Source organism: Megascapheus bottae, chromosome 20, assembly GCF_031878675.1.
Source record: "Megascapheus bottae isolate mThoBot1 chromosome 20, mThoBot2.hap1, whole genome shotgun sequence".
Lineage (NCBI taxonomy): Eukaryota > Metazoa > Chordata > Mammalia > Rodentia > Geomyidae > Megascapheus > Megascapheus bottae.
The window spans coordinates 1,039,134-1,147,553 of NC_143528.1; the positions used below are offsets into that span (position 1 = coordinate 1,039,134).

Here is a 108,420-nt window from a genome sequence, read left to right on the forward strand (position 1 = left end):
AAGCAACTGGTAGGGGGGGGTTCCCAGTAGGCCCGGGCAAGTGTGAGCGAGACAGCTGAGCAAGAGCTGTGAGCGCTGAGTTCGAGGCCAAGTACTGGCGTCAAGGTGCAAGCGAGTAGTTTCGGCTCCAGTAGTGCTGAGAAAACGGTGAGAAGAACTCACCCCCACGCCTAGCTCTACAGGAAGCCCTCTCAGTTCGGTGGCGTGTGTTGTGGGCATAGTTTTCTTAAGAAGAATGTGTTAAAGTTGCCTGTATGTGAAAGCATTTGTGCAGTGCTTGCTTTGTACCAGGTGAGCACTGTCCTAAACTCTTATCAAATCTCCAGGCCTACCACATGTTCATTAGCCTATTTTGCACATGAGAAAACTGAGGTCAGGAAAATCCATGAAACTCTTGTCTCCGATCAACCAAAAACCTGAAAGTGGAGTTGTGTCTCAAGTGGTAAAGTGCAAGCATTGAGCTTAAAAAAAAAAAAAAGAGAGAGAGAGACTTCAGTGAACAAACCCTAATGCAGAGAGAGAGAAAAATCCTCATTCCAAAGTCACTTACCCATACCCAGGCAGCTGGTTCTCAGATGCACATCTTAAATATTTCTTTGAAGACAGAATGCTAAAAAAGCTCAAACCAAGACCAAGTATTCGTTTTAGGGTAAGTCACTTGGCCACTCCAAGCATCCATTTTTCTCTCCTTAAAATACAAGCAATGTTAGTTTGAAATATATGCAATGGTCATTTATTTTTAAATCAAACATTCAAAAACTAACAAAGATGAGCAGCTTCAGATGGTTTAACCTAAGGCCAGCTGGACTCCAAGTCTGAAAGGTAATAGATGGAGGTGCCTGGGCAATGCTAAGAGCAGTGCAATAGAAGATTCCTCTGCCTTAGCAGAGCACAAGAGTTGAAGATACCTTTAGGAATATATATATATATATATATATAGTGTGTGTGTATGTGTATATATATATATATACATATATATATATATAATTTCCTAATGTATGGGTTACTACTGCCCAGAGCCATTCTAAGCCCTTGGACTGCTCACTATCCTCCCCTCTGCTCCTCTTCTTCTTTCTTCTTGTGTGTTGTAGGAAATGTAACCCAGGGCCTCCTGCATTCTAAACACACATTTCACTTCTGAGCGCTTGCTGGGTATTTCTTGACTGTAGTATTTCTTTAGCTGTAGTCACAGCTAAATCTCATAGCCCAAAGCATGGTGAAAAGGGGGCATAAGCGAATAGCATTTAGACTAGTACTGTATAGAATTTAAGGCACTGTAAATATTTTTTAAATAATTTTTAAAAGTAGCACTTTTTGATGGTATTGGAGTTTGAACTTGGGATCTCTAGATTGCTAAGCTGGCATTCTGCCTTGTCTCTAGTCCTACTTTTTAAAAATTATCTTTAATTAGTTGTACAAAGGAATTATTCAACAAATCAGTGAATGGATGCAATGCATCTTGTTGGATGTTACCCTTTTCATCATTCTCCCCCTTCCCTCCCATCCTCAACCCCTTCCTCTAGTCAATTTTGCTAATTTTGTTAGATATGTATATTGAATATTATGATTTCTTCATTCATTCATTTCTTTTCTTCATTCTTCTGCCCTGCTCTCCCTGACTTCCCTCCTACTTTTTAAGTAACAGTTTCCTGGCATTTCTTGTGTTGTACTGTAAATTTTTCTAAGGAATTACACTATTTGAATTATCCCCTGCGAATATATTTCTGTATACTTGCATTCAACTCTACATGTACTTATGTGTACATTTATAACTTTGTTCTAGCTTCTAGAAAAAAAAAATGTGTGCTTTGTCTGGGTCTAACCTACTTCACTAAAAATAATTTTTCCAGGTCCATCTATTTCTTTGCAAATGATGTAATATTCATCTTAAAGGATGAGTAAAAATATATACATGCACAGATGTGACATATACATGTATATCATGTTTTTTTGTTTGAGGTGGAATCTTAGAGTTATTTTGATTTGCATTTCTTTTATGGCCAGAGATGTTGAGCATTTCTTCATTCTTAGTTCTTCTTCAGAGAAGACTCTCTTTAAGTCTTTGGCCCATCTTTTAATGGAATGGTTATTTCTTTGAAGATTAGTTTTGGAGTGACTCAGTTTTTTTAGCTGTTAATGTATTTCAGATTTTTTAGCCGTTAATATATTTTAGATATGAGGCCTTTGTATGTTGTATGGTTAGTGAAGATCTCCCACTCTGTAGGCTTTCCATTTAGCTTGCTAGCTATGTCCTTTGGCATACAGAAGTTCTGCAGTTTAATGCTGTTTCATTTACCCAAACTTTCTTTGATTTGTTGTGTTTCTGGGTCTTTATTAAGAAAGTTTTGACTTGTGCCAAGGAGACCTAGTGTATCTTCTATTCCTTCTTGTAAAGTTTTCAGTGCATCTGCTTTAATCTCCAGGTCTTTGATCCATTTGGAGTTAATCCTGGTGCAGGGTGACATAGAAAGATCCAACTTTACTTTTCTGCAGGTGTTTAACCAGTTCTGTCTGCACCACTTGTTGAAGAAGCTGTCTTTCTTCCATTCTATTTTTTTGATTCCCTTATCAAAGATTAGGTGGCCATAGGTCTATGAGTTGATTTCTGGGTCCTCAGTTCTATTCCATTGGTTCTCAAGCCTGTTCTTGTACCAGTACCAAGCTGTTTTGGTTGCTATAGCTCTATAATAGAGTTTGGTATAATAGAGTTTGGTATTGAAATTCCTCCTGCGCTGTTCTTTCTGCTAAGAATTGTTTTTGCTACACGGAGTCTTTTATTATTCCATATGAACTTTTGGATTGCTTCTTCTATTTCCTTAAAGAATGACACTGGGATGGGTATTGCACTGAATTTGTAGATAGCCCTTAGCCAGATTGCCATTTTCACAATTTTAGTTCATCCAATCAAGGAGCATGGGAGGTTTTTCCATTTCCTCAGTTCTGCTTTAATTTCCTTTTTCAGGACTTTAAAGTTTTCATCATAAAGGTCCTTTACATTCTTAGTTAATTCCTAGGTACTTTATTTTCTTTGAGGCTATTGCAAAGGGAATTGCTTTCCTGATTGTTGTCTTGATCCTCTCGTTGTTGGCATATAGGAAGGTGGTTGATTTTTGAGGGTTAATTTCCCTGCTACCTTGCCAAAGTTTTGAATCAGCTCAAGCAACTTGGGAGTGGGTTCTTTAAATACAGAATCATGTCATCTGCAAAGAGGGAAAGTTTCACTTCCTCTTTCCCTATTTGGATCCCCTTTATGCTTGCCTCTTGCCTTATTGCTCTGGCTAGGAATTCTAGCACCACTTCTCAAGCTCCAGTTGGTATGGCAGGGTCTGTGCCAGCAGTCAAGATGGCCCTGCTGTTGGCTGGTGGGGGAGGGGCTACCTTCCCAATGCCATTCCTGGAGCAGAAGTGAAAATGTCTTTAGTAAAGTACTCACAACTTCCTTGGTTGTCTGAGTCCGTGAGGCTGGCAAGTCTGCACTGCAGATGGGTAACGGACTGGAGACTTGGGCAGGCTCTGTCTGACCCTGTTTGTAGCCTGTAGGTCTGCGCTGCCTAGAAATACTGTCTGCTTGGGTTCTGGAGGGAGGCTTTGTCTCCATGGCTACTTGTTTGGGGAGTGTCTGGGGCCCTCAGCCACTGCGCCACCAATGGTATGGGCTCCACACTGTCTTCTTGTTCCAGGTTCCTGCCTTTTTCCTCTCTGACTGAGATCTCTGTGGTGCTAACGCTTACTTAGGATGGATCCTTGGGTATGAACTTTCCCCTACGATGCTAGAACCGGTATCTTGGCGAGAGTTCAGAAAGACTCACACTGAACCGCCGCCATCTTCCGCCCATCTTCCCAATATCCACTTTCTTGATCCATTAATCTATTGAGGTGCCTTTAGATGGCTTCTCTACTTTGACTATGGTAAACAGTGCAGCAATGAACATAGTTGTGCAGATGTCCAGCTCTACTTTTGCTGATTATTTTGGAGATGGAGTCAAACACACTTTTGTCCTGTGCTAGCTTCTAACTATGAGAGGGGAATTGGGGGTGGAAAAAATTATATACATGTAGGTCATAATCAAACTGATTGGCTGGGGGTCTGGGAGTTTGGCTTAGTGGTACTGCCTGCTTAGCATGCACCTGAGTTCAATTACTCAGTACCACATACATAGTAATAGCCAGAAGTGGTGCTGTGGTTCAAGTGGTAGAGCTCTAGCCTTGAGGAAGCCCAAAGACAGTGCTCAGGCTCTGAGTTCAAGCCCTGGGACTGGTAAAAAAAAAAATCAAGTGTTAATAGAATTTTTTAAAGTTAGTGGTTGCCCGGGAAGGTGCCTTCCTGCATTTTGTTTTCTTATAAGATGTCATCTTAAGTCTTCAGATTAAGGCCAAGTCCAGATGACTTTCCTGTATCAGGGCTCTATACAAAGATGTAAATAGACTGGTGACAAATACTTTTCTTTCGCAGCCAAAAAAGATGATCCTTTTTCTTCATGCTTCAGGGCTGAGGTGTGCTGTTTAGCTGTGTCTACAAGGTAATGAAGAATTAATGAATGGACTGTTCACTGATGCTGACCCCAGGACTGGCCTTGTGAGATCCAAGCAGCTTAGGTCTAAGAGGAACTTAGATTCTCAAGAACCAGGAAATGAAAACAAACAGGAACGGGGGTACTTATTTGTTCTGTTGCAGTATCCTTATCATGATAAGGAGAAAGTTTAGAGTGGCAACTGGGCATTAGTGGCTCTAGCCTGTTATTCCTAGCTACTCAAGAGGCTGAGCTCTGTGGATTGAGGATTGGAGCTAGCCTCGGCAGAAAACACTATGAAACTTTTCTGTCTAATGAACCAGCAAAAAGCTGGAAGTGCAGGTATGGCTCAAGTGGTAGAGCACGAGCCTTGAGTTCAAGCCCCAGTTCCAACTCAACCCCTGCCCCCCACACACATACACAAACAATAATTTCTAAACATCATTTTATAACTTACGATAAAACCTTGGTCCCAGAGGAAGCCAGAGACAGCTATCCTCTTACTCAGTCTTTTTATGTCTTCAGTTGATTAAACTTTGCTCTCTTCAAATAATAGCCAGCCAAAACAGTGTGGAGAGCCTAAGAGTGAAGAAAAGATGTTTCTGCATCATCTGGGATCTGACTCATCACAGGAGAAGCCAATCTCAAAGATAGGAAGGCAGTAAAACAAACCACTAGAGATAGGGTTTCCCGGCCCTATTACCCTTCTATGTTTACTTGCTCCAGGCCCTGTAGAAAGAAAACTCTGCAAGTCAGACCTTGCTCCTTCAACAAGTATTACTTTGCCAGAAAAGTTGGGAAAATATGTTCAGTTGAAGGACATGAGGAATTCTGCCCTTCTTTGGAGGTGGTTCTTTGGGGACAGGGTTATGATTAGGGATGCTGGCTAAGATTCTTTTAAGTTCAGTGCAGAGATGACTTCAGAAGAGGAAGGGGAAGGGGACCAGCTGCTCTGTGTGCAAATATGGGCACTGTGAAACTTCCAGAGGTTGAGTGGGGGGTAGGCAGACTGCCCATTGTGCCTCAAGCTTTAGGTAAAACACAGAAAACCCTTGCTAAGGCATTGGGATCCTTTCCTACTGTGCCTTCAAAGAATGGTGCTTGGGAGAGTAAATCACCTTGTTAATTCCCTTATGTTTACAGCAGAAGAGCTGGGAATACAAGTACGGCTTAAATGGTAGAGACATTTTTGTTGTTGCTGTGGTTGTTGTTTAATTCCAGTCAACCCAAATTGAAGAAGCACTCACTAGAGGCCATAGAACTCACTCTTGGCCATGGTGACAGGAGGCATTCCCATATACTCTGAGTGGGTTTATGTTTTTATTACCTGCCTCCTGCATTTCTTAACTCATGGTAGTACTGAGTATCTGCTTTGGCTCCATAGAGGCAAAGATTTTTATTCTCTGTAGCTTCCCTCGTTCCTGAACACATTATAGGTGTTCAGTAAAAATTTTACTGAATGAATGAAGCATTGGCCAACAAAAAGTCTTGAATTTCACTCCAGCAGTATGACTTCTGTGGTCTTGGAATCTGGGAAATGTGTTCTCATGCAGGCTCTTTTCCTGGATTCTTGAGTTCACTAAGCCTCATATGTCTCTTCTGCAAAATGAAGGCAAGAGAACTTGTAACTCATGATAACATAGTTTAAGAGATAATCTGTAAAAGTACAGAGCAAGGAATTTATTAAGCCCTTCCCCTTTTTGTGGGTCATGGGGCTTGAACTCTAGGCCTGGACGCTGTCCCTGAGTTCTTCAGCTCAAGGCTACCATGCCCGGGCACTGGTGGCTCATGCCTGTAATCATGGGGAGGCGCTGAGGTCCCCGGGCTCGCAGCGGCCGCCACCGACGAGACCCTGTCCAGCTCGGCGCCCCAGGCCTCTCCGCCCAACTGCGGACCAGCCATGGCCCAGCAGAGAGCCCTGCCCCAGAGCAAGGAGACACTGCTGCAGTCTTACAATAAACGGCTCAAAGATGACATCAAGTCCATCATGGACAACTTCACTGAGATCATCAAGACCGCCAAGATTGAGGATGAGACACAGGTGTCAAGAGCCACTCAGGGTGAACAGGACAATTATGAGATGCACATGCGAGCCGCCAACATTGTCCGAGCCGGTGAGTCTCTGATGAAGCTGGTGTCTGACCTCAAGCAGTTCCTGATCCTCAATGACTTTCCCTCCGTGAATGAGGCCATCGACCAGCACAACCAGCAGCTGCGTGCCCTGCAGGAGGAGTGCGACTGCAAGCTCGTCACCCTGCATGACGAGGTCTCCATCGATCTGTATGAGCTAGAGGAGGAGAACTATTCGTCCAGGTACAAATAGGGCTGGATTCCAGCCTGCCTGCTCCTGGCCAGTAAGCAGGGCCTTCCAGGCCTGGAAGGCACTTCTGTTTTTCAAACCCTTCCTTGGTCTTGACCGCAAAGCTGATGCCAATTCCTAGGCTCCAGAGCAGAGCCCCTGGCCAAAGCGTTTGATGGACAGACAGTTCACAGCCACCACCAGGCCTGAGCCTTTCCCTCTGTGCAGAGGACATAGGACATGTGTGCAGGAGGCTGAGCCTGCAGAGTGGTGTCCCCCAGGAAAAGAGAGCCCTCCTCTGTGCAGAACTTTTTGGGCCTTGGTTCTGGATCTTGAATCCATACCCAGGTGTTTCTGCCCAGGCCACACCCCTGTCTAGGACACTACTACTTGCCCAGGGAGACAGTACTGCATACATGTGACCAGTCCCCACAGTGTGGAAGAGGGGCATCCCTGAGGGGAGGAATGGGCTATCTGGGTGTTGGTGTTGGGCCAGCTCTGTGCTGACATTAGGTGCTGCAGTGCAGGATCTCAGGGATCTGGGAAACAGCTGGCCACCAGAGGCCTTGCACCCTATCCTGCCAGCCTCCAAGTACAGATTTAGTGTGTCAAAAAAAAAAAAAAAAGACTCATGGGCTTTCATGCCGGAGCTGGCTTTGAACCATGATCCTCAGATCTCAGCCTCCTGAGTAGCTAAGATGACAGGCGTGAGCCACCAGTGCGTGGCTCAATTTGCTAATATTTTTAGGATGAGAATTGACATAATTTATTTTAATCTTTTGAGTTAATATATATTTGTGAGTTAAGGGGGTTTTGTTATGATATTTGTAAACATGCACATAGTACACTTTGAATAAATTCACCCCCTCTACCATATTCCCATCCCATGTTATAAATGTTTTTATACTATCTATACACATACACACATATAACATATGTATATATTTATTATATTCCCATTCTATGTTATAAATGTTTTATTGTACTATTGACATATACACATATACATATCTATGTAACTACCTTTGGTCTTCTTTACTCTTCAATATTCCCTTTTTATTCCTACCAATTTTGCTAAATTCTTAGCAGTCCTCTCAGTGGATTCTGTTTCCTATTACAACTGATCATCATACTGTCTTCTAATCTTTAATAATTTGAACATCACATTTGTTTCTTCTTTATTGTCTGCCTTATCCACTATCATCAGCTACTTGCCTGTCTATTCTGTATTTGACTGTGAAAGTATTATCTCATAGTGGCCAAGCACAATAATAACAACGAACACTTGTTGGCCACATAGTAGGTGCTTACTGTGATTTGGGTAAGTGTTTTTCAGAGACCTATTTGTTGAAGGTTTGGACACCAGTCTGTGGCACTATTAGAGGCAGTGGGACCTTTAAGTAGGGTACAGTAAGCTGTTCTAGCGATCCAAGCTTGCCCTGGAAAGGAATGTCCATTTGCTTTTTGGCCACAGTAAGGTAAACAGCTTTGCTCTGTCACTTACTCCCTGACATCATACTCTGTCTTGTCACAAGCCTAAAGCAACAGGGCCAAATGACTATGGACTGGAACCTTTGAAACCATGAACCAAAATAAACGTTTCCTTCGTAAGTTGTTCATCCCAGGCATTTTATCACAATGATGTAAAGCTGACTAACATAATTCTCAGTGGTTATTTATAAGGGAATATGATCTGTTTAGGGGTCATTTTCCCATCAAAGGTTTGTGGATCCTGTTTCTTCCTCCAGACATGAAAGTCAGTCCTGACTTATCAGTCAGTTATCTTTTTTTTTTTTTTGGCTACTTACTCCTGGGATTTGAACTCAGGGCCTGAGCACTGTCCTTGAGTTTTCTCAAGACTAGCACTCTACCACTTAAATCACAACACCACACTGGCTTTTTTTTTTTTTTGCCAGTCCTGGGGATTGAACTCAGGGCCTGATCTTTCCTCAAGGTTAGTGCTCTACCACTTGAGCCATAGCACCAGTTGTGGCTTTTCTATGTATGTGGTCCTGAGGAATTGAACCCAGGTCTTCATGCATGCTAGGCAAGCACTCTACCACTAACTAGGCCAAACTCCCGGCCCCACAGACCTGAGACTCTTATCTCCAAGTAACCCCTAGCAAATGGGAAGTGGGGCTAGGCTCGAGGGTAGGGCAGTAGGGAAGAGCTCAGGGATAGCACCCAGCTGAATTCAGCCCCACAACTCACAAAAACAAAAACAAAAACCCACAAGACCTTACCTGCCTGGAAAAATAACTAAAACTAAAGAATCTGGAAGCACAGATCAAGTGGTACAGCACCTCGTAAGTGCAAATCCTGGGTTTGAACTTTAGTACTGTTATGTTCCCTCCCCCGCTAAGAAAAAGATAAAATTTAGAGGTAGAATTTATATAAATGAAGCTTACCAAAGTTAAGTGTATAACTTAATGAGCCATTTACAACTGAACAGAGCCTAAGAGCTGCTGTTCAGAATATCAATACCCCCCCCACCACACACACACACACACACACATCTGACCAGTCCAGGGTCATGATGGCTCCCCAGTCTATACTTATTGCACTGATAAGGTCAGAGCTCTACCACTTGAGCCTCAGCACCACTTCTGGCTTTTTTCTATGTATGTGGTACCGAGGAATCGAACCCGGGTCTTCGTGCATGCTAGGCAAGCATTCTACCACTAGGCCAAACTCTGGCCCCCAAAGTAATGAGTCTTATTGTTACATTTTCATATGTGCATATAATGTACTTGGATTTTATTCACCCCCATCACTCACCTTATCCTCTCTTCCTCTTCCCTGATCATTGACTTTTTTTTCTCATTTTGATGATTACTTGAGGCAACAAGATTTTTTTCTTTTTTTGTTTAATTTTTATTGTAATGTATAGAAGGGTTATAGTTATATTCACCAGATAGAAGATGCATTGCTTCTCACACATTGATACCCTTTCTCATGTTTTTGTCCCCATTTCCCTCCCCACACCCCTTTCCAATCATCTTTTTTTTCCTCCCTTCCCTTTCCTATTTCAAATAAACAAATAAACATGTACACAATATATCAGGTAACAAAGTTACCTGTAGCCATATGAGATTAACCAAAGGGCAACAAAAGAGAAGAGAAATAACATAGTACATTAAGAACAACAATCACTCAAGATAAAGCTCTTGTTTCCATATCCTTGAGATCCTTTCATTTAGCCTCATCCTATATCGTCTTATGTATCTAGCTTTTGAGCTATTATAATCCTTTGCTAGAAGAGTCCTAGTTTTTACTAATTATTACAAATGAGGGAAACCATTGAGCCTATGTTCCTCTGGGTCTGGCTTACTTCCTTTAATATGATTTTTCCAAGTTTTTCCATTTCCCTATAAATAGGGTGATGTCATTCTTTCTGATGGCAGCATAGAATTCCATTGCGCATAAATACCGCATCTTGTTGATCCAATCATCTACTGAGGGGCATCTGGGTTGGTTCCATATCTTTGCTATGATAAATAGTGCTGCAATGAACATCATTGTGCTAGTGGATTTAGTATGTCCTTGTTTCTGGACGTTTGAGTAAATGCTAAGGAGTGGAATTGCTGGCTGACCTTTTCATAACAGAAATTTACATCTATAAAGGAAATTTCTAGTTGTAAGCTTTCACTCTACTGGGAAGAGAAAGATAAAACGAAGTCACTAAGTTCTTAGGAAGAGGAGACTGACCAGAAGCTGTATAACTAACATCTTTCCTTGCCATGCTTTTCTGGACACATCCAACAGGCTGCCTAGTGCAATAATTGTCATCTTTGGTTTCAGCTGGATATGATACGTAAGCCTGAGGTCTAAGCACATCTATACATTTTGACTTCTTGGAGCTCCAATTTTGACTTCTTGGAGGTTAATAGGAGATACGAGTCTCACAGACTTTCCTACCCAGAATGGCTTCAAAACACAATCCTCAAATCTCAGCCTCCTGCGTAGCTAGGAATACAGGTGTGAGTCATCAGTGCCCAGCTTGCTTCAGTTATTTTTAAAATATGACCTTAAGTGTTTGCCTCCTACTTCTTGCATAGCTGGAATTATAGGCCTGTACCACCATACTTAGCCCTAGCCCTGCAGTCTCTTGAACCTTAGGCATCTGTGCTCTCAAATGACTCAGGATTCTCCTAAACCACTATGGAGAGAAAAAGAATAACTAGGAATAGACTTGGATTTTTTTTGTGGGTCATGGGGCTTGAACTCGGCCTGGACACTGTCCCTGAGCTCTTCAACTCAAAGCTACTACCCTACCCCTGGGCCTGCCCACTGTCCCTGAGCTCTTCAGCTCAAGGCTATGGCTCTACCCTCAAGCCAAGCCCCATTTCCCATTTTCTAGGGTTTAATTGGAGATAAGAGTCTCAGGTTCTTTAGTGCCCGGGCTGGCTTTGAACCTTAATCCTGAGATCTAAGCCTTCTGAGTAGCTAGGATTACAGGCGTGAGCCACCACGCCTGGCAGACTTGGATATGTTTATCTACACAGAAGTTCTTTGGAAAAATGTACAGAGCTACTAAATATCTTCTCATCACTTGCCTAAAATTTAATATATGGCTCCTATAAAATTGGTATCTGAGCATAAGCAAATATGCCCTAAACTCTTTCTTGGAGAAACTATATATCCTTTCTCAATATCTTTGAGACATACATTATCTGCAGGATCAGAGAATCATTTCTTTGAAAGGCAAACTTTGGGGATTACTGGTAACTAATTCAAATTATTCTATTACTTTTGCCAGTACTGGGGTTTGAACTCAGGGCCTGAACACTGTTCTTGAGCTTTCCTCAAGGCTAGCGCTCTCCCACTTGAGCCACAGCACCATTTCCAACTTTTCTATGTATGTGGTACCTAGGAACAGAACCCAGGTCTTCATGCATGCTAGGCAAGCACTCTACCACTAGGCCAAACACTCCTGGCCCCGTCTATAAGGGATTTAAAAAACAAAAAACAAAAATCTTGTCTTTGTTTTGCTCTTTATGCTTGTCCTAAGGATTGAACATAGAGTCCGCTTCCTGAGCAGCAAGGGTTGCAGGCGTGAGGTACTAATGCCTGGCTTTATGAGGTGTTTAGGGGCTTGAATTTCTGTCTTCATGCTTGCTAGGCAGGCGTTCTGCTGCTTGAGCTACCCTTCTAGCTCTTTTGTACTTTAGTTCTTTTTTGAGTAGGGTCTTGCATTATTATCACGGGCCAGCTTGGATTTTGATCCTCCCCCCAATTGCAAGCATTTACCGCAATGAACAGCTTGTTATTTTAGACTAATGTCATGGTAATGTCTTGGCCTTGAGCCAAGATATTCCAATTTCTTCTTCCTCAGTAGGTGGAAATGTAGATTTGAGCCACCATATCAATCTGTTTATTTGTTTTGGGTTTGAGTTTGAGGGGGTGTGAGGTGTTGTTATTTTTTAAAATTTTGATGTTGAAATTATTCTCTTGTATTTTAGTAAATTTCAAACATTTTCTTCTATTGTATAGGATATCTCTTCATGGTGTTGATTGTCCTTTTTGCTGGGTAGAAGCATTTTAGGTTTTGTTTATGTTGCCCATTTTATGAGGTCTAGTCCATTATCTTAGATTATTTCCTTTATATTTTCATCTAATAATCTCATGGTTTGGTGATCTCACATTTAATCCCTTTTATCCATTTTGAATTAGTTTTTGCATGAGATGAGAGAGGGATCTAGTGTCTTCTGCCTGTGGATATCAAGTTTACACAGCACCATTTATTGAAGATATTTTTCTTTTTTCTCACAGCCTTTGTCTTAGCCAAGCAGTGGTAGCTTATGCCGGTAATCCTAGCTACTCAGGAGGCTGCGATCTGAGGAACATAGTTGAAAACTAGCCTGGGAAGTAAAGTCCATGAGACTTTTATCTCCAATTACCCACACACAAAAAAAGCCACAAGTAAGAGTTGTGCTTCAAGTGGTACAATGCAAGTCTTGGGCAAAAAAAGCTCAGGGATAGCCCCCAGACCCTGAGTTCACACCCCAAGACTGGCACAAAGAAAAAACATCAGTTAGCCAAAAACATACAAGTTATTTCTAGGCTCTCTGTTCTGTTCCATTGGTCAGTATGTCTTTTGTGCTAGTATCATTGGCGGTTGAGACCACTGACATTCAATGTTGATATTTAAAGGTATGTCCTATATCCTATTTTGTGTCTATGGTGCTTGCTTCTTAATTATCTATTTTTTATTTCTTTATTGAGATTGAGTGATTACATGTATTTCACAGAACTGTGGCATAGTTATACTTAGGTACCATCACATAATCATCTTTACATTCACACTAATAAGGATTATCATTCCTATTTAAAAAGCCTATGATTACAAAAAATACAAAGACCTCAGTTTTTTTTTATTTGCCAGTCCTGGGGACTGAACTCAGGGCCTGAGCACTGTTCTTGGACTTTCCTCAAGGCTAGAGTTCTACCACTTGAGCCACAGCACCACTTCTGGCTTTTTCTATGTAACTGGTTCCGAGGAATCGAAATCAGGTCTTTGTGCATGCTAGGCAAGCACTCTTGCCAAACTCCCAGCCCTCAAGTTTTTTTTTTTTTAATTAAAAGATTTTATTAACACTGATTTTTTTTAGGGGGGGGGAAGGTCATGGGGCCTGAACTCTGGGCCTGGGTGCTGTCCCTGAGCTCTTCAGCTCAAGGCTACTGCCCTACCCCTGGAGCCACAGCCCTACCTTGCCCTTTTTTAATGTTAATCGGAGATAAGAGTCTCATGTTCTTTAGTGTCCAGGCTAGCTTTGATCCATAATCCTCAGATCTCAGCCTCCTGAGTAGCTAGGATTACAGGCATGAGCCACCGTGCCCGACTTTAACACTGATTTTTATTTTTGCCAGTCCTGGGCTAGAACTCAGGGCCTGAGCACTATCCTTGGACTTTCTCAAGGCTAGAGCTCTACCATTTGAGCCTCAGCACCACTTCCGTCTTTTTTCTATGTATGTGATATGGAGGAATCGAACCTGGGTCTGTGCATGCTGGGCAAGCATTCAACCAGTAGGCCAAACTCCCAGCCCAATACTGATTTTATTACATCATATTTCAAATGTCAAGTTTAACAAACAAGTATATATGCAATCTCTATATGCAATCACTGGCACATAAATTTAAGAACAAAATTTAAATTAGGCTGACTTTGTATGTCATAGATTCATATTGATCTATATAATAGATCTATATAATTGATCTATATAATAGATCAATATGTCTGTAGGATATATATCCCATCATAGTTATCTATATATCTCCGAGTTCATGTCAGTGACCTTGAGTACCTAAGTATTGAGTCATCGCTCTTGTGCTGTTTGGATCTAATATCCATGTATCAAAGAGACCATGTACCTTTTGTTCATTTAGTGTTGGCTTATCTCACTCAACAGGATTCTAGTTCCATCCACTTCCCAGCGAATGCCATTATTTTAATCTTGTCTGATGGCTATGCAGAACTAACTCCATTGTATATGTGTACCACATTTTTTGTATCCATTCATCTTCAGTGGGGTCTCTGGGTTGTTTCCATCACTTGGCTATTGTGAATAGTGCAGAGATGAACATGGCTGTGCAGGTGTCCTTTTCATATCCTGGGTTATGATGCTCAGGGTAGATGCCCAGGAGTGGTATGCTTGGGTCGTAGGGAAGGTCTATTTTTGAGGAACCTCCAAATTGCCTTCCAGAGTGGTTGTACTAGTTTACATTCCCACCAGCAGTGCAGCAGGCTTCTTCTTTCTTCACATTCCCGTCAGCATTTGTTGTTGTCTGAATTCAGAATATTGGCCATTCTGATTGGGAAAGGTGGTACCTTAAGGTTATTTTTATTTGCATTTCCTTTATGATCATGGATGATGAACATTTTCTGGTATATTTCTTTGTCATTTTTGCCTCTTCCTTAGCAATTGGTTTGTTGGGTTTGTGGGGGGGGGATTAGTTTCTTGAGTTTCCTGTAGATATTGTATATTAAGCATTTGTCTGATGTATTATTGGTAAATATATTTTCCTAGTTAGTTAGCTGTCTTTCTACTTTAGTAGCTATGTCTTTGTCTGTGCAGATTCTTTTTATTATTAGGTAGTCTCATTTGTTGAGTCTCTCTCCAATCTGTTGTGACCCTGGTGCTTTGTTCAAGAAGTTTTTGCCTGTGCCTATGAGTTCCAGTGTCTCTCCTCCTCTATCATGTGGCAGTTTCAGAGTTTCAGGAAAGACCTTAAGTTTTTCACAAGAAATAAGTTTAGGCCAGGAGATTGGTCTAGTGGTAGAGTGTTTGCCTAGCATGCATGAAGGCCGGGGTTCAATTCCTTGGTACCACATACAGAAGCACCAGAAGTGGTGCTGTGGCTCAAGTGGTAGAGCGCTAGCCTTGAGGAAAGCCCAAGGACAGGGCTCAGGCCCTTAGTTCAAGCCCCAGGACTGGCAAAAAAAAAAAAGAAAGAAGTTTAACTCTTTGAGCATTAATAATAAATTGTTTTTTCCTGATGGGATGATAATGTACATCCTTTCCTGTTGGTTAGTATCAGTTGTTCCCTCTTTCTCTCTCATTCCCTCCCTCCCCTCATTGCTCTTGAGTTGCATAGTTCACTTTCACTGATGTCTAGTGCAGTAGATAGGCCCAGCTTCTGGACTTTTTCACTCACTTTTCACTGATTCTGTGCCCTCCTCCCACCTTCCTTCAGATGTGCTCCTGTTTATACTATATATGAGGTAAAGAATAGAGTCATCTAAAAATGATAGGATAAATTAAGAAGAGGTCCTTCATTGCATTATCTTTGGGGTTCTTTTTACTCTGTATATTATTTTGTGGGGTGAGGAGGGGCTGATCCTGTTGTTTGAATCAAGTACCTGGGTGCTGTCCCTGAGCCTCTGTATTCAAGGCTAGAGCTCTACCACTTAAGCCCAACATCACTATTTTGTGTGAGAGAGAGAGAGTGTGTGTGTGTGTGTGTGTGTGTGTGTGTGTGTGTGTGTGTGTGTGTGTGTGTGAGTGAAGGTCGTGGGGCTTGAACTCAGCCTGGGTGTTGTCCCTGACCTCTTCAGCTCAAGGCTGCCGCCCTACCCTTGGTCCTGGGTGCTGTCCCTGAGCTCTTCACTTCCCATTTTCTAGATGTTAATTGGAGATAAGTCTCAGGTCCTTTTGTGCCTGGGCTGGCTTTGAACCTTGATCCTCAGATCTCAGCCTCCTGAGTAGCTAGGATTACAGGGGTGAGCCACCGGGCTGGCTTAACACCACTTAATTCTTTGGTCTTGTGACTTGAACTCTAGGGCTGGCCACTGTCTCTAAGCTCTTCAGGTCAAGACTAAGCGTGTTCTTAGGAATATTTGTAACATTCTGTCAGTCTGGGTCTCTTATGAATTGTTGCTATTATTAAGGGATGATTTTTCTCTATGACCAAGCTTTCTTTTCTTTTCTTTTTTAAGAACATTTATTTATTTTTGCTTATGTGGTACTGAGAGCCTCAGACATGCTGGACAAGCACTCCACCACTAAGCCACATTCCCAGCCATTCACTCTGTATATTATTTTATATACTTATGAAGAGGTGCTTGGGTATTACAATTTGGTGCTTTTCTCCTGAGATTGTCCTCTTTTGGTCTCACTGTGTATGGGTGTCTTGAGTCCTGTTTGCTTTGTCATGTCTTTTTACATTTTAAATCTACCACCCACATATCAGGGAGACCATGTGCTGTTTGTCTCTCTGCTCTTGGCTTATCTCGCTCAACATGATTTGTTCTAGCTCCATCCATTTCCCTGTGAATGCCATTATTTTATTGTTTTTGATGGCTGTGCAAAATTCCATTGAATATAGGTACCACATTTTTTGGATCCATTCATCTGTAGTGGGGCATCTAGATTATTTCCATATCTTAGCTTGTGAACAATGCAGCAATGAACATAGATGTACGGGTATCCTTGATAATCTATTTTAATTCATCATGTTTCATTGGAATTTTTATTTTAGCTATTAAGTTCTTCATTTTCCAAGATTTCAATTTTATTTTTTCAAGATTTCTGTATCTTCAGTAAATTCCTCATTAACAGACTACATTGTCCTCTTTACTTCATTTACTTATTTGTTTGAACTCTCTTTGAGCTCAGTTATTTGTTTATATTCTCTTTGAATTCATTCTGCTGCTATTACATTGATCATTCTTATCATTTTTAAAAAATTATTATTTGAAGCCAGGTGCTGGTGGCTCACACCTATAATTCTAGCTACTCAGAAGTCTGAGATGTGAGGATCACAGTTCAAAGCCAGCCCAGGCACTAAAGTCTGTGAAAATCCTATCTCTAATTAACCACCAGAAAACTAGAAATGGCACTGTGGCTCAAGTGATAGCCTTGAGCTGAAGAGCTCAGGGACAGCACTCATGCTCAGAGTTCAAGTCCTATAACCAACCAAAAAAAAAAATCATTATTTGAAATGGCTTCCTCTACCATGTAAGTCTTTTACTATGGAGTTGCTAGCTTCTGAGAGGGAAATACTTCCTTGTTTATTTATGAATTTTGTGATTTTTTAAAGAATTGTATTTTTATAGTTGGTATACAGTGGAGTTACAGTTGCATGAATCAGGTACAATCAGTGCGATTCTTTTTTTTTCATATATTTTTTATTGTAATTAATAGAAGGGTTACATGATATTTGCCAGATAGATGATGCATTAATTCCCATACATTGATACCCTTTCACATGTCTTGGTCCCCATTTCCCTCCCCCCCACCCCCACCCCTCATCTTGTTTTCCCCCATTCCCTATCCAATTTCAAATAACCAAATACAAATATATCCGATATATCAGGTAACAAAGTGAGATAGTGTAACAATATGAGATAACCAAGGGACAGCAAAAGTGATGAGTGATAACATAGTACCTTAAGAACAACAATCATTCATTATATGGCTTATGTTTACATCATATTTTAAATGACAAGTTTAACAAACAAGTGTTCAAGGAGGGAATCTCTAACTACAATTACTGGACTTAGTATTTAGAACTTAATCAAAATTAGGCTAAGGGTTTATATGTCATAGAAACATATTAATTTATGAAATAAAACATTATGTCTGTAGAGTCATAGGTTTTTATGTCTATACAGTTATGTTTATATTTCCATTACCATGTCCATAGCTTTGGGTATGCATTTATTGAGTCCTCGCTCTTGTACTCTTTGGATTTAATAGCCGCATATTAAGGATACCATGCTCCTTTTGTTCCTTAGGTCTTGACTTGTCTCACTCAACATGATTCGCTCTAGATTCATCCACTTCCCTGCAAATGCCATTTTTTTATCTTGTCTGTTGGCTATGTAGAATTCCATTGTGTATATATACCACATTTTCTGTATCCATTCATCTGCAGTAGGGCATCTGGATTGTTTCCATCGCCTGGCTATTGTGAATAGTGCAGAGATGAACATAGCTGAGCAGGTGTCTTTATAATATCCTGGGTCATGCTGTTCAGGATAGATGCCCAGAAGTGGTATGGTGGAATCATAGGGAAGGTCTATTTTCAGTTCTTTAAAGAACCTCCACACTGCTTTCCAGAGTGGCTGAACGAGTCTACATTCCCACCAGCAGTGTAGTAGGGTTCCTTTTTCTCCACAACCCCGCCAGCAACTGTCATTGTCTGAGTTCAAAATCTTGCCCATTCTTGTTGGGGTAAGGTGGTATCTTAGGGTTGTTTTTATTTGCATTTCCTTTATGACCATAGATGATGAACATTTTCTCATATGCTTTTCTGCCCTTTTAATCTCTTCTTCTGATAGGTCTCTCTTTAGTTCCCTTGCCCATTTAGTGAATGGTTTATTGGGTTTTCGGGGGATTCGTTTCTTGAGTTCCCTGTAGATACTAGATATTAAGCATTTGTCAGATGTATTGTTGGTGAATATCTTTTCCCAGTTGGTTGGCTGTCTCTCTACTTTTGCAACTATGTTTTTATCTGTATAGAAACTTTTTATTTTTAGGTAGTCCCATTTATCGAGTCTCTCTCCAATCTGTTGTGACCCTGGAATTCTGTTCAGGAATCTGTTGCCTGTGCCTATGAGTTCTAGTGTCTCTCCTACTTTATCATGTAGCAGTTTCACAGTTTCCGGTCTGACATTGAGGTCTTTGATCAACTTTGAGTTAATGCTTGTGCATGGCGAAAGGCTAGGGTCAATTTTTAGTTTTCTGCATGTGGCTGCCCAGTTTTGCCAGCACCAATAATTGAATAGACTGTGTTTGTTCCACTGTATATCTTTGGCTCCTTTGTCAAATACAAGTTGCCTATAGGTATGTAGTTCTATTTCTGGGTCTTCTATTCTGTTCCACTGATCTTCTGGTCTGTTTTTTTTCTTATTTTTTAAAGCATTTTATTCCTAAGGGTGTACCTCAAGTTATTATTTTTTGAGGGGAAATAGGTCATGGGGCTTAAACTCTGGTTCTGGGCGCTGTCCCTGAGCTCTTCAGCTCAAGTCTACCACCCTACCCCTTGAGCCACAATACCACTGCTGGTTTTCTAGTGATTAATTAGAGATAAGAGTCTCATGGTCTTTAGTGCCTGGGCTGGCTTTGAGCCTCAATCCTCAGATCTTAGCCTCCTGAGTAGCTAGAATTACAGGGGTGAGCCACCATGTCTAGATAAGTTGCTAATTTTTTTTTAATTTGTTGGTCATGGATCTTGAACTAGGTGCTGTCCCTGAGCTTTTTCTGCTCAAGATCAGTGCTCTACCACTTTGAGCCACAGTGCCACTTCCACATGTCTAATTTTCATTCACTGGCTTTTTTTTTTTTTGCCAGCCCTGGGGCTTGAACTTGAGGCCTGAGCACTGTCCTTGGGCTTTCTCAAGGCTAGAGCTCTACCACTTGAGTCACAGCACCACTTCTGGCTTTTTCTATGTATGTGGTACCCAGGAGTGGAACTCGGGTCTTGATGAGGGCTTGGCAAGCGCTCTACCACTAGGCCCTTCATTTGCTGGCTTTATTTGTGACTTTTTCATATTGGGTAATCTTGTTAAAGACTTTTTGTTTATTTTGTACCCTGCTGGAGTTTGAACTCTGGGTCTGGTGTGTTCACTCACCTTTCTTGTACACAGCTGGTGCTCTACCAGGTGAGCCACACCCTCATTTCCAGCTTTCTGACAGTTAATTGGGATAGAGTCTCATGGACTTTTCTACACAAGCAGGTTTGATAAAGCTTTTCAAAAAATATTTTTTTTCGTTTTATTGATCATTTGTGTTTTTTTGTTTCTGTTTTATTTCTGTTTGAGTCCTTGTTCTTTCTGGCACTCTACCAGTTGAGCTGTACCTACAAAAGTTCATTTTATCACCCTTGATTCCATTTTCTTGATACAATTTTTCCCACCTCCTCACTTTCAGGATAGGTATGTCTTCAGTGTCAAAGTGATTTTTTAAAAAATAAGCAGCACATATTGAACTTTAGAATTTTTTATTCATTCATCTTATTCATTCATTTTTATTCATTCATTTATACCTTTTTAGTTGGTGGCTTTAACTCATTTACATTTGGGTTATAATGATTGATAAGAGAAAATGTAATTTTCTCATTTTGTTTTTTTTTCTGGTTATTTTGTATCCTTTGTTTTTCTTGTCCACTTTTCTGATTTGGTGATATTTTTTTAATATTGATAATGTTGGATTCTTTTTTAAAAAAATTTTGGGGGCCAGGAATTTGGCCCGGTAGTAGAGTGCTTGCCCAACATGCACGATTCCTCAACATGGTTCGATTCCTCAGTATCATATACATAGAAAAAAGCCGGAAGTGGTGCTGAGGCTCAAGTGCTAGAGCTTTAGCCTTGAGCTCAGGCCCTGAGCTCAAGCCCAGGATTGGCAAAAAAAAATTTTTTTCCCTTGGGGCCTGGAGTTTGGCCTAGTGGTAGAGTGCTTGCCTAGCATGCACGAAGACTCGGTTTCAATTCCTCGGTACCACATACATAGAAAAAGCTGGAAGTGGTGCTGTGGTTCAAGTGGCAGAGTCCTATCCTTGAGAAAAGCCCAAGGACAGCGCTGAGGCCCTGAGTTCAAGCCCCACAACTAGCAAAAAAAAAAATTTCTTTTGTGAATCTCCTCTTTCAGTGGAGATTGGGTCAAGTGGTAGGGCACTTGCTGTGCATGAAAAAGCCAAAAAATGAGAGGCTCTGATTCAAGTCTCAGTACCAGAAGAAAAAAAAATACTGGCAAAGTCTAGACAAGCCTGAGAAAGACTTAGCTTGGCTTTCTACCCTTCTGGGTCTCCCTCATTCCTCTATCCCCAGACTCCCCCTCTCCAGCCGGGTTGATCTTGGGGCTTGACCTCAGGGTTTGGGTTCAGTCGCTGAACTTTTTAGTACAGGACTAGTGCTCTACCACTTGAACAACAGTTCCACTTACAGTTTTTCCGTGGTTAATTAGAAATGAATCTCACAGACTTTCCTTCCAGAGCCGGTGTTAAATTATGAGTCTCATATCTCAGCCTCCTGAGTAGCTAGGATTACAGGTGTGAGTTACTGGTGCATGGTTTTACAAAGGTTTTTAACTTCAAATCTGAGATTCCTTATTAAATGTGTGATAAGCCAGAAGCCATTCAGGAGGCTAAAATCCAGAGGACTGAGGTTCAAGGCTAGCTCAGACAGAAAAGTTCCACAAATACCCTCCCAAAAATAATCTGCAAGAAGTAGGGGTGGACTCACCTGAAGTAGAAAAGTGTCTGAGAAAATGAAGCAAAACAAACAAAAACACAGAGAAAGAAAAAAAATCCTAAGACAATCTAAAAATGAAAAGAAGCTTATATTGGCATACAGGTTTGGAAGTCTTGGGCTCTTTCCTTTAAGGCACATTTTAACTAGAATATGAAAGAGAGAGAATGGAGAAAGGACCAGAGTCCCACTATCCTCTTTAGACACATCTCTGAAGATCTAAGACCTCTTACTGTGTTATATATCTTGAAGGTTCCAATAGGGTATCCTGGGACCAAACCTTTAATCTATGAGAGACACCTAAGCCAAGCTATGGCACCTGACCCCAGGGCAGAGAGACTAATCGAATAAGATGAGGCACTGTGTTTCATACGCCACTCTATGTTTTCTTTCTCCCCCTTTGCAGGTAGATATCATACCTAACATGAAACTCTCTCTACAGCTACAAACCCAGTTCTCTCTCTCTTTCTCAAGAGAAAGAGCTTATATATAAGCACATATGTACGTTTTATATATATTATATATATGAGTTCCTTTGAAAAAGGAAACTTCTTAAAGAGAAAACATACACACACACACACACACACACACACACACACACACACACACACACACCTTTTTAAGCTAGTTATAAATGGAGGTTTGTATGACACCACAATTTTCCACTTCTAAGTATGTCTCCTTATCTCCGTATCACAAATGTTATTTTGAGAGGCAGAACCAGATGAGAAGTTCTAAAATTAGAAATTATCCTCTCATAATGGAAATTTACTACCATAAAGAAAATATTCATTGTAAGGGTGTATCCCTATCTGGAACAGGAAGAGAAGGATGACTAAACTACACAGACTGTTGTTATCAATGGAGAATTACACAGCAACCTCTGCTCTTGTTCACAAAGTTTCTCTTGGTGCATTTAATCATCCATTCTCTTTGCCTAATCTGCCTGAGTCCTTCCTTATAAACTACATATAGGGCATTCCTTTGTCTTTCTTGATCCTCTTTGTTAATTAAGAAAATTGACCTTTTAACATTTTTCCTAATTAATTACTTTATCTGATATTGCTTTGGGTAATTACTTTGCTGTGAAGCCTATAAAAATTATGATAATTTAGTGATTGGTTTCTAGGCTTTATATCATTAGTTTAGCCTTCTCTGCTAAAAGCTTACTATGAGTTTCATTGAAGTTTTCTGTTTGTACTTGTGTTAGTTTGTGTTTCAGGTGACAAATGATCCATTGAAGATATCTTTTGTATAAGAAGTGAGGAAAGGAGCCAGACCTGTAGCCCAGGCCCTTAAATGTCTACACTACTGATCTTGTCATTTATATAATCCACTGTATTGCCAGGAGCTGGTGGCTCATACCTACTCAGAAGGCTGAGAGCTGAGGATTAAAGTTTGAAGGCAGCTCAGGCAAGGCTATCTGTGAGACTTTTATCTCCAATTAACTACCCCCCCCCCCAAAAAAAGGCCTAAAGCTGTGGCTCAGGTGATAGAATGCTAGCCTGAAGCACCAAAGCTCAGAATCAGTACCAGGTCTTGAGTTCAAGCCTCAAAACTGACATGCACACACACACACACACACACACACACACACACACACACACACACACACACAAATCTCACTGTACTGAAATGCTACCATTAATATAACTTCTGCTAACATTTGTTTCAACTCTATTTACATTCTAAATTCTCTTTTGTTTAATCCATCCCTTCTTCTACTTCTTGTATTTTTTTTTTTGCTAGGACAAGGTTTTGAACTCAGGGCCTCATGCTGCTTGGCATACTTGCTCAGTTGGCACGTTACTTACTATTTGTGCTGCTCAGGGTTTTTTTGTGTGTGTGTGCCAGTCCTAGGCCAGTACTAGAGCATTGTCCACTAGCTCTTTCACTCAAGATTAGAGCTCTACCACTTGATACAATTTGAGCCACAGCTCAACTTCTGGACCGGACGTAGGACTTGAACTCTGGGCCTGGGCAGTGTTCTTGAGCTTTTTTGCTCAAGGATAGTTCTCTACCACTTGAACCACAGATCCACTTGTACCTTTTTTGGTATTTAATTGGCGGAAAGGGCCTCATGGACCTTCTTGCCTGGGCTAGCGTCTCATATCTCAGCCTTCTGAGTAGCTAAGATTATAAGTATGAGTTACCAGCACAGAGCACACCTCTGGCTTTTTGTTGGTTAATTGGAGATAGCGTTTATGCATTTTTATGCCTGGCCTGGCTTTAAAACATCAACCTAAATAACTATTAGTATAGGCCTTAGCCAAAAGCACCTGACTAAACCTGGCTTTTTCCTGGTTATTTTGGAGATCAGGTCATACAGACTTCTCTGCCAAGGTGGGCATTGAACTGCAGTCTTAAATTTCAGCTTCAAATTATAGGCATGAGCTACCTGTGTCTGGCCTCCTCTCTCTCTCTCTTTCTCCCCTAGGGGGGAAATCATCCTTAAATATTATAGCTTTATAATATGTTTTTCCATCTGGAAGATGATATGATCTTGCTGGGCTGTGGCAGCAAATGATTGTAATCCTAGCTTCTCAGGAGGCTGAGACCTGAGAATTAGGATTTGAAGCCAGCCTGGGCAGACAAATCTATGAGACTTGTATCTCCAATTAACCAGCAAAAAGCCAGAAGTAGAGATGTTTGTCAAGTGACAGAGTGCCAACCTTGAGTGAAAAGGCCAAGCGAAAGAGTGCAAGGGACCTGAGTTCAAGTTCCAGTACCAACTCACACACACACACATACACACACATATACACACATACACAGACACACACACATACACAGACACATACACACACACACAGATACATGCACACACATACATACATCTGATTTAATCTTCAGAATCTTTCAGAGAGAAAGACAATCTTTCTCCCATGATAACAAATAAAGAAATGGAAGAGAGATAACCTTGGGCAGGAAAGTCCAATTAGCCACCAAAAAGCCAGACATGAACCTGTGCCTCAATTGCTAGAAGAATGGTCTTGAGCAAAAAAGCTTAGTGAAACCAAGCACCAGTGGATCATGCCTGTAAACTCAGCTACTCAAGAGGCTGAGATCTGAGGAACTCAGTTTGAAGCCAGCCTGGGAAGGAAAGTCTATGAGACTCTTATCTACAATAAACTATCAAAAAGCTGGAAGAAGGAACAGAGCGTTTGACCTAGTGGTAGAATGCTTGCCTAGCAAGCATGGAGCCCTGGGTGTGATTCCTCTCTACCACATACATAGAAAAAGCTGGAAATGGTGCTGTGGCTCAAATGATAGAGTGCTAGCCTTGAGAAATCCCAGGGACAGTGCTCAGACCCTGGGTTCAAGCACCAGGACTCAGGACTGACAAAAAAAGTAAAAAAAAGAAACAAGGTGGGTGGAGTGAAATGGGGACAAAAACATGAGAAGGGGTATCCACGTGTGTGAAGTAATGCTCCTTCTATCTGGCAAATATAACTGTAACCCCTCTATTAATTACAATAAAAATATATGAAAGAAAGAAAGAATAAAAGCTGGAAGTATAGCTGTGGCTCAAGTGGTAGACTATTAGCCTTGGAACAAAAAGCTTAGGGACAGTGCCCCCAGCTCAGGGATAACATCTAGTCCATGATCTCAAGCCCCAGCCCTGACATCTAATAAACAACCAGATTGTGAGACTGGCTGCAAACCTCTCATTCCCACAGATGTAGAGAAGCACAAGTTGGAAACACAGCCCATAAAGCCACACCCTAACTTGAAATAACCAGTACAAAAAGTGGCTGGAAGCCAAGCTCTGGTAGCCATGCCTGTAACCCTAACTATTCAATAGGCTGAAATCTGAGGATCACAGTTCAAAGCCAGCCCAGGCAGGAAAGTCCATGAGACTCTTATCTCCAAATAACCACCAGAAAAACTAGAAGTGACACTGTGGCTCTAGGTGGTAGAGTGTTAGCTGTGAGCAAAATTGCTCAGGCCAAGTTCAAGTCCTGTGATTGACATAAAAAGGAGGCAGGAGCTGGGCATGGTGGCTCATGCCTGTAATCCTAGCTACTCAAGAGGCTGAGATCTGAAGATCAAGGTTCAAAGCCAACCTGGGCCCAAAGGACCTGAGACTCTGATCTCTAATTAACCTCTATAAAACAGGAAGTGGGGCTTGGCTCCAGGGTAGGGTGGTAGCCTTGAACTGAAGAGCTCAGGGACAACACGCAGACAGAGTTCAAGCTCCATAACTCACAAAAACAAAAGGGGGGGGAGGGCAGGGAGTGACTGGAGGTGTAACGGGCATGTTAGCACACTTGCCTTCTTGTCTATCAAAAATGAGGCTCTAGTGCTGCCAAAAATAAAATAAAATAAAAACAGAGATTTCTAGGCCAGTTTGGGTACATAACAAGACCCAGTTTCAAAAAGAAGAGTGTATGTGTGTGTCAAAGAGAATCAGAGAATGAAAAAAAAAAGAGAGAGAATAAAAAAGAAAGAGGAATGAAGGATGAAACAACTTGGCCCTAACCTTAATACCTCTGCCTCATTATTTTTCTAAGGTAAACATGAGCATTTTCTGGATACCATCTTTCTATCACATCAGCAGCTGGTGTATCTAGTGAAACAACTGGTGTGATGAATGATGGTATCCACATCTTAAGATACCCCAAATCTTTAGACAAGAAGTTTGAGATTGCCAGATAGACAGTCAAAGAAAAGTAGGAAATGTGCTTGAGAAGCTGTTTTCTACAAGCTTTCCTCACTGAGATTCTGAAGCTTTCTGCTGTAAGATGGAGGAATAAATTCCACCTAGATGCTTACAGGCATAACACACTTAGAATTTAGTAGGCTTCACTGTGCCCATTCTATGTTGGGCTTTACATAGCTCATTGGATCTTTATATGTATGTTTAATTGTACATACCTTTGGGTTTTTTTACCTTTGTTATTTTAATACTAAAGAAAAGCAAAATAATATATCTGGCCAGAGAGAGAGTAGAACAATAGGGAAACAACACAGAAAGTCCACTTGCAGAGATAACTTTCTTCTGTGAGTGTTTTCTTTTGAATGTCATACCTTGAAAACATGCTTATTATCAGTTATCCACTTGTATCTTTATTCTTTCTACAGCAGGGTCATATTGCACTGGGAGGCTACTTCTCAATTAACTACTTCCCTGTTGATGGTTGTTTACCATTTTGGCTCTTATGCTCGCTTTGCAGTGAACATCCTAGTGAGTTTTTCTCCAGACACATGTCAAAGAACCTCAGAAATTCCTGGCCTCAAAAAAGTCTAAATATAAATATTGTAGTTATTACTGAATTGCTCTCCAAATTGTTTGTCTTACTTGCCCTTCCTCTTGGAGATTAAGGGTAGTTGATTATACTTAGATCAAAACAAGATAAAACTATGATCTCTAAGTTAATCAGCTTTCCATCAATGTAACAAAATACCTAAAGTAATAAATTTACAAGCAGTAAAGGCTTATTTTTCCCCCATCATTTTATGAGTTTCAGTCTATTCTCAATTGGCACTGTTACTCTGAGTCCATAGAAAGACAGCAGATCATAGAGACTGTTCATGGCAGAGCAAAACTGTTCACCTCAAGGCAGAGAGAGAGAGAGAGGGGTAGGAGAGAGAGAGAGACAGAGAGACAGAGATAGAGACAGAGGCAGAGAGAGACAGAGAGAGATAGAGAGACAGAGAGAGACAGAGAGACAGAGATAGAGGCAGAGGCAGAGAGAGGGGGAGAGAGAGACAGAGAGAGATAGAGAGATAGAGAGAGACAGAGAAGGGGGAAAGACAGAAAGACAGAGACAGAGAGAGATAGAGAGACACAGAGACAGATAGGCAGACAAAGAGAGACAGAGACAGAGACAGAGAAACTGAGGTCCCACAATCTCCACTAAGGGCACACCTTCAATGATCCAAATTTGTCCTAATCACACAACCTTTCTAGCAGTGCTTTCTGAGCAGTGCTATGCTGAAGACGCAGCCTTCTACTTGTGGGCCTGCAGAACACTTTCCAGACCTAAACTACAACAAACTTGTAAATACAGAGGGTAAGTTACATGTGGTTTTTGTTTTTTGGCCCTATTAGGATATAAGGCTTCATGTTTGCTAAGCAAGTGCTCTATTACTGAGCCACACCTTCAGCACAAAGATGAAGTGTTGGTCTTTTTTAATTGTTTTGCCAAAGGCATAGACTCCATAGGAGTCCAAAGGCTTTTTCAGGTGAGAGCTATGTGGTTTCCTATGCTGCTGACCGATGGCTGGGCCTGTTTGGTTCCTCTGTGAGGAAACACAGTCTGCAGGACCAAAGGGATGAGCTGTTGGATGCATTCTGTTGCTTTTAGCAGACCTGGGCCAGATTGCATTTCTGTCTTCCTATTTCTTCTTCTAAAATAGCTGAGCTAGCATACTCAACTTTTATCTTTGTAATTTTTACCAGGGCTGGGCTTGAACCACAATCTTCCCAATCTCCACCTTCTTTTTTTTTTTTTTTTTTTTGCCAGTCCTGGAACTTGAACTCAGAGCCTAATCACTGTCCTAGGGCTTTCTTGAGGTTAGTATTCTATCACTTCTGAGACACAATACCACTTCCGGCTTTTTCTATGTAGGTGGTACTGAGGAGTCAAAACCGGTCTTTGTGTGTGCTAGGTAATCACTCTACCACTAGGCCAAACTCCTAGCCCCATCCATGCTCTTCACCTTCTGAGTAGCTAGGATTACAGGCCTGAGCCATGCACATAGCTGAAATGCCCTTAAAGAAGAACATGCATTTAGGAAGTGGAGGCATGGCTCAAATGGTAGAACATGAACCTTTAGTGAAAATGCCAAGCAAGAGCATGAGGCACTGAGTACAAAATCCTAATGCATAAAACAACAAACCAGGACCAGGAGTTTGGCCTAGTGGTAGAGTGCTTGCCTAGCATGCATGAAGACCCGGGTTCAATTGCTCAGTACCACATACATAGAAAAAAGCCAGAAGAGGTGCTGAGGCTCAAGTGGTAGAGCTCTAGCCTTGAGAAAGTCCAAGGACAGTGCTCAGGCCCTGAGCTCAAGCCTAGGACTGGCAAAAAAAAAAAAAAAAAAAAACCAAAAAATCAAACAAGAACAAAGAAAAGCAATAAAGGTTGTTACTTAAACAATAAAATGAAAAGAAAAAGAAAATATGCATTTATTGCATGTTTTATTATATAAATTATATATTCTCCTTGCAAAATAGGAAATAACACAAATGCTCTTCAAGTTCCCATGGTTTGGATGATCTTTTTATTTTATTTTATGTTCTTTGGGCCTGGGGGCTTGAATTTAGGGTCTTGCTGCTGTCCCTGAGCTTTTTTTTTTTTTTTCCCTCTCAAGGCTAGCACTCTACCACTTGAGCCATAGTTCTACTTCTGGCTTTTCAGTAGTTAATTGGAGATAAGAGTCTTACAGTCTTTCCTACCTGGGCTGGCTTTGACCTTCAATCTTCAGATCTCAGCCTCCTGAGTAATGAGGACTGTAAATGTGAGCTCCTGGCACCTAGCTTTAATAAGACTCGTGTTGGTTCAGTAAATTGAATTCAGCTGCCGCCAGTGGCTCACTAGCTACTAGCTATTCAGGAGGCTAATATCTGAGGATCATGCTTTGAAGCCAGCGTGGACAGGAAAATTCCCAAGACTGTTCTCTACAGTTTACTATCAAAAAGCCAGAAGTAGAGCTGTGGCTCAAGTGGTAGAGCACTAGCCTTGAGCAAAACAAAACTCAGGGACAATGTCCAGGCCCTAAGTTCAAGCTCTAGGACCAACATTGTAATAACCTGGAAGGTTTAGCTGCCAGCTTGTTTTTGTTTTGGTAAAAATGCTGAACCTGCTCGACCACCAGGAGTGGTTAGGACCACCTGCATGTGGTGTCATCCTTGTGGTTATTGACTGTGGGCATCATAAGGTGACGTCATGTGGTGACTACCACCTGTGTGTGGTGTTACCTTTAAATGCTCAGCCCATCTACAGGTCAGGGCTGCTCTCTATTAGCCCAAAGGTGGAGAGTAATTGCTGTGCTGCTATTAAACTGACTCCTAGCTCAGTTCACTGAGTGATGGTGACTCTATTGTTGGGAATTCGGGGCTCCCCAAAATGGCTGGGATATTACACAAAAAGAACAAAACAAAGCAAAAATCTAGTTCAAACAAGGTGAAGGAATGGTTCCGAGGTAGAATACTTGCCTACCAAGTCTGAGGATAAACTCAGTATTGCCAGATCTTTGTGGCTCACATTGATAATCCTAGTTATTCAGTAGCCTGAGATCTGAGGATTCTGACTCAAAGTCAGCTTGGGCAGGAAAGTCTGTGACTCCTCTTATCTCTAATTAACCACCAAAAAACTGCATATGACACCGTGGCTCATAGTGGTAGAGCCTTGAGCCTCAAAGCACAGAGACAGTGCCTAGGCCCTGAGTTCAAGTCCCAGGACTGGCAAAAAAACAAAAACAAAAAACCTAAACAACAACAAAAGTACTGCCAGAAAGAAAAACAAGTGAATTATGAAAGTGCAACTGGAATCAAAATTTAACAAGTTTTCGACAACAATTATGGTTTGGAAAGTGTCTACTTAACTGTAATGACTTGGGTTGCAGGTGTGGCTGAAGTGGTAGAGCGTCAATCATGAACAAGAAAGCCAGTCAAGAAACAGCCCTGATATCAGCATGGTGCCTCATGCCTATAATCCAAAGTACTCAGGAGGCTGAGGTCTGAGGATCGAGGTTCAAAGCCAGCCCAGGCACAAAAGTCCGTGAGACTCTTATCTCCAGTTAACCACCAGAAAACTGGAGGTGGCGTTGTGGCTCAAGTGGTAGAGCAATTGTTAGCCTTGAGCTGAGATACTCAGGGACAGTGCCCAGACCCAGAGTTTAAAGGACCGACCAACTGACAAAAAAGAAAAGAAAAGAAAAGAAAGAAAGAAAGAAAGAAAGAAAGAAATAAAAAAGCCCTAAGCTCAAACCCCAGTACTGTCACACTCTCAATATTTTTATTCTTTTTAGATGCTGGAAGTTGAACCCCAGTTTTTCTCACATATTAGGCATGGCCTAATCCTACCTAACCCACACCTTGACCTACACATAAAAGTTTAAAATTATTTTATTTACAAAAGAAGTAAAGATATTTGAAAGCATTAGTATCAATGTCTTGTACCAAACTGAAAACCTACTATGAAAAAAAAAAATTATTATTTTTGCCAGTCCTAGGCTTGAGCTCATGGCCTGAGCACTGTCCTTGGACTTTCTCAAGGCTCGAGTTCTACCACTTGAGCCTCAGCACCACTTCCGGCTTTTTTCTATGTATGTGGTACCAAAGAATTGAACCTGGGTCTTCATGCATGGTAGACAAGCACTCTACCACTAGGCTAAACTCCCAGCGCCTGAAAATATTTCTTCTAAAAAAATAATAATGATAATTAACTACTTCCTTGGTTTTAATAGAAATGAGTTACATGTTTTATCTCATGCATGTAACTGAAACTACTACAAATAATAAGGAAACAACTGCATGTGAAGTATACCAGGAAAGTAAGATGGGTTCTTTATAAGGAAGGTTATGAGAGTTGAGGATGTGGTTTTGTTATTGATGAGGGAAGAATAGTTTATTTTTTTGTTTTGTTTTGTTTTTGTTTTTGTTTTGTTTTCCCCCGGATTGCATAAGAACCTGAACAAGAATTGATTTTATTGGAGTAAATGACCTAATGAAGGATGATTACAGTCTATTACTTTGTTTGAAATATTAATTCCTTAATGCTTCATTTTTTGAGGTTTTCCTCGAACTAACTATATATCACAGCAATCTAGTAAATTATACCTTTTTCTGTTATCTTTTTTTTTTCTGGTATTGATGATTGAACCCAGGAAATTACACTTGTTAGACAAGTACTTTGCCACTGAACTACATCCCAGACCAAGGTCAATTCTATTTTGATAAATGGAATTTGAGCCTCTGTATTTTTCTGGAATTCAAAATCTCACCTTATAGTAAGTATCCTTGTTTTCACAGCACTAGTTTTTTGAATGGGCTCATTAAGAATCTGTTCTTTGTAAAAGAACACAATTGGAAATATTGTTGACATGGTTGTATTAATAAGACTGATAGAGTCATATGTGAGGGTGATATGGCATAGAACCAGAAATGACCAGGCAGTTCAAAGGAACTAATTTTCAATTTATGGCGCTAATCAAAACTCAGATAACTAGCTTTGGACCTGACTTGAAAACATTCCCATCCTTGTAGATAAATAAGAAATATTACTTGTGGGCATAACTGGGATCCTCAGGATATCCTGGGGAGCTCAAGCAGAGAGGAGTTAAACACCAGGGCATGGCTCAGTGAATCCTGTGTGCAGGTGTAGAAATATCACATAGAACCCCAGTAATTCGTGCAATTAAGACATTTAATTTTTAAAAATGTTCTGGTGGCTTAAAGTGAGAATAACATGTGCTTCTATTTGTTTTATGTCTGCTCTGTATTCTTTTGTTAAACTTATCATCATTATCTATCATATTAGAGCTGAGTAGAAGAATATGCACAAATAAAGCTGTAAAACTTTCTTCTCTTTGTTTTTTCTTTTCTGGTGCCATTCCTGGGGCTTGAACTCAGAGCCTAGGTACTGTCCTTGAACTTTTTGGTAGTCAATTGCAGATAAAAGTCTCATATACATTCCTGCACGGGCTGGCTTCCAACTCTGATCCTCACATCTCAGCCTCCTCAGTAACTAGGATTGCAGGTGTGAACTTCAAGCTCTTGGCTTTAGAAAAAGTTGAAGTATTTATATTAAAAATAGACTACATTCTTCCATTCAGCATACATTTATGAAATGTTGGATGATTAAATCATCCTAACGAAGAGTTAATAATTAATTAAAAACATATACCACCTGTTGAGTGTTTTTTCTTAATGAGACAATATAATTTAGTAAATAATTTATTGGAACCTATAAATGAGATGAGTCAGAACATGGGAAGCAGACTGAGCAGTACACTTGGGCGAATCAAATCATAACTCACTCCAAGCAATCGATTTATTTGAGGAGTAACTTGATCACTTTGAACTCACTCTAGTTTCCACAGTCTAGTGAGACTGTGTTTAATATTTCCTCCAATGTTCCTGTTAAGTCATTGAAGAGAACAATACTGGGGATTTTTTAAATGCTATTAGAGAATGACAGAAGTGGGTTGGGCATGTGGCTCAAAAGTTGGCAGAGTGCCTCCATGGCAAGTGCAAGGCCCTGAGTTATCTTCAGAATCCCCTTTCCACCCTCTCCCCAGGGAAATGGCAAAAGTAACTGTAAAAGTTAGTAAAAGCTACAACTTATGTGAACTGTTAACCAGAACTAACTATTTGAAGTCTTATCAGTTTATATTCCCATAACTAAAGAATAGCTCACAATTAGTAGAGGAAGTCATTTGTGTTGCAAAATCACAAGAGGACTTATAATTAGTTAAACTTAAGCAAAAGTAACTTGTACCAGTTGTAATATTTATTTTATGCTTTGTCTGGGGGTCTTTTTGGTTGGAAAAGAAATATCTGTGTAAGTTAGAAAGAAGAAAACTCATATTTCTTAGCATTCCTTCAGTCAAAACTAACATAGGGGAGTGAGGGATGTAGCTCAGGTAGAACACTTGCCTAGCATGGGCAAGGCCCTGAGTTCTATTATCAGTATGGGAAATAAAAGAAAATAAAACGAAGCCAGGACAGGTAGCTCACTCCTGTCATCTCAACTACTCGAGAGACAAAAAGTAGAAGCATTACAATGTGTTACCAGCTCAGTTAAAATTTCAGGAGACCTCATCTTAACCATTAACAAATGGGCTATGGTGGTATACACTTGTTACCTAAGCTTCCCCAGAATAGGAGGATCATAGCCTACGCTGACTAGGGCAAAAAACAACATCTTATTTGGAAAATAAATAAAGCAAAAAAGGGATTACATGAAAGGCTAGAAATGTGGGTGGAAATGGAATGAGCGAAGCTTCTAAAGAATTTGCTTATTCTCCCCTGGGGAGCAGGGAATGCTTTGAAGCAAGGCAGCCAGGTGGAGAAGAATCCTTGGGAAAAGATTAAGAACAGTTCTCTCACTCCCTTTGTCTCTGATAGTGCAAGGCAAGAGTCCCTGGCCTCCCACACTTTGAGAATCCTCTACCTCTCAGCTCCACTGCCAGCCCAGAAAGAACTCTCTGGGAAATGCTAATGACAAACTTCTGAGTGTCTACATCTCTGGTTCACAGTCTTTTTCTAGTGCTCAGATATGAATCCTGTGATAAGGAATGAGTTCAGCAAGTGAAAGTCTCACATAAAGCCCACCACCAATAAATTATAGGCCTGAGACTGAAAGCAAGTTTGTTTGGCCGGCCTTCCTTCTTCCCACTCAGCAGTAGCCTCGAAGAAAGCCCCTACCAGGTCTAGGCAAGGACCTGAACACCGGAGTTTCTGCTCTTTGCAGAGGTGGCAGCAAATTAAAAGGATCTTGTAAGTTTATGTGCCTCTATCCCTATCTCACTTGACTGGCTGGGTGGACTTGGGGAATGCCTCTTCATCTTACTTCCATCCTTGAAAGGCTGGGCAAAGGAATGAAGGAAAGGTGCAGGACGTGCATACCTCAATGACAGGAATGGCAGAGGCAGGCATCTGGCTTTCACTCTCATATGTGTCCACTCTCACTTCCTTATTACTGACCAACCCAACTGTCACTTCTCCAGTATGGCTGGCTACCAGTGTAACTACAGCTGCTGGTCAAAGTGGGGAGGTTACAGATACACTCCAGAGGATGGTTGATGCAGAAGAGCTCATTGGGTGCTAAAACGTTCTCTGAACTCAGAATGTAGCTCGATTCAGAATATTGGATCACTTTTGAAGTTGTCTAAGGCACAAGGTTGATGTCAATAGGCAAGTTTCTGGTTACAATTGCTAAAGTATGTCCCCAGTGTTTGTGAAATGTTAATGCTATCAAGAATCACTTAGAAAAAAAAAAAAAGAAGAATCACTTAGGGATCTTACTATCATAAGGTCTGGGGAGAGGCCTGAGACTGCATTAAAAAATATATTAGAGGCTGGGAATTTGGCCTAGTGGTAGAGCGCTTGCCTAGCATGCACAAAGACCTGGGTTTGATTCCTCTGTAGCACATACATAGAAAAAAGCCGGAAGTGGTGCTGAGGCTCTAGTGGTAGAGTTCTAGCCTTGAGAAAGACAAAGGACAGTGCTCAGGCCCTGAGCTCAAGCCCAGGACTGGCAAATATATATGAGGGGTTTGAGCTTAGGACCTTGAGCTTCCCTACCTTGCAGGCAGATAAAGTTTCTCCCCCGACCCCCAGCCTTTTTTGTTTTAGTTCTTTTTCTTTTCTTTTCTTTTTTTTTTTTTTTTTGCCAGTCCTGGGCTTGAGCTCAGGGCCTGAGCACTGTCCTTGGACTTTCTCAAGGCTAGAGCTCTACCACTTGAGCCTCAGCACCACTTCCAGCTTTTTTCTATGTATGTGGTACTGAGGAATCAAACCCAGGTCTTCATGCATGCTAGGCAAGCACTTTAACCACTAGGCCAAACTCCTGGCCCTGTTTTAGTTGTTTTTCATATAGGGTTTTATTTTTATGCCCAGACCAGACTGGACCAACATCCTTCTGTTACTTTTCTTATGTAACTGGGATGACAGGATTGCACTACTACCATGCCTAGATTTTTATTGGTTGATATGATATCTAAAACACTTATGATGGCCTCATACCTCAGTTCTCCTTATTCTCACCTTCAAAATAGCTAGGTCGATGAATGTGAGCCATTGTGCCCAGCTCTTGATAGTTTTATTGAAAATTTACCAAATACCTGATAGATGTAATAGAGAAATGAGACTTGTTCTTGTTGTTTACACAGATTATCAAAGAGTAGAATTAAAGAATCAGTGTTCTGCAACAAAACAACCCAGTAAAGGAAAATAGGGAGACCAGAAGCCAGGCTTGACTCCTCGGTAAGAATCTCTGGAATGTTTTGCATTTGCGACCCAGGCATAGAGTCGGCACTGCCCTTTCTCTGAGTAAAGGAAGAATAAAGCAGATGAACGTTACCGCAAAGGTACTCCCTTCTCCTCCAAGAGCTGAGCTTTCCCTTGACCCAGAAGCAATTATGTAAGAAAGTACAGAGCCCAGACGGGCTGGTTACCTCTACCTAACAGTAAGGAGTGAGCTTCCTACCTCCTGGAGATCTCTCTGTATCATCCAGGGTTCAACTTCCCTGTTGAACCCTGAAAAACTCTGTCATTCTCTAAGTTGTCCCTGCTGGCAGAAGAGAGCCAGCCTTAGCAGTGGCCATGGATCAAGGCTGGGACTGTGCCTGGTCAGAGGTAGCAGCAACAATGGAAAGAGTAGTTATCTGGCCCAGAGTGGACTTGAGTTTGCAACCTGACCCTGTCCTTCAGGGTAGGCGGTGATCTTTGGAAATGTAGTCATTATCAGATGGAACTAATAACCCAAACCTCATAGTATTGGTGAGAATAAATATGAAGTCATTCATGTAGACCTGTACATGGTGGCTCATTTATGCTCAGTCCTGCTAAATCCCACCTCCACATCATGAGGAAAGGAGCCTAAGTCCTCAGAATGGCTCAGGGGCCTCCCTGAGCTAGCCCTTACCTCCCTCTCTAGCCTGTTCGGTTTTTCCAATTCCCTCCATCACACTGACTAATGCCTAAAACTCAACAGGGTGCTATCCTTGAGGGTCTTTGCTCTGACACGGGCCTTTCTGTCCAGTAATACTGTCCCTCCCTTGCCCCAATGAACTTGGCAAATCATAAATCTGTTCCACTCAATGCCTCTTCCACATATATCCTGTTCATCCTAGCCCCACTCACCTCAATAAAAGTGTCCTGCCGTTCCCATGGCCCACTCAGCACCAGGTGTTCACTTCTGTCCTGCCCACCTATATTCTAGCAGAAGAACTGACATATTATGGCTATTGACCAAGTTCAACTTGCCATCTAATTTTTTTTTGCCCTGGGCTTGAGCTCAGGATCTGAACCCTGTCCTTGGACTTTCTCAAGGCTAGAGCTCTACCACTTGAGCCTCAGCACCACTTCCAGATTTTTTCTATTCATGTGGTACCGAGGAATCGAACCCGGGTCTTCATGCATGCTAGGCAAGCACTTTAACCACTAGGCCAAACTCCCGGCCCTGCCATCTAATTTTATAGAGTTTTACCAGAATGTACCCATATTCATTTGTTTATATGCAAAGGCTGCTTTGATGTTAGAATGATGTGTTAGATTTCTAGCACTGAAACAAAACGCCTGGGGTAACATCTCATAAGGAAGAAAAGTTTACTTGTGCTCACAGTTTCAGAGGTTTCAGTCCACAGCCACTTGGCCACATTGCTTTTGTGTCTGGCAGTGCTATACATCACAATGGGACTTCCTGGCAAAGGAGGTGGCTCACCTCATAGTGGCCAGAACTCAAAGAGAAAAAGGAAAGACAGCGATGTCCATGTCCCCTAGAATGGCATGCCCTCCTCCAATGATCTAACTTCCTCCCACTATGTTCCACCATCGCCAAGTAGCAATACAGGCTATGCTGCAGCCCACGTCAGTATGTAGGCCTTAAGAGGATACTTGAGATCCAAACCATGTGGATGTCAGGGATATGGCTGTGACAGATTGTAAAGCCTGGCAGACTTACTATCTGTCCCTTTATCAGAAGATTTTCCTGTCACCTGCTTTTAGTATACATTTCTTTCCCCTCAGCAGTTGGTTACTTGAGCGAAAGGAATGGATTTAACTCAGCTCTTTCACACACTGTCCAGCATGTAGCAAGAATCCAACAAATGAAGTTTTTCAAAGACTACACCGATCTAGTTGAATATTCCTTATCTCTGGGTAAAATGAGAATCCGTAATGTAGTTTAACTATATAGTCAGTCATAGAAGCTGTCTGACCAGGATAAAATTTTCTTGTCTAAGATGCCAGAATGAAACAGTGAAATAAAGCAGTTATTAGAGTCAACAAAAGCTCTATTGAATACAAGACTCATCCTCCCACAAGGGGCTACGGAGAAAGCCCCAGAACTGCAGAATAGACCACAGACAAAAGATCTAATCTACTTGTGTCTGAGGGGGTTGGTTACAGAGAGATTTTGGCTAGGATCGGATTTTAACAAGCAATCAAATCATCATAACGTGATAGTGACATTAAACTGAAGAAGACTTTTTATATCATGTTTATGGAGGGTTGACAATCAAGCTGTCCTTCAGATAGACAGTAGCTGTATTTAACTTAGTATCCACTGATGTCCTTAGCAGGAAGATTTGTTTCACAATGTTCTAGGAAGGGTCCTGGCATCAAGTCCCCGTTCCACTTCTGACTAGTTGCATACTCCAGAGTCCAGAGAAGTAACAGAACAGACGAGACCAAGGGAAAGAAGGTAAGGCAGCCACTTCTGGGAACACAGCCTCACCCAGAGACCTGAAACCTGGGGAAATAAGAATTTCTGGGTCCCTGAAATGTTCTCTCAGTGGGGCGTGCCTGTGTGTGCTAATGGGGGAGTCACAGTTTTCTGACGTTTGAGGAAGTCTGAACCATTGATCGAAATTCACTTTCCTTTCAGCAAAAGAGGGTTGTGACTTGAGTACACTAATAAACAATGGTGTTTGACTTTTTGTCCAGCTCCAGCTGGATAGTACAACTTCAGATGTATTCCTGTTTATTGCATTACCTTGAATCATTTATAGGAATTCAGCACTCAGCCACTGTTTCCTGTTTAGAGAAGACAAAAAAAGCTCACGGAAATGGTGCCATTTAGCCTTTTGTGCCCTATGCTCCCTGGACTGTCGCACCCCCCCCACCCAATACTGTCAATCTTGTTTAGCATAACTAGATGGCCCTCAGGGTGACCCAACAAAATCCATGAGACTGGGTTGCTGGCTGAGTGAGCAGAGGTAGTTGTGCCTCCTTCCCCAGCAACTCTGCCCGCTTCCTCTTTTCTGGCCTGTACTCTATGAAGCAGCATCATAGAGAAGGAGCTGCAGGCAAGTACTGGTGGGTTATTCCAGCAATCTTAACTATCAGGAGGCTGAGATCTAGGGATTGCAATTCCAAGTCAGCCCGGGCAGGAAAGGCCAAAGACTCTTATCTCAATAAAAACAGCTAATCAGAAGTGGAACTGTGACTCAAGTGGTAGAGCACCAGCAATGAGCAAAAGAAGCTCAGGGATAGAACCCAGGCCCTGAGTTTAATCCTCAGGACTGGTTAGAAGCAGAAAGAAGGAAAAGGAGCCAGGAAGAAGAGGAAGAGGAAGAGGAAGAGGAAGAGGAAGAAGAAGAAGAAGAAGAAGAAGAAGAAGAAGAAGAAGAAGAAGAGGAGGAGGAGGAGGAGGAGGAGGAGGAGGAGGAGGAGGAGGAGGAGGAGGAGGTGGAGAGCTGGAAGGAAGAGAGAGAGAGAGAGAGAGAGAGAGAGAGAGAGAGAGAGAGAGAGAGAGAGAGAGAGAGAGAGAGAGAGAGAGAAGAAAGAAAGAAGTTACATTGCCTGGGTCTTACATGCCACATGCCTCCAGCTTCTTTCAGGTGGGGCTAGATGAGCAGTGTGGTCAGCCTAGAGTGGATTATTGGCTAAATGAAGTAATAGTGCCAACAGAAGGAGGAGGAAGAGGAGGAGGAGGAGTTGTTCTTATGTTGTTGAGCACTGTCCTTGGACTTTCTCAAGGCTAGAGCTCTACCACTTGAGCCTCAGCACCACTTCCGGCTTTTTTCTATGTATGTGGTACCGAGGAATCGAACCTGGGTCTTTGTGCATGCTAGGCAAACACTCTACCACTAGGCCAAACTCCCAGCCTCTGTCATTTTGTTTTATTTTTGTGTCAGTACTGGGACTTGAACTCAGGACCTGGGCACCATCCCTTTGCTTTTTCATTCAAGACTGGTGCTCTGCTGCTTAAGCCACATCCCTACTACTGGCTTTTTGGTAGTGAATCTGAGATGAGTATTACTGATTTTCTAGCCTGAGCTGGCTTTAAGCTCAGATCTTAACCTCCTGAGTACCTAGGATTATAAGTACCACTAGTGCCTAACAGAAGTTTCTTTTTTTAAGGTTTCCCAGCTTCCCTGCATTTAGGAATGGGTTGAACATGCTAGGCAAGTGCTCTACAACCAGGGAATAATAATGTGTGTTGTATACCAGTGTCAAACAAATTATCATTTGATTGTCCTAAGCCCCTCCCAAATCAGGTAGCATGGAGAAGCTGGCTCTGAGAGTTAGATGGCTTGTTTAGTGAACCTTCAGCAAGTGATCCCAGGAAGGGCTGGACTTCTTGATCATGTCACTCTCTGGCCACCATCAAGTCCTCTCTGGGCCTGTTTCTTGTGAACATGAATGACTCTGTGTAGCTTGTGTTTTCAATGTCCCTAAAGATTCTTTCCTTCAAGCCTTGATCCCCAGGGCTCTGCTACTGGCACTGAGGACCTTTAGAATGTCATTATGTCTTTGGAGTCATGCCTTTGAAAGGGATTGTGGGATCTCAGCTTGCACCTTTTGTTTCTTAGCTCACAAGGTCAGGGGAGCACTTTACCATACACTGCCACCATGACATACTGACAACCATGATGAATTTTTCACCAGAGGCCCAAAGCCTGGGAGCCACTTAATCTTGGACTGGAGCTCCCAAATCTAGGCACTGTCCCTGAGCTTTTGTGCTCAAGGCTAACACTCTATTACTTGAGCTATAGCTTCACTTCTGGTTTTTTTGTTGGTTAATTAGAGATAAAGTTTAATAGACTTGCCTGTTTAGCTTCAAACCATGAACCTCAGATATCAACCTCCCAAGTAGCTAGGATTATATGTCTCCTACTTTCCCCTCTGTTTTTCCTCCAAATGGTCACTAAAACTGAACCTTTACTCAAGATCCCACACTACTCTTCTGAGTATTTACTAAAAGTAGGCCTATCATTGTAAATATTGTTTTCCTCAGCTAAGAAACCTTTTTCAGAAATAAGGGGGAAAGGCATTCATAGGAATGTAGCCATCCAAACAAGACCAACCTCAGGCTCCAGGAGAAGGCTCCTAATTAACGTGAATAACCACTGGTCAACAAACGCAGTTGCCCTTCTTCCAATGACATCTTTCGACTTTTACTTTGTATACCTAGCCATTTTTGTACATTTTACTTTGCTGATTCTAGCCCCCTCCTCTTGATTAATTAATTGCTTTCAAAACTACTACTTCAGGAGGCCACATGGCTGAGCTATATATTGTTACGTATATTAGATTGTGTACTGGCATATTGGCTCTGGGGCTCAAACTCAGGACCTCACACACTTACTTGACTTTTCTATTCAAGGCTTGAGCTACACCTCCACTTCTGATTTGTTTTTTTATTAGTTAGTTGGAAATGAGCATTCACAGACCTTTCTGCCTGGACTGGCTTTGCGCCACAATCCTCATATTTCAGCCTGCTAAATAGGTAGGATTGTTCCACTATTAATATCAAGAAGTAGAAAACTCCATGCACAAATCATACTGTCATTTTTCTAAATTTCTGGGATAAAGAGCCATGAAGATTGCTTATGTACACACAGAGGACTGATTCCTCAAATCACTTTCTCTATGCCTTAACTTCCTCTGCTTCTTTAACCTACAAATATCCCTAAAGCTTACTGCCAGGGAGATAGATTTGAGTCTCCCATCTCTAAGTTTTGCTCCTTGGCAAATAAACTTTTCCTATTTTGTAAAATGCATTGTTTTTAGTGGTTGGCACGCTACACAGCAGACAAAATGAATCTGGTTTGGTAGCATCACCATCCTCTATGGAGTGGCAATTTGGGGAGTGACACCATCATGAATCAAGAATCATGTTCACTTTCCTTAGTGATCCAGAAGATTCACTTTTCCACAGTTCTCTCCTTCCCAGCTTTATAGTGCCCGCAGCCTTTCCATTCTCCTCCCTCTGGCCTTTGATTCCTCATGGGTCTTTAGAGCAGTTCCTATCCTGAAGCCCTTTGCTCTCTGCCAGCCTTCATTCAATGACCCATTACCACAGTGTCCACTCACATGTGGAAACATTCTTAGTCTTAGTCCTAGTGCCTGGTCTCTGGACATTCCCTACTGGTACTCACTGGCCACTGGTTCAGATATCATTGCAGTGCAATCACCTTTCAAATCTTTAGTCATAACTTCTACCCTCTTTGACTTTCAGGAGCATATTTTAAAAATAGCATTGAAATGTTTTAGAATCTGATTTATTTGTTCCCATTACAAAGTAATTTCCATATAAGCTCCCATATATTGGAGGAGGAGGAGGAGGAGGGGGAGGAAAGGTTAGGTAGGTGGGCAGGAGGGAAGGAAGGAAGGAAGGAAGGAAGGAAGGAAGGAAGGAAGGAAGGAAGGAAGGAAAGAAGGAAGGGAGGGTAAGAGAAGGAAATTAAGGGAAGTGACCACTTTGGTGTGAGTGGGTCTTGAGATGATTGCAATAGGTAGATGGTGACAGAGGTTTTTTTCCTATGTTAGAGTTTAGGTGAGATGATTTGGATTCATAATCTATTCAGTGCCCTGTGCTCTGGTCACTTCCCTCTCCCCCTCCCTTCCTCCCTTCCTCCCTCCCTTTCCCTCTCCCCTTCTCTCTCTCTCCTCTCTCTCTCTCTCTCTCTCTCTCTCTCTCTCTCTCTCTCTCTCTCTCTCTCTCTCTCTCTCTCTCTCTCTCTCTCTGTCTTCCTTCCTTCCACTATCCCTGAACTTCTTTTGCTCAAAGCTAGCACTCTACTACTTCAGCCACAGCACTACTTCCGGCTTTTTCTGCTTATGTGGTACTGAGGAATCAAATCCATGGCGTCATGCAGCTAGGCAAGCACTCTCCCACTAAGCCACATTCTCAGCCCTTTGTCTTTCTTTTTTTAAATTAGGTTGGAACACAGAGCTTTGTGTATGCCTCCCTCTGACTTATATCTTTATCTCTCTTCCTTAATTTCTAATAAAAGGTACAACTCAGCCACTTCTGTACACGTAATGAGACAGGTCAAAGGACAGTTGAAATGTCACCAACCCAATCTATGACAAAAATCAGACAGGGAGCTTTGTGCTCCATAGATAAAGGAAGCTGAAGAGGAAAATGATCTCAGGTTTGTTTGGATTGGTGCAAATCCATTAAGGGGAAAAACATGTCTGATTCCATTAGAATGAGATAGGAGAGCATCTCTATAAACTCTCTATAAACTAACTCCCTGGGGGTAAAAAAGGAGTTGTATACACAGAGCAAAAATGCCTGGCACAGGAACAAAGTGGGAGCAGGGAATCATGGGATGCTGCCACGGGTCCTGTGTAAACAGTAATGTTCCTATCATCATGGATTTGGACGTCCCACCACTAGTTGATGATCAGAACTGATGTAAGAGCTGCCCCTGTGTAAGTCACCATGCTGGCTAGGTGAGTTCACTGCTGAGAAGGGAACTTAGGCAATTTCTCCACAGGGCCTTATCCTACTCCAGCCCACCATCCATTGGTGACACCTTGGCGTCACAATGGAGTTAGCAGTGAGTGACTACATCCCCTTGGTTTCTGTTATTGCCATTGTTATTATTTTAAAACAAGAAAAGAATGGCAGAGAGGCTGAAAGGAAACCAAGTCCTCCATGTAAAGATACAGGATTTGGTGGCACTAGACGCAAGGCAAGGACCTGTGTAAGCAGAGGTGGCCGTCATGTTATCACTGGCCTGGAGAGTGTGCCAATGTAACTCAGTCTTTCTCAAATTCAAATACAAAGATTAGGGCTGAGGTGAAGCTCAGTGGCAGAGCACTTGCCTTGCACGAACAAGGCTTAGAAGCTATTTCAATACACACACACACACACACACACATACACACACAGAGCCAACAGCAGAAATCTTGTATTACAACAGCACAATTTTCCTAAATGCATTGACCACCAACCACCTTTAAAACTACAAGGTAATGACAAAATACCTACAGACATTCATCAGATATAATATTGATATTGATATTGGATGAAGTCACTTATCTTTATGGTCTCAACGAATGAGTCCACAGGCATAGAATGGTTAAGTAAAATGACAAAGACTGCAGAAGCTATAAACAGAGCTCTTGCTAGACAGAATGGAAGGAGCATCATCTGAATGTGGCCTACAGGGGTTAATCAATTGTGTTTCTAAGACAGAGCTATATGCCTCCCAATATCAGCCTCCATGCAGCCGCCATGCAGCAGCAATTCTTGTGACTGTTAGCCCCTTTGACCTGGTAGCCTTTGGATGCACCCCTCTCGAGGTCCAGTTAGTCCATTCTTCCATGCAAGATGTCCAGGGTCGAGGCCATGACCTGATTGACGCTTAGGGGTCATGTGAGACTGCTCAAGGCCATGGTGATGTGATGGTTAAGGACCCTGAGTGCAACGCTGCTGAAAGCCGTGCTGAAGAGCCTGTATGGGAAGGCGGCCTTTCCCTTAATTACCTAGCCAGGCTCCTTTTCTGTTTGTAATATGTTGGGCTGTAAGTAGATGCTGGTGAATGGTCTCAGAGACAATTTCTACAAAAAGGTATAGCTGGGTAATGGTGGCTCACAACTATAATCCTAGCTACTTAAGAGGCTGAGAACTGAGATCTCTGTTTGACTCTTAGCTCCAATTCACAACCAAAAAGAAGTGGAGCTGTGGCTTAAGTGGCAGAGCACCAACCTCAGGTAACAAAGCTAAGGGGCAGCACTCAGGCCCCTGAGTCTTGGTACTGGTATGTGCGTGCATGTGCACACACACACACACACACACACACACATATACATCGTAGGCATAAATGCTTACGGTAATACATTATTGGTATCACTTTATATTAGAAATAGTTATTGCTAGCTGGGTGCTGGGATCATGACTGTAATCCTAGCTCCTCAGGATAGTGAGATCTGAAGATCACAATTCAAAGCCAGCCTGGGCGAAAAGTCATGAGACTTTTATCTCCAATTAACCACCAGAAAGCCAGAAGTGGTGCTGTGAAGCAAAGCAGTCGAGTGTTAGTCTTGAGTAAATAAGCTCAGGAGCAGCAACCAGGCCCTGAGTTCAAGCCCCAGGACTAGAAAAAGAAAAAGAAAAAAAGAAAAAGAAGCTGTTGTTTTCACTTTCAAGTGAATTTTACAAATTAATACGCATTTTCTTACAGTGGTTGTAGATTTACAAAACTGTTGAATGGAAAGTAGAGCTTCCATGCACATCTTACGTTCTCCATGGCTCACCTTTTTTTAATTTATTTATTCATTTTTTTATTGTTGGGGTAATGCATAGAGGGGATACAGTTACATTCGCCAGATAGTAGGTGCATTACTTCTCACACATTGATACTCCTTCTCATGTTTTTGTCCCCATTGCCCTCCCAATCATCTTGTTTTTCCTCTCTCCCCTTTCCTATTTCAAATAAACAAATAAATGTATTTACAATATACCAGGTAACAAAGTCAGATACAGTAACAACATGAGATTAACCATAAGGGCAAAAAAAGAGAAGAGAAATAACATAGTACATTGAGAACAACAATCACATAAGATAAACCTCTTGTTTCCTTATCCTAGAGTTCCTTTCATTTAGTCTCATCCTATATAACCTGATGTACCTAGGTTTTGAGCTATTGCAATCCTCTGCTAGAGAGTCCTAGATGTGTACTAATTATTACAAATGAGGGAAACCATTGAGCCTATGTTCCTTTGGGTCTGGCTTATTTCACTTAATATGATTTTTTCCAAGTTTTTCCATTTCCTTACAAATGGATGCTGATGGCAGCATCCAATTCCATTGTGTATAAATACCACATCTTGTTGATCCATCATCTACTGAGGGGCATCTGGGTTGGTTCCATATCTTTGCTGTGGTAAATAGTGATGCAATGAACATCGTTGTGCTAGTGGCTTTAGTATGTCCTTGTTTCTGGACTATTGGGTAAATGCCAAGATGAGTGGAATTGATGGGTTATATGAGAGCTCTATGTTTAGTCTTTTTTTTCATATATTTTTATTGTAATTAATAGAAGGGTTACATGATATTTGCCAGATAGATGGTGCATTAATTCCCATACATTGATACCCTTTCACATGCCTTGGTCCCCATTTCCCTCCCCCCCACCCCCTATGTTTAGTCTTTTAAGGAATTGCCACACTGCTTTCCATAGTGGTTGAACAAGTTTACACTTCCACCAACAGTGTAGTAGTGATCCCTCCTGGCCACATCCGCGCCAACATCTGTTATTAGATTTCTTGATAATGGCCATTCTAACTGGAATGAGGTGGAATCTCAAAGTCATTTTGATTTGTATTTCTTTTATGGCCACAGATGTCAAACATCTATTCATGCGTCTATAGGCCATTCTTATTTCCTCTTCAGAGAAGTCTCTCAGAGATGTCTTTAGCCCAACTTTTAATGGGATGGTTGCTACTTTGAATATGTTTTTTTTTTTTTTTTTTTTTTTTGCCAGTCTTGGGCTTGAGCTCAGGGTCTGAGCACTGTCCTTGAACTTTCTCAAGGCTAGAGCTCTTCCACTTGAGCCTCAGCACCACTTCCAGCTTTTTTTCTATGTATGTGGTACCAAGGAATCAAACCCGGGTCTTCATGCATGCTAGGCAAGCACTTCAACCACTAGGCCAAACTCCCGGCCCCAATTTGAATATTTTTTTTTGCCAGTCCTGGGGCTTGAACTCAGGACCTGAGCATTGTCCTTGGGCTTTCTTTTTTTTTTTTTGCCAGTCCTGGGCTTGAGCTCAGGGCCTGAGCACTGTCCTTGGATTTTCTCAAGGCTAGAGCTCTACCACTTGAGCCTCAGCACCACTTCCGGCTTTTTTCTATGTATGTGGTACTGAGGAATCGAACCCGGGTCATCATGCATGCTAGGCAAGCACTTTAACCACTAGGCCAAACTCGCGGCCTATCCTTGGGCTTTCTTAAGGCTAGCACTTTACCACTTGAGCCATAGCACCATTTCTGGCTTTTTCTATGTATGTAGTACTGAGGAATCTAACCCAGGTCTTTGTGCATTCTAGGCAAGCAATCTACCAGTAGGCCAAACTCCCAGCCCTGAAGATTTGTTTTTGAGAGATTCAATTTTTTGAGCTGTAGGTATATTTTAGATATGAGGCCCTTGTCTGTTGTATGGCTAGTGAAGATCTTCTCCCACTCTGTGGGCTTTCTATTTAACTTGCTAGCTATGTCCTTTGCCATACAGAAGCTCTGCAGTTTAATGCAGTCCTATTTGTCCAAACATTCTTTAAATTGTTGTGTTTCAGGGTCTTTATTAAGAAAGTTTGGACCTGTTCCATGGTTTACCTCTTATACCCTAAACTGAGTGTGATGGTGGTATTTTCAAAGGAAAAATATATTAGTCCTGATTTTGTTCATATGTATGACACTAATGTTACTTAGAAGAAATTGGAGAAAATTTGGGGCAGATGAGCCTTAAAGTCCTTTTCAGAGTCTCTGGGACAATTGTAATGGATTTCACTGTAGCTAGAGCCTTCTAGTCTTCCTTCCTTCCTTCTTTTCTTCCTTTCTTTCCCCCTTCCTTCCTTCCTTCCTTCCTTCCTTCCTTCCTTCCTTCCTTCCTTCTTCCTTCCTTCTTCCAGCAAGAGCACTGATAAAAATCTCCAGCCCTAAACAATGTTTATAAATGATTTGTCAAATCACCAAGAGTATGTCATTTTCTGTCTTGAAGTATCCCATTCAAGTTAAATAATCCTATGAGTTTATTGTTGTTATCTGGAACACAAGAAAGCAAAGCTTAGCACAAGGTGAATGGATTTGCTCATAGTCAAGCAACTATTACCCAGAGAAGGCAACTTTCTGCTGTCCAGCCTCAGGATCTCTGTACTGGACAGCATAGCTTGATAGAGAATGGTCGGATGGACCCACATTTAATTACTGGTTTTGGCCCTAGAACAGTGAAGCTAGGTTCCTGGCACTGGCTCATATGAGGAAGCTTAGGATCAAGGAAAGCTATCTCTGGTTTAGAAGTTCAGGAAACCAACCTGAGAATATGATTGCTCAAAAAGAGTTTGAAAAAATTCATAGATAACTCCATAATAAATGACTAAGGAGCTGGACACTGGTGGGTCATATCCACAATCCTAGCTACTCAGAGACTAGGATCTGAGGATCCTGGCTTGAAACCAGCAGTCACAAATATCTCTGATACTCTTTTTATTTCGTTGGTCAAGGGTCTTGAACTCTGGGCCTGGGTGCTGTCCCTGAGCTCTTCAGCTCAAAGTTACTGCCCTACCCCTGGGCCAGGGGCCTGGAAGCTACCCCTGAGCTCTTCAGCTCAAAGCTACCACCCTACCCCTTCATCCTCAGTGCCACTTCTAGTGTTCTAGTGGTCAACTGGAGATAAGAGTCTCAGGGACTTTAGTGCCTAGTTGGCTTTGAAGGTGATCCTCAGATCTGAGCCTCCAGAGTAGCTAGGATTTCAGGCGTGAGCCACCACACCCTGCTCTGATACTCTTATATCCAATTAACCATCAAAAATCCAGAAGTGGAGCTATGGCTCCAGTGGCTGAGTGTTAGCCTTGAGCAAAACAGCCTAGTGAGAGTGTGACGGTCTGAGCTCAAGTCCCAGTAACCCCCCCTCCCCGCTCAAATACACAAAGGAGCTCCTTTCAGACCTGAAGTGTATTTCTTGGGGTTAGAGAAATTCACATGTAATTCACATGACCAGTCCAAGTGAGAGTCTCTGTTCTTTTCTTTTTTTTTTTTTTTTGTGGTGCTGGGAATGGAACATATAGGAAAGTTCTTCACCACTGAACTACACCACAGCCCTGGCTTCTAAAAAAACTTCAGAAATTTGTGGACAAAACTTCTGCCTTCTGCCTCAAACCACATTGTCTAGCTTCTTGTCCTCTTTTTGTTGATTCTCCACAGACATCACATCACCTCTTACTCATATGGTCTCTTTGTGCTCACCATCTCCTTTTGGTGCCCCATTCCTGCCCACAGTTGTGATAAAGGGTCCTGTGGCCTGGTCAACTCCCCCTACCCACCCCCAGGTGATGCACCTTTGGTGGGGGTGGTGTTTCACTGCAGTTATCAGGCTTGCCTAGGAGTCTTTCGGAAATTCTCCCTTCCAGTTTCTCTGGGACACTTTATCTCCTTGGTCACCAGAGTCTAGCTTTTCTTCCTTGAAAATAAAGGGCTTTGATACAAACGTCCCAGGATATGATGCCATCAAGATTTGCTTTCATTCCTTCCCCCTACCCCCACTATCCCTTGACTAAAATCAAAGTCCCTATTGTGGCTGTTCCAGCCTCCCTATTCTCAGGCTTCCCTGGAGTGTTCCCCAAAGGGAAAACAACCTCCTGTACAGGAGGAACACAAAAGCTTGGGCTTCTAGGACTACAAGGTATTAATGGGTCTGAGTCATCTGCAGAGCTTGGGCACCTACAATGACCCTCAAATACAATCCTCTCAACAAGAACAAAGAAATACTGCTTTCAGAGCCCCAACCAATGTGTTCATATGTAAGCTCTCCATTTGTCATCCTCAAAGAAATGGCAGAAGCCAGCTGGGTGTGGTGGCTCACGCCTGTAATCCTAGCTATTCAGGAGGCTAAGATCTGAGGATCAAGGTTCAAAGCCAGCCGGAGCACTAAAGGCTAGACCGTGACATTCTCATCTCCAGTTATCCACTAGAAAACAGAAAGTGGGGCTGTGGCTTAAGGAGTAAGTAGAGTGATAGCCTTGAACTGAAGAGTTCAGGTACCACGCCCAAGCCCAGAGTTCAAGCCCCATGACCCACAAAGAAAAAACCAAAAGAAAAAAAGAAATGGCAGAGGCCAGAATCCCATCTCAGCAGGTGGAACGCATAACTCTAGCCCTTCCCTCACCCCAAGGTGTCTTTTTCTTGGTCAGTCCTAAGGCTTGAACTCAGGGTCTGAGTACTGTTCTTGGGCTTTCCTCAAGGCTAGCAGTCTACCACTTGAGCCACTGCACCACTTCTGGCTTTTTCTACGTATGTGGTACCGAGGAATTGAACCCTGGTCTCCATGCATGCTAGCCGAACATTCTACCACTAGGCCAAACTCCCAGTCTCCCAAGGAGTCTTTTGTCAGTCATCTGAAAGGTATTAAGCTGTCAAACCAGTTGTTTTTAGGAACAGTTCCCCTGGAAAGCCAAGTCTAGAACACCAAAAAGGTGGTCATTGGCTTAGGGGATGGATGATGACTCCATTTTATGCAGAACAAGCAACTCCACTCTAGGAATATGGAACTGTTAAGGCGTGAAGGGCTCCTAGGTCCAGGCCTTGGCTGGACACAGATGCAAAATGCTTCTCCCAGAAGGCCAAGGCTAAGGAGTGGCAGGGCCAACTCAAGGCCAGGGCTCTTTTCACTACAGATGAGCCAGCTCAGCCCAGTCCTCTGTTATTGCTCGCCTCTCAACTGCCACAACCTGGGCCCTTCCTCTGTCTGATGGCAGCTGGTCTATCTGTTCCCAGGGACAGTTATCACTTCAAACTTTATTAGTCCCCCTCCCCCGCCAGTGACCTCCTGGATATGTTTGTTAAGAATTGTCAGGACAGCTTAGAGCCAGCTGGTCCTGAGAACCCCCTTTAGGCTTTTGATATAGCAAGAAGGTGATTCTTAAGGTCCGGTTCAACTCCCAAATTCCTGTGACTCGATGACATCAGAACTGTGAATAATCAGGCTGGCGCCAAGCCAGGACTAGCTCTGCTGTGTCCACAGGGAACTTCCTCCCCCTCCCTCTAAGCGCAGGCCCGCCCCATGCCCCCTGGCTCCCTCCAAGCCCCATCCACTGGGATCTTCCAGCTCCAGAGGCCGGCCCACTCAGCAACACTGGCCACACCCCTGGGCCTGGAACCTTAAAGGACAGAGCTCTTCAGGGAGTCTAAGCTGAGAGAAGCTCAATAGACGCTCCTGTGCGGAGAGAAAAAGACAAGGAGGAGAAAAGCAGGGTAAGCTCAATTTCTGCCCCTCTCGGGTCATCTCTGCCTTTTTAATGTCTTTTAGGTAAACTGAGCTGATGAAAGAATGCTTAGATACAGAGACCAGCTGTACAATTTAGGCATGAGGACGACAGCTAGCTTCCATCCAAGGGGGTAGCGTTCTTTATCTGTATTGCTGGTGTGTGGGCTGTGCAGATGGGGTTTGGAAAGGCATGGTAGTGAGAGGGAAAGGAAAGATGCATTTCCTACAGAACTCTGCTGCAGAGAGAGGGGAAAATGAATTACACAGCAATGCTCTCAATAGACAATGGGAGCCCCCCATGACTAACGGCAGTGGATGGAAAGCCAGTTGCCTTTGGACAAGTGACCCCAGAGTTGGAGGCCCTGGCAGGGTATAGTCTGTCTCATTTCCCCCCACTCCCCATGAGCCCACGAGGAAACAGAGGTTTGGGATTGAGGACAGAGGATGACTTACCTAGAATGCATGATTAACCAGCGCAGGGTAAGTGAAGCAATGACTTTTAGGGACTTTTCATTTCCATTTGGAGTCAGGGAAGAAAATACACTTGACTTCCTTCTAGTTATTCATGATCTCTACCAGTTTTATCCCGTGGTTTTCCTACCCCCAAGAAGCATCAGTCAAGCATGTAGTCCTCTTTAAAGGCTTTTCATTTGGGGGAAAACAATATCAATGTCTTTCCTTCTCAACTCACTTGTGCACAGGGGTGCAGGAAGCTTTCAAGGCTTTCTAGAATCTCACCGTTAGTATCCTTATTTTCTTAACCTCACTGGGATGGCGGGAGTCAAGGAAGGAACAAAACCATGCCGAGTATCCAAGTAATTGGAAAAGGTCATCTGCAAAAAAGTGCAGTGGCAATGGTTTACTTTGGTAAAAGAAAAATAAGTGTGTGTGTGTGTGTGTGTGTGTGTGGTGTGCGTATGCACGCACGCACACGTGCCTGTTCATTTACAGTCCTGTGAGCAAATCCTACAAATACAACAGCAGGAGTTTTCTGATAGGTGACTTGGCAGTTTTGTGTAGTCATGTCCGCTGCTGCAATCTGTAAGGCAGAGTAAGGGAAGCTGTGAATATTGAACATAAATAGCTCCATCTACCCATCAATTCTTTTTTTTTTTTTTTGCCAGTCCTGGGCTTGAGCTCAGGGCCTGAGCACTGTCCTTGGACTTTCTCAAGGCTAGAGCTCTATCACTTGAGCCTCAGCAACCCTTCAGGCTTTTTTCTATGTATGTGGTACCGAGGAATCAAACCCGGGTCTTCATGCATGCTAGGTAGGCAAGCACTTTAACCACTAGGCCAAACTCCCGGCCCTATCCATCAATTCTTGCACCTAAAATGTGTTCAGAGATGCCAGCCAAGTGTCGTGGAGAGCATTGCTAGCTGCCCTCCCCAGAAACCTCCATTTATTTCATGTTTTCTAGCAGTGTCCCAGCGTCTGTGGGGGCTGTTTGACCCAAACCTGGGCCATTTCTTCAGCCAGAGAGGAGCTGGGGATTCAGTGATGCTGCTAGTTCATAAGCTCAGGGCAAGATTCTGCCTTCTTTTTCACTCAGGATCTGGCAGCCCAGGACATTTCCCATCCTTGCAACAGTCAGCCCAGATCAACATTTGTGGTGTGATATAGCGACTGCAACTGTCTAGGACTCTATTGGGTGAATGAGTGAAAAGGATATAGAATATTCCAGAAACTTACTTTCTGGGTAAGGTCTAGTTCTATTTTGCCAGCAGGGATGTTTTGGCAGCATGGGGTTTTATAGCAGTTCACAGGAATCCTGGTGGGGTCAACAATTTGGAGCTTTGGGACTTTCACTGCTAAATAAACTACATGCTGGATGTTTTCAATCTGATAGCTAAGTGGGAAGGAACATGGCTCACAGGTAATGGTGGTAGATTTAGTTGGCTGCCCTTATAATTCAAAATCCACACCAGCATGGTGGCTCTTGCCTATAATCCTAGCTATTCAGGAGGCTGAGATCTGAGGATCAAGGTTCAAAGCCAGTCTGGGCACAAAAGGATCTGAGACTCTTATCTCCAATTAACCTCTAGAAAATAGGAAGTGAGGCTTGGCTCAAGGGTAGGGTGATAGCCTTAAGCTGAAGAGCTCAGGGACAGCACCCAGGCCTAGTTCAAGCCCCATTACCCCTGCCCCCCCCATGCACATACTTCTGATATATCTGGTAGTGAGTTTTTAGTTTTTAGTTGAAGTTATCTGTCATTTGGTAATGTTAAATCTCAGCCATCTCAGAGTAAAATTTTATGTTCTTTGTGAATGATCAGATTTGTTTTGATAAAACAAGATAGATAGTTAGGGTCTGGCCATTGGCTTTGTTCGTGCAAGGGGGAAAATGCATGGGGAAGCTAAGTCTAGCAATTCAGAATATCATACTAGTTTCAGGCTATAGCCTAACCCTAGTCTAATAGCTCAAAAGCTGGATTTCACACCAAACCTGGCAGAGAGCATTGTTTAGAGTTATATAAAAATTAGAGCTAGAAAGAGTCTTCGAGGTCATCACCTGGCTCAAGCCTAAAACAAGCAAGCCACAGGGTCTTCTGCTACTGGCTGTTATCCATTTATACCCTACTGGTAAAACAGACTTCTGTAGGAGTAGGAGCAGCTCAGAAGAGCTGCTGTGTGAGTGGCCAGCAGAGTACTCTGTGCTGTGTGAGTGCTGGCCAGCAGAGTACTCTGTGCTGTGTGAGTGCTGGCCAGCCTGTCTCCCTGTAGGACTTACAGTTGGGTGTCTTCAGCTAATTATACTTCCAGAGGGTAGTCATTGGCCAGCAGGTCCAGCTGAGATGTACCTGCTGACTGTGCAATGCCTCGTTTCAAGATGTCCATTTGGAAATGGAATTAGATCTCACTTTGAGACTCTGAAATAATCATTATAAGGCTTGGCTGACCCTGGGTCCTACTGTAGATATCTGTATGGAATGCCTTTCTGCTCTCTACAAGTACACATGCTACATTAACTTACAACTTGATTAAGAACTTCAAACCAAATTCCCCTAACAAACCCCTTCCATACCTTTAGAACTTTTTAGAATTCAAGTTACCTCCCTAGGCCCATGAAGGGAAAATCTAAACTGTTTGGCCAATGAGTAGTTTGGCCTATAGCTTGTGAGCCAATGCCTCCAACCCTACTTTTTACTGTTTTCTTTTCTTTTCTTTTCTTTTGCCAGTTCTGGGGCTTGGATTTAGAGCCTGAGCACTGTCCTTGGACTTTCTGAAGGCTAGAGCTCTAGCACTTGAGCCACAGCACCACTTCCAGCGTTTTCTATGTAGGTTGTAATGAGGAATCGAACCCAAGTATTCGTGCATGCTAGGCAAGCACTTTACCACTAGGCCAAACTCCTGGCCTTGTTGGTTTTTTGAAGACAAAGTCTCACAGACTTTTCTGCCTTCAAATCATGATCCTCTGGATCTCAGCGTCCTGATTCCATGTGTAAGCCATCAGTACTGAGCTAAGTATTTTGAAAATGGAGTATATATTGTCTTTTACTATCTGAGTCTGGGCCCCCTGCATGTCACCAGACACTTGATGGTGAATGTGTGGCTCAGGAATTTTGGCTGAGCAGGGCTTGAGATCTCAGTGGATGTTGAGGATCTGCTAGCATTTGGAAGAAGCAACCTGGGAAATTCTCAAGCCTCTCATCTAGAGACCTTGAGTGAGGAGTCCGGAGTTAACAAGGCTTTCTGAAAGGCTGAGGGCAGATGTAGGGATTCTGAACCCAGGAGCCCACTCCCCACAATATAAAAAAAAAAGACTGCTGGTGGCTCCATCTCCGGCTGGCTACACTGTATTGTACTCAGAAAACAAGCTCATTTTGTTCTGCCTTGTGTCAAGAGCCAGTGTATGTACCACATGGGCTACAGAGAGAAAGGACGAGGTTTTGCCCCTGATGTTGCTGAGTTTTCTGGGATGCTTCAGTCCTTTCTCACAGTGCCCACTGGCTTCCAGACACAATGTGCTTCTCATTAAACAGGCCTCATCAACGGTGATGCCTGACACAGCTGGAGTGCTGCCTCAGCTGCTAATTCCAGTTTTCTCTGAGAGTTCACAGTGGCCCTGGCTGGGTGGTATTAAATAGCCTGGGAAAGGCAAATATAGAAACAGATCACAAATCAGATACAAGTCTGCACCACCCTATATTCAGGAAGTGACTTTTGCTACTTCTGTCCTTTGAGTACGAATAAAGGGCACGAAGTTTTGTGTCACTTGTGGTGAATCTGGTCATAGGTTTTCATGTGTTCAAATGAGCTAGGACATAAGATTGGGTACCATCAGTGGGCAGAGAGAGGACACTAGGGCTTGGCACCCTCCAAGGCCTTGCTTCTGAGCAGCTGTTCTCCAGCTGCCCTCTTCCATGATTCTGTTTCCCTTAGTGAAAGGTGTTCACAGCTTTTTACTTTTTCTTTTTCTCCTCCTCCTCCTCCTCCTCCTCCTCCTCCTCCTCCTCCTCCTCCTCCTCCTCCTCCTCCCCCTTCTCTTCCTCCCCCTTCTTCTCCTCCTCCTCCTTCTTTTCTTGGTCTGTCATGGGGCTTGAACTCAGGGTCTACACACTATCCTGGAGCTCTTTTTGCTCAAGGCTAGTACTCTGCTTCTCGGGAGTCACAGCTCCACATCCAGTTTTCTGCTGGTTAATTGGAAATATATCTCATGGACTCTCTTTCCCAGGCTGGCTTTGAACCACAATCTTTAGATCTCAGCCTCCTGAGTGGCTAGAATTACAGGCATGTGCCACTAACACCCAATGTGTTCACAGCTTTGAGTGCAGCTCATATCCATTGCTTACCTGGCACAGAGCAAGGCCTTTATTTGATGCCTTAAACCAACAGAACAATCTAGGAAGAGGGAGATGATTAACCACCCCCCCCCAAAAAAAAAAATCCAGCTGAACAACACTCAGAAGCCATGCTACTTGCTCAGACCTGTCAGCAGCAGCTGGGGTTCTAAGCTGAGAATCCTTGCATCACAACGGGCTGCTCTCAGACACATCAAGGATGTCACAAGCAAGGTAGTTTGTGCAGCTCAGTGGTAGCACACATGCTTAGCATGCACAAAATCCTGGATTTATATCCCCAGTACTGGGGGGAGGTGGGAAGGGGGGAAGCAGGAGAGGAGTGGAAGAGTGTCAGGTTTCAGGTTTGAGCTAGGAGGAATCAGCAATCTGGTTTGAGTACCAATGCCACCTCCTATATGGTGTGCCTGCTTCCTTGAGGCAGTTCCTTTTGCTTTTGGAGGTTCCATTTTTACATCTTCAAAAATGAGATAATATTGGCTTAAGTGATTTAATGGATGTGAATAAAGTGTATTGTAAACTCAATACCAGGCATTGAGTAGGCACGGCCCTGATATGTGTTGAGTGGTATGAATCCTCCCACATTTCTCATACACAATACTCTTAATTTTCACATGAGAACTCAGATAAAGTTGTGTAAAAATACAATGAAAACTTCTGATCACTATTTCCTGATTCAAGTATGTTGCAATCTGGAGGCATCTACAATTACCTACTGTGACACTTGCTTTAGGGAAAGGAGGGAATACCGGCCAGTGTCGTGACTTAACAAAATGTTCTTTCAGACTAACGACAGAAGTCAAGGTTTGCTTAGATTCCCAGCCTATTGCACTTTGGCTGGTTGACTGCTGGATTTCTCTTCAGTAGGATGTGTGTGTATTAAGGGCCTCTTTCCTTTGAGCCACTGCTGAGTTCAGTGGCTCACTCCTGTAATACTACCTACATGGAGGTGACATGTAGGAGGATCTTTTTGACAGCCCAGGAATAAAGCTCATGATATCTCAGGCCAACCAATTAAAAGTTAGGTATGATGGCACCTGCCTGTCATCCAAACTAAGAGGGAAGAACACATAGGGTCCCAGGCCATACCATTAGGAATATAAACACAAGACAGTATTTATTTTTTAAAAAATTTTAATTAATTAATTAATTTATTTACACATAACTAAGTGTGATGTTACAGTACATAAGTTAGTTACAACTGTGCAGTAAATGTGTTGCAAAATAAATTATCCAGAAGGCAGCAAAAGTACATTGTGGATGTATATAAAACTGTACAGCGTTTGCAGATACACTCTTTATAGGACTATTGGCTCTGTAGTGTTTCAAGTTACATTCTCAGAAAGAGAAACAAAATCCGAAAGATTAAAGGAAAAAATTATACAAACCACGTGGATTTGACTCCATTAAAAACACTATTGGAGTCCTGACTGTCCCTCTGTGGCTGGGCAGGTGGCAGCCGGGCTTAGCTGGTACTAGCACCCTTGTGTCCCATCCTAAGACAGTATTAATTTATTATTATTATTTTTAAGTTGGTGCTGGTCCTGGGGCCTGAACTCAGGACCTGGGCACTGTCCCTAATCTGTTAGGCTCAAAGCTAGTGCTCTGCCACTTGATCCACAGCTCTACTTCTAACTTTTGAGGGGTTAATTAGAGATAAGAGTCTCATGGACTTTATTGCCTGGGCTGGCATCAAACCTCACTCTTCAGTCCTCAGTCTCTTGAGTAGCTAGGATTATAGACATAAGTCACCAGCACATGACCAACTAAAGCAAAAAAGATGGAACACACTTAAATGATAGAACACCAGACCAGCAGTGCAAAACCCTGAGTTCAAAATGCCTGCATCACTGCAAAAGAGACAGAGAGACAGAAACAGAGACAGAGACAGCAGAGAGAGTGAGAGAGAAAACACTTTTCTAAGTGTAACACAAAAAGAGGCAGAGACTACTGTTTTCCTAGATCCTAATCAACACTTTCTTAGTTCTTCCAAAGAACCAAGTTAGCTGGTAGACTGGATCTTAGAGAAGATGGAACAGGTGCTCCTGTAGGCTTTCCTGAGATTAATTATTTATGGAGCTTAGGTGTAGATTATGCCTATATGTTGAAGATGCTTTGGAGAGAATGTTTTCCTGATGGTGGGTATCAGGGCACCAGGAGAGAATTCTTCCTTTTTTTTTTTTTTTTTTGCCAGTCCTGGGCTTGAGCTCAGGGGCTGAGCACTGTCCTTGGACTTTCTCAAGGCTCTACCACTTGAGCCACTGCACCACCTCCGGATTTTTTTCTATGTATGTGGTACCGAGGAATCGAACCCAGGTCTTCGTACCTCCTAGGCAAGCACTCTACCACTAGACTAAACTCCCAGCCCAAAATGACCATTTAGGTTAACAGTAAGCAAGATCTAGAGCTGAGGCTAAAAGCTACCAGGCCTCAGGCTCTTGCCCTAGGTCTCACTCTGCTGGAATAAGATGTTCTAGAACACAGGTTCCTAACAAGGGAAACTCACTGCCCTATCCACTGCCTTGTTCCTTCTCCCAGAAATACATCTTTGCTGGTGTAAGGGGCTCTATTCCGAGCTAGGATCATGGGGGGACAGAGGGTGTGGTTAAAAGTCTTAGGGCACTGGTACTCTTAGAGACTGACTCTCATACTCAGATTTCCAGAGGAGTAAGAATATGACTCTTGCTTTAGCAATCTTTGCACATGGTACAAAATTAGATCAGAGGTCAATTTACTTTTGTTTTCCTCTTGCTACAGGAGGTTCACTTCACCACCACACAGGGCCATCTGGTTTGTACTTAGAATCAGACTTTGATGAATGGACTGCATTTATCCAGTTTTTTTTTATTATTAAAAATCACTTTCCTGTATTTAAATGAAAGCATTTCTACCTAGAGAGGAACTTCTCCATCACCACTGGGTTTCTTTTCTTTTTATAAGAACCATAGCTCTGACTTAAGCACTGTTTGGTTTGTGCCTGTAATCTTAGATGCCTAGGGAGCTAAAATATGAGGATTGGGGTTCAAAGCCCATACAGGAAAGTCCGTGAAACTCTTATCGCAATCAGCAAAAATCCAAAAGTAGAACTGTGGATCAATCAGTAAGGTTTCACTCTTGATCAAAAAGCTAAGGGACAGCAACTGGGCTCTGAGTTCAAGCCCCAGGACCTGAAAAACATAGAAGAAGGAGGAGGAGGAGGAGGAGGAGGAGGAGGAGGAGGAGGAGGAGGAGGAGAAGAAGAAGAAGAAGAAGAAGAAGAAGAAGAAGAAGAAGAAGAAGAAGAAGAAGAAGAAGAAGAAGAAGAAGAAGAAGAAGGGGAAGGGGAAGGGGAAGGGGAAGGGGAAGGGGAAGGGGAAGAGGAAGAGGAAGGAGAAGAGAAGAAGAGGAGGAGGAGGAGGAGCAGGAGGAGGAAGAGGAAAGATTAGCTCTATGGAATCCTTAGAAACTACCACTTCTTGGTTTTGCGTGGCTAGCAGCAGATTTTGTGCCTCAAATAATGTGTGCTTCTTGAAGGGATGGAGGGACAAAAAAACCCCTTCATTTTCATCTGGTCATTCTTACCTCCTGTGAATGTGTTTAGCAGTTCCTTTCCTTAGTGCGGATTCCTATGGAGGAAAGTTACAGAAAGCAGGAGGGAGACAGAGAGAGAAGGGTGATGAGGCTTAAGGACATGTCACCTACCCCTCCCCAGGTCCTCCTGCCGGTGGTTCTGCCTAGTCCACAAGCATCTCATCTCCCTTGCATGGCAGATGACTTGATCTTGTGTCTGCTCTTCCTTCCCCCTAGTGCTTCCTTTCTTCCTCTTTCTCTCCTTTCTTCTTCTTCTTTTTTTTTTTTTTTTTTTTTGCCAGTCCTGGGCTTGAGCTCAGGGCCTGAGCACTGTCCTTGGACTTTCTCAAGGCTAGAGCTCTACCACTTGAGCCTCAGCACCACTTCTGGCTTTTTTCTATGTATGTGATACCAAGGAATCGAACCCGGGTCTTCATGCATGCTAGGCAAGCACTTTAACCACTAGGCCAAACTCCCGGCCCTTTCTTCTTCTTTTTTGTTTCATTCCCTTTTCCTTCCTTCTTCCCTCCTCCTTTTCTTTTTCCTCCGTCCTTCCTTTTTTATTCCTCTTTCCTCCTTCATTCCTCCCTCCTTCCTTTATCTTTCCTTTCTCCCATCTTTCTTCCCTCCCTCCCTCCATTCTCTCTTCCCTTCCTTCTCCTTCTTCTTTCTTTCTTTCTTGTCCAGTTATCTGGTGTTCTTGGAAAACTATTATATAGCTTCAAAAGAAGAAGATGGCAAACAACAATAACAAAAACAATGTAAATACTCCTTAAGGGCTTCTTGGGTTTAGTCCTTCAATCCCACCTCCCACCCAGCCCCATCACAACACATGTGTTTCCCTACTGTCCACAGACTCAAAGTCTGGCCTGACAAGGCCCACAGGCCTCAGGGTCTGAGGCCACATCTCTGGTGTTCATTTTGTTTTTTTCCGGGCACTGCCCCAGACCTTCACACTCACTTTTCTAACAAAGGCTACACTTTCCCTACTCATCACTCTTCTATCTTGGGACTACACTGTTTTTTGACTGTTTGGTGGGTGACTAATTTCTCTGTCATCCACTTCCCCCATGAGGCTATCCAGAATTCTGGCTGCCTCTGTGGAGACTGGTGGGAGCTGTCACATTGCTGATATGAAACTCATCTACACTGGAGTCAAGGCCTAGTAAGGAGAAAGGCAGCTGGAAGACAGAAAACAAGGCTCTGTCTCTTGCTAAAGCCAACGCCATGTGTTTCTGTCTCTGGTGCTTGATTGGGAAAGGGCAGAATGCAATGTAACTGGTGGTGTCTTCGGCCTGTCTTTGAGGTTGCTCTCCCCCAAGCCTTGACTGCCCCCAGGACTCTAAGACAAGGGCTGATCCTTGGGAAGGAGCAAATATTGTTCATACCTCACTTTCCTTTGTCCAATTTTTTTTTGCCAGTCCTGGGCTTGAGCTCAGGGCCTGAGCACTGTCCTTGGACTTTCTCAAGGCTAGAGCTCTACCACTTGAGCCTCAGCACCACTTCTAGCTTTTTTCTATGTATGTGGTACCAAGGAATCGAACCCTGGTCTTCATGTATGCTAGGCAAGCACTTTAACCACTAGGCCAAACTCCCAGCCCAGCTTTGTCCAATTTTTATAAGTGGTTCTATTTAGAAAGACTTTGAGTACTTGAGGTACAACTTTGCTTGGCCATGTGTGCTGACATGCACCTGTGGGCCTGTGACTGTGGCATCAGAAGTGGAAGGAGGTGGACACCTAGGGTGTCAGGTGACTGCAAGCTGAAAAGGTGTGATGGTGTTATGTGCAGGATGAAGAAAAGCTTTCTTCTCTGGGTGGTTTGTCACCTCATTCATGTAATTACATATTTCATCCCAAAAGGCATTAAGTTGAGCATGAAATCCAGCCTACAGGTTACCTGAGGCAACAAAAGGTAGGACAAGTTGGATGTGGTGGTTCATGCCTGTTATCCTAACTACTTGGAAGGTGGGGATTGCAGAATTGGAATTTGAGGCCAGCCCAATCAATCAATCAGCCAATCAATCAGTTTTATGAGATCCCATCTTGACTAAAGGTGGTATGGTGGTATGGTGGCATGGTGGTAAGTGCCTGTCACCCCAGTAATAAAGAGAAGCACAAATAAGACTGCAATCCAGGCCAGGCCAAGAATAAATCAAGAGTTTATCTCCCTTTTCCTTCCTTCACCCCTCCTTTCTGAGACTGTGGTGTAGTGGTAGAGTTCTTGCCTAGTATGCACGAAGCCCTGAGTTCGATTCCTCAATACCACATACACAGAAAAGGTTGGAAATGGTACTGTGGCTCAAGTGGTAGAGTGCTAGCCTTTAGAAAAACCCAAAGACAGTGCCCAGATGCTGAGTTCAATTATAATAATAATAATAATAATAATAATAATAATAATAATAATAATCAACCTACTGTGTAACTTGTGGGCAGGATAGGACGGGGAAACTGGATGGGAAGGTGTGACATTGTCCAAAATAAAGAAAGGCACTCATTACTTAACTTATGAAATGGTACAACAACCTCAATAATAACAATAATATTTTAAAAATAACCAACCCAAAAAGTAGCTGGGAAAGCTCAAGTGGTAAGAGTACCCACTTAGCAAATGGAAGGACTGAGTTCAAACTCTATTACCTAGTTCTGCTCCACTCTCCAAAAATCCATATAGGGAAACGTCAAGATGAAAGAACAGGATGCATTAAGGTCTGTTTCTAAAAGTTTGTAAGTATTGAGATAAGATTAAGAGACATTTAGGGGCCTAGTGGTAGAGTGCTTGCCTAGCATGCACAAAGACCCGGGTTTGATTCCTCACTACTACAAACAGGAAAAAAAAAAAAAAGCCAGAAGTGGTGCTATGGTTCAAGTGGTAGAGCTCTAGCCTTGAAGAAAACCCAAGGACAGTGCTCAGGCCCTGAGTTCAAGCCCTAGGATGAGAGAGAGGGGGGGGCGGGGAGAGAGAGAGAGAGGGAGAGTGAATATTTAAGCAGGATTTTGGGAAATTTGGAGGAAAAGGAAATTTGGAGAAAGAGAAATCCAGAGAAATTCCCCAAGATCAGAAGATTGTGCCACAGGCTCCTGTTTTGAGTGGCCACCACTACTACTTCCTTCTTTGACTCCTTGGCTCCCATAAGCCAGTGGCACAGTTGTCCCTAAATGATGAAAGGTCCTGACAGTGCTCAAGCTTCCCTGCCTGGAGCCTGCCAGAGAACAGGGACCCGGAGTGTGCTGAGAAAGTGTGCTGCTGCCTCCCCTCTTTCCCCATCCTCATTTTCTTTCATGCCTCATACATGGCCTGAGGGTATGAGAGACAGCTGTTGCCATTTCCAAATGGACTTCTTTCCAACAGAGCTGCACCCAGACAGATGGAATCTTGGCAGCTTCTGATCTCATGAGCTTCAGGTCCTGAGGCCGGGGGAGGGGTGGGAATCAGGGTTGTTGTGACTGAAGAGAAATGAGTCAGGGAAGGAAGGTCCTGCTGTGATTCTGTGGAATCAGACCACAAAATAGCAACGGCCAACTAACCTACTTTCAGTCACCAAGGGCAAGATCAGGAGAAAGGCTGATAGAAACCTGGAATTGGAGGGCTGCGAAGACTGAGTATAGTGACTAAAAGCCAGATGCTGCCCCTGTTTGTGCGGATCTTTGCTTTACTAGATCTGTGATAGTCTTTAAAGACAAAAAAAAAGAAGAGGAGAAGGCTTTTCCTAGATGGACAAGAGCAAGAGGCCTGGAGCCAGCTCTGGCCTTTACAAGCAAGAGAGCTGAGGCAACAGGAAGGTGGGTATGTTGTGATGCACCAGCAATAAAATCCCTACAGCCTATTTTGAACAGCCAGAGGAGACTTTACTGTAGTTCCACTGATATTATCCTTCCAGCAAAGCCCTTTCCTGGAAGCCAGTGACTGGAACTGAGGTTCCTGGGCCACCAAGAAGTGGCAAAAATGGCCTTGCCCTTCTGCCTGCAGACATTTTTAGGCAAAAATAATCCTTTAGCAACCAAAGCATCCATCAACAGATGAATGGATAAATAAAATGCGGTATATCTAGAAGTGGAATATCATATAGCCTCAGAAAGGACAGGCAGAAACTGGATGAGCTTTAGGACCCAGGCTGAGTGAAATACTAAGCATCATGGCTACCATGTATGAAAAGTAGTCAGGTTCACAGGGATAGAAAAAACAGTAATTGTCAAGGGCTGGGAGAACAGGCAGCTACTCTGTATTAGCTACAGAACTCCAGTTCCTGATGATAAAGTTCTAGACAGGGAAGGCTCTCTATAATCCTATCTCCTTAAGAGGCTGAGATCTGAGGATCACAATTCAAAGCCATCCCAAGAAGAAAAGTCTGTAAGATTCTTATATTTAATTAACCACCAGAAAGTTGAAGTAGAGGTATTTCTCAAGTGACTGAATGCCAGTCTTCAGCCAAAAGGCTAAGAGCATCAGGCCCTGAGTTCAAGCCCCCAGTACCAGCATCAAAAAAAAATTCTGAATATGGATGGTGGAGACAGTTGCATGGCAATGTTTTTGTACTTAATAAACACCTACAAACATTTGTGTACACATATGTATACATTCGTATATATATAATGTAGACATATATGCAAACAGATATATTGCAATTTAAAAAAATCATCTTCTAGACATTTGTCCCAGGATTGATGGTGGAAAGATGTGAGTCTCAGGCTCTTAAACTTTTGCACCCTTTGACCCCTTGCATTAATGTCTTCCTCTTCTTCTAGAATTGAAAGACACTGAAGAAAGGATGAATCTGAAGAGGAGGGAGCTTGAGTGTGTATTGCTGCTCTGTGGCACGATCCTCACCTTGTCAAGCCAGGTAGATATCACCGTCTTGAATCTCACCCTGCCAGGCAGCTGTGCTTGCACATATTCCTGGTATAACCAGGAGTCCATTCCCTTCCAAGCATGCCAGGATGGGAACAATGTTCCAGTGGAGCGCAGCACCACAGGACACAAATATACTGCACATTGCCCCATCTAGGTGAGACACTTAAGGTCCAAGTTCCAGCAGTCCATGCCAGGTACTTAATTCTCACTGAGAACCTTCTGCTTCTGATTAACTTCCTTGCAGATATTTTTTTTTTTTCCAGTCCTGGGCTTGAGCTCAGGGCCTGAGCACTGTCCTTGGACTTTCTCAAGGCTAGAGCTCTACCACTTGAGCCTCAGCACCATTTCTGGCTTTTTTTTTTCTATGCATGTGGTACCGAGGAATCGAATCCGGGTCTTCATGCATGCTAGGCAAGCACTTTAACCACTAGGCCAAATTCCCCGCCCCGCTTGCAGATATTTTAAAGAATATATTTGAGCCAAGAGACAGTGGTACATGCTTATAATCTTCGCTATTCAGGATGCTGAGATCTGGGGATTGCAGTTCAAAGCTAACCCAGGGGAGGGAAGTTTGTGAGACTATTATCTCTAATTAATCACCAAAAAGCCAAAAATGGAAGCTGATGTCAGTGGTTCACATGTAACTACTCAGGAGGCTGAGATCTGAGGATCATGGTTTGAAGCCATTCTAGGCAAGAAGGTCCATGATTCACTTATCTCTAATTAACCACGGAAAAAGCCAGAAGTCGAGCTGTGGCTCACATGGCAGAGCACTAGCCTTGATCAAAGATGCTCAGGGATAGTGCCTACACCCTATGTTCAAGCCCCAGGGCCAGCACATAGACAAAACCAGATGTAGAGTGCCAATCTTGAGTGGAAAACTATAGAACAGTTGCCAGGCCCTAAGTTCAAGTCCCAGTACCAGTATAAAAACTAAAAAAAGTTTATTTAAAAGTATTTGAGTCACAGGTGGGGGTGTTCAACTGTAATCCTAGCATTTGAGAGGCTGAGGCAGGAAGAGCTTAAGTTCAGGGCTATATAGTAAGACACTATCTCAGAAAAGAAGGGGAGGGAGGAGGGCTAGCTGGGCATTGGTGGCTCATGTCGGTGATCCTAGATGTTTAAGAAGTTGAGATTTGGTCATTGTGGTTTGAGACTAGTCTGGGCAAGAATAATTCATAAGACCCTCATCTCCACTTAATCACCAAAAAAGCTGTAAGTGAAGCTGTGGCTCAAATGGTAGAGTACAAAAACTCAGGGATAGTGCCCAGGTCCTGAGTTCAAGCTCCAGGACCAACACTGTAAACAAAAACAAAAATAAACAAACAAAAAACCAAGGACTAGAAATGTAGATTGTAGCAGATAACCTGCATAGTACTGAAAAAAGATTTGAATAATCCATCAAGTATAGAAGACAATGTAAGTACTATGTGTGAGGCATAGAAGCAGGTAAGCTGATAGGAATGGAATCCATACACTCTTCAGAAATTTCGAACAGGCTGGGAATGTAGCCTAATGGTAGAGTGCTTGCCCAGCATGCACGAAACCCTCGGTTCAATTTCTCAATACCACATACTCAGAAAAAGAGGAAGTGGTGATACTACTCAAGTGGCAGCACTCTAGCCTTAAGCAAGAAGTCCAAGGACAGTGCCCTGAGTTCAAACCCCAGGACTGGCAAAACAAATTCCAAACAGCAAAGCGCATCATACGAGGTCAAAGATAAGATGCCTCTGTAGCAAGGTTTTAGAGAAGAAAGAACTGGACTGGCTACTTAGAGGACACTGTCCAATATGGCAGCTACCAACTGACATGTGATTAGGTAAACTTTAACTAAAATTGGAAATTCAGTTCATTGGTCATATTATCAACATTTCCATTGGCAACCCAATTGGATAGCATGGATAGGAACCAGTTCTGTTAGTGAAGAGGAGAGGAAGGATTAGAAGAAGATAGGAAATTGACAGATTCTTAGGTGGTCTTTTCCCATCATGTGCTGATCCTTCTTCCTGGTCTCTTTGCAGGAAATCCATACCCAATCCAGAAGAGGCGCTAGATCCTTCAGAGGTAAGACAAGGTAGATGAAAGCAGAAGGCAGATTCAGTCCGAAGTGCTTCATACCATCAGTGTTTTGTACTACCCATCACCTGCCTACTTTATCATGAGGATTCTGCCTACATACCAGCCAACCAATTAGCTCTACTCCCAAGACAAGATCTAAGAGGAACAATCAAGTTGTCTGGGGAACTCACCAGCTCAGTAGTTCAATGTCCTTGTGATATGCGTGTGAAAATACATAGCCATGGTTGTGCAGGTCCAGTGGACTCTTTCCCCATGCCATGATTGCTTAACCAGCTCTGTTCTAGTACCTCCTGTTAGTAAAACTGGGATAACTCAGCTGGGCTATTGTACAGGCATGGTGTGTGATTTTTCTTTCCACAACTCCATGTTTAGAATTTTCTCTAGGAAGCAGAGGAATATTTCGATCAGAATTCCAAAAAGAATGAAAATTAATAACAGCTGCCTTCTCTTGAGTTGGATTTGAAGAACTCAGTTGAAGTCACCACAAGTTACCAAGCTGGGGCCCCATCTTTTCTCCCCTTGTCTTGGTTCCTTTGAGTTTGGAAGACTTTTCCTATTCCCCCTCATCCCCCCATTTTTTTTTGCCAGTCCTGGGCTTCAGCTCAGGGCCTGAGCACTGTCCTTGGACTTTCTCAAGGCTAGAGCTCTACCACTTGAGCCTCAGCACCACTTCCGGCTTTTTTCTATGTATGTGGTACCAAGGAATCGAACCCGGGTCTTCGTGCATGCTAGGCAAGCACTTTAACCACTAGGCCAAACTCCCGGCCGATCATCCCCCCATTTTTGTCATGGGGCTTGAACTCAGGATCTGGGTACTATCCCTATCTTTTGCTCAAAGCTAGCACTCTCCCACTTTGAGCCACAGTATCACTTCCAGTTTTCTGGTGGCTGTCCAATTGGACATACGAGTCTCACAGACTTTCCTGCTGGGCTACCTGATCCTCCTCAAATCTCAGCCTCCTGAGTAGCTAGGATTATAGGTGTGAGCCACCAGAGCTGGCCTTTACCCACCTTTTTTTGGAGGGGGGGGGGTTGATGCTAGGGATTCAACCCAGGATCTCAAACCAGTGGTGTACACCAGTGAGGAATATTCTTGTCCTCTAGAAGATGCTCTCAGCATCCCTTTAATTAGTGAATTTTTTTTTTCACATTAACCCCCCACCTGAGGCCTTTGTTGTTAGATGGCACAGTGCTTCTTACAGCAATATTCTGGACTCAGTAGGTCCTTAAAACAACCAACAGTTTTATTTACTTAATTTGTTGATTCTGGGGATGGAACCCAGGAGTGATATATGCCAAGCATCATCTACTCCACCACTGAACCACCTCTCTAGTCTCATGATTTACTTCTTTAGTGAATCAAAATGAAAGCTGCCAGGTGCTGGTGGTTCACATATGTAATCTTACTTACTTTGGAAAATGAAATTGGGGAGATCACAGTTCAAAGTCAGCCAGGGCATAAAAGTCTGGGAGACTGTAGCTCAATGGAAGACATTGGGTGTGGTGATGTTCATTTGTCATTCCAGTTATGATAGGAAGTGAAAAACAGAATTGTTGCCAGGTACCAGTGGCTGATACCTGTAACTGTAACTACTCTGGAGGCTGAGCTGAAGGCAGAGGATCACAGTTCAAAGCCAGCCTGGATAGGAAAGTCAGTTAAGACTCGTATTTCCAATTAACCATCAGAAAACTGGAAGTGGTGCTGTGATTCAAAGTAGCAGAGTGCTAGCCTTGAACACAAAAGCTCAGGGACAGTGCCTAGGCCCTAAATTCAAGTCCCAGGACTGGCACAATTTTTTTTAAAAAAAGGAAAAACCAGAAGGAAGCTGGGCACTGGTGGCTCATGTCTATAATCCAGGCTGAGATCTGAAGATCATGGTTCAAAGCTAGCCCAGGCATGAATGTCCATGAGACTCTTATCTCCAATTAACCACCAGAAAACTGGAAGTAGTGCTGTGGCTTAAATGCTAGAGTGCTAGCCTTGAGCTGAAGAGCTCAAGAACAGGTCCCAGGCCCAGAATTGGAGGCCCATGACTGACAAAAACAAACAAACAAAAAAACCCCAAGAGGATTGCCCTTGGACAGACAGAACTATCTAACGAGTAATCTAGAAGTATGGCCCAGTGGTACTGTCTAGAAATCCTGATATTGTCCCTGTCCCGAAAATAAGAATTTCTTTTGTCTGTTGTGGGGCTTGGACTCTGGGCCTGGGCACTGTCCCTGAGGAATTCAGCTCAAGGCTACCACCCTTATCCCTTGAGCCACAGCACCGCTTTTGGTTTTCTAGTGGTTAATTGGAGATAAGAGTCTAGAGGTCTTTGATTCCTGGGTTGGCTTTGAACTGTGATCCTCAGATCTCAGCCTCCTGAGTAGCTAGGATTACAGGCATGAGCCACTATACCCGGCCAAGGAAACTATTTCTAAGTTAACATTTCTCTTTAAATACAGAGAAAGAAAGAGAACATCAATGGAATTCTTTGCCTATTTCCATTGTATTAAAAACATTAATGAAGATAGTATATTTACTTTGTAGACTAAAATGTACTAACATTTTCTTTGGAGCAAAATATGCATTGCTTCTGCATACTGGTGCTTATTTAGATCTAGAACCTGTGTTGATAGTGCAGCTAACTCACGTGTATTTTCAGTGAATTAAAATGAGCACTATTGGGCCGGGAGTTTGGCCTAGTGGTAGAGTGCTTGCCTAGCATGCACGAAGACCTGGGTTGGATTTCTTGGTACCACATGCATAGAAAAAAAGCTGGAAGTGGTGCTGAGAACTCTAGCCTTGAGAAAGTTCAAGGACAGGGTTCAGGCCCTGAGCTAAAGCCCAGGACTGGCAAAAAAAAAAAAAGAGCACTATTTAATTTTATTACATATATATTTGTCAATTCTTTCAAAACAAGGCACATCAGAAGAAAGTCAATAAAGAGAGTCATCGGTGATGTAATATTAGGCTTTTTGACAGTGTCTTCAGGTCCTAGGACATCCTGAGGTTGTTAATAAAAACAAACCATGGATGTACAGATTCCTTATCTAAGAGGGTATTGCTGTCCTGTGCACTTTTAATTATGTCTAGATTACAAATGCTATAATACCTAGTATACATGCACACAGTCATCATTGAATTACTTAGGAAATAATATCAAGGAAGAAAATCAACATGTTCATCACAGCAGATACAGTCCTAACTACATTGTCTGCCCACAGTTTCTAGAATCTGTGGATACAGAAGGCCAGTGAGAGACTATTCTCAGTAGATCTAGGGGTGTGAGACTTTATTACTATTTTTGTTATATTCTGAAGAGGTCGGCTTAGGATGCCTTGTGTTACAGGGACCTGCAGAGATGAGAAAACACAGCTGATGTACCAGCAGCATGAGTCATGGCTGCGTCCCATGCTCAGGGGTAAGCGGGTGGAATACTGTTGGTGCAACAGTGGCCGGTCACAGTGCCATTCAGTGCCTGTCAAAGGTAAGCATTCTCAGTATTTGGGAGATTAGGATTATCATGAGTTTAAGGCCAACTTGGGCTACATTAATAAGATAGTGAGGCTTTGTCATAACCCTGTCTCCCTTCCCCAAGAAAGTGTATTGACTTTTCCTAAGGTCAGCACTCTACCATATAAGCCAAAGCTCTACTTCTGGCTTTTTGCTGATTAATTGGAGATAAGAGTCTCACAAAATGTCTCCTTGGGGCTGGCTTTGAACAGTGATCCTCAGATCTCAGCCTCCGGAGTAGCTAAGATTACAGGCATGGACCACCAGCGCCCAGCTTGTACTGATTTTTTGCTGATGCTTCATGTCTGGGAGTCAGTTCGTGGTCCGATCCCCTCTCCAGTGTGTATACACCTTCAGCAGATGGCAGGCACGGTGCCCTGTGAGCAAAGGCAAAGGTACAGGGCCAAAACAGATGAGTATGTGGCCCTGGGCAAATACTATAGACCTCTGTTTCCTCAAATGTAAAATGAAGTGATACTTTGTGGCCAGCTGTGGACATTCTTTTTGTGCATTGCAAAATAGTTGTTTAACATCATAATTCACATTATTCTTGGAGCTGCTTCCAAAGTAGCCAGGGGTTTCCTCATCTGCCCTGGACAGGTTGCACCCAGCCGAGATGTTTCAATGGGGGGACCTGCTGGCAGGCTGTGTATTTCTCCGACTTTGTGTGTCAGTGTCCTGAAGGCTTTGTCGGGAAGCGCTGTGATGTAGGTAAGTGCAAAGGGGTGTGTGGAAGATGGCCTCTGATTGGACCCAGAATGATATGGAAGTGTATGGTGGAGGGAGTGGGAAATAGGGACTGGAAAGAGCTTTGGGAGCCGGGGGGTGGGGGGGAGCGGGTAGAACCTATCTTGGCACTGCCTGCTGGAGAGCTCTGGTCCCCTAGCTCACTGGCTCCAGCAGCTTCAGCAACCAGTCTGATCCACTGGGCTGCTAGAATGCAGAGCAAAAGGGTCTTGACTGTGAATCATATGTCCTGCTGTTAATCAGATACCAGAGTCACATGCTACAAGGACCAGGGCATCAAGTACAGGGGCACATGGAGTACAACAGAAAGTGGGACCGAGTGCATCAACTGGAATAGCAGTGCACTGGCACTGAAGCCCTACAGCGGGCGGAGGCCGGGAGCCATCAAGCTGGGTCTTGGGAATCACAACTACTGCAGGTGAGAGGTGATTTTCCTCCCTCATATAGCTGAGACAAAGACAGTGTTAGCTGAGGACAGAAAAACAGAGCCAAGGCCACACAGATAGGTAGGAAATAGGCAGGCACATGAATGGGTGGCCTGATGGACAGATAGACAAAGATAGGTAGAAAGATGATAGGCAGGTAGGCAGCTAAGTGGGTAGATAGACAGATAGATAAGAAGACAGAGGCTGATTTTAGGGGCCACTGGTGAGACTGAAATTCTAAGGCAGGCCAGAAAACTGAACACTGGGGCAGGAGTTGATACAGTCTTGGGGGCCAATTTCTTTCTTTTTTTTTTTTTGACAGTCATGGGGCTTGAACTCAGGGTCTGAGCCTGTCCTTGGACTTTCTTCAAGGCTAGTGCTCTACCACTGGAGCCACAGCACCACTTCCAGCTTTTTCTATGTATGTGGTACCAAGGAATCGAATCCCGGTCTTCATGTATGCTAGGCAAGCACTCTACCACTAGGCCAAACTCCTGGCCCTGGGGCAAATTTCTCATGGGTCTTTTTTGTGTTTTGGTTGTGGGGCTTGAACTCAGGTCTGGGTGCTGTCCCTGAGCTCTTTTTGATAGTGCTAGCTCTCTACCACTTTATGGCACCGTGCCACTTCTAGTTTTCTGGTAGTTAAGTGAAGATAAGAGTCTCTTAGACTTTCCTGTGCAGGCTAGCTTTGAACCTCAATCCTCAGATCTCAGCTCCTGAGTAGATAGGATTACAGGTGCAAGCCACCAGTGCCTAGCTATCTTGGTTTTTGCTTATAAGGCCTAATTAATCGGTTGGATGACATGCAGACTCATTATCTGTGATGACAAGGTTTAAGTCATTGATTGTGGATGCTAACCGCAATAATAATACTCCTGCATGGATAAGCACCTGGATTAATGTTTGATGACATAGCTAGTAACCGTAGCCTAGTCATGTTGACTCAAAAGCTAACTGACATTGTCCACTGTTTGTTAACTTGGTAACTGTGTACACTTCCTTCAACTATGCTTAACTTCCAAGTACAGAGAATAAGTGCGTTATATTTCTGAGTAACATGATGCAGTTGTCCAGTGTTCAATCCACGAGGGACTAACCTAAACCCAGAGGAGTAGACAGTTTTGGATCTAAAGTAGGAGGCTTCTTTTTAACTCTCTGTGGTCTTCCCTGGCTGATTTTTCAGAAACCCAGACCGAGACTCGAAACCCTGGTGTTATATCTTTAAGGCAGGGAAGTATATTGCAGAGTTCTGCAGCACACCAGCCTGTTCTGGGGGTAAGTGACAACCACAAGCAGCCCATCTTCCCCTGCAGTGTTCCTAGGGAAGAAGCACCTGGGAAGACAAGGCAGCAGTCTCTCATCTTCTGAGCAGAGGAGGGGCAGGCTGGGAGTGGGTGGTCACTCACTCCTTTAGAGAGAGCACAGGAAAGAACTGAGGAGACTTAGGCCTGACATCGTCTGCAGCGCTAAGAATGGGCCTGAATCTGTGCTTTCCAGTTCTTGAGAACTAATGAGGATTCTTCTTTTGTGGATTAATGGTGCTTCTTTTTTTCTCCACCCCTCAAAACTTCTCATGTGAAATAATTTCCTGTGTTGAAAGAAAAATACGAGTCACAAAAGAGCAATCAGTGATTGCTTCACAAATAATTATCTTGTTGATCATAATAGCATGAAACAGTTTAAGTTCCAAACACACACACACACACACACACACACACACACACACACACACACTTACCCACCCATTCCTCTGCAGGTCTTCAGGTAATGCTGATGTATCTGTGAAGACAGCCACAAGAATGTTAATGCCTTCTCTGCAGCTTGGGACCAAGTGTAAATTAAGAGTAACAGATCTCATCTTCCAGATCCCTCCTCCTATGCCATTTTGGCAGAGAAGGACTTTGTCAGTATCACGTGGGGAGAAAAGAAGTAAAGAGAGGAGGTGGCACACCACGGGAAATTCCTATTGCTTTCAAAGCAGCTTCAAAGAGCCATAGCTCTCAGTGTTACATGGCTCTATTCCTGTGAAACGTGAGGATGTCCTGGAGCTGCTCGCATGGCATCAGAATGCTACAGCTGGTGGAAATGAAATCTATTAGTCAGCCTTGCATCATATCTGAGATAAGGAACTGCTCCTGAGGAAGAATTTGTTTTGGCTCATAGTCTTAGGAGTTTCGATCCGGGATCACTTGGCCCCATTGCTTTGGACTGTGGTGGCACATCATAGTGAGAGGGTGTGGCAGAAAATTAATTGACCACCTTCATGACCAGGAAGTGAAAGACAGAGAAGGGATGAGACCAGAACTTCCCGCACTCCTCAGAGCCACACCCCCATAACCTATGACCTCTGACTCAAACGTTTCCACCTCTTAAAGCTTCTACTTTCCCAGGTGGTGCCCAGACAGGAATCAAGCTTCTAACACATGGGCCCTGGGGGACATTCCTGATCTAAAGTATAACAAAAGCCACCAGCTGTGTCCATGTAGGAAGGAAGAAAATGAAAGGGGTCCTGCAAACAACACACCACTCTTCATGTTCAACTAACTTCCACTTTCCCTTGCCAGCATATCTATTTCTTCTACTTTGCCCACTCTGCCACATAATTGGCTTTGCTTCAGTCTGACACCTCCTTTGTTCCAGGAATGAGTGAGCAGTGTTATGTTGGAAAAGGGTTAACCTACCGTGGTACCCACAGCCACACCATATCTGGGGCCTCTTGCCTTCCATGGAATTCCATGATCTTGGTAGGCAAGAGTTACACAGCGTGGAAGAGCAACGCACAGGCCCTGGATCTGGGCAAACATAACTACTGCCGGTACGTAACCCAGGGTCTGAGGGAGTCGGGGCTTGGCAGAGAAAAGAGCTAGGTATGGGAGGGAAGAATACTGAATGCTGAGTGTTCCGTGATCACTTTCACACAGGAAGGAACTGTGGGTGTTATAGTCCAATCTACTCACTTGCTACACTAACATTTAGTTTTGAGAAGCAACTGTGTCAACTACTTTATCTGTATCTGTTCTATTCACACGATATTCTGTTAGGATGCATACAGAACAGTCGCAGCTCCTCTCAGCATTCTTGGGAGATTACTGAATTACTGATAGAATTACGGCTAGAAAAACAGATATAAAGGGAAGTCTACTTTCACATTTGGGGAACTTGCTGAGTTTGAGACCTCCATCTCTCCTCTCTCTTCCTTTCTCCCTCCCTCTCAGCTCAGTGGCACCTCTACAGGCAATGTGTCAGAACACCTCTCCAATTTTCTTTTATGTAGGAATCCGGATGGAGACGTGAAGCCCTGGTGCCATGTGCTGAAGGATCGGAAGCTGTCGTGGGAATACTGCGACCTGCCCCAGTGCTGTGAGTGCTGGCTGCTGCCCTTCTGACTGTAACTACCAGGAGTCCAAGGAAGCCGGGCCTTTGTGGCGAGGAAGATTCCATTCCATGACAGAAGTGATAGAGCACGCTGGCCCTCTTGGCCATCTATATGGGGCTGATATCTGAGGATCATGGTTCAAAGCCAGCCATGCAGAAAAGTCTGTAGACTATTATCTCCGGTGAACCACAAAAAAAATTGGAAGTTGAATGTGGGCCCAGAGTTAAAGCCCTAGAACCGGCACACAACACACACACACACAGAGATAGACAACAGTGAAGAAATTTCTGTTGTATTCAGTAGACTCTAAATTGTCCTGTTTTGATACTAGTGTAATAAGGGTAATGGTGACAAGGAAGAAGAGGAGGAGGAAGAGGAGGAGGGGGAGGAGGAAAAGGAGGGGGAAGAGGAGGAGAAGGAGGAAGAGGAGGAGGAGGAGGAGGAAGAGGAGGAGGAGGAGGAAGAGGTCTCTCATACATGGTTTCTTGGACAACACAGTGCCTTTGTTGCATTTTTCCAGCAACGCAGTGCATTGTGGTGAGGGGCAGCTTCCTGCTTCCATTCACTGTCTAGGAAACACTCTCAGAAATCTCAAATCATGTTCCTGACAGGCTCTGAGCATTGAGGGGGTAAAGCTAGGCCTCTGATTCTAAGCCTTGTACTTTCTTTTCTATTCCAATTTATTTCCTTTTTTATTGTCAGGATAATGTATAGAGGGGTTACAGTTACATTCATCGGGTAGTAGGTGCATTCTTTCGCCTACATTGATGCCCCTTCTCATGTTTTTGTCCCCGTTTCCCTCCCCCCACCCCTCTCTACAAGACAGGTGCTTTAACCAACTAAGCGATGGAGCCTCCCCACCCCTCTCTAAGCCTTGTACTTCTGTAAACTTTTCCACATTCTACTGAAACCCATTTAACACAGAGGAACTGGGTTAAAGATACAGGATGGGAAACTAAGAGCAAATTCCAGTTGGCATATGTTCTCAGAAAGTCCATTCTTGGAAATTACCTAAGAATAGATTATCACTTAGTCCCTGTGAACACACAGACAAGCCAGAACGTTCCCCAAGGAATAGAATCTGACTGGAAAGTAAGACAAACTTACCAGTTGACTCACAACCACAGTCATGTGCCGTGGGTCTGGAGTGAGATAGCTTAGGCTAGGATGCTAAAGAAAGCATTGTAAGAGGGGTATCATTCAATGTTCTCACACAAGCTGTGGTTTTGAGACCTCTGGAGGCCGTCCTATTGCTCTGGACCAGCCTGTGGAAGGACCATGGTCTGTTGGGTTTGCAGGAGAAAACAAACTCAGCATGGCAGGTCTGACTTACCTTCTCCACACTCCTGTCCCGTGCAGCCACCTGTGGCCTGAGACAGTACAAGAAGCCTCAGTTCCGCATTGCTGGAGGGCTCTTCAGTGACATCTCCTCGCACCCATGGCAGACTGCTCTGTTTGTCAAGAACAGGAACTCCCCGGGAGAGCGGTTCCTGTGTGGGGGTGTGCTCATCAACTCATGCTGGGTCCTGTCTGCTGCCCACTGCTTTCTGGACAGGTAGAGGCTTGGAATCAGATGAGTTTCCTTACCCGGGAGGACTTGAACCCCAGGACCATTAGAGTAACTCACAGCCAAAAGCACTGAAAAGCCATTCCTCTGCTCTTAGGTTTCCTTTTCAGCACCTTACTGTGGTCTTGGGCAGAACATATCGGCTGGTCCCTGGAGAAGAGGAACAGAAATTTGAAGTCGAAAATTACATCGTCCATCCAAAGTTTGATGATGACACGTATGACAATGACATCGGTAAGAAGTCGTGATTCCCTGCTCTAGTTCATGCTCTGGAATACGCATGAGCAGTGCTGTGTGCACACACTGCCCTCCTTCCAAGCTGGGCACCTCTGCTTCCTTTCACGAGGCTCTTTCTCTCTCGTCTCCCTCCCAGCGCTGCTGAAGCTGAAGGCCAATTCCGGGCAGTGTGCCCAGGAGAGCAGCTCTGTCCGTCCCATCTGCCTCCCAGACCCCAACCTACAGCTGCCAGACTGGACGGAATGTGAGCTGTCCGGCTACGGCAAGCACGAGGAGTGTAAGTGGAAGGAAGTTTGGCCCTATCCTGTTGGGTGTCTGTCAGCAGGGGAGGTGGCAGCTGAGCTGATAGAGGGAAAGGTGCCCACAGGCCGAGCAGGAGTGGGTGAGGCCCGCCTCTCCTCAGCAGAGCCCAACTTCCATCCCTTGCTAAGAGCCTAGGTTCGGGGAAGATTGGAGGTAAAGGCTGTGCATTCTCATAGGTGGGGGTTCTGAAGCTGATTTCAAATCTCAGTCCTGCATCTGCTTTAGCTGTGAGCCCTTGGGGCCCACTTTTTCCTATGTTAACAAATGCCTGACATGAACCAACTTACCAAGAAAGCTTGATTTTATCATTGAGTTTCAGATTATAGTCAGTTAGCATATTGTTTCTGGACTTGGGGCTGTACCAGAGAAAGGAACTCTCTTCATGGTGACCCTAATACAGAGAGAGGAAAAAGAAGAACTAGGATCCTGGTTTCCTCTCCAGGGCATACCTACAGTGTCCTTGCTTCCCACATAGTTCCTCCTACAGAGATTCTGTCACCTCCCCCAAACACCACATAGCTCTTAGAAAACATCTAACACACAAACTATAGCACAAGGTATGGATTTTTTTTTTTTGCAGGGATGGGGGGGCAGGCCTGGGTCTTGGATTCAGGATTTTGGACTTTCTCAAAGCTAGAGCTCTACCACTTGAGCCACAGCACCACTTCTGGCTTTTTCTGTGTATGTGGTACTGAGGAAACAAACCTAGGGTTTCATGCATGCTAGGCTAGCACTCTACCACTAGGTCACACTCCTGGCTCAAGGTAGGGATTTTAAAAAATATGTATCTATGTACATATATATATATATGCATATCTATTTCTTCTTTGAAGGGATCTCTCAATGTTGCCTAGGCTAAACTTACACATGATCCTTCTCCCTTCTCCTGAGTAGCTGACACTAAGGTCATGAGCCATTGTGCCTGGCTTGGCTGTAGATCTTTTTATTTTAAGCATTTCAAAGCTTCAGGTTACTGACTACAAAATTTACGCTAGAACTAGATCCCGAATTAAATTGTAAAAATGGAATGGGATAGTTCACTAAATTAGTGAATGGAGTGATTTTTCCCCGGAAACATTTGGCAGTGTCTAGAATATGGGATGGTACCTCTCAGGCTGAAAAGTTGACACTGGCAGATAATGAGCAGGAGCGACGGCTGTTAGACATTTGTTGCATACAACTAAGAGCTATCTGGCACAAATTGTCAATTAGTGCTGCTATTGAGAAACCCTGGTGTGAACCGTAGAAAATTGCTAATTTTTTTAAGTCAAAACAAAATATTTGTCACAGAATTTAACCTAATGGGTGTACATACTTGGTAAATGTTAGCTGTTTTGGGAATTTTTGCCTTCTCTTTCCAAAGCATTGACAAATAACTTTCCCTAAAATAACAAGTCATGTTCCCTTCTCTCTTTCAGCTTCTCCTTTCTACTCAGAGCGGCTGAAGGAGGCTCACGTCAGACTGTACCCACCCAGCCGCTGCACATCACAACATTTGTTCAATAGAACCATCACAGGCAACATGTTGTGTGCGGGTGACACTCGAAGTGGAGGAAACCAGGCAATGCTGCACGATGCCTGCCAGGTAAACACAGGTGTCTCTATGCTCTGGATCCTCCTGGGGGGTATAAATGCTTCTTGGCCAACAGGTTCTGAACCCAGGAGAAAAATTAGAGCCAGAATGGAGTGGTTTCATCTTACTTTAGGCCCTGGGGATTACAGATGCAGCCTCTGAAAAGAAAGCAATTGGAGAAAGATCAAAGTTACCTAAACTTAAAAAATTTAGACTACAGGAAATGTCCCTAATGTCTGTACAGGAAACTCCACCTGCTACAGGATTTCCTGCAAGCCCAGGCGATTCGGTAGTTATTGAAATGATGGGCAGAACAACATAAGAAGGTCTTGACTTCTGTAGGTGTTAGAGAATTGAGAATCTGTTTTATAAAGAGAGAAGGGAGAAGGCAGCTCATGCGGAAATGGGACATGGATACACTATGCAGGTGCTGGTGACTCACCACCTAGAAAAAGAACTTTAGGGGATGGGAATGTGGCCTAGTGGTAACGTGCTTGAGTAGCATGCACCAAGCCCTGGGTTCGATTACCCAGAATCACCTACACAGAAAAAACGGAAAGTGGCACTGTGGCTCAAGTGGGAGAGTGCTAGTCTTAAGCAAAAAGTGTCCAAGGATAGTGCTCAGGCCCTGAGGTCAAGGCCCAGGACTGGCAAAAAGAAAAGGAACCTTAGTAGCTGGTTATGACAAAGAAAAATTGCCAGGCACTGGTGGCTCACACCTGGAATCCTAGCTACTTAGGAGGCTCAGATCTGCCAGATCAGGCAGGAAGGTATGTGAGACTCTTATTTCTAGTTAACCACCAAAATGACAGAAATGGAATTGTGGCTCAAGTGGTGGAGTGCCATCTTAAAGCACAAAAGCTAAGGGGCAATGTCCAGACCCTTAGTTCAAGCATTAGTACTGGCACACACACACACACACACAAAAACAGGTGTTCAGTGCTAACATTCTGGGAAGCAGAACAAATTTTATTCTCTGTGCTTGGCTCCTATTTAGAGTATCGTTTCATGATTAAGATGACCTTGGAGCATGGGGGATGAACCCACCTGTAGACATTAAGAACTAAGTATAGCCCAGAAATTGCTTTTGCTCAGACAGCTCTGTGCCAGGCTCTTTTGTCAGGCTTTGGGGCTGTTGAAAGTACCAAGAAGCCAGTCAGGCTCTGGTGCTGAGTGGAGACATTGTGGTCTGAGTAAGGTACTCATTGAGTAAGGTACTCAATATCAGCATTCTTCCCATGGCTCCTTGGCTTCATCTGCTCTCCTTTCATAGGCTTTCAGAAACCTCAACTATACCACTTACAGGCAAAACAAGCTAGCATACAAAGTGATGTTCACAGTTAAAAACAAAAAATCATTTTGATTGAACACAATGATAACAGCTAACAATGAACGGTTTACAAGCTTTTCATGTATCTTCCCACTTAATTTCCATAACAACCTCATGAGATAGATGGTCTCTAATTTGTAGTTAATAAAAATGAAGCACAGTGAAACAGGCCCCATAGCTAGTGGTAAAGTTAAAAACAGGATGGTTTTTTAAAAGCAGTCTTGGGGTGTTGATTCAGTGCTTTCCACTTGCTAGGCAGGTGCTCTACCACTTGAGCCACACCTCTAACCTTTTGTGCTTCAGTTATTTTTAGGCTTATACATTTTTGCATAATAGGGGCCAAGCACCTACTAGCAGATGAAATCTTACTAATATTTCTGCCCATTTTCCAAGTGAGATTACAAGTGTGAGTCACCAAGCCCAGCCAGGCTTTTATTTATTCTTTTCTTTTTAAGGTTTTTACAGTTTATTAATCCCTTTGTAAAAAAAAAAAATCACCATCAAGCAGGTTAAAGGATCTTTATTCTTTTGGCTGTTATCCAATCTCCAGCTCACAATTTGCCAGCTCCAACTCTGACTGTCTTCATTCTGTTTTTGTGTTTCTTTCACTATTTCCTCGAGGTCTTTTTCTTTTCATATAAGCCATATCTTGTAAGTCTGTGCTCGGGCTCATTTTTCTTTGCCTAATCTAAGGAATCATAAATACTGCCAAAGCCGGTTGTCTTGCCGTCATCAAAATGGGTTCAGAATCCAAATACAAAGATGACATCGGTTGTGGTCTTGGACATTTCAGCAAAGTTTTTGCTGAATGTCTGCCTTCGGTACGGTTACCTTTCCAGGTGACCATCTGCTTCCTCTGAAATAATCAGTTGGTCATAAACTTTCTGGTCTGGATAGTTACTGTGTCCTCATTCATCATGGCGGCAGACTGTCAGCCAGCTAGGGAGGAGCAGAGTACTTGTTTTGTTTCGGAAACAGGGTTTCATTACATACCCCAGGCTAACCTCACACTTGTAGCAGTCTCGCCAGACTAGGGACTTTGAAGAATACCATTTTACCACTACAAAGAGTAATGCTCCTCCAATGTCTCCTCCAAATAGTCTTCGCTGTTTACTAACCAATGACCTGTTCTGTCGTTTGCAGGGTGACTCAGGAGGCCCCCTCATATGTGAGAAGGATAATCGCATGACCTTGGTCGGTATCATTAGCTGGGGCCTGGGCTGTGGGCAGAAGGATATCCCTGGGATATACACCAAGGTCACTCGTTACCTTGACTGGATTCAAGACAATACTGAGCCATGACTAAGAAAACCTAGCTCCTTGGAACCTGAGGAGATCTTGCCATCCCCCTCTTCAGGAGATGCTGGGCAAGGATCCAGTGCTTCTCCAAGCCAGTTTCCCCACAAACCACCGCACAGTAGCAGGGGAGGAGCCATAGGAAAGGACAGAGTTTATATCTTTCATAGGTACTTTACATTTTGGGAGCTTTCAGGGGTGAAGTTCTGATTTCAGAATATATTCTGTCAGATGAGAAGACATCTAATAAATGCTTTCAGAAGCCCATTGTCTAGAGCCAAGTGTAACGAAGGCCTACTCAATCAGTTGTAAAAAGCTTCGGAAATGGGATCACAAAAAGCGCATCTCAGTGGTAAAAGTTCTGGATAGTTGTAGAAGGGCAGGCTATAATAAGATGTGTTTATAGTCACCACAAGGGAGTTAGCAGAGCTCCAAATAAGAGGTGAACTGGCTGGCCAGATCATGTTCCCAAACCAAGCATCCTTGAAATCAAGTATTCTTTCAGCTTTCCACGCCACCACTTAGATGGTTTCTTTGTGTGTACAGTGTAAATCTTTTTTCTTCATAAACTTTATAGTTGTATGGGAGTATTTTATCATTAATAATTGATGAAGTAGACCAGCATATTTGTATCAATCCATTTTAGTTTTAATATCACAAGTTGTACTATACTGTATTTAAATAATAAAATCAGATGTGTTTTTCACACTTTTCTCAAATTGGAGTGGAATGGTTTAATTGCATATGCAAGGGTCCCACAGCTGACATTTATTGTCACTCACTAAACACGGGAGGAGGGGAAGTGATGGACTGAGGATACTTAGCAAAAGTGACCACTTGGTGGTGAGAGTGAGCAGAGAGGTAATGCGACAGGAGAACAGTGAAAAGGAGTCTACCCAGAGCAATATCTCATTTGTAGGTTCACGCTAGAGCTAGCATTGGAGCCATTGTTTACCATTTGAGTTGCTGCAAAATTAACTGCTAGTTGACATATGTAGTTACTTAAGACCTGCCTGTTTCTCACACAAGTTTCTACTTCTCGTGCTCCTTAGCCTTGACCACTGATGTCCTAGTTAAAAGAATAGATTTAATAATGCCATGTGTTTGCCTGGGTGTCTGCCTACATTCTTAGGTGAAAGGGTTTTATCTCTTGAGGAGGTGACCAAACTTCTCAACTTATTAGTTCTTGGACAAAAAGAACTAAGGGAGGGCAATCTTTCCTCAAATGCCAATGTCCCTAGATTAGTTAAATCAGTGGAGCTTACAAACCAAAGTCCCAGATGGTACTGGGAGTTGAACTCACCCTCAAGCTGGCTAGGCAAGCACTCTACCACTTGAGCCAAATCCTCAGTCCTTTACTTTCAGTTTGTTTTTCAGACAGGGTCTTTTGCCTTGAACTAGTTTCAGATCACGATCCTTCCACTTGTACCTATGGGATTACAAGTGTGCACCACTGTTCCTTTCATACAATCTGCTTAGGTTCTAAAAGATTTTGTTTTAGACAGAAACTACCACAGCTGTTTCCAAACCCTACTGCTTGAGAATGGTAACAAGCAGGCCCACCTCTCCCCCTCCACAACAAGCTTCCTTCAGACACTGAGGCTAATGAGATGAGGCAAAGCTGAAAGGCCTCCTGGGATGAAAATACAGCGTCAAAAGAACCCAGCATTCCAGAGCGGAGTCCTGGAAACTTCGGATGAAGACAATTGCTCAGATCAGGCCACTGCTTGAGTTACAAGGCAGAGGCCCAACCCAGTAAGAGTTATTGGAATCACACTAAAATATCAAAGGACAACACGTCACTACCCAGCATGGATTAGGAAACTCAAGCTAAAATGCCTGGAACTTGTCAGGGAAAGTGAAAGAATCTAAGAGTAACTGAAGCATTATTTTTTGATTGGTCCTGGCTGTAACTGTTAACAGACCCAGAAAGGAATGGGGCCCAGTAACTGCGTTCTTTTCAATGGGTAAGACAAAGAGGAACAAACAGATGGTCTCAGCTGGAAGGCCACTCATGACTGTTTCAGAAAGTGTCAAGAACCTTTGCTTCCATACGTAAACACTGAAGACCGATAGGATCCCAGTATTTAGAGCCTTAGAGTTTCAATTCACTTAAAAAAAAAAGTCTAATCTTTGCAAATGGCTGGGCACTGGTGGCACATGCCTGTAATCCTAGTTACTTAGGGAGACTGAAAGCTGAGAATTGTGATCACAAGCTAGTCCAGACAGGAAATGTCTGTCAGGCTCTTATCTCCAATTAACCAAGAAAAAGTTGAAGTGGAGCTGTGGCATGGTAGAGTGCTAGCCTTGAATACAAAAGCTAAGGTACAGTGTCGAGGCCCTGAGTTCAAGACCTAGGACTCATGTCCATGTGTATACAATCCCCCCCAACACACACAGACACACACACACACACACACACACACACACACACACACACACACACACACACACACAAACTCACTAACCCTTGCAAACATTAGTACTGACAGCACCTGGTCACCACCTACTGGCCATAAAGGAAAGTACAAGTACTTCCATTTCCTGTCAGGCCAGAACTACAGCCAGGCAGCCTAAGGGACATTTGTTTTGCAGGAGGTCCCTTGCTGAAGCCTGTACATGCTCAGTACTTCAGCGTGCAGCACATCAGCAACTGGAACACATGTTCTGTTCATGTCTTCCACTCACTAACTTGATGCCTTTCCCAGCCTAATAAATACTCAGAATATTATGGCAGTGACCTTTTACAGCTCCTAGTGTGAAAACAAAGCTGGTAAAAGTTTTTCCATCTTCATAATTTTAGATAAATGTTTTGTAGATCTTGTGTAAAGTTTGCTTTATGCATCTGACAACTTTTGCATCAATCAATGGCCTTTGGAGCCATTATTAAGTAATGGTTACTTAAAGACAAGCACTGACCTACTATGACAGTCAATCTGATAACAAAGACAGCTACTTAATGACTAGCAGGAAGATGCAGTGTGATAGTGGGGAAAAGGCTGATTTACATCCAGGGCAAAGAGGTGAAGAACAGAAAAGGTCACGGTAGGACAGTGAAAGATTTCACTAAGTGGCAAGATGGTAGATTAGAAGCATCTACCATTTTGACTCTGAGTGAAAAGAGTCAGGAAACATAGAAGTAACTATATTGGAGGAGAGAAAGAGCATTCAGAACTATGAAAGGCAGGATGGTAGAAAAACAAAAAGAAACCAAGGCAACAGAGAAAAGCAATGAGAAATTTCAAGTTTCCTGTAATGGAAGATTGAGGGGAAGATGAAAACACCATCACCAGGTAAGACAGCCCTCTTAACAGATTGCCAACTCCAGCTATAAGGTTACATGTCCTAAAAGTCTTAAACCCAGTGAGAGGATGTGCAAGATGGTGACCGTCCCAGTGTAGAAGGCCAGCCTAGGAAAAGACATAGTCGATTCTTCAACTTGTCTCAGTGGGATGACAGAAAGCCATGATCTTGAGAGCAGGCTTATTATTTTGAGGAGAGACTCAGGGGCTGGAAAACAAGCCCCAGATCAAAGATCAATGTTGTAGAGCCTGAAAGGAAGACAACCATGAGCAGTGGATGTGGCCCTGTACATTTCAAGCTATGGGGCGCTGCCCTGGCAGTATGCAGGAGGTGGCAGTGGTTGTCAGAAGTCTCACCTTCCATGACTCAGAAATGAGTTCCACAATGGCCGGGAGTTTGGCCGAGTGGTAGAGTGCTTGCCTCGCATGCATGAATACCCGGGTTCGATTCCTCGGTACCACATACATAGAAAAAAGCTGGAAATGGTGCTGAGGCTCAAGTGGTAGAGCTCTAGCCTTGAGAAAGTCCAAGGACAGTGCTTAGGCCCTGAGCCCAAGCCCAAGACTGGCAAAAAAAAAAAAAAAAAAAAAAAAGAAATGAGTTCCACTGTCTGATGCCTGCATGGAAATCATGGCTGCCTCCTGACTGAGTGCTTTGACTGCTGTGAGAAGGTCTGAGCCTTGGATTCAGATCCTCCAAATAAAGTGATACCCATAGCCTCCCCCACAACACGGGAAGATAATCACTAGGTAGCCTGAAAGTATGAGACTTGCATATATTGACAAGTAGGACCAAGGGCTCAAGTCCAGACCCTCTGAACTACAGAACTAAGCACTGAGAACAGCCAGCAGGGCAACTCTGACTGTTCCTCTGTCCTTTCCAAGGATAGTATTCAGTGCTCTGTTTATTCCTCCCACTCTCTTGACATAATTGGGGGTCGCTCTATGACTTAAATATATTTGTTGCCCTGTGGGGAAAAGAAAAAGCTGTGGGTACATGAAGCAAGAAGGAACCTGCCCAGCCCACAGGCTGTAAAACTCTGAAGCCAACAGGAACTCCTAAATCACAATGAAGGGAGGTCTCAGATAGTGAAAACAATTCAGAAACAGACAACTAGACATGCATAAAAGACTCTTGCTAGTTTACTTAATCTAAGCAGTACTGAGGATCAGGCCTGATGCTCTTAGTACTAGGTAACTGTTTGGCTATTGAGCCCTGGCCCTTGGAAATGAACTTCACAACTTGGTAAGGAGTATGGGGAGGGAAAGTGGGAGAAAAACATGGGACGGGAACAATGTTCAAGACGTAATGTACTCACTACCTTGCGACTATAACTGTAACCCTTCCATACATCACCCTGACAATAAAAATAAATTTAACAAAAAAGAAATTAAAAAGTTTAATGAAAAATGTTAATAAAACAGATTTTTTAAACAATACAAAAAATCAATAAAACAAAAAGTTAAGTCTTTGGAAAGATATATATATATATATAATTGCAAATGCTCAGCAAAACTGACCAAAAAGAGAGGAAATGACCAAAATTAATAAAATTATAGAGATGAAAATGTATATATTATAGCAAAGACCAATGAAATCCAGAGTATCATTAGAAAATACTTTGAAAACTTACATTCTAATAAAGTAGAACACTAGAAGAAATGGATAAAATTCTAGAAGCATTTGACCTACTGAAACTGAAACTAGAGAAGCAAGCTATTTAAACAGCAATGAGATTGAAGAATTAATAAGAGTCTCCCAACAAAAAAAAATTCAGGAGACAGAGTCACAGCTCAATTCTAGCAGACCTTTAGTAAAGAATTAACAGCAGCGTTCCTCAAACTATTTCATGAAGCAGAAAGGGAAAGAAATGCCACTAAACCCATTCTATGATGAATATAGATGTAAAAATTCTTAACAAAATATTTGCAAATCAAACTTAACATACATAAAAAGTTTATATGCCATAGCCAGGCACAATGGTTCCTAGCAGAAATCTTTAGAAAACTGAAAGCCAAAAGGCTGAGATTGAAAGGATTGAGGTTTGAGATGAGCCTAAACCACAGCAAAAGAACCCACAAACCTCTTCATAAACAACTGCATACCTGTCATCCCAGATATAGATATATCAGGAAGTGTATAATAGGATTTGGCAAGGCCATCCAAAAAAATAGCAAGATCCTATTACAGAATAGCCAATGTGAAAAAGGGCTCACTAGTACTGCTGAGCAAATGCAAGGCTTGTAAATTTAAAACCCACTAATGCCAAAAGATCATACATCCTGATTAAGTTCATTTCAATTCCAGTGATACAAGCATGACATATGAAAATCCTAAGTATAATTAAGGGCAGGGAGTGTAGCCTGATGGTAGAGATGCCTAGCATGCATGAAGCCTTGGGTTCGATTCCTCAGTACCACATACACAGAAAAAGCCAGAAGTGGTGCCGTGGCTCAAGTGGCAGAGCGCTAGCCTTGACCAAAAAGTGTCCAAGGACAGTGCCCAGGACCTGAGTACAAAGCCCCATGACTGGCAAAATAATAATAATAATAATCACCATCATCATCATAAATGCAATTTTAAAAAATAAACAAAATCAAGGGCAAATATCACATGGTCAGGGCTGGGAGTTTGGCCTAGTGGTAGAGTGCTTGCCTAGCATGCACAAAGACCCAGGTTCAATTCTTTGGCACCACATACATAGAAAAAAGCCAGAAGTGGTGCTGTGGCTCAAGTGGTAGAGTTCTAGCCTTGAGAAAGCCCAAGGACAGTGCTCAGGTCCTGAGTTCACAGCCCAGGCTGGCAAAAAATAAATAAAAACAGATGAAAAATCACATGGTCATTCCAATAGGTGCAGAGGGGCCTTTGACAAAATCCAGTGTCTTGCTAGGTGCTCCTGGTTCATGCTGTATCCTAACTACTTGAGATGCTGAGATTGAGAGGATCATGCTTTGAGACCAGCATGTTCAGGTAAATTGAGATGCCTTCTTAATGAAAAGCTACACAGAAGTGATAGACATCTGTCATCTTAGCTACAATAAGAAGTCTAACATAGCCCAGTTCTGCCCAGGTATGCAAAAACAGGACCAAAGGCATGGCTCAGCAGTAAGAAGCCCTTCTCTGCTCACCTCAGAACCACTACAAACATCTCAAAACATCTTTTCATGATAAAAGCTTTGAATAAACTAGGACTAGAAGGAAAATTTCTCAACATCTTAAAGGGTTTATCTATGAAAAATCTATAGCCAACATCATACAGAACAGGGAAACCTAAGCTCATTTCCTTTAAAGTCAAAGATGTCTTCTCTCCTTACTCTTATTTAATGTTGCTACAACTAGTCAGACGATAAGGCAAGAGGAGAAATAAAGGGAATTCAAACTGGGCACCAGTGGCTCAGGCCTGTAATCCTAGCTACTCAGGAGGCTGAGATCTGAGGATCACGGTTCAAAGCCAGCCTGGGCAGAAAAGTCCTTGTGATATTCTAACCTCCAATTAACCACTCAAAAACCAGGGGGTGGTGTTGTGGCTTAAAGAGGTAAAGCACTAGCCTTGAGCAAAAAGAGCTCAGGGATAGTATGCAGGCCTTGAACTCAGGTTCAAGCCCCATAACCAATAAACCCCCTTACCCCCAAAAAAACCAGTATGATATTGGCACAAAAAGACACATGAAGAACAATAGAACCAAAGACTCAGAAATAAACTCACACAGTACAGCCATCTTAATTTTGAAATGCAAAAAAAGACACACTGAAGATAGCCTTTTCAACAAATGGTGTCAGAAAAACTGGTATCTACATTCAGAAGACTGAAACTAGACCTTTATGTATCACCCTGTACAAAAACTAGTTCAAAATGGATCCAAAGTCTTAAAGAACTAAAACTTTGAAACTACTATAATGAAACAGAGCAAACACTTCAAGGAACAGAGAAATCTTTTCTGAATAAGAATCCAATTGCCCAGGAAATAAAAGAATCTATAATATTTTTTTTTTGTGGGTCATGGAGCTTGAACTCAGCCCGGGCTCTGTCCCTGAGCTCTTCTGCTCAAGGTTACTGCCCTACCCCAGGCCCTGGGAACTGTCCCTGAGCTCTTCAGCTCAAGGCTACTATTCTATCCTTGAGCCAATCCCCACTTCCCATTTTTTAGAGGTTAATTGGAGTTAAGATCTCAGGTCCTTTTGTGCTCCAGCTGGCTTTGAACCTTGATCCTCAGATCTCAGTCTCCTGAGTAGCTGGAATTACAGACACGAGCCACCGTACTCAGCCTTTTTTTTTTTTTTAACCCAGTTGGACAGTCGCTGTCTTTTACTGGAGTGTTTAGAACTCCATATGCTTAGTTTGGTTTACAATATATAACATTTTGGTTTTTGTTTTGTTTTTGCCAGTCCTGGGGCTTTCCTCAAGGCTCTACCACTTGAGCCACAGCACTACTTCCAGCTTTTCTATGTATGTGGTACTGAGGAATCAAACCTGGGTCTTCATACATGTTAGGCAAACACTCTACCACTAGGCCAAACTCCTGAAATGGGTTTTTATTAAAAAGCTTCAGCATATCCAAGGAAACAATGAATTACCAGAATGAAGAGACAACCCACAGCATGGAAGAAAGCATATTCTAGCTGTTAAACAGATAAAGTACTTAATATCCGGAATATACAAAGAGCTTAAAAAACAATAAACAGTAAAAATAATAATCTGGTTACTAAATGACAAAATGAATTGGACAGTCCTCAGAAGCTCAAACAGCAAATATGTACACAAAAGAAAACATCCTAATGTAAATGAAATGTAAAACTATACTGAGATTCCATGTAAGCCAAGTTAGAATGTCTACCAACAAGAAAATAAAAATGCTGATGAGGATTAAAGGGACCTTCATTCACAGCTGGTAGGAATGTAAACCAGTAGACCACTATGGGAATCAATACAAGGCTTCCAAACATAGGCCTACATTTCAACACTTCCTCAAAGAGAGTACAATATACGTGGTTAGAGCAGCACTATTCACAAAAGCCAATCTGTACAATCTGTGCAGGCACCCAACAAGCAACAAATGGACAAAGAAAATGTACAAATGCACCACAGATTATTATTCAGCCATAAAGAATATAAAATTATGTCATTTGCAGGAAAATGGATAGAATTGGAGGCTACCATGTGCAACAAGATATGCCACAATCAAAAAGTCTAATACTGTTGGATGCCAGTGACTCACTCCTCAGACCCTAGCTTCTCAAAAAGTGGAGATAAAGAGAATCATACTGCAAGGCCATCCAAAGCAAAAAGTTTACGCATTGTTGGAAGACCCTCCCATATCATCTGTCATCTATGCTACTGTGCAAAGTATAAATAAGAGGACTGTCATCCAGGCAAGATCCTACCTCAAGAATAACTACAGTAATAGCTACACACACACACACACACACACACACACACACACACACACACACACATTATTAAAAATAGGGAATGAGCCGAGCATGGATCACAGTTCAAAGCCAGTCTGGGCAATAAAACCCGTGAGACTCTTATCTCCAATTAACCACCAGAAAACCAGAAGTGGCGCTATGGCTCTAAGTGTAGGGTGGAAGCCTTGAGCTGAAGAGCTCAGGGACTAGTGCCCAGGCCCAGAGTTCAAGTCCCATATCTGACAAAAAAAAAAAAATAGGGGATGAACTTACTCAAAATATACTGTAAATATTTACTGAACTTTTGCAGCAAAACCTTGTTAACACATACTGAAAGAAGATAATAAAACAAGTAAAAGCTTCCTGAAACCACTCAGAATGGTTTACAATTTAGAATTGGGAAAAGTAAAGCTGCAGGTAAGTGGCAAGCTCAGCACTAAAGAATGGCTAAGTGCAAAAAATGCAATAGTCTTAACCAGCACTTGAGCTCCTAGGAAGGAAATCTGTCCTATTTGGAATGTCTGCGTGTACACATCCATAACGACAGGGAGCCTCACATTCCCAGGGCCTCCTCTCCACACATGTCTGATACCTTGCAGCTCAGTTTCCTGTCTAACCAACCTGAGAAGTTGGGGGAACAGGGAAAGCATTAGAATAAACATTGGCAGGGCCGGAAGTATAACCTAGTGGTAGAGTGCTCACCTAGCATGAAGCCCTGAGTTCAATTCCTTGGTACCACATACACAGAAAGAGCCAGAAGTGGCACTGTGGCTCAAGTAGCAGAGTACTAGCCTTGAGTAAAAAGTGTCCAAGGACAGTACCCAGGCCCTGAGTTCAAGCCCCAGGACTGCAAAAAAAAAAAAAAAAAAAAAAAAAGGCAACTTTAACAGCTTTTGTGATCTGACCCATAGTTTCCACAACCTTAGAAATGACAGGAACACCAACATTCCTCAGCTTCCAGAGGTAAGTAGACAATCAGTCAGACTTTAAGTCGCCAGAATAGACAAAAAGCCTCATTGATTCTACTGAGTGGTGCCTGACAGAGTTTGTGTTGGTCCTGTCTCAGAACACTTGGGCCACAGAGAACTTGCACAGCTCAACTTTATTAGGACTTAAACAGAAGCATCTTCTGTACAGTGCTCACATGGAATGAAACAAATGCTGCTGGGTAGGGGCAGAGCCGCTCAGCTGCAGCTCCATCCATGTCATGACATTACATTATATGTGCACAGGTGCAGGTCCCACACTCCAGACACTGTTTCTTCCCAGGCATAGGACACACTGCCCTAGAGAAGTAAAACAGCTACACCTGTTTCCTGTGACCTGGGAAACAAAGTCCATGAGAGCCCTCAGAAGTAATTCCCAGCGTTCTGGAATCCATGTGCAGAGATGTTTCCCCTTGCACAGGAGGTATATGTGAATAGGAGTAGAGTAATTCTGAAGTGACACTGTAGGAATCACAATTGCTTCATACAACACAGTTTATCCCAGAGGAAAACCACAAACCAACATTACTGTGCAGCAAAACTAAGGAAGTAACAAGATAGAACTAGCAAAAAATAAATAAATAAAATGCGCGTAAGTATTTGGAAATAAGACTTTAGGGAAAATGTCTATGGTTTGAGCAGAACACTGTTCCCTAAGCTATGATTTTGTGTTAAAACACAAAAAACCTGTCTTGTGGAGACAAATGCATTATGAACATATTGAAAGAAAAATCACTTTAGGAAAGCCTTAGTCCTTAAATTGCCATGTTCGCTAAACATAATCAACATGGATCATTATCTTATGGCATTAATTATAGTCAAAGATTCAAGGGTATTTTTAAAAAAAGAAAACTGGGGTGATAAGTATCTATCTATATTACAGACTACAAAAGAATATAAGGAAATGCTATGTTTACCAAGCAGCTTCAGGAGTCTTATGTCCTCAGTGGTCTTTTTACCTAGGGCGCCTCATATTGAAGTTTCAGACAGGCAGTCTTAGGATTCAGTGCCAGTTCAGCACCAATGAATATAAGTATAAGATCATTGGTTTCAGTGAGGAATGCCTTTATGGAAAATAACTTGCTGGTTGTATTCCAATACTCCTACTTTCAAAACCAACGACAGCAACAAAAAACTATGAGAAAGGACTGTGCGTTGTGTAAAATGAAGTGAGAAGCATGGTTTGGGGAGACAGACAGGTAATCCTCTCACTGAAGATGATAAGACTAAAGGCAATCAAAAAAATTAGACTGAAAAGCTAGTTCAGCATCACCATAGCCTTTAAGGTGACCTCTGATTCTACTGGAGTTTTCCATGTCAACAGTAGACCTGAATTTAAGAAGTCTCCAGTTAATTTCAACAAGCATGAATGTTTTTTACATATTAGAGGGAGCAGTAAGAAAGCAATTCAGTTTTATTCTCCCAATCCTTTTTCTTTAGGTAGTCGTTTCACTTGAGTACATCTCCTCACATGTGGACTTCCTCTTTGTTCTCCCTCACAGATCAAATCTAGTTTACATTGCATGCATTGCTGGGGACGAGCTAGGGCCTCACACGTGCTAGGCAAGGTCTCTACTGCCGAGTCATAGCTCCAGCCACAAAGATCAGATCTTTAGCTGGCTTTGCCTTAACTAACGTTGATTTTTTTTCTTCCAAACTTTCTACCTTGAAAAGAAATCAAGGTATCTTTCATTGGCTTCATTTAAAGCCAATGAAGAAACAAATGCTGGACTTTTCTCTAAAAGTGCTAAATCCAGTGTCAAGGACAACTGCCCCCCATCACACACCTCTTCTCTAGAACAGAGTTGGTGGTCAGTTTCAGTTCTACCAAGATTTCTCTGGTGATCCTCTTTCTCCCTTGATTAGTTCCGTGGCACTGAAGGCTGAGGAAAAAAAGGGAGCAAGTAGGCCCCAGAAGGGACTGACCTAAGAGACAGGCTGATATTTTTAGACAAGTAAGAAATGAAAAAAGTGTTTATGGCTGTTCATTGGCAAGACTCTCCTTTCAGGTTCGAACTTGGAATTTTCCAGCTTTGGTCATGTATTTTATGCCCTTGAAGGGCTTGTATTTTTCTCCATACATGTCCAGACGGTTTACTTTGAGTCCTGGAGGGAAGAAGAGGAAGGAGAACAAGGGGAAATAAGACATGAGTATCATTTAGAAGATACACCTTTTAGCTTACATGTCACTCGGAATTTATGGAGACTGTGGTAACCAGAACTATGTCTATGCAGCCTACAGACTCTTGGTTCTTGGTATAAACACTGACAACACAACTCTGTGTCAGTGAAAATGCTATCTTATTGTAATAAGACTTCTTATTATTATTCAATTGAACTTTAATTACTTAATTAGACATAGGTCTTTTAGTTGGAGAAAACCAGAAATATCATCATATAAAAGCTAAAAGTCCATTCCCTCTTACCTATAGAGTTTCTTTAAAAAATTAATTAAGAATATATGGAAAGAACTTCTAAGAGTATCAGTATATATCGATGCCCTGTAAGTAGTACACTTCTTTGTGTGAGGATGTTTTTGGCAGTTTAGTGGACGGAGGTGTCTCATGGACTTTCCTGTCCAGGCTGGTTTTGAAACACAATCCTCAGCTCTCAGCCTGCTGACTAGCTAGGATTATAAGTATGAGCCACTGGTGTTTGACTAGTAGTAAGTTATTACCTCTGCTCTAGGTAGGTGCAGACTAGATGGGGAATGTTCCAAAATTATATTAAGGGTAAACAGGAAGGTCTTTTGAAATTGGGAGAAAGGAGTGGACATTATTCCTTACTCCTACCAGTTAAGACAGTCTCAGACTGAAAATTCTGGGAATCTCAAATTAGCAATCCCGGTCATAGCAATGGCCTGTGACTCTGGCATCTGTTATGGCCACTGCTTCTCATTGCTCTCCCAGATGCTTCTATTCAGCACACTTAGACAAAGGTCAAAGCAGAGATTGCAAAGTTATACCAGAACATACTGAAAAAAAACGTCTACTAAAATTACATAGCAGGTAATAAAGTCCTTGTTCACAGAAGGCCTAGGAAGGCTTTGTGCAATGTATATCTTTTAGGAAAGAGCCACTTTTCTCCCAGGAAAGCCTTGTGAGATGTGGCAGCTTACCAGAAATAGCCAGCTGCTGGATCTTAAACTGCAGGTTAATTGTGGGGTTCTCATCCGGCTTGGAAGTTCCAGCCTGAAGACTCATGGTCCCCTTCAAACTTGGTAACTTCTGAGGGTTTATTTTCCCTACATCCCAGGACAGCATCTTCAAAGAAAATGAAAAAGGTAAGGTGATTTTCCCAGCACAATGAATTGGTTCAGCTTCAACCTCAGGGCCACTGTTCACCATATGATAAGCTAGAGTTGTTTTTTGGTTGTTTTTTTAATAGAAAGACCTATTTGTTTTCTTAATGAACATAGGTGACAAGTCTCACCTATGAGGGCTCCTGCAGAGCCATTGCTGGCTCACATGAGCAATTCCCTACCTTTGTCACTGGGTCAAACGTGTGTGCTCCCTGGGATGGAGTGAGGCTCATATTCAGGACTCCTTTGGGCATCTGACTGGTGACAATCACTCCCTCTATGGTCTTCCCCATAGTCTGTTTGGGTCCTACTGTTATTTCAAAACGTCCAAGTGAACTGCTGTCCCGGAAATTGATACTATGCTTGACATACACTGGGATGGCAACCAGACTGGAGAGAGAGACAAAGAAAGAAAAGGCTACTTCATTAATATACTGCAAAATGATATTTTGCTTTGTTTAATTTTGTCACAGTCCTGAGTCTTGAACTTAGGGCGTGGGCTCTGTCCCTGAGCTTCTTTTGCTAAAAGCTAGCAGTCTACCACTCGAGACACACCTCCACTTCTTGCTGTTTTGGTAGTTTCGGGGACAGAAGAATATCACAGACTTCCCTGTGGGGACTGGCTTTGAACCATGTTCCTCAGATCTCTGCCTCCCAAGGAGCTGACATTTTGCTTTTTGTGGTGGTGGGAGGTTGGAGTTACGGGGACTTGATCTTAGGGCCTTGGCAGTCTCTCAACTTGTGTGAATGTGTATGTGTGTGTGTGTGTGTAATCAGTCCCAGTGCTTGAACTCACAGCCTAGGTACTGTCACTGAGCTTTTGTGCTCAAGGTTCTACTTGAGCCATACCTCCACTTCTGGCTTTTTTGATATTTAACTGGAAATTAGAATCTCACATATTTTCTTGCCCACGCTGGTTTTGAACTATGATCCTCAGACCTCAGCCTCCCAAGATTACATGCTTGAGTCACCAGTGCCCAGCTGTCCCTAAGCTTTTTCAGTCAGGCTGGCACTCTACATTTGAACCTCAGCTCCACTTTTGGATTTTTGCTGGTTAATTGGAGGTAAGAGTCTCATAAACTTTCCTGCTCAGGCTGGCTTAGAACTGTAAACTTCAGATTCAAGCCTCCTGTGCAGCTAGGATTACAAGTGTGGCCACTGGCACCCAAACACATTTTTTGGCAGGGGAGGTTCACAGGGCTTGAACTCAGCCTGGGTGCTGTCCCTGAGCTCTTCAGCTCAAGGCTATTGCCCTACCCCAGGGCCTGGATACTATTCTACCCTTGAGTCAAGCCCCACTTCCCATGTTCTACAAGTTAATTGGAGACAAGAGTCTCAGGTCCTTTGTGCCCAGGCTGGCTTTGAACCTTGATCCTCAGATCTCAGCCTCCTGAGTAGCTAGGATTACAGGCGTGGGCCACCGTGCCAGGCTTAACCACATTTTGCTTTTTTTGTCCAGTTGGCAGCTTTTCTTCTCTTATCTGTGTCCTGCTTATCTTCAAAAGTAAAAATGGAATATGATAATCAATATTATTCCTTTTTGAAAAGCAATGACAGTGTGTAGGAAATAGCTCTGATGACTCCGAATAATGTGAACAAGACCAAATCCACCTAGCCTATCCTAAGAAAGGCACAATGAGCAATATAAAGAGCCGCTGTGCTTATTTATGGCATATGATCAATCATGAATACTGGTAACAATAACATACCTCAGGGAACTTCCATAATGTGTGTGTGTGTGTGTGTGTGTGTGTGTGTGTGTGTGTATGCGCGTGCGCATGTGCATGCACGTGTATTTTATTGGAGATAAGAGTCTTAGGAACTTTCCTGCCTGGGCTGGCTTTGAACAGCAATTTTCAGATCTCAGCCTCCTGATGAGCTAGGATTACAGGCTCATGCCACTGGCACTCAGCTCTTTTGCAACTTTTGAGAGTAGTTTCATTTGGCCTCATCTGATCCTCACAAGACCCCTACGAGTTAGTCTAGGTAGTCATGATGTGACAAGACAGAAAATGGATTCAAAGAAGTCACAGGTAATCTTAAAAGAAATCCCAGTTTCTAACATTCATTGAGAACCTCCTGTGTACTAATGACTATACTAACTACTTTCTATCCATTTACTCCTTAGTTTACTTAAATCCCCTGAATAACACAGATTCTGAAGCTGCATGCTATTTCCTAATGCTAAACAGGTACTAAGAATGGATGAGTATTTATGTCCTATCCTTACATTTAACTGAGGTTAAGTATTTGGCCCATGGTTATAGACCATATGTATTCCTGTCAGGGTTGAGTCCAGGAAGTCTGACTCAGGGCCTCTAACTCTGAACCTAAGCCACTGATTCCAAACTGTTCAGGAAAGCATGTGTAGCTCTGATGTCTCCTGGGTCACTCAGGTGCACTCACCTCCTAATCTTCTACCATGCACTACTGTTTCCAAGTCTTTACATGCCAAATAAATAAAAAATCCAAGTCACTGCATTTGATGTTTTCATAGCATAATTAAACACTTTCTCAGGGAAGAAGATCAAACTGAGGTATAGTCAGATTCTGATTTGAAAGGAAAAATGTTCTTAGATATGTAACACTAAAAATAAATGCAAAAACCAGGTATGGCATTCATCTATAATCCCAGTACGTAGAAGCATGAGGCAGGAGGACCACAAGCTCCAGGCTAGCCTGGGATATAAGAGAGAACAAGCCTATAATCCCATCTATTTGGGAAGTGGATGTTAGAAGATTTACATGCAAGGCTAGACTAGCTAGCACAACATTCTATCTAAAACTCAACTAAAATTAAAAGAACTACGGGCATGGTTCGAATGAGTGCCTAGCTTTACAAAGCCTGAGTTCCATTCCCAGACTATACAGGATAACTGTAACACCTTTAATGTTTTCCTTTGGGGGAGAAGGGTGTTTCAGTACTGGGACTTGAATTCAGGGCCTAGGTGCTATTCGCTAGATTTTTTTGCTCAAGACTGGTGCTCTACCAGCTGAACCACAGCTCTACTTCAGGCTTTTGTGATTAACTGGAAGTAAGAATCTCATGGATTTTGCTGCCCAGGCTGGCTTCAAACCTCAATCCTCAGATCTCAGCCTCCTGAGTAGCTAGGATTAAAGGCATGAGTCACAATGACAATGAACCCTTTCTTGGTGTTAAGCACTATTTAGGTTCTTAATCTTTATGACGTACTCCTTTTAAAATTATTATTCTCAGATACGAAAGCAAATACAGGGTAGGCAAGAATTCAGAGAAGTTAGAACTTGAATCCAGATTAACGCTAGAAGCCAAGTTCCTAATTGCAACAGACATCATTTCCCCACACAGAAACAAGTTCCATTCCCAGTGACAGGACTGCTTACTTCTGCGCACTGACGTGGTAGGAGAGCAGACGGAAGTTCCCATCAGGGGGGATAAAGGAGAGGATTCGTTCGGATTCCCAGCGCTTGAAACGAACGCAGGGATGGAAGCTGACGTCATCCAGCAGCCTGGGATTCTGCAGCACCAGGCAAGGGAGAGCAACACTCAAGGTCAGATATCTACTTTCTTTTGAAGTGCTTCCACCACCATTCTTGTTCATACACTGGGCCAAACAGCTTCGTGCTGCCCTAAGTATTTCCTCTCCTCCACACCCACCACCCTCAGAAGCACCCCCATCCATCCCAAGGGCGCATGCTCCAACCCAGACATTACCATGAAGGAAAGGGTGAGGTCAGGCATCCCTGTCAGCTTGACACAAGCATCGATCACACCCTGGATTTCAGCAGCCACTGTGGAGCCTGAGGCAGGAATAAGGCTAATGAAGGCCTAGGGTAACGTAATAGCCCTAAAACCATGGCATCTTATGAAAAAATGAGAAAAAAGTTTGGCTGATTGTAATTTTGTGGGCAAGTATGTGATTGAGAATTACATTTGTTTGAATTTTAAAAAATAAGACAATATCTAAGACCTCTAAAGATGTCTTTGTCTTTCCCACTGATTTATGTTTTTCTCCTCTTCCTTTCCCTTTCTCCTCTCTCTCTTCTTTTTCCCCTTTGTAGCCATTCAGCTCATGTGTCCAATCCATCTATACATCTTCCAAACATTGCATTCTGATGAAGTAACAGATACAAAAAGATGAACGGGACAGATCTTATGGCAGAATCTTCTGCCAGAATCCATTTCCCATCAGAACTGCCCTCTCTATGGTTCCTAGTGAACTCTGCTCTAATTACGGGAGTCTCTTTGCAGCCTTCTCACTGCTAGTCTTATCTTCCTGCTTAAAATGCTGCTCTTCTGTCCCCTTCTCCACTAACAGCTCCTCTTCCTCAGTGCGCAGTCACTGAACTGTTCAACTTGTCCTGCTCCCTCCCAGTGCTCATGCCTCCCACGGTCTCAGTTTCCATGACAATCACTTTCTGTCTCTGGGCCCAGCAAGGCTCTTGACTATGGGATGGCCCACAGGATACTTCAAGCTCCCATTGTTAAGTAAGAAATTTAAGTTAAGCTATTCAGGAGGCTGAGATTTGGAGGTATGAGTTAAAAGCCAGTCCTCAAGCCTCCATCTCCAATTAACCAGCAAAAATCCAGGCCTGAGGTGAGACCCAAGCAGGAAAGCACCAGCAATGAGCAACTAAGTCAAGCAAGGATCAAGCCCCAGTTCCAGAACTGGGGGGAGAAAGGCATGAATTCATCCTCCTTCTCCCTGCCCACTGCTTCCTTTTCCATGTTTTTAAGATGACACTGTCTATCCTGTCATCATACTGCCTAAGCCAGAAAACACAGATGTGTTTCTGTGCTTACAGCCTTCCTCCCCTTGTCTGCTTTATCGCTAATTCTTGTCCTTTCTCAGACTCCCCTCCTTCCCATTTATTCACTTTGGGCTTCTGTATTTGGGCCTGCATGTCGGTTCCAGCTTCCTCACTTCTTCCTGAGAGGCACTTTTTCCTACTTCTGGCTACTTACCATACATAGCCAGACTAATAAGCCTGATGAAACTTTTCTGTACTTTGAACCTGTTCAAATGCTCTCAATTGCCCTCCTTAAAATGCCACCCCAGGGGACAGGTGGCGTGGTTCAAGTGGTAGAGTGCTTTGTCTTTGAGAGTAAGGTCCTGAGTTCAATCCCTAGCATCAAATAAATACATATGTTTAAAATGCCATGTAAGACTCTTTGTGATCTATCAACTGCTTTAAAAGTTTCCACTGAGGTAAAAGTGTAAAATGCAAATTTGTCAGAGTTCAGTGAGTCTTTAAGCATGTCCACATCTCTCTTGTCCACAAGACATTACAAAATTCTGACTTTTAGTACCTTTTCAGCCCTCATATAAATGTAACGGCACTGGATATAATTGTAGACATTTAACAGTTTTGCTCAATATTGTGGGACCTTTTTATGGTTAAATCCATAATTCATTTTTCACTATTATATGGTAATCTGGTAGATAACCACATCAACATTTATGTCCTTTTTATTGCTAATGTGCTTTTGCACATTATTTCCCATTATGAAATACGAGAAGTTACTATGTCACCTTAGTTTGAAAGCCTCATGGTTTACTTTTCTCTTTTCCTGTTTCTCAATACCTGAACTACTTTACTTCTCAACAATACTTTGAGAAACCTTCATTAAAGTGGTCTTAAAACCATGCAGATCTTAAAACCTCTTGCTCACTCTGTGGATCTGCATGCTGTGCTCAGACCAGCAAGACACCTTTCGTCTGTGCCACCTTTACTACCCTTCTCTCTACATCACCAGACTAGCCTCAGGTGTAGCTGTTACAGTAGCCACACTAGTTTTTCGTTAGCACCAAATATCCACTATCACCACTGTGCTGCAGCAACACAATGAGTTTCCAATAAGCGTGTATTGGATAGGAAAAGAACTTTCTGCAAATTGCTCAGCTCTAGGGCTTGTAACGGCAGTAGGAGTATGACACAGATGTGTGAATCATCATACCAATTCCACTAACATCACCACATGCAGTGTCTGCTGAGGACAACTCACTCACTCAAAAGGACTGACCCTGGGGGGCGGGAGGGGGGGCAGGGGGCGGTTCTGACACTAGCAGAATCCTGGGAAGAAGTCTATTTTATTTACATACCCGTGGAATATCTTTTTCTTCTTTATTTGCCAGTCCTGGGGCTTGAACTCGGAGCCTGGGCACTATCCTTGAGCTTTCCTAAGGTCAGTGCTCTACCACTTGAAGCATTTACTGTGTATGTAGTACTGAGGAATCAAACCCAGGGCTTCGTGCATTGAAGGCAAGCACTCTACCTCTAGGCCATGCTCCCAGCCCCTGGAACATCTTTGAAGCACCTACCTGATTTATCAATGATTGCATCGATCTCTTCAATCACATCAAAGTACGCCTCATTGTTGGTATATTTCACCCCAGTCCTTCGCCAAGGCACCACAGACAGCTGCCCAGTTGGAAGCTGGTCACCCACATTGGTACTTCCTGAGACAATTCACAGTGGTACTTTTAGAATCAAATATATACTTTTGTGCCAGTTTGATTCTTATGTAACCAGCCAACTCACTCTACCCTAGAAGTTTCTCTGCCCTCTCTGTTCATACACCATCAAACAGCAGACTAGTACTTCCCAACCTGCTCTGCTGCTCCAGATCAGAATTGTTGGTGGTGGCAGGGGTTTGTTTGTTTGTTTTAAAAAACAGCAGTGAAACAGATATCATATTTTGGCTTTCAAAGTAACATGAACTGAAGTATCTCAAATTCCACAATAGCCTGCAGCTTTAATAATGCATTGGCTTTCCACAGAGTTGGTAATCTATGTATTGTTATAAAATTTTCATGGGTAAAAAGAGCATTGTTGTTTGAGACAGGTTCTTAAATACATTAAGGGTATTAAAAGGTACATGTCAACTTTATCTGTCCCATACTAACACTGAAAGACTGTGAAGGAGAGCCTTCTCTGTCCCTAAGACCCTGGTTTCCCCCCCAGTAACCATACAAACAAGTATCAAAACTTATTTTTTACCTCTAAGATTTTAAAATGAAATAAGAATAATTTAAATTCCATTTCCTTTTTCAATTACCAGAATCTTTTTCTTCTAAAGAAAAAACAGTAAATCCACAGATATTCAGCATGTTTATAAAACATTTTTATTCTATTTTATTTTTCCAAAAGTTTCTCAGATATTTTCACCTTTAAGTATACAGGCTTAAATAACTTCACAATATCCAAAGCACCCACAAAGCTTTTTAAGGTTTGAAATGAACTATGAATAGTGTAAAACATACCAAATCTGTTACTGTCCTAATACCAAATACTTTTTTAAAATTATCAAAATGTCACACTTTAGGACACATTTTCTGTCACTCTGTTCTTAAAACTTTTATTTTGTTTTGATTCTTCTAACATACTTTTAACACCCTTGTATGTAATTTTTTTTCAAAACGGTTCTGGCTAGTCTTCACATTTATACTTTTTTTTCTTTCTCTTGGTTTCTCTCCCCTCTTCCATTCTTTTCCTTTTTTGGGGGGGTAGGGAAGGGGGGCAGTACTAGAGTTTGAATTCAGGTTCTTGCACTTGCTTGGCTGGGGTCACACCCCTAGCCCTATTGCACTTTAATTTCCAAACAAGTTCTCATGAGTTTTACTCACAGCTGGCCTTAGACCACAATCCACCTACCCATGACTGCTGTGTAGCTGGGATTACAGTATGTACCACCAGGCTCAACTTGCTTGCTAAGATCAGATCTCACTAACTTTTTGTGTGGGTAGGCCTCAAACTGCTATCTAATATCTGTGTTTCAGATAGCTGGGATTACTGGCATATGCCTCCACGTCCAATTTCTGTATACTTCAAATTCAATGAAAAATTTACATATCAAACAAGGCCCCAAAGTTAAATCCTAACAAAGCACAAAGATGACATTGACTATGTCACTTCAAGTATGGCAAGGGGCAATTGTGAGAACTTATCTTTATATATTAAAAAAATAAGAGTCCCACACCTTGTCATGTGTATTTCTGTGATAGCTTTGTATCCTGAAATAAAAGGAATTGTTTGAAATCAGTATGGAAAAAAATTTTTTTCAGTCAAAAAAAGGGCAGGGCCGGGGGCGTGACTTAGTGGTAGAGTGCTTGCCTAGTATGCATGGAGCCCTGGATTGGATTCCCTGGAACCAAACACACGGAAAAAGCTGAAATGGCACTGTGGCTCAAGTGACAGAGTGCTAGCCTTGAGCAAAAAGTGTCCAAGGACAGTGCCCAGGCCTTTAGTTTAAGCACCAGGAGTGGCCAAAAAAAAAAAAAAAGGACAAAGAACATAAAAATGTAATTTACAATGGAAGGAAGATAGACAATAAATATATACACAAGCTTTAACCTTGCTAGTAACAAAAAATGAGTATGAATAACAAGGTATCAATAAAGTCTGGTGCCAGTGGCTCATACCTGTAATCCTAACTGCTCAGGAGGTTGAGATTTGAGGACTACAGTTCAAAGCCAGCCTGAGCACAAAAGTCTATGAGGCTATTATCTCCAATTAACCACCAAAAACCAGAAGTGGCTCAAAGGTTAGAGCAGTAGCCTTGAGCTGAAGAGCTCATGAACAGCATCCAGTCTCAGAGTTTAAGCTCCATAACCATCCTCCTCCCAAAAAAGATATCAATAAACTATCATACCACCAAAGTTTCTAAAAACAACAACAATAATGATAATAATAATAGATGACTGTGGTAAATAGAAATTGCAAATGAAAATACAAATTGGTACTTTCCAGGGGTCAAGTTGGCCTACTGCATGAGAGTCCCTACAATGTACACATGCCTTGGCCTAATACTTCCATTTTCAGTATACAAACATAAATCTTTTTGTCATTTAAAAGCAAAAAAAAATCAGAAATAGCAGAAAAGAGACTAAGTAAACAGACAATCCGACATGGAAGAAAACTAGTCATTTAAATTATCTGGACTATCATAATAAATATTCATAAACTACTGATAAGAGGCTAACTTTAAATACAAACACACACACACACACACACACACAGACTTGTTACTTCGAAAAAAATTGTCTATCATTTATCTGTGAAGAAAAGATAAAACCAGGTATGGTGATACATGCCTCTAATCCCAGGCCTGGGATAGGAATGGGCAGACAGGAGGATCTGAAGCTCAAGTAGCAAGTCTCAAAAACAATTTTTTTTTTTAAAGAAGAGAACTACATACTAAAATATGTTAAAAGTAGGGTGGGTCTGGGTGCCTCAGGAGATCTCAGGAGGCTGAGATCTGAGGATCACAGTTCAAAGCTAGCCCAAGCAGGAAAGTCCAGAAGACTCTAACAATGCACACACTACAGTAGCTACATTCGGGGTGATGGCAGCCCTTTGTCATTCCCCCTTCCCCCATACCTGTTATGGTGTTGACCACTGTTCGAAGGATAGTGGGAGGCTTTATCAGTTCTTTGAGGATGTTTGACTCAGTAGCCAAGGGAAACCCATTGTCAAGCATTTCTTCCAATACCTCATAAACCACAACCACATTGTCTTTGATCACAGGCTCTGAACAGACTCCAAAATAGTCCTGGTAAAAATATAATACACACATTAATCACTCAGAGGTAACTGTAAAGAATAAGAGTATTCCAAAGGATTTGTGGTGTTTTAGGGGTGCTCTTCCACAAGGAGGAGCTTGTGCAGAGCCACACTTCTCCTAGGCAGCCTGATCTGGTAGAGAGCTTGGACTAATTACAGTACTAGAACCATTAGCTGCTTCCTCCAGGAACTAGAGGAAGTCAACCTTCTTAGGCAGTTTCTCCTACATGATAATACACAAATATATACAATATACCCCAAAGCTGAATCTGGATCCAAATTTGAAAAAAATTATACAAATAGTACTGTATATGAAAAATTTTAATACCTCTTATGTTATTTCTTAATGTTCATACATTAAATAGGAGATAAAGAAGAGAAAGATGAAATGGGGGTTTCCTGGTACAGCAGAAAATCTCTTTGGATATCTCTAATAGTAGAATTCAATGAATTTTTTGTCCTTTAAGTTAGAAGACTATGCTTACATGGTCTGAATTACAATCTTCATCCAGCAGGTTAAGTCATGTTAAATAATTTGGGTCTTGATTGTTTTAATGGTATGACACCAGGCTGATACAATGGGATGTTTTAAGAATAAGTATGGTTGGTTAAGCTGGGTCCCAGCAGCTCACACTTGTAATCCAAACTACTCAGGAGGCAGGGATCTGAGAATAGCAGTTAGAAGTCAGCCAGGCAGGAGAAAGTCTGTGAGACTCTTACCTTCAATTAACTACAAAAAAGCCAGAATTGAAGCTGTGGCTCAAAGTCGTAGAGCATGAGCCCACGACTAATAAATACATAAATAAATGTATGTATGGTTGATTAAATGGCAGTGTGCAGCAATGCATGATGATTGTAAGGAATTATGTGGTTGGCCACATGATTTTTACAGAACCTCTGGGATAGTTGTGCAGCCCTTCTGGAATTCATTCAGTGAAAGCTGTTATTATTAGAAGTGATAATTGCTAGGCACGGTGGCTCACACCTGAAATCCTAGCTACTCAGGAGGATGAGATCTGAGGATCAAGGTTCAAAGCCAGCCTGGGCATAAAGTCTGTCAGACTCTTATCTCCAATTAACCGGAAAACCAGAAGTGGTGCTGTGGCTCAAGGAGTAGGAAGGTAGCCTTGAGCTGAAGAGCTCAGGGACAGCTCCCAGGCTCAAAATATAAGTCCCATGTCAAAAAAAAAAAAAAAAAGTGATTTCTTTTGCTAAGCTGAAATCTGCCTCCTTGCCAGTTTATACAGCAGTCTTGCCATTCTTTTTTTTTGGGGGGGGCGCAGTCCTGGGCTTGAGCTCAGGGCCTGAACCCTGTCCTTGGACTTTCTCAAGGCTAGAGCTCTACCACTTGAGTCTCAGCACCACTGCTAACTTTTTTTTTTTTTTTTTTTTTTTTTGCCAGTCCTGGGCTTGAGCTCAGGGCCTGAGCACTGTCCTTGGACTTTCTCAAGGCTAGAGCTCTACCACTTGAGCCTCAGCACCACTTCCGGCTTTTTTCTATGTATGTGGTACCGAGGAATCGAACCTGGGTCTTCGTGCATGCTAGGCAAGTACTTTAACCACTAGGCCAAACTCCCGGCCCCTGCTAACTTTTTTTCTATGTATGTGGTACCGAGGAATCGAACCTGGGTCTTCATGCATGCTAGGCAAGCACTTTTACTACTAGGCCAAACTCCTAGCCCCAGTCTTGCCATTCTTTGAAGACAAAAACTCACACTTAATGGGATGGGAGTTTGGCCTAGTGGTAGAGTGCTTGCCTAGCATGCACAAAGACCCGGGTTTGATTCCTCGGTACCACATACATAGAAAAAAAGCCAGCAGTGGTGCTGTGGCTCAAGTGGTAGAGCTCTAACCTTGAGGAAAGCCAGAGGGACAGAACTCAGGCCCTGAGTTCAAGTCCCAGGACTGGCCAAAAACAAAAACTCACACTTAAGCCTTTTTTTCTCAGGATTAAACTCTTGATATCCATTTGTGCTATGGTATGGTTTTCAGATCATTTCACCACTTGCCAATTCTTTGACATCCAACATTGTAAATATATTACTGGTGTAGTCTAAATTACACCCAGTAATGCCAAGTACCAGTGAGACTCAATAACCATGGCACTGAAGAGCCAAGAATGAATTTCTAAGACAGCAAAGGAGGACAGAGAGAGACACAGAGAGAGAGAGACACACACACACACACACACACAGAGAGAGAGAGAGAGAGAGAGAGAGAGAGAGAGAGAGAGAGAGAGAGAGAGAGAGAGAGAGAGAGGGAGACAGAGAGAGACAGAGACAGAGAGACAGAGACAGAGACAGAGACAGAGAGAGAAGAGACAGAGAGAGAGAGCCAAATTATTTAACATTATTTAACCCTGGTATCCAGGTAGAGAGAGGGAGAGAGAGAGAGAGAGACAGAGAGAGAGAGAGCCAAATTATTTAACATGATTTAACCACTGGTATCCAGGTAGACCAGTCTATTTCAACAACTACTTCAAAAATGACAAGCTGCGGGGCAGGGGAAGGGAGGTGGGTGTGTTTTCATCCCAAGAGCAATTTTATTTAGATAACAAAACACTTAGCTTGGTTTTATACACCTGGTATAATAAGACATGGGCAGATGGCCAGGAGTCTTGCAGCATGAAAGGGTGTTAAGCAAAAGCAAAAGCTAAACCCTTCTACCACCCTCTAAGCAGCAGGATAGAATATCTGGACATGTCCATGTGGTTTTGTTGTTTGGGGTTTTTTTTGTGCCACTATTGGGGCTTGAAGTAAGAGCCTAGGCACTGTCTTCTTTAGTCTTTTCATTCAAGGCTTGTACTCTATTACTTGATCCACAGTTCCACTTATGGATTTTGGTGGTTAGTTGGAGGTTAGAATCTTATGGACACAAGACTGCTGTGGCTTGCTTTAACCTCAATCCTCAGATCTCAGCGTCCGGAGTAGCTAGAATTATAGGAAGAACCTCGGGTATCCAAGTACCCTGTCTACTTTCAATAACGACTTCAAAAATGACAAGCTCTGAAGTCCCAGAAGTCAAAACTAGCATCTTTACTTTGTTTTTTTTTTTTACCAACTTCCTTCGTGGTTTTGAAATAGATGAAACGACCATTTTTCACTTCCTGCCTTTATAATAATTTACACAGGATTAGCATGGCACTATGAAGCAGCTGTGGAACTTCTCTGTTCATCACAGAATGGGTAAAATATGTGAGCGTCTCATAACAGGGCTCAGGAAAAATTTACTCCCAGACTGTTCATAGACTGCGGTTTTCCCAAGGGGCTGGTATATATGCCCCATCAGAACTGGAATCCCAGAAAAACACTATCACCAGTGTTTATTTAGGAATTAAAAACGTTAGAAACATATTTTAAATCTCTTAGGGATGTAAGCAGCTGCCGTCATGTGATGTAGATGTGAGCACAAATGAAAGAACTCTTTGAGTTACTTTTGAGCATACTTCCTGGGTCCTCATCTCATTGTGCTAACTGCAGACCTCATTCACTCATTGAAGGTGAGTGAGTGTCAGGGAAAGGACTCCATTGTCTGAATCCAGAATCCCGGTGTTTGAAGCAGTAATCATCTCCTAGAATATCTCAGCTCCCCTCTACTCTTCCTGATCAAGATGTGAACATCCAAGATGAAAACAGTACTTTGCCCAATGTGTCAAGATTCTTCAGAAACTTATTTCCCAATCCTGTTTGCAACAGAGCTCATCCTCAGCCCTCACCGCGAGCCCAAGACAGAGTGTGGGCTCACAAATAACCCCCACAGGAAGACTTAAAAAAATAGGCATTAATTAGCATTTACTGTTTTTTCCTTCCGTTTTTAATTTTGGGCCGTACTAGAGTTTATTTTTAAGGAAACTTGACACATTTAACACTTTTGATATAATTAAAGCAATGTAGCTAACAATGGCTAGCATCAAGTCCATCAGATTACAAAATCTAAACTATAAAATTGAAAAGACTGTATAGTCCAAATAAATACAGTGGCTTTCATGCCCAAAGATTCGAAAGTATTCATTTTTAGCAGTTCTGAGATTTGAACTCACAATTGATAGGAACGTACTCTACCACTTGAACCATACCCCTAGTCCTATTCTTACTTTATTTTTCAGCTGGGGTCTTAAGAGTTTTCCCTCCCCCTCTCCCCCAGGGGGGAGGGAATTTTTTACTTAAAAATATTTCTAAAGCTGGGTTCAGTGGCTCTAGCCTGTAATCCTAGCTACTCAGGAAGCTGAGATCTGTGCATTAAAGTTTGAAGCCAGCCCAGGCACTAAGTTCTATGAGACTCTTATCTCTAACTAACTAGGAGAAAACCGGAAGTGGCGCTGTGGCTCAAGGGATAGGGCAGTAGCCTTGAGCTGAAGAGCTCAGGGACAATGTCCAGGCCCAGGGTTCAAGCTCCACAACTGAAAAAAAACAAATCTAGGCCAGAAGCTGGGCTCACACCTATAATCCCAGCTACTCAGGAGGCTGAAATCCGAAATCATGGTTCAAAGCTCACCCAAGCAAGGTAATCCACATGACTCTTATCTCCAATTAACTACTACCAAGTTGGAAGTAGATCAGTAGATCTGTGCATTGAGTGCTAGATCCCTGAGCAAAAAAACTAAAGGACAGTACCTGGGCTCTGAGATCAAGACTCTGAGATCAACACTGACACACACACACAAACACACACACAAATTTCTTAACACTAATAGATATAGGAGCAAAAAGACACTTTACAGATTACATATATTAAACCTTTCCACATTCACAAACCTGGAATGTGTCCACTACTCGATGAAGGAACTCAATGACAAACAGTGGTGGGACCTCTGTCTGAATCACAGCCACAAAGAAGATCTTGTGGCGGTAAACACTTAGGAGATAGTGATGAGGTGTGGGGATGACTGGAGGCACATTCTCTGCCTCAGTAGCTCTCTCCTGTGCCTCAAAAAAGTAATCACAAACAGACCGGCTGACCACACTTTTCCAATGTTTCTCCAAGAAAATGTCTCCAGAGGAGTTTATCAAGAAAAGACTATGAATCATGGTGGAGATTATCAGTGGGAGATGAAAGTCTTCTCAGTTGGAAAGCCTCTGGACTCTTCAGATCTTCAACCCTAAAAACAGAAGTTTCAGTCAGTTCCATTTAAACAAAATGCCTTCCTCATCTTTCCCAGTGATCTATCTCTTAAACTTACAGCTCCACTCCCAGCTTTCCAGGGGTTAATCGTACAGACTCTCCCACTTTTTTTTCAAACAGTGATCTTCAGATCTCAGCCACCTGAGTTGCTAGGATTACATGCATGAGCCACTGGTACTGGGCCTTTCTATGAACTGTTAAGATAATTATCAGCCATCTCGTTGTTAGTCATGTACTCAGTTACCTTTTCTATTCACTTATATCCATTTGGAATACTGCTTCATGTTTGGATTCCTGTTTTCCCTTTAACTGGACTGGAAACCCAGGGAGAGAAAGGGACAGTGCCTCAGCCTTAGTTTTTGTTGCCTTATTGCACGAGATCTCCCTGCACACCAGGGAGCTTTAAAGAAAATTGGTGACTTTGCGATCAGGGCACAATTCACATATCTCTAAAGAATGTGCAGCTCAATATAACAGGGGCTGAGAAGGAGGAAATTGGTAGTAGAGACCATGCTAATGACATCCTGGGTCCCAGAAAAGGAGAAAAATAAACACATAGTTACTAGCTAAATGGGGCCAGAGAGCATTTGTACTGCAGCTGGTTGAGAATTTTGTTGTTAGACAGATCCACAACTGTAGACACCCATAGCTCACACCTGTAATCCTAGCTACTCAGGAGGCTGACATCTGAGGATTGTGGCTCAAAGACAGCAGGAAAGTGAGTGAAACTCTTAC

The 108,420-nt window shown here is 42.7% G+C and overlaps 2 protein-coding genes and 2 pseudogenes across 3 annotated transcripts; 2 read left to right on the plus strand and 2 right to left on the minus strand.

Annotated features, from left to right (window-relative positions):
- Window positions 1-6,411: 6,411 nt before the first annotated feature.
- LOC150049057 (mediator of RNA polymerase II transcription subunit 22 pseudogene) lies at window positions 6,412-6,996 on the plus strand (annotated as a pseudogene).
- Window positions 6,997-37,858: 30,862 nt separating this feature from the next.
- Window positions 37,859-80,741, plus strand: Plat (plasminogen activator, tissue type). Of its 2 annotated transcripts, none has more exons than XM_090353867.1 (14): window positions 37,859-37,879; window positions 63,485-63,579; window positions 65,612-65,654; window positions 69,005-69,142; window positions 69,769-69,879; window positions 70,159-70,333; window positions 71,524-71,615; window positions 72,981-73,155; window positions 73,615-73,700; window positions 75,076-75,271; window positions 75,381-75,517; window positions 75,657-75,797; window positions 77,242-77,408; window positions 79,870-80,741. In XM_090353867.1, the coding sequence occupies exons 2-14, from the start codon at window positions 63,508-63,510 to the stop codon at window positions 80,026-80,028; spliced, it is 1,692 nt and encodes a 563-aa protein (XP_090209993.1). In that variant the 5' UTR covers window positions 37,859-37,879; window positions 63,485-63,507; the 3' UTR covers window positions 80,029-80,741. The 2 variants fall into 2 exon arrangements, with proteins under 2 accessions (XP_090209993.1, XP_090209992.1); XM_090353866.1 differs by lacking the exon at window positions 37,859-37,879 and adding an exon at window positions 50,371-50,381.
- Window positions 79,265-79,642, minus strand: LOC150049059 (small ribosomal subunit protein eS24 pseudogene; annotated as a pseudogene).
- A 10,083-nt stretch (window positions 80,742-90,824) lies between the features above and the next one.
- Window positions 90,825-107,613, minus strand: Ap3m2 (adaptor related protein complex 3 subunit mu 2). Its single transcript, XM_090353868.1, has 8 exons — window positions 107,319-107,613; window positions 102,382-102,553; window positions 99,324-99,461; window positions 96,716-96,801; window positions 96,385-96,518; window positions 93,204-93,411; window positions 92,839-92,983; window positions 90,825-91,826 (listed from the first exon to the last, which is right to left on the minus strand). The coding sequence occupies exons 1-8, from the start codon at window positions 107,589-107,591 to the stop codon at window positions 91,726-91,728; spliced, it is 1,257 nt and encodes a 418-aa protein (XP_090209994.1). The 5' UTR covers window positions 107,592-107,613; the 3' UTR covers window positions 90,825-91,725.
- Window positions 107,614-108,420: the final 807 nt, after the last annotated feature.

Coding starts and splice junctions, on each gene's coding strand:
- Ap3m2 (XM_090353868.1), bottom strand. CDS start 107,591: ATGATTCATAGTCTTTTCTTGATAAACTCCTCTGGAGACATTTTCTTG. Junction 99,462..102,381: donor AGTGGTCAACACCATAACAG/GTATGGGGGAAG, acceptor GAATTGTCTCAG/GAAGTACCAATGTGGGTGAC. Junction 92,984..93,203: donor CGTTTGACCCAGTGACAAAG/GTAGGGAATTGC, acceptor TTTTCTTTGAAG/ATGCTGTCCTGGGATGTAGG.
- Plat (XM_090353867.1), top strand. CDS start 63,508: ATGAATCTGAAGAGGAGGGAGCTTGAGTGTGTATTGCTGCTCTGTGGC. Junction 65,655..69,004: donor AGGCGCTAGATCCTTCAGAG/GTAAGACAAGGT, acceptor CTTGTGTTACAG/GGACCTGCAGAGATGAGAAA. Junction 75,798..77,241: donor CTACGGCAAGCACGAGGAGT/GTAAGTGGAAGG, acceptor TCTCTCTTTCAG/CTTCTCCTTTCTACTCAGAG.